Below are 120,549 nucleotides of genomic sequence, written 5' to 3' on the forward strand. Positions count from 1 at the left end.
CGCTCTCGCTCTCTTTCCGCCATCCCTGCAAAGACACCCCTCCCCTCCTCTCTCTTTCCTTAACTTTCTCCCTCCGTTGCGCCCCTTCCTTCCTCGCCTCCCACTGTGCGCTCTTCCTTTCTCTTAACTCCTTCCTTCTCCTGCCCTGATTTGCCCTGCTGAGACTCCCCCACACACACACACACCGCCCCACTCCGACCCCTTGCCTTTGCGGCCAGGCCATCCACTCCTTCCGCCATGCCCCACGGCGCTCTGCAGACGGAGCTGTACCCCTTCGAGAGGGTGGTGGTGCTGGTCTCGTGCGCCCTCTCCTTCCTAGGGTCTAGCCTCTTGGTGGGCACCCACGCGCTGTGGCCCGAGCTGCGGACGCGGCCCCGGCAGCTCCTGCTTTACCTCTCCTTGGCGGACCTCCTCTCGGCCGCCTCCTACTTCTACGGGGCCCTGAAGGACTTCGGCTCTTCCACGTGGGACTGCGTGGCCCAGGGCGCCGTGTCCACCTTCTCCAACACCAGCTCCTTCTTCTGGACGATGGCCATTGCGTTGTATCTCTACATCAGCATCGTTCAGGGCTCGCCATCGGGGTCCAGCCTCCTCTGCTTCTTCCACGTGGTGAGGTTCGTGGTCTTCCCCTCTCTCCATCTTCCCTGTCCTACGAGCCACTGTTAAAAAAAAAAAAAACCAAGCAAGGAAAACGAGGGTTTTCTTGGAAGTTTTGAGCTGAGGAAACTTTCTGGGGAATTTTTCCAGGAAACTTTCTGGTGCGAATTAAGGAAGCTTGTTTTAGGGGACCTTCACCCCCAGGGTGAAGGAAATAAATTTGGGAGCCAAATGCATGATTAATCTGGCATGGTTTATCTTCCCTGTATTTAGTAAACTACTCCCCTTGCCTAATAATTGTAATTGTGACTGGCAAACCAATTCATTGATACGAACAATTTTTTTTGCCAAAAAATACAGCATGGGACTTTCCCACCCCAACACGTTGCTGCCCAGTCTTGGTGTCCAAAGGTGAAATATGCAAGCTTCTCTGGGCAGAGACTCGCCTCTTTATGTAGCTCATGGGGTGTCCCTCCACAGTGTGGTGTAGTGGTTAGAGTGACAGACTTGGACTTTGGGAGAGTCATAGAATTGTAGAGTTGGAAGGGACCCCTAAGATCATCTCGTCCAACCCCCTTCAATGCAGGAATTTGCAGGTGGCCTGTAAGGGGATTGAACCTGCAAACCTAGCATTGTCAGCACCATGCTCTAACCAGCTAAGACCAGGGTTCAAATCCCCGCTCAGCCATGAAGCTCACTGGGCCAGTCCCTCGCTCTCAGGCTGTTTGGCTTCAGCTGGTAGACCTCAAGGTTCTTGCTAAAATAAGAAAAAAGCAGATTCCACAAGGCCTCCTCTCCATCTCTCCAGGGTTCCATGCAGAGATTCTCAGCCTTACCTGGAGATGCTGGGGATTGAACCTGGGACCTTCCGCAAGCTGAGCTATGATCCATCCCTTCCCCCTACTCTCTTATCTCGCCTACTGATGGAACTCAGATTGTCAGTTCTTTTAAATGGGGTGGGGTGAGAATGCGATCAATAGGTGACCTAACAAGAGAGCTTGGGAGGGATCAGCAAAAGAAACAACAGCCTTAATTCGCTTGCTGGGGCTTCCCCTGCCTCCCTCTGTGAGCCGATTCGAAGAAAAGCCTTTATTATGCCATGTGAGATGGGCAGTGGTCACATGCCAGCCTCCAAGCTGGAGGAGTGACCACAGTGACCCTTTGATGCTCAAGCCTGCCAGCTGCTCAGCATTTGTTTAATAGGTTATTTTGGATTATGACAGCCCTGATGGGAGTTGCAGTCCTAAACATCTGGAGGGCAGCAGATTGGTGAAGGCTGGTTTCATCCATTTCAGCAGCCGCCCGCTCGCCATAGGCGATGGGATTCCACAGAGGCGAGTGAGCAGGTCGCTTCCTCTCCACCCAGCACAGAAACTCAGCAGATTGAAAGAGACAGAGAGCGTTTCCCTGCTCTCTGAGCCCCCAGTGAGCTAGTAAAACATTTTGCGGGCTAATAATTTTTGTGGGCTTATTTACAAGGCTGCTCCAGCTTCCCCTTTATTGGGGCGGTGGTGGGGGGGGGACAACTTCTCAAGGCAGCTTACAATGCAAAACCTTAAAATGAAATAATAAGCAATTAATTGAATAAACAGTGCTGCACTAAAACTGAGCATAAAACCCCACAGCCCAGGATATTATCCTAGGAGAGATGCACAAACAATTGCTGTTAGATGAAGGCTCGTGGAAGCAGAGTGGATTTAGCCTGGTTCCTGGGGCTGCAGTCTCATGCCCATTTACTTGGAGAGAGGGTGTAGCTCTGGTGGAGCACCTGCTTTGCATGCAAAAGGTTCCAGGTTCAATCCCTGGCATCTCCAAGTAGGAGTCAAGAAGGGGACCTTTTTTTTCAAAAGCCCAAGGGTCGCCCTCCCTTGTGGGTGATCTTCTATGCCAGTGGTAGGTGGGGTCAGAGGCAAAAGTGGGCGGAGTCACGACTGCGGCTCCTCCCGTTGCGCAATACAGGTTTCTCCGCATATCCCTCTCTCTTAACTCATCCTAGCAAGCAAGATGGGTTTTCATGATTCTTAGGCTGGATGGATCAAAAGCCTGGCTATGGAAGCATTGTGTACTCAATCGTTCTCCCGGACCTCAAGAGGAAAACCTGTTCTGCGCTTGTCCTGGCAAGGATTTGAACACTGCCTATCCTAGTGCTGACATGCCGTTTGGCGTGCTTGCCTCCCCCCCCCCCCCGAGAACTTTGCCGTCATGAGACCAGAGCTTGGGTGTGACTTGGGATTACCTTTGCTTGTCTCCCTAGGGAGGCGAGGCCTTCGATTCGAGTACAGAAGCTTCTCTTTCCCATCCAAACCACACACTTTCGCGTGACCTATATCCGGAGGTAGCAAAACATTGGCAGCAAGTTTTCGCAAAGTTCGATAGCGTTCTGGGTGGCTCAGATTTTGTCTTTGGGGCCGTAGAGTGCAAAATACCAAGCTCCACACTCAATTTTGCCCTCTGCGCATGCTTTTGCGCTCTAAAGTCGAGATCCATTGGCAGGAACCTATAACCAGCTTAACAGGTGGTTACACTGGCTATTGGCCCAGCCAGGCTCCATACATACCAATCATTTTAAGCACGATTCCCCACCCAAAGAATTCTGGGAATATGATAGCCTGTGTGGTGTGGTGGTTAGAGTGTTGGACTAGAACCCGGGAGATGAGGGTTCGAATCCCTACCCTGCCATGAATTCAACTCAGGAATCTGTAATGAGAGCCATTACAATGAGAGCCGGCATGGTGTAGTGGTTAGAGTGTCAGACAAGTACCTGGGAGACACAGGTTTGAATCCCCATGGACATAATAATAATAATAATAATAATAATAATAATAATAATAATAATAATTTTATTTATACCCCGCCCTTCCCAGCCAGAGAACCGGGCTCAGGGCGGCTAACATCAATTAAAATCACAACAAAAAACATAAAAACGATCAATTTAAAATAACAGATTAAAATACAAATTTAAAATTCAATTAAAACTGCAGGTCTCACTGGGTGACCTTGGGCCACTCATTGCCTCTTCAGCCTCACCTTGAGCGCCTTGGAGGAAAAGGTGGGCTAATAAAGTCTGGTGTGTCTCTTGGAGGTGCGCTGCTCCTGTTGTAGCCGCTGGGTGCTGAGCAGAACAGCAGTCCCAGAACAGTGACTCATGCAGAAACACGTCAGGTAGACTCCTTAGAGATAAGTTTTCCTTAATATGGAACATTTGGGAAGGAGGCTAAAGGTGAAAACAGGGTTCTTGGCATGATGAGCTCCTTGGAGAGAGAAAAGGGGGGGGGGGAATATGAGCCAATGCAATGTAGTGCTGCTGCCCCACTCTTGTACCAGGGGTGTTGCCTTTGTTTGTCTGTTGGAAACTCTCAAAGCACTTGGGTGCCTGTATTGGAGTGCCTTGCCCATCGATGGTGTTTCTCAAGTGCGTAAGAGGCTTTTTTGTTTTGAAACTCTTTAGGACTGGCAGTGAGATTTGGAATGAAAGACTAGACGGGCTGGTCACCTGCAAAGGGACATCAGCAAGCGGTCAGCCTCTTAGCTTGTGACTAGGGGATATTTATAGCTCACTGGGGGAAGGGGAGGCCTTTCAGAAAGCCAGCTGATTCTTAGGCAGCCAGGCACAACTTATATTCATTATTTATTTGCATATTCATGACCCACACTTTCATAACATATGCCAAAGGTGGCTTATGTGACTCAGATGCTTTTATCTGTGTTTTAATTTGTGTAAGCGACTTTGAGTCCCTGGTCTGGAAGGGAAAGGCGGGATATAATAAATACATTTGTTTGTTTCATGGAGTTTATACACTGCTTGATGTTAAAAATAAAATAAAATAGAATCACCGCCAAGAAAAATTAAGAACAATAATTTAAGGCTTTTGAAAAGTTAATTTGCATCAGCCTTCTAAACATCTAGGCAGGCTTTTCTAAACAAAAATGTGTTTAGCAGGTGATGAAAACAGTACATTGATGGCGCCTGCCTGATATCAATAATATAATAAAATCAATCAGTATCTGTAAAATGTAAATTTAAAAACATGGATAAGACTACAATAGGTCAAAGAGAAAAATTCATACTGTAAGCACCTGTCTAAAAAGTACAGTTTGACAAAGCCATCCCAAGAGAAGGCAGGCGTGGTTGCTGCCAAACCTCAAGCAGCAGGGAGTTCCACAGGGCAGGGTCTGCCACATGAAAGACTCAGTCCCTGGCAAAGGCCAACCTAATCTCACAGGTGTGTGAGGAACCACCAGAAATGCCCCATCAGAGGATATCTGTGATCACGGTGGGAGTATAAAGGGATCAGGGGGTCCTTAAGTTACTTTGGAGGCAAAACCTTTAAGGCTTTCTGAATTGACGCAACAGCCTTGATCTTGGTAGCAAATCAGGAGTGTTTGAACATCCTGGGAAGACGGAGTGGAAAGTGATAGTATTATCCACCTGGCCTGTTTGTCTGGGAATTGGCCAGCTCACAGTCACTTGATTTGGCTGCAGGTAGCATGCATTACAGTTGTAAACCAGTCTTGCAATCTGTTTAACAGTTTTGATGCCAGACCAGGGCGTGGTGGGAATTGCAGGTTGATGAGGGATTATGAACATAGGAAGCTAAAGTCCCAGAGAGCTGTTGCCAGTCAGTATCAACAATACTGAGCTAACTTAGTGGCTGGGGCAACCCAGTCAGATGGGCAGAATTATTATGGCTATGGTTATTCTAGTATACGGTAGATTCTATGTCTTAAGAACATCTGCTTTGCATGCAGAAGGTCCCAGGTTCCACCACCAGCATCTCTAATGAAACTCTGGAGTGTTGCTGCTGGTCAGTGTAGACAATACTGAGCTAGATGGACCAATGTTACAACTAAGTATAAGGCAGCTTCCTCCGTCTTAAGGGAAGGGCTTTAGCTTAGTGGTAGAGCACCTGCCTTGCATGTAGAAGGTTCTGGGTTCAATTCCTGGCAGGGCTGGGAGATACCCCTGTTTGAAACCCTGAAGTGCTGCTGCTAGTCAGTGTAGACACTACTGAGCTAGACGGAACCTAAACGTGCAGCGTTAGCCAACAGATTTAGAATAGACAACACACACACACAAACTTATTTCCCGTGCTTTGGGGTCAAATGCCTTCTCATCAGTTGGTCAGTCACATCTTGGGTCAACTGGCTGAAGTCCGGCTTGCTGAAGTCAATGTTTGTGTCTTGCTAAGGTTGCAGCATAGCGCCTTTGCACAATTGAGCAAACAGGCTTGTCCTCTCATAAACTCTGTCCTAGTTCCGGGATGGGAGGGCAGAATATCCGGATGATAAGGAAAGGGGAGGCAGGAAATTAAGAGGTGGATTTCCTTAACCCTTGAGAGTGATTTCTGGAGTAGCAGGCGCCAAGGATTGAGATGCAGTTGTGTCTGCTTAGAGCACCACCTGGAATGAGTATCTCCACCGCCCAGACTGGTTCCTTGAGATCTTCTGCAGGCAGCTCAGGTTGTGGCTTGTCATCTCTAAAGATTTGGAGGGTGAAGACTGTGGCATCTGGTGCTCCTTGAGAGTGGTAGGGGAGAGGACAAGGGTGCTCTTTTCTTGCAATGAGGAGAAATTGATTTGAATAGGAACCTTCCTAGTTCGGGCTCTGTGGATTGCTGTGCAAACCAACACGTGGCTATCCTTCAAAATTGAGTCACTATCCATGAATTTTTCAAAACAAAAGAAAATAAAAAAATCCTTCCAGTAGCACCTTAGAGATCAACTAAGTTTGTTCTTGGTATGAGCTTTCGTGTGCATCCACGCTTCTTCAGATACGAAGAAGTGAATTTTTCGACACAGTTCCTGAACTGGAACCAAAAAATGGCCACGCCCTCTGCTGCCTAACTATCCGACCTCTCTGCCTGCAGCTGGGGAGTTCCGCTTGGCATCACCGTGTTGGCCGTGATTCTGAAGAAGATCGGTTACGACGCCTCCGATGTCTCTGTGGGCTGGTGCTGGGTCGACATCGAGGCGGAGGATCGGATCCTGTGGATGCTCCTCGCAGGGAAGCTGTGGGAGATCCTGGCCTACGTGACTCTCCCGGTCTTCTACATCCTCATAAAGAAGCACATCAACCGAGCGGTAGGTATTTCATTTTTTTCCAGGTAGGGGAGGACTAGTTGTCTAGGGTGAGAATGAATTTCCTCCAGGATTCAGGGATGCGAGTGGCCATTTGGGGCCTAAGGGCTATGCTTTCTTGTCGTCGTTATTGCTGCATCTAGCAAGGATGTTGACACACAACTGGAAGCCACAGGGGAACCGTGTGGTGAGTCAGGGCTGGGTCAAGTCTCGGAGCTGATTGCAGGAGTAGCTTTGTGCCTGAGACTTTGGACTAGAACTCCCAGAGGAACACCCCAGACCAACAGGGCCTATCGGTCCAGAACCTGGACCCCTCACATTCTCCTGAAAAACCAAATGCCCCCCAACATTCATTTCATTTCATTTATTAGGCTTATAGGGGAGCAGAACTGAAGCACATGACTTCACCTGTAGATGCAGTCTTTTCCGCTGCATGGTGTCATCGCAGTCCCTAAGTCCCCAAACCTACGGAAATAGTTTTGCAGTTGGAATGCCCATGTTGTTATGCTCAATTTGCAATAAGTGTTTGTCCCCGTTGGTGGGTGTGGTTTGTTTGTTTGTTTGTTTCTGGCTTTTCCTGCTGGTGGAGAGTAATTTTCTGGCAACAGAAATAATTCCAGATTCTTTTGCCATTCCATCCTACTCTGCAGGGGGCCGGACAGCTGCCCTATTCGTCTGGCTAAAAACAAGTCACGATTTGTGTGTTGGAACAGGTGTTGGCAGCGGGGTGGTCTTGTAACCGGATCTGCCCCAGGCTGCTGCGTTCCACGCTGCACGTTGCAAGCCAGCGTCTTTCCCTTTGCTTATCTGTATTTGAGCACGAATGACTCCACCTGAGATATCGCTGAGCTACCTCCAAAACTGCTTGGGGGGTTCCCCGCTAAGTCCTGCTCAGATCAGACCCATTGACATTAAGGGACCCAAGAGAGCCAGGGGGTGTAGTGGTTAGAGCGTTTGGCTAGGACCTGTTACAGGTAGGTAGCCGTGTTGGTCTGCCATAGTCAAAACAAAATAAAAAAATTAAAATTTCTTTTTCTTCCAGTAGCACCTTAGAGACCAACTAAGTTTGTTCTTGGTATGAGCTTTCGTGTGCATGCACACTTCTTCAGATACACTGAAACAGAAGTCACCAGACATTTATATATAGTGAGAGAGTGGGGAGGGGTATTACTCAGAAGGGTGGTGGGAATGGGTGATTGGCTGATAGGTGTGGAAAACCTGTTGACGACTGTTAACGACTGCAATTGGTCTTACAGGAAAAGGCAAGGGGTGAGATGGCTAAAGATAGCTTTGTCATGTATAATGAGATAAGAATCCAATGTCTTTGTTTGAATCCCCATTCGGCCACAAAGCTCACTGGGTGACCCTGGGCCAGTCACTGCCTCTCAGCCTAGCCTACCTTGCTGGGTTGTTGTGAGAATGAAATTGGGAGGAGAGAACCATTTATGATGCTTGAATGAACTCCTTGGAGGAAAGGAGGGAGATAACACAAGGAAGGAAGGAAGGAAGGAAGGAAGGAAGGAAGGAAGGAAGGAAGTCATGCCCACAATGCCCATCTGCAATGAAGCCTAACTGATACTGACCAACCTCACAAGGCTGTTGTAACAATTACTGAGATAATGTTAAAAGCAATTCATGTGCCCGATGGGGCAGGGAATATTTCCAGAATGAGGGCCGCATTCCAATCTGGGCAACCTTCCAGGGGCCGTGTGCCAGGCATGGGCAGGGCTAGTGTCTAGGGTTGCCATATTTTGGCAAAATCACAAAAAAGACGTTGTTGAGCTATTTTTAAGGGAAATCGCCAAATACGACATTGCCGACATGGGTTGCCATACATCCAGATTTTCCTGGACATTTTGCCTATTTCCGCCCAGACACTGCTTCCGACTGCAGTATTCCGGCTATGTCTGAGAAATTCCAGGCATATGGGAACCCTACTAGTGTCAAAGGCGGGTGGAGCAATGAAAGCGGATGTTACCTTTTGCACATTGGGCTAGTTTCTACACACTCTTCTTGCACGCCCCTCTCTCTATCCAAGCGAACAAGAGGCATGATCAGAGTTCAACAACACATCCCTGAATCGAGGTTGGTGAGGTGTGTGGCGAGGGCCTGGCAGGGAGACTCGGGGGGGGGGGCGCAGTCAGCTTCTGGACTTTGAGGTGTCCCCCCCCCCGAGATAGATGCTAAATTGATCCTGCCCCCACCCACGCTTTCCCCACGCTCCTTACTGTGGTCTTCCGTTTCCCAAAGCATGCTGCGCTGTCAGAATACCGCCCTATCCTGTCAAGGACCCCGGCTTTACAACCAAGGACATCCGTAGCGGATAAGAAGCTGATCCTGATCCCAGTGATATTCATCTTCCTCCGAATCTGGAGCACCATCCGGTTCGTCTTGACGCTGTGCAACTCCCCTGCAGTTCAAAACCCGCTGCTGGTGGTACTTCACGTGAGTAACTTAGCTATAAGGCAGGTGGGAGGTCACTTCATCCTAGAGGTTCCCAAAAGGTCTATGAGGCAGATTTTCATTTATTTATTTTTATTGTGACATTAAAACTTTTCTTCCAAAGACCTCAAGGCAATGTTTGCGGTTCTTCCCTTGCAGTACCTAATTTTATCCTCACAACAATCCTGCGAGGTGGGTCAGGCTGAGAGGTTATTTAGTAGCCAAAGGGCAGCCGTTCAGCTTCAATTTTCTTATTATTTATACCCCACCCATCTGGCTGGGTTTCCCCAGCCACTCTGGGCAGCTCCCAACAGAATATTAAAAAAGTGATAAAACATCAAACATTAAAAACTTCCCTAAACAGGGCTGCCTTCAGGTGTCTTCTAAAAGTCCGATAGTTGTTTATTTCCTTGACATCCCCTCCCCTCCCCTCCCCACCCTCTCACTATATACTGTATATTTAATTCTGTATTGTTTTTAACACTTGATTGGGAGCCACCCAGAGTGGCTGGGGAAACTCGGCCAGATGAGCGGGGTATAAATAATAAATTATTATTATTATTATTATTATTATTATTATTATTAGTTCTTATTATTATTCTCTCTCTTCCCAGGGCATCGGTAACACATTCCAAGGTGGTGCCAACTGCATTATGTTTGTCCTTTGCACGCGGGTCGTCCGGAACAAGCTGCTCTCCTCCCTGTGCTGCTGGAGATCCAGTAGCCCGGAGCATTCCCTGGCCAGCCCAGAGAGCTGCTCCCAGGGCCCTGATTTGGCCACCAAGGACTGGGGGGATACGCGAGAAGGCGACCGAGCGAGAGCGGAATTCTCGAGCACCTGAGCCTCCAAGGAACGCCCCTGTTTCAATGGAAGACAGGGCCTTGTCCGGTCAGGATTTTATCTGTGAGTGTTTTCAGCTTTTGAGGGCTTCTGGCAAAGATTTGGGGTTGCCCTCAACTTGAAGGGGACCCACTGAAATGAATGTAACCCAGTTAGCCGCGCTCATTTGTGGCAGTGAGTCTACTCTTGAGTAGAACATACAACCCTCGGCCAGGTATTTCAAAGCCAAAACGAGGAATCGAAAGCTGGGAATTTACTGTGGACTAGCCGTGCTTCGTTAGCTCACATTTTGTGGGACGTCCTCACAGTGTCGTGAACAAAACGTTATCCTGTTTCCCTTGTTCGGCTTCTCTCCCCCCCCCCCAACCTGCAACAGAAAGCCGACTTTTTAAAAATGCAGCGTAATTTCCCCTGATCCAGAATGCAGATGGCGCTGCTATTCTGGTTGGTTACATTGCTGTAGCCGTTTTCAAGGTTGTGCCCTCTAGCCACTTCCTTCTCTATGGTCTGCCGCTCCTCCCCAGTAATCGACCCCTGGCATTTCCAGGGAGGCTGAGAATGTCCCCCGCCTGAAGACTCTGTAGAAGGTGTCTTCCTTCCTATGCCCCTCAGGGTAGGTGGAAATGGAAGGGATATTTCTGAGCGCAGCTAGCTCTCCTCTCACTGACTCTTTCGTTTGTTTGTTTTGCTGTCTGGGCAGGTAACAGAAATGCCTCCAAGTGCCTACAGAGGGAGCTACTTGCCTGAGAAAAAAGTAGCCAAAGTTTTCATGGGTCTGCGGTAAGGGGGCTCCTATGATGAACGTGCCCCTTTCTGGAATCAAGTTCCTCGGTTGACTTTTCATTTCTCTTTCTCTCTTTTTTTTAATCGTGGGGATGTTGCAAAGATACTTCCCAGCTTCCACTTTTAATTCTTCTCCTCTAAGGCTTGTTTTAGTGCTGTAGTTTTCTTTTAAGAGACTTGGGGAATTCTTAAATCTTTAGCAAGAGCTTCTTTTCAGGATCAGGCGGGGAGGAAGGCGAGGTGGAAAACCCTGTAAGGGATTTGACCATTGCGAATTCACTCCAAGGAGAGGAAGTGCACCAGATTTTAGGTTTTTCATGGTTGGTTGATTTACAGAAGCTGGTGCGTTCCAAGCACCCTCCAGGTGTTTTGGACTCACTACAACTCCCATCAGCCCCAGCCAGCATGCCAGAACAAACGCTCTTCAGGCAGAGAGGTGGGTTTTTCTTTCAAAGTATGCTTGCTTCAGAAATTTCCTACAGGACAAAGAAGAGAGGAAGAGTCTGCGATTCGCTGTGGAGCTTTCCTGTGCAAATAGATATGACCCATGAGACTCCCTGGACTTGTATCTTTCCAGAGGACTGTGGACTGAACACTGTTTAAAAAGACCATGTTTCCTGTTGAGATTGTCATAATTATGCACTGGAGTTTTGTGTGTGGTTTTTTTTGAATTTATTTTATTTTATAAAACAAGTAGACAGAGACTAACTTTGAGCTGCTACCTTAAGTTTTCTGGTTTCTCTTTCTTTTTTTAAAAGAAATGAATAAATAAAGTAGCTACCATTTTGGTGAACAACCTTTAAGAACTACGAATCCTTTATTTGTTTGTTTGTTTGTTTGTTTGTTTGTTTATGCTGTTGTTTTAATTTCGATTCATGTGTCGCTTCCCATGAGGCATCCTAGAGCAATTTGCGATAGGAGAACGTATTTAAAAACATTTACAGTGGTACCTTGGGTTACGTACTTAATTGGTTCCGGGTTGCCGTTCGTAACCCGAAAAGTACGTAACCCAAAAATCGCGCTTTGCGCATGCGCGGATCCCGTGTCGAAAAACACTTCCGGGTTACGGGAGTACGTAACCCAAAAATACATAATCCGAAGTGGACGTAACCCGAGGTACGACTGTGTGTATATATATATATATATATATATATATAATCAAATTTCAAATCCAAGACAAGATGCTGGGAATCACTCTGGCAGGGAGAGTACTCTTGCACTCATAACCTGCTTGTGGGCATCCCATAATAGGCATCTGGTTGGCCACTGTGAGGACCGAGTGCTGGTCTAGGTGAGCCATTGGCCTCATGCTGCAGGTTATACCAGTTCTGTTATGCCAGCAACAATTCTGATATGCTCCTACATTGGTCTTCTTTCTTTATTGGGCCTTCCAACTGTCAACAGCTGCTTTCCCCGGAATCTTCCAGCTTCCTTCCTCTGATTGGCTCTTGCCATACCGTCTGCCTTTTGATGTCCTCCTTTCAAGGGAAAACAGAGCTTGGCTGATTTCCCCCTGCTCTACTTGCCAGGGCAAAAAGCTGTGGTAAGTTTCTGTGCCTCTGCAGGAATGGGACTCTTGATCCAATTGACTGTCTTGAGAGAGAACGGCTGAAGTTCCAGCTTTAGACTTTGCTTCAGTCTGGGAGTGGGGGAACCAGCCCCCCCTCCAGATGCTGTGGGACTACAACTACTACCGTCTCTGCCAACGGCTGGGATGGATGGGAATTGGGAGTCCAACAATGTTTGGAGGTTCCCTCGTCCCCATTTTAAACTGTTTTACGGCCAGAGCAGCCACTCATGCAGAGACATGGCAGGGAGTCTCCTTTCCAGATGGTGCTCCTGCGGGCTTTTCAGATATTGCTGGACTACAAGTCCCAGCATCCCTGACCCCTGGCTGTGCTACCCCATCCTCGTTTAATCAGTCTTAATGAAAGTGATTGGGGGATTGTAGCTCTGGGAGGGTTGTCGTCTTCTTCTTCTTCTTCTTCTTCTTCTTCTTCTTCTTCTTCTTCTTCTTCTTAATACCCTGCCCATCTGGCTGGGTTTCCTCAGCCACTCTCATCCTCACAACTCTTAGCACCCTTACCAAACTTCAGCACCCAGTACAACAACTTATTATTTTTTTGGAATTATTGATTTCAGAAAACGTTTTAAAAATGTTTTTATTAAAGACTTTCTTGTGTTACAAAACAAATAAACAGGGAAAAGCATATCTGTGCCCCCGCTACCAATTCATAAGAGTCCTTTTCACCGTTCTTTTATATGTAATGGGAGACCCTTTTGTCATAGACAACTTGCAGTTGGGGGGGGAGAGAGGAGAGGGAGGGGGAATGGGGTTTTTGTTCTTATAACAACAACAATAATAATATAATTTATTATTTATACCCTGCCCATCTGGCTGGGTTTCCCCAGCCACTCTGGGCAGCTCCCAACAGAATATAATAATAAAAAAGCGATAAAACATCAAACATTTAAAACTTCCCTAAACAGGGCTGCCTTCAGATGTCTTCTAAAAGTCAGAGAGTTGTTTGTTTCCTTGACATTTGGGCATTTCACAGGGCACCACTACCAAGAAGGCCCTGTGCCTAGTTCCCTGTAACCTCACTTCTCGCTGTGAGGGAACTGCCAGAAGGCCCTTGGAGCTGGACCTCAGTGTCCCAGCTGAATGATGGGGATGGAGACGCTCTTTCAGGTATACTGGGCCGAGGCTGTTTCATTCTTTTGTTCTGTTGCATAGTGTTAGTGTAGGGATTTGTGTCAGCATCACACAGGTAGGTCCTTTGTTACAAACAAGCTGCAGTGCAATCATCTGAATGCAAACCACCAACCAAGCTCTGGAGACCTTAATCTATTGCAATGTCAATAAAAACAAACAAAACAAACAGCGTAAATAAAGCATTGCAAAAATACATGGTTGCATGTAAAAATACTACATTAATACAAAGTTACCAATATATAGAAATCCGTATTGGTTCCTTTTCCTTCCGACACACCCTCCCTCTCAGACCCAGGGTCCAAACAAACTCACCTCGCCCACAAAAGCCTCACAACCAGAAGAGTTCCTGGAAAGGGCCCCCTTCCACTCATAGCTCTTTCTTCACCCTCTGTCCTCTCCTCCTCCGACTTCTCTAGTTGATACCATCTTGGAACGCCCAAATTCTTCTTTCTCCCTACAGCTCCCTGCCTAATTTTCACCCTTACCCAAGGAACTATGGAAACTCAGAATACCTCAATTTACAAACAAAAGGTGAGTTCAGATGCATCTTGGCTCCCGCTGGTGAGATTCAAATCAAAATCAGCCACAATGGTTCAAAGTTCTAAAGCTGGGGAAAACAAATGGGTACTACAACTCCCCACTGTCCCTCCTCATTGGCCATGCTGGCTGGGACTGATATGAGTTCAAGTCCAGCAACAATTGAAGGCCGCCATCTTAGACAGCCAGCATGGTATGGTGTGGTGAGAGAGTCCAATGGCTACTCCCCACTTGGAGATCCCCACTTGGCCATGAAGAAGCCACCCGAGTAGCCACTCATGCAGAAATGCAGCAGGCAGCCTCCTACCTTGATGGTGTCCCAGCTCCCAGGCACATTTAGTCCAGGGATGGGCAGTCTGTGGATTTCCATATGTTGTTGGACTACAACTCACATCCTCCCTGACCGCTGGCTGGGCTGTTTTGGGGCAGATGGAAGTTGAAATCCAACCAAATCTGGAGAGTTGAAGGCAAGGTTTGTTTCTGCCATTGCTGTCGCCTCTGCTTCCTTGCAGCTGGATTTATCCCTAATAGCAGCAGCAGCAGCAGCAGCAGTAGTAGTACAGTGGTACCTCTGGTTATGAACTTAATTCGTTCCGGAGGTCCATTCTTAACCTGAAACCATTCTTAACCTGAGGTACCACTTTAGCTAATGGGGCCTTCCGCAGCTGCCACGCCGCCAGTATGCAATTTCTGTTCGAATCCTGAGGTAAAGTTCTGTAACCCGAGGTACTACTTCCAGGTTAGTGGAGTCTGTAAACCAAAGTGTTTGTAACATGAGGTGTTTGTAACCTGAGGTACCACTGTAATTAGTTAGTTACCACCCATCTAATTGGATGGCCTCGGGGTGGCTTCGAACAAATTCAAAAGTGAGACATCAAACATTAAAACGTCCCTAAACAGGGTTGCCTTCAGATGTCTTCTAAAAGTCAGATAGTTGTTTGTTTCCTAGACATCTGATGGGAGGCATGTCTACCGAGAAGGCCCTGTCTGGTTCCATTGTAATCTCAGTTTTCTCAGTGAGGGAACCGCCAGAAGGCCCTGGGAGCTGGGCCTCAGTGTCTGGGCTGATGGGGGGTGGAGAATCTCCTTCAGGTATGCAGGGCCAAAGCCATTCAGGGCTTTAAAGGTCAGCACCAACCTCTTGAATTGTGGTCAGAAACGTTTCCCAAGAAGGGGAGGGCTCTTCACCGATAGGAGAGGTTCCAGAGTCACCCCAATGGCTTGTGAAGTTGTGATCAGGGTTTCTGGTGCCGTGGGATGTACCACTCACCTGACCCCCCCCCCCCAGTTCCTACTATTGCATGCAAATTGCTGCCTCCCAGCCTTCCCAGACTGTAGGTCCTGCTCACTGAATCAGGAAAACCATGCCTGAAATTTTTGCCTCCTAATGTGGCCTGGGGATTGTGGCAGACCACATTTGGCCACTGGCTGAGAGAGGCAGTGACTGGCCCAAGTTCGCCCCAGTAAACATCATGGCTGAGCAGGGGATTCAAAACCTGGTATCCCAAGATCTAGACCGATACGCTAACCACCACACCGCACTCTCTCTGGAGTGTCTGGCCATGCTTCATTTTATGGGTAGGGCTGGGTTTTCACTAGTAGGTGTCTCTAACACACCTGCACAGTGTACAACCAGCAACACTGTCTACTGCTCTTTCCTACAGAAACTGACATTCGGACTTATAATTGCTACAGTGATTCCCTCCATTGGATCCTTGCAATTGGGATACATCTACTGGGTTGTCCTAAACCCAGAGACGGTAAGCCAACCCTATCATATGTGGGACTACTTAGAATCATAGAACTGTAAGAGTTGGAGGGGAACCCCAAGAGTCATCTAGTCCAACCCCCTGCAATGCAGGAATCTACATAGGGCAGGGGTGGGTCAATGCATTTGCTTGGAAAAGCTGTAGCTCAGCAGCGGAGCATCTGCTTTGCTTGCAGGAGTCTCCTGGTTCAAAACCCGTAACATCCCCAAAAAGGGCTGGGAAAGATCAGAATCTGAAACCTCAAAGAGCAGCTGCCATTCAGTGCAGACACTACTAGGCTAGATGGGGGGGGGGGGGCGAATGCTTCTACTGGTTCTACCAGGGACGTAGGTGGTGTCATGGGCTGTTTGGACACAGAGGATTGGTGGAGGGCACCAGCTGGGGAGACCCCAATGGAAGAAAGTGGTGGGATGACAAAGAATGGTCAGAGGCAGAAGACTGGGAAAAGGAGGTGTCAGAAGCTGAAGAGGTAGCAGGGTTGAGTGAACAGGGGGAGTCTGTGGGCCATAGCTCAGTTTTAGAGGGCAAATGTTGCATGTGGGGTAGTCCCAGGGGCAATCCAAAGCATTTCTAGTTACTGTTTTTGCTTAGGGAGAGGGAACTCTGGCAGCAGGTGATGGCAAAGACCTATGCTTGAGACTGTGGGAAACTGCTGCCATGCAGAGCACAGTGGTACCTTGGTTCTCAAACTTAATCCATTCTGGAATTCCGTTCCAAAACCAAAGCGTTCCAAAACCAAGGCGTGGTTTCCCATAGAAAGCAATGCGAAATGGATTAATCAGTTCCAGACTTTTAAAAACAACCCCTAAAACAGCAGTTTTAACATGAATTTTACTATTTCATGAGACCATTGATTCATAAAATGAAAGCAATAAACAATGTACTGCAGTCACACTATCAATCAATCAATCAATTAGTAGCTGAATTGGGTTCCACACAGTCACAAAAACAAAACAAAAAGAGCTGCAAAAACAAAAATGCAAAATAAATAGCAAAAACAGAAAGACCTCAGCGTAACACTCAAAACGGAAGTGTGGCACTCAAATCAGAAGTGTAACACTCAAAGCAGAGCACGTTCGGCTTCCGAAAAAAGTTCACAAACTGGAACGCTTACTTCCAGGTTTGCAGTGTTTGGGTTCCAAGGCGTTTGAGAGCCAAGGTCCCACTGTAGGTGATACTGGGCTGGATGAACAAGTGTTGCCGGGTGGTATAAGTTAGTTTCCTGTGTCTCAGAACCTGTGTGCTCGTCCCACTCTCTTTCATCTGATGTCTCTCTTCCATCTTAGGTCTCACATATAATTTCCAACGTAACAGAAGAGGCCGAAATGATGGACATCAGAATCAAAGAGCCTCAGAAGAGCCAGCTGGGCTTGAACGCTCTGGTCTTCCCATTGGGAGGCATCATTGGGTCGCTGATGCTAGGCACCATGGTGGATAGCTGCGGCAGGTACAGAGATAATAATTGGGTGATGGAGAGCAGTAGGCACAGCAAGAAGTGTTGGGGGGGGGGGGGGAGTATGGCTATCACTGACCCACATCCCCCACCGATCTCTAGTAAAGCTATGCGTTGGGTCATTGCCTTAGAAACATAGGAAAACACAACACAAAGGAATACAGATAAATAAAGAAATGCGGCTCACATGACTCTGTATGCAATTATATAGAACTTGTATAAAAGACAACATGTAAAAATAAGACATTTATATTCCGCCAAGCATCCGTTTCTTTAAATATAGCCTTTACATAATTTATGAAATACCAAAACCATGCTCAATATGGGACGTCTCAAAACCAAAATTTCCATCCAAATGTTCCTTCATTCAATACAAAGAAAAGAATCTCTGCAAAGCTTGTTGCTAAAGGATAATCCGCAGACTGGATAGAATCATAGAAGGGACCCCAAGAGTCATCTAGTCCAACCCCCCACCCATGCAGGAATATACATAGAGCAGGGATAGGTCAATGCATTTGCTTGGGAAAGTTGTAGCTCAGCAGCAGAGAATCCGCTTTGCATGCAGGAGTTTCCTGCTCTCGATCGCTCAAACCGCAAGTGGTAGTTGCCCCAGCTGTGTGAAATCCCATATGGAACACAGAAATCAACATAATCACTGGGTGAAAAATCTTTGTTTCAAATGTCTTCCTGTGGTCGGCCTGGAATGGAATGATAAAATGGCAAAACCCCTGCTCAAGGAGATAAGTCGGCTCCATACACTTGCTCATTCTATAAGGACTGATTGCACGTGGTGGAATAAAGGTACCCCTGACTGTTAGGTCCAGTTGCGGACAACTCTGGGGTTGCGCCGCTCATCTCGCTTTATTGGCTGAGGGAGCCGGCGTACAGCTTCCGGGTCATGTGGCCAGCATGACTAAGCCGCTTCTGGCGAACCAGAGCAGCGCACGGAAACACTGTTTACCTTCCCGCCAGAGCGGTACCTATTTATCTACTTTCGCTTTGAGGTGCTTTCGAACTGCTAGGTTGGCAGGAGCAGGGACCCAGCGATGGGAGCTCACCCCGTCGCGGGGATTTTTTACGTTTTGTCTTTGGGAAGTTCTATATAATTGCTTAGAAACATAGGGAGCAGCCTCGGACAGTTTCAGACTGTTGGTCCATCTGAATCAGTAGACAATCAGTATTGTCTACACTGACTGGCAGCAGCACTTCAGGGCCTTGCGATAACTCCACAGCTGCCCTCCCTCCTCTACTCTTTTTGTTGCTTGGGGCCTGTTCATTGGCATCTCCTCCTCACCCCCTTTTTGCTGTCTTTTCAGGAGACGTGCCTTGATGCTCAATAATGCTGTGGCCGCCGTCGCCTGTGGATTAATGGGTGCTTCCAATGCAGGAAAATTCCACGACTTTGGCATTTTTGCTCGCTTCCTCGTTGGGATGTGTTCAGGTGAAAAAAGAAACCGCCCCACATGTAGTCTTTGAATTGCCTTTTAAAAAACCCAAGCCAAACAAAAGCAGAAAGCTGCCTTGAACCCATGTCTGTGGTTGGAAGCTTTGGCTCCTGAACCCAGATGCCTAGGTTGCTTATCAGCAGTAAAAAGTTACGGAGCCGTGCACATTGTTAATCCTACTCAGAGTAGACCCCCTGAAAACAATAGGCGTGACTAACTTAGGGCTGAGTTGGGTCCCATTTGCAATGTACGTTTAAAGTAGTATCATACCACTTTAAATATTTCTTCAATAAGGGATTTTGTTTCAACTTTTAAACGCCTGCTGAGAATTTTTCTATCTTGCCAGACTTAGGCAGGCAATTAATAATATATCTTTCCATAATACTTAGTTGACGATCTCAGATTTTAAAGTTTTTAGGTGTTGTCGTTATACAGCACAATTGCATCTTGCACAGGGGTGATGTTCTGGGGATGACACATATACACAAAAACACATATACTCAAACCACCCCCTTGGAACCAGCCCCATGCAGCCATCCTTACTTTCCAAGCAGGGCAGAGAGCTTTTGAGCTCCCCGCCTTGCTTACTGGTCTCTCTCTTGGGCTCTGGGGTGCTGGCATCAGATCTTGCAACAAGATCTAAACAAGACGGAGAGCTGAAAAGCTCTTTCTGCACTGGGAGTATCTGGTGCAAAAGGAGCTTTTAAGCTTTCCTGGGAGCTGGAGGGCAGTCTGCTCCCATCTATTATTATTATTATTATTATTATTATTATTATTATTATTATTATTATTTTATTTATACCCCACTGGGCGGCTTCCAACAGAATGTTAAAAACACAATAAAACATCAAACATTAAAAACTTCCCTAAACAGGGTTGCCTTCATATGCCTTCTAAAAGTCAGGTACTGTAGTTGTTTATTTCTTTGACATCTGACGGGTGGGCGGGCACCACTACCGAGAAGGCCCTCTGCCTGGTTCCCTGCAGGATAATTGTTTTTCCATTTGTCTCTCCAGCTTTGACCAGCGCACTTCTCGTTTTCTTGCTGTACATCATTTTTTATTTATTTATTTTACTTTCCCGCTGTTTAGCGCTCCTACAAAAAAAAAAAGGATGATCAAGTGATATAGGTGCAAAATTTGTGTGTGTTGCCGCTCGTTTGTGGTGGCTCCAATCACAACTTTATATATATTCTGTCTTTAATAATAAGAATTCAATAATACATATTTCCTTTTACGTATGTCAAATGATTGTCTGATTAATCTGGTTTCCTGGTTTCCTGATTCTCTTACTCCCTGCCATGGGTGGGCGGAGCTGAAGGTGGAGACAACATGAGAAGCAGGCTATACAATCATGGAGTCATAGAATTGTAGAACCCCGAGGGTCATCTGGTCCAACCCCCTGCAATGCAGGAATCTTTCGCCCAATGTGGGGCTCAAACCAACCACTCTGAGATTAAGATTTGTGCTCTACTGACCAGGCTATCCCAATTATATTGATTATAGGAAGAATGAATGGGATAACATGGGGTTTTCTGGGGTCTTTCCCCAAGTAAAATTAAAGGGAAAAATCCCAGGTGGGAACATGCAGTCCCAGGCCAAATAGAAAAAGAGGTGTGGACTTAAGGGAAAGTGTGGCTGGGCCCTGAGATCTAGTGGTGGGAAGCAGAACGGCTGGGACCAGCAAAGTTCTACTCAGAGCAAACCCACTGAAATTAACAGAGTTAGTTGTGTGCATTAGTCTGTTCAGAGCAGGATTAATAGTGGTTGCAGCCGTATGCCATAAACAATGAAGTAACACCATGGAAGAGGTCCCTCTGCCAGTTGTGCCTGTGACCCTTTGATTATCATTTAACCAGGCTTGTTTTCCACTATGATCCCGTTATATGTTGGAGAGCTGGCCCCCGTAAGATTCAGGGGGGCCTTCACGGTGATGTCCACACTGTTCGTCAACGTGGGTATCCTCTTAGCTCAGGTCATCAGCAGTCCCAACATCCTTGGGAACAAGAAACGTAAGTTGGAGAAAAGAGGGCGGGGTTAGGGATGTGGGTGGCGCTGTGGTCTAAACCACGGAGCCTCTTGGACCTGCCAATCAGAAGGTCGGCTGTTCGAATCCGTGTGATGGGGTGAGCTCCCGTTGCTCTGTCCCAGCTTCTGCCAACCTAGCAGTTCAAAAGTATGCCTCTGCAAGTAGATAAATAGGTACCACTGTGGCGGGAAGGTAAATGGCATTTCTGTGCGCGCTGGTTTGCGTCACGGTGTTCCGCTGCGCCAGAAGCGGCTTAGTCATGCTGGCCACATGACCCAGAAAGCTGTCTGTGGACAAACGCTGTCTTCCTTGGCCTGAAAGCGAGATGAGCACTGCAACCCCATAGTCGCCTTTGACTGGGCTTAACGGTCCAGGGGTCCTTTACCTTTTTACATCCTATGGTATGACATGTAGGCAAACCAGGCATGGCATCCCACTTCATAATTATGAAGAGCCAATTTTAAACATCTTTTTAATCTCATCATGTATCATTTCCCCAAATACCCTTGCTTTCTTGCAAGTCCACCACATATAGATATATAAAATTCATCTATCTTGTTTACACTTTCAGCAATTGTTAGGAACCTTCTTATATGTTTTAGAATGATTTGTTAAAATGAGTATACCAAAAAAGAAGCCAGAAGCTTATTTCTGCGAGGGATTATGGGCATAAATCCCAAAGAAAATGTTAAAGTTGTTTGTGTATGTAATGACAACAGCTTTATGTGCAGAAATGGAAGGAAGGAAGAAGTTTCCACCAAAGAAGAATGAATTAGTGAGATAATGGACTATGCAGAACTGGCAAAATTAACAGCAAAATTAAAAGAATCTCACAATGATCGTTTTATGGAAAATTGGATGTCTTTTTTTGGACTGCTTAGAGAAATATTATAGTATGATGAACTCATGAGCGGGATGTGAGCAACGAGCAATAGAAGTAATTAGATTATAATATAGAAGATAGGGTGCAGCAGAAGTGGAGAAATCACAACTCCATGGGAAACGTGTTGGGAGGTCAAAAAAATAAAGAGAAAATATGAGATTGTGTTTTGATTGTATATGTTTAAAATGTTGAAACTTAATATAACATAATTGAAAAGAAAAAAATAACATTAACAAGAGCCTTCCGGAGCAGGCCCGTTGCCATCGATAGCCCTTTCCTCCACAAGTTTGTCCCATCCTCTTTTAAAGCCATCTAGGTTGGTGGCCACCCTGGCCTCTTGTGGCAGTGAGTTCCACAGTTCAGCTCTTCCTGTGGTCGGCCCCTTCTTTCCCCCCCCCCCTCTGCCCTGCATTCAGTTTTGCAGGATGTGTCTTGGTCCTAGTGTTAGAAGAGGGGCAGAAAAGTGCTCCCCTCTCCACTGCCTCCACGCCATGCTTCACTTTGTAAACATACCTTGTTGTGACTTATTCACTTGTCTCGTTTTCTTAGGTCTGCCACTGATGCTGAGCCTGACTGGGATAGTTGCTTTCTTCAACATCCCGCTCCTGCTCCTGTGCCCTGAAAGTCCTCGCTACCTGTTTATTCAGATGAAGAACGAAGCAAAAGCAAGGAGAGGTAGGCTGGCCTTGTAGCTTTGTACGCAGGAGGCCCCCCAGCCAAATTTCTGGTGTCTCCAGGTAAGGCTGCGAGGAGCTGGGAAGTGATATCGGGATAGACAGGGGGGTGTTTGCCCCTCCCGCCCACCAAAGTTTGCTTGGGCTGTGACTGATGTCAGACCCTCCAGGTGTCCCTATTTTCCAGTCCCGGGATTACAGAAGCTGTCCCAGTTTCTGATTTGACCCTGGAATGTCCCACTTTCCCATAGGACATCCCTATTAACCATCAAATAAATATTGGAGGGTATGGTAGGGTGCCCCTATTTTCATCGGAGAAATGTTGGAGGGTATGTAGTGTTTACGCTCTAGTCTGGACTGTGTGTAGTGCTTGAAGTTTCTTCCTCAGATTCTCTCTCTCTCTCTCTCTCTCTCTCTCTCTCTCTTTCTCTCCACCCAGCCTTGACAATGCTCAGGAACAATGTTGACATGGAAAATGAGATCGAGGAGCTCCAAAAGGAGGCGAAGTATGAAATGCAAGAAAAGGACATGACGATAATTTCACTTCTAAAAAGCCATAATCTCCGTCGCCAAGTCATCACCGTCGTCATCTTGTTGGGGGGCCAGCAATTTTCTGGCATACTTGGGGTGAGGAAGCCAACGTTCCAAGTGGCTCAGGAGCTGTGGGAGAAGGGATGGGGAACCTTTCTCTGCCGGGAGGGGGCATGTTCCCTTCCCAGAAAGTGCCTGAGGGTCACATGACATTGGTGAAACTCTTTGGCTCCTGTAATGGGGGGGGGGGAATCCCCTATTTTTTTCATCTGGTGAATGAAGGAAGGAAAGGGCTAAGGAAAGGAAGACCAGAAGGAAAGAGGACTGAGGCGTTTACGTCCTTCAGCAGAGAAATGATATAGTAAAGCTGGACCCACAGTTGTGGCCAAAATTGGCAAATTTCAGGGAAGCCAGATAATCTCCAGGAGAGAACTGATATTCTTTAATGGTTCAGGAATATATTTCTTCAAGCTCCTCTCGAACCATTGAAGAATTTCACTTATGTTTGTCAGAAAAACATCCTCTGGGAAGTTTTGCTCTACAATCAGCATTCACAGGCTGACGGGGGGGGGGGGCATTGCCTCATGTCACATGAGTCAACCCTGTGTTGCTGTTTTTTAGCCAGGCATTTTAACTGAATTCCAGTTTTGTCGTTTTAACCGATTTTTATTTTGTTACCATGTATACCTCTGAGGCCTTTATCTTTACACCTCTGAGGGAAGGTTGAAATTAAATGTGGGTGTATTGCCTAGAATAGAATGCATAAATAAATAAATATCCTCCTTCATTGGAGGCGTTGAAACAGAGTTTGGATGGCCACTTGCCATGGGTTTGTTAGCCGCGATTCCTTCATTGCAGGAGGTTAGACCAGATGACCATTGGGCTCCCTTCCAATTCTTTGGCTTTATGATTCTAAAATACATTAAAGGCACCTCTCATCAATGAAGGGTTGTTTGGGGTGGTTTCTATTTGATTTCATTGTGGTTTTTCCTCTTTCCCGAAAATTCCCGGTAGCCGGCAGCTTCTTCCGCAGCTGATGTCTTTGTTTGCTGTGATCTGCTTGCAGTGCTACTTCTACGCAGAGAAAATCTACAGGTCGCTTCTAAGCAAAGAGAGCCATCTCATTTATATGAATATGAGTGTGACGTGCTGGCTGTTGGTCGTGGCCGCCATACTGGTGAGCCAGCCATCCCCTCCCTCTCTCCTTCCCTTTCAAATCTCCAAACTCATAGACCTGCATACATTTGGCCTATAGTTTTCCCCTCCCTACCACTTAAAGAGAGCGAGGTTACATGACGTTGGCTATTTATCTATTCACTCTGCCTTGTTGACAAGGGGGGTTTAGATAAGGTCACATTGAAGCAACTTTTCTTTACATTCCTCCATAACTTTCCTTATTGCAAAAAGTTTGATCTTTCGGTGATTTTTTAAAACTCTTTTTATTTATATTTTTATATTCCTTGTAAGCCGCTTAGCTTCCCTAACAGTCAAGCAATATGCAAATTTTCTTAAATAAACTATGAACACTTGTAATTACAGGTAGGTGGCCGTGTTCGTCTGCCATAGTCAAAACAAAATAAAATAAGAAATTCCTTCCAGTAGCACCTTAGAGACCAACTAAGTTTGTTCTTGGTATGAGCTTCTGAAGAAGTGTGCATGCACAAGAAAGCTCATACCAAGAACAAACTTAGTTGGTCTCTAAGGTGCTGCTGGAAGGAATTTCTTATTTTATTTTGTATAAACACTTGTAAGAAATTGGTCTCTTAGCATGGCAGCACCTATGCTATTGACATCAGGCAGATAGATACCTTTGCTGTCCTCTTTTCAGCACCCACTTAAAACAAAATTGGTTTAGGCCACAGTTAGTTTAGTTTTATTTCTTTTTCTCCCATTGATTTTAATAATGTTTTGGTTTAAAAAAAATACATGTTTTTATTGATAATTTTTAATATTTCCTGCGAACTAAGAGGCTTCATGTCAATCAAGTAGGATATAATTTTTTTGTTAAATAAATACACACAGGTATTTGCATGCATTTAGGAAATTTGTCTTGAGGAAGACTGCCCAGTTCCTTACTTGTTTGTGGTTTGCTGGTCAGCAACAGCTATTTTCGGGCAGAAACCATGGAGAGAGGGAGTGGGGAGATCTTGGATTTAAAATGTTCCCTTAGGAAATAATGGAAATTGTCAGCTCGTTATGCGAACACTAGCCTAATGAACGGTTTCCTGGGAACCCTAGATGTCTGCCATTGACGCTTTGGGACGGAGGTTTCTCCTGCTTCTGGGGTTTCTGATCTGTAGCGTTGCCTGTGTCCTGCTAACCTTGACCCTCGAACTTCAGGTGAGTAAATCGCGACCGGCAGAATGCAGAGCTGAAAGTTGCTCATTAAAATTAGCTATTCTGCTTTGTTTAGGACATTATTATAATTCTAAATATTATTATTGTGATGATGATGATGATGATGATGATGGTGATAATTAATTATAGGCATTCTAACCTGGCCTTCACCATAAACAACTCAGGCCCTCAATACCTGAGAGACCTCCTCCTTCCCAGAATCCTCTTTGATTCTGAGATTTCAGAAGCGGGGCGCTCTTGGTAATTCCTCCGCCCTCAGAGCCGCAGGGTGGTGGTAGTGGCGGCTGAGGAGAGAGCTTTCTCTACGGTGGCCCTTAAGTTGTGGAACTCCCCTCAGAAGTGTTTCTGGTACCTTCTTTATAAAGCTTCTGGCAACTGCTGAAGATGTACCTCTTTGCCTTGGCTTTTGACCCTTGTGGTGTGTATTTTTAGGACGCAGCTAATTTTTTGAGATTGCAAGCTGGGTAATAAATCAATCAATGACAACAACCCCACGATTCTTGAAAGAGATGTTTCTAACTGAAACTGTTATTAGATTATTATTATTATTTAATTAACCTCTTAACAACTTTTATGACTGTTTCAGCTGTTTTTAAAGTGGTTTGTGAGAATCAGTCCTACTATAAAAACCGGCACATAGACTGAGGTCAAAAAAGTTAGGGCAGATTTCATTCTGTTTGGCATGATTTTATTTTCCACGTCAAAAATGCAGAACATATCCACTCTCCCACTTCAACTTATAAATGCTGTGGATAATACAGTAAAATGGGGGTACATGCTACTTCTTCTTCTTTGGCGATCACTCACAGCCGAATAAGATTGTCCTCCATGAACACGGTTTTAACAGAGAGTCTGTAAGTGAATGTGGAGGCTAATTCTGGGTCTGCACATCCTTCCACAAGTGGGGACATAGCTTTCCGAACCACAGAGCCTAGGGCTTGCCGATCAGGAGGTTGGAGGTTCAAATCCCCGTGACAGGGTGAGCTCCTGTTGCTCTGTCCCTGCTCCTGCCAACCTAGCAGTTCGAAAGCACCTCAAAGTGAAAGTACCGTATTTTTCACTCCACGAGACGCACTTTTTCCCTCCTAAAAAGTGAGGGAAAATGTTGGTGCGTCTCATGGAGCGGAGGGAGAGCCGGTAAAATGCTGCATGCAGCTCTTGCTTTGCTTGAGTGAGAGTCGCACACAGCATCAGGCTTCCCCTCTGATCTCTGCACAGGGAGCAGGGATGGAGGGATCCACCCATCCTTCCCTGCTCCCTGCACAGTGATCAGGCTCTGCCTTGGATGGCTGTATGTTGAGCTGGGAAGGAGAGACCCGTCCCTTCCCAGGGCAAAGCCTACTTTTGGGATCAGTGGGCAGCGCGGAGGTTGCTGGGGGAAGCAGTGGGGCTGCTGCTGCCTCCTCTGCTCCCGCTCCAGTGCCCCCTCCCAGCCTTTAGAGGAGGAAAACCAGAAAAATATTTTTTTTTGGTTTCCCCCCTTTAAAATATAGGTGTGTCTCATGGAAATAAATAGGTACTGCTCTGGTGGGAAGATAAACAGCGTTTCTGTGTGCTGCTCTGGTTCGCCAGACGCGGCTTAGTCATGCTGGCCACATGACCTGGAAGCTGTACACTGGCTCCCTCGGCCAGTAAAGCGAGATGATCACCGCAACCCCAGAGTCGTCTGCGACTGGACCTGATAGTCAGGGGTCCCTTTACCTTTACCTTTACCATAAGTGTGGGCTGTGTTACTGATGTCTCTGGCCCCTCTCTTTATCTCTCCTTTGAGATTTCATCCCTGTTTTCCACGATGATTTTGTACTAAGCTTGATTTTATTTTCATTATTGCATTTATATGCCACCTTTTTTCTCCAAGGAGCTCCAGGTGGGGTACCTGCTTCTCCCCCCCCCATAGACTAGGCTTGAGAGGCAGTGACTTCGTCCAAGTTCACCCAGCAAGCTTCATGGTCTATTGGGGGATTTGAACCCTGGTCTCCCAGGTCCCCAGGATTTCACTCTAACCACTAAAAGACACTGGCACTCTGATTTTGCATTTTAATAAAATCGTGGCTCTGTTGGCTGCCCTAGGATCCTCCGAGAGGAAGGGCAGGATATAAATTCAATAAATAATAAGGTCCTAGGGCAGGCTTCAGCTATGGGTGGGGGAGAAAACACAATTTGGTTTGCTTTCAAAGGGAAATCTAACCAATCTGTGCTTTCCATAGCAATTCGCAAATGGAGGCAAAATGCACCCTGCTCTGAATATTGCATAGGAGTTCAAGGAGTTATATGTGTGTACAAAGATGCCTATACTGTATCGTGCAAGTCAAAGGGTATGGTGATTCCCCACCCCTGCTTTAAAACGAGAGGCAACCTCGCTCATGCACAACTCTCTTTCTCCAACAGAACATGCACCCATGGGCGATTTACTTGAGCTTCGTTTTCGTCATTATCATGCTCACTGGATACCTGCTTGGGCCAGGTAAGTGCTCAGGTGACACACAAAACTTATTTGAGGTGGGTGAAGAACATGGGCCTTTTTTGTGGTGGCTCCCCATTTGTGGAATGCTCTCCCTGGGGAGACTCGCCTGGCACCTTCGTTACATATCTTTAGGTGCCAAGCAAAAACATCTCTCTTTGACCAGGCCTTTGGCTGATTAAACAACCTATGGTCTTTTAAATGTGGTTTTTTATGGGGAGGGAGGGGAGTTATCGGTTTGTTTTTGTTTTATTACGTGTTTTGCGTTCTCATGTTGTATTTTTGTGTTGTGACCTTTGGATGAAGGGCAATATGCAAATTTAATTAATTAAGATGGAAAAGACATAGATCCAGCACTGGAAGGGAGTTATAGCTCCAAATATCTGGAGGGCCCTATCTGTACTGTACGTTGAAAGAAGTTTCGTATCACTTTAAACGGTCATGGCTTTCCCCCCAAAGAATTCTGGGAACTGTGGAGTGGTTAGGAGACCCCCTGTTCCCTTCGCAGAGCCACAATTCCCAGAGTTCCCTGGGAAGAGGGTGTGACTGTTAAATCACTCTGGGAGGAGGGAGCCAAATTCAATACCCACTTCATTCTGTCCTCCCAGCTATAATCACCTACTTGGTCACTCTCGAGATGTTCCTTCAGTCATCGCGGGCCACAGCCTTCACGTTGGGCGGACTAGTGAACTGGGTCAGCCGCTGTTTTGCTGTGGGGATCTTCCTTAGGCTAGAGGTGAGTGGTTCTCCCGGGTCCCTTTTAGCGGGAAATAAATAAACAAAACGGCAATAAAAACACATTTCGTCGAGCCACAAATGGTATCTAGATATTTCCTGCAAACACACCAGCTCCGCCCCAATGGTAGGAAATGATGTGGGAATGCTGGGAGAATTCAGGGAATCAGGTTGCATCTGTTGCTGTTTAAAAGAGCTCAGCTCCAGCTTGCTCCTTGCTCGAGCAGCTTCTGAGCTCAGTTGCTCCCCAGAGCACAGCCTTCACGTTTCTCAGTTGCTCCCCAGAGCACAGCCTTCACGTTTGCTGATGGCTGGAACCTGGTCCCACCTTGCCTTCTGCCCGGCTTGAACCTCACCTCACCCTGCACCCTAAAGGGCAGGACAACAAGCCCCTGCAATTGGTAGGCCAGGTGAAGTTCCTGAACTGAGGACTCTGGCCGTTCCACTTTTGCGTGTTCGACGAAACGACCTTTCCTGGAGGTCCTGAATCGGCATCCGGACACCATGCAGGCGTCATTGAATGGAAACTGAACCCTAGAAGGACAGAATCCCTATGGGTGGGCGCTTCCACGGTCCGGGTGTCAGGTCCACGTGTCTGTTCTGGGTGGGGTGGCACCCCTGTGAAAGAGGGGGTCAGCAGTGGGGAGCAACACATGCAGATTTCCTCTTTGCATGCTCGGTTACAACTCACAAACTGTGGCAGAAATGCCCAGAGCTGAAATGGAGACTGGAAAAATGAGGAGTCCGCCAGGACACATTGGTCAACCCCTGCTTACCTCCCCCTGTTCCCTCCCCCTTTTGTCTTTCCAACTCCAGCCGCTCACTGGGCCTTACAGTCTCCTGATCCTTTGGCCTCTCTGCATGGTGACCTTTATTTATATTTCCGCGATGGTTCCGGAAACCGGAGGCATGACCTTTCTTGAAATCCGCCAGTCCATGGATCTCCAAGCCAAGGAGAATAAGGAACAGATAGATCCCACCTTGGGATAGAAACTCAGATAGTTAGAGACTCAGAAGGCGTCGATGCTGTGTTTAATTGTTATTTTTTAAGATACAACGGTCCAAACAGACCCCCTTCATGCTGTCCTTCAGTTGTCTCATCTCTGTTAACACATACGGCGGTTTTCCTTTCAGAATGGAAGAACAACCCAGGCTGTTTCCCCCTTCCCTGTGTGCACTTTTCTATTGTTCTACCACAAATGTTGTTTCTTTATTAAATTACGAAGGGCGAGCACAATCAGTCCAGAGCCAAATGTGTGAAATGTCCACAAAATCACGACCGCTTGCAATGGGGACTGCATTGTGGTCGGTTTCCTTCAATTCACCACACCCGTTGTGCTGTTTGAGACAGCTTTGCTTGGTGTAAAGTGGGAGTCCCCAGGCCTATAAATCACACAGAGGCATTTGCACACACACACACAGAAATCAAGTCACGTTCACAAGCAGAGATTGCAGTTAGATAACCAGGCAAGAAGAAGAGTTTGGATTTGATATCCCGCCTTATCACCACCCGAAGGAGTCTCAAAGCGGCTAACATTCTCCTTTCCCTTCCTCCCCCACAACAAACACTCCGTGAGGTGAGTGGGGCTGAGAGACTTCAAAGAAGTGTGACTAGCCCAAGGTCACCCAGCAGCTGCATGTGGAGGAGCAGAGACGCGAACCCGGTTCACCAGATTACGAGTCTACCGCTCTTAACCACTACAACACACTGGCTCTTATCAGGAGAACAAGGGTAACATCACAGGCAGGCGCTTGAGGAAGAAGAAGGCTGCAGATTCATCTATCAGCGCCTGCAAATTCCTTTGCACTTCTCCATGGACATCAGCCTGGATAGCTCAGTTGGTTAGAACATAGTGCTGTTAATGCCAAGGTTGCAGGATCGATCCCCGTATGGGACAGCTGCATATTGGTTGGACTAGATCAGGGCTTCCCAAATTTGGGTCTCTAGCTGTTTTGGGACTACAGCTCCTATCAGCCCTCTCCCATTAGCTAGCAGGACCAGTGGTCAGGGATGATGGGAAGTGTAGTCCCAGAACAGTTGGAGACCCAAGTTTGGGAAACACTGGACTTGATTATCCTTGTGGTCCCTTCCAACTTTACAGTTCTGTGATCTCAGATCTTTTACAACATCCTGCAACCTCCTCCTTTTACTGTCTATGTATCTTCAGTGTGTTATGTCACTATGTTTTCCAACACAGCATGGTGGGTCAGAGCTGCCTGCCTGTCCCTGGCATTGTTGTGGGTTGCCTGGACAGAGGTGGGCATGGGGCTGTGGCAATGCAGTGGGTAGGAGTACCAGATTGGTTCCACTGGTGCTCCCAGCATCTCTAGCACTCCACTGGTTCGTCATATTGCCAAGACAGACGGAACTCAATAAAAAGCTTGTACATACCCACTCGTCTCTGGTAACAAAGGTTCGACTCCAGGTGACCAGACCTGATCCAATATAAATAGGATTCCTTCTCTATTTTTCTTTTTCATTCTTTGGGTGAACCAGATACCTTAAAATGATTAGCATTTATGGGCAGGCTTGCTAGCTAAAAGGTTTGTGTGGCCACCTTCACCTTTTAGTAAGCTGATTTGCAAGGCTGGAGTTGCACCACGGGAACAAGCGTCATTGAAATTTGGTCTGTAGGAGATCTGGGTTTGAACATAGGGCATCAAAAGCCTGGGTAGCAGAGAAGAACAAAAGGTGGTCCCGGGTTCAAATCCCAATTGAAGTCTAGATTTGCCAAGTGTAGCCACACACCCCTCAGCCTATGATCCTGATTGCTGAGATGGACATTGACCACAGTGGTGGCTGCCCAGTTACAGGGAGGGTGGGGCACTGTCCCAACAATTTCAGTCTGCGCTCAGCCAGCCCCCACCTTCCTGCTTTCTTTCTTGCTACTGGTCGAGGGGTATTGGCACCAGTAGCGTAGTGGAAAACTGAGAAGTTCAGGGCCCCTTCTTAATTGTCACAGCCTCGCCCCCTTCTAAGATTATACAACTTCCTAATATTATGCAGTAATTTTTTAGTTGCACAGTAATAATAATAATAATAATAATAATAATAATAATAATAATAATAGATGCATTGCAACTATCAATGCAGATCTTTGTGTGTTGCCATTCAGCTATATACACTATTTTCTGTGCGCGTCCATGGGCAAACGATGCGTCAGTTCAGATCTTCGTGTGCTGCTTTTCAGCTAGATCTACCACTTTCTGTACACAAAAATGGGCAAACGATTTGGAGCGCTCCGATGCCTTCTTTCCGGAGTGACTTCAGTTTTGTTTTCTTTGAGGTTCCATTGTGCATAACAGCACTTGCAATGCATTGTTCTCTCGGAACCAAAGCGCCTTGTGTTCTGAGTGCTCCTAAACGCTCAGCTTTGGGGCATGCAGAACTCCAGAGTGACCCTAGGAGCCAATCCTCAGTGGCCAACTCAACTCTCTCCACTCAGATTGGCTCCAAAGATCACAAAGGGAGAGAAGACTTCTTTTCAGGGGCTAGCAAGCTTCTGATCAGGCAGCTGTAGGACTCTGGAGGGAAGGCGCCTGTTGTAGAAATAGTAAAGGGTCTTTGACCCTCCACAATCCCAGACCACTACACCTGTGGTTGGCCCTGCCTGTCAGCTCCTTGTAGAATGCAGCAGGGAGGAGGAGGAGCAGAAAGATGGGGACAACTCTAAAATTGTTTGGCTCTACCTTTCATTGGCTCTGACTCCGGTTACCATTTGGGCTCCCTGCCTTCCACTCCACCTTCCAACACTGTGTGACCAAGTGGCAAGGCTGTCAGATGTGGTTGGAATCTGTTATGCACAGAGCTCCAGGGTGCCATTGAAGCCTTCAACCTTCCTTTTGTACTGCTGGGGGCCATTACTCGGAACAGCACTTTTCTATCCCCGCCTCCTTCCTGCCGTGATTGGCTCTCGCCTCCGCTGCCAACTGCCAACAGCTTCTCATGGAACTTCCTGGCGCCGTTCTCCTGATTGGATCTCGCAATGCTGTTGGATTTCCTGGTGCCTGTTTTCAAGGGAAAATAAGGACTGGCTGGTGTCATTTTCTACTCACCTGTACGGAAAAGCTGTGGTCAGTCTGCATCCTCTCTGCCCATTTATCCCCGAATGTCCCTATGGAAATTACTCTCCATCGGTTTCATAAGAACATAGGAAGATGCCTTACACAGAATCAGACCAATGGTCCATCTAGCTCCAGGTTTCAGGCAGGTGACATTTCCAGTCCTACAAGGATATGCCCTGGGATTCAACCTGGGATCATCTGTAAGCAAATCCTTTAAGACCAGGAAGAAACAGCTCAGCCCCCTGGGCCAAATCTAGCCCTCCAAGCCTCTGTATCTGGCCCTCAGAAGTCTCCTCAAGCCACCACACACCCTGGCCTTCCTTCACACCCATAGTACTTCTTCCTGCTTGGAATGTATTCTTGAACTCTTGCTCACCTGGATAGAGGAGAGAGGGGGTGTCCGTGGGTTTGTGTAGAAAGTAGCCTACCTGGCAAAGGTAAAGCTCCACCCATTTTTGATCCTGGCCCAGCCTACCACCACCAGGCAGCTCAGGCAGTTACCCAGAAGGGAAGGTGACCATTGTGTGTGTGTGGGGGGGGGGGAATGCAGATATAGGAAATGACAGGGACTGGCAGGGTGCTGACAAGGGTGCACTGGGGGAGTCTGGCTTGGGAGAGCGGGGCAGTAATTCGTGGGGACCTGTACTAGCCAGGAAGCAAGAATCTTAGGCAGGGGAAGCTTCGGAGTGGGAGGAAGAGGTTAGTGAAGGGCTGGGTGCTTCCCCACCCTCCTCTGCATCACTGTCTCCCAGAACCAGGAGCAGAATGAAGTGAGAAGAGCAGAGGCAGTTTCCATGCAGGCGTAGTCTCTGGCTACGTGCACGCAGCTCGTTGAGGGAAGGTACATAAACTGGTGGAGGGGGAGTGGTCCCCAGTTGCTGCAACTGCTCCATAGATCATGGATCTGGGAATGGCTGCCTAGACTAGTGTGCATAGTTCTGCAGAGCTGTGGAAGTGACAATAAAGAGTTAATTCTTGGCCGTGTGCATTCCTTAGCTGGGAAGCGCTCTGGAAAGGAACATAGGAAGCTGCTTTCTACTGAATCACACCACCGGGCCATCTAGATCTGTGTTGTCTACACTGTCTGGCAGCACCTCTCCAGAGCTTCAGGCAGGTGTCCCTCCCTGCCAAGCCTGCAGGTGCTTGGGGTTGAACCTGGGACCTTCTGGACGGCAGTCAGGTGCTCTACTACGGAGCTACAGCCCTGTAGGCAGGTTTTGCAACTATCCATGCAATCCATTAATTCATGTATTGGGCTCCCTGCCTTCAGCCCTACCAGTCCAAATGGGCTCCAGCCACCCCTCTTTGACTACTTGGCAAAGCTTCTGGCTTTGCTTAAATATTCCAAGTGTGAATTTGAGATTTGTTGCCGCATATGTGTGATGGCCACTGGACTAAGATGCTGGTGGTCAAAGAAGAGGTCCAAGGTATTATCCATGCCCTCCTTATGAGCTTCCTGGAAGTGGCTTGCTAGTGGATGCTGGACCAGATGGGCCTTTGTTTTCACACTTTTATTCTTTTATTCAACAGCCTCCTAATAATATCCCCCTGCCTCTCCATCCTATAAACCATTCTCTGTTCAAAAGCATTGCAGAGCCTTTACTCTGGAGCACTGAAGGGGAGGCTAAAACAAACAAACAAACAAACAAACAAACAAACAAACAAACAAACAAACAAACCCTATTGTCAACACAAATGACCCTGTGAATCTGGAGAGTGAGAATCAATGACATATAGAGCAATTCTATAGACTAGGAAGGGATCCCCAAGGATCATCTAGCCCAGTCCCCTGCATGGCATGCTCTTGTGTATTGCACTTTTTATTGTGATGTATTCATATATATATATATTATCAAACTTTTGTTATGGAAATTGCCTGGTTTTATGCTTCTTCACTCATTTCAGATCAGAATGCATCCAGCTCTTCCAGAGTGATGAAATATTGTATTTACTGCAGCATGTAAAACTTGCCTGGGACTGATTTTTTTTTTTATAAGCAACCTTATATATGCCTGGCATTATAAATCATGAAACAGTTATTAGTAATTTTATTGCTGTGCCCTTCTGTTTGGTGTCGCATTGTTTTATAGATTTGCACAGTTTCTTTCCTGAATATTGCTCATCGGCTGTTAATTCCTCTTCCACAGCTGAGCCCTGGTTTCTGAGCCCTGCTTCAGAGAGAATGAAAAGAGAAGAGGAAGACAAACCCACTGAAAGGGTGAGTTGGGGGAGTGCTCTATCCAGTTGCATTTATAAATCATTGGCCATCTAAAGTACATCCGGGATTCCAATGACAGAATCAGCATCTGGGGGGAAGGGGGGGATTTTGGGTAATCAGCAAAATGCCTGGGTTTTTAAAACTTTTTCAAAGCTCAACAACTTTTTGTGTCCGGATTTGTATTTCTTGAAATATGGCAACCCTATCTAAAGCAGAGAAGGCGAACATCTGCCACACTCTAGATGATGATGATGGTGATGATTTTATTATTTATATCCTGCCGATACGACTGGGTTGCCCCAGCCACTCTGGGCAGCTTCCAACACATATAAAAAAAAACCCATAATAAAACATCAAACATTAAAAAACCTCCTGATACAAGGCTGCCTTTAGATGTTGTTGGATTCCAGCAGCCCCAATTGATGTGGCAAGAGATTATGGAAGCTGGAGTTCAGCAATATATAAAAGGCCACACGGCACCTGATGAATCTGATGTACAACTGTTTTCCAGGATGGCGATGACATGTAAGCCTATAGTAATGTTGCAAGCTTGAGGGGCTCAGTCTGGATAATTTCCATGCAGTCCCTTGCAGGCCTGTGATTCTATGTATCTAGTGAGGCTTAGAAATTGAGTTGCCATATGTCAGGGACCATGCTGAGTAGGGCTGCATGGAGGAGGAATGGTGGGAGCTTCCCCCTCCCCCTCTCCCTGCTCCTCATCCGGATCCTGAATCTTCCCAGGAGCAGGAGGACAGTATAGATTTGGAACAGTGGTTTGCAGAGGGACATGGTTCAGAAGGCAGAAGCTGGGAAATGGGGAACAGCTAGGAGAAGAAACACTGGAAGGGAGAGGGTTAACAGATTCACTGTCTCTGGAAAGCATTCATCTGCTCAGCCCAAGGTCAAGAAGAGCTGATAAGGTGGCAACACAGAAACCACAGTGGTTATGAGATCAGGTTACAAGACACAGTAGTGAAGTGGGTGACTAGGGATGAAGTGGGTGGAACCCTTAATTGGGAGCACCACCATGCCTAGGATAGGGATTCTTTGTTCTCTCGCTGTGATCATTAAAGTTTCTAACTGGTAAGAATACTCATTTCCTTTGTGCTTCTCTACTGCCAAGGGGGGTGGGTGGGAGGAAGCCGATTCCCTGAAAAATCTGGACATAAAAGTTGTGGAGCTTTTTTTGGCAAAGCTGTGGAGCTTTCTTTGCAAAATCTCGAAACAAAAATGATTTTTTGAGCTATTTTAAAGGAAATTCACCAAAAACTATACTTCTGACATGGGTTGCCATATGCCTGGATTTTCCCAGACTTTTCTGCATTTTTCCACCTGGCCGCTGTTACAGATGGCTGAATCCCAGCTATATCCAGGAAATTCTGGACGTTTGGCAACCCTAAATTGTAGCAAGATTGAATTTTCATTATCACCGAGACCCGCAAGGCCTGTTTTCAAGCAAACGTGTCATGCATTGGGATCTAACAAATATTTATGGAGGTTGGATCCCGTATGCTGAAATTCATGGTTTCTGCTGCTCTGTTCCAATAGAAACCGACAAGACTCCTGGTGCTAGCTGCAATGACCGCTGGTTTTGGATCGTCTTTCCAATATGGCTACAACGTCTTTGTGATCAACTACGCAGCAGAGGTATGGTCTGTTATTATTTGTTCAGAGCATTTGCACGCTACTTGTTAGCCAACAGGGCTCCCAGAGTGGCTTATGTGCAGCTGATTAGAACAAAACAATCCCTGCCTGCAGGATTACAATATAAATTCACAACATGCAAGGAAAAAGGACAGGGAGGGAAGGACATGGGGAAATAAAATTCAGGCACCAATTCTTCAATGGGAGTTCATCTAATGACCAGCGGGCACAGCAGTGGCGTAGCATGGGCTGCCAGCGCTCGGGGCCACGTGGGAAAGGGAGGGAGGGAAATGGCATGCACATTCAACTGCCTAACGGTGTCTGCGACAGAAGCACACAATTGTATTGAGGCAGCACCAGGTGTCAAAATTTTGTGCCCCTTACAATTTTGTGCCCGGGGCAACCACCCCTGTACACACACACACACACACACACCCTCTACGCTGTGGCACAGTTCAGGGGCAGAAGGATGGAGCTGAGCTTTGGGGGCAAAGCTGATGGAGCGAGCTCAGCTTCCCATCTCTCCCACTGGTGGAATGGCGGAGGGAGAGGAGGCACAACAGCCCTGCAGTGTGGGCAACTGGTTGCAGGGGGTCAGTGCAAATGTTCTACCTTTCCCTATTTCCAGTACAGTGGTACCTCAGGTTGAGTACACTTCAGGTTAAGTACGCTTCAGGTTACATACTCCGCTAACCCAGAAATAACACTTCAGGTTAAGAACTTTGCTTCAGGATAAGAACAGAAATCGTGCAACGGGAGGTCGCATTAGCTAAAGTGGTGCTTCAGTTTAAGAACAGTTTCAGGTTAAGAACGGACCTCCGGAACAAATTAAGTACTTAACCAGAGGTACCACTGTATTTGTTCTGTTGGGGGGTGGGGAATGGAACCTTGGACCACTTGCACACAATAAGTTTATTAAGCAGAGAGACAGAAGGTTCAGGTGAGTAACGCGGTGCATCAATACGCTAATCCACACCTAAACATGTTTTCTCCCTTCATGGTGGAAAGATCCGCACTATATATTTACTGCACATTTAAAGGACATGACTTCCCCCAAAGAATCCTGGGAACTGTTGTTCTCCCCTTTTGCAGAGCTACAGTTTCCAGAACCCTTAACCAACTACAGTTCCAAGGATGCTTTGGGGAAAGCCATGTGCTTCAAACGGTGGTTGAGAGAGCGTGTGTTTGGAAACAAGGATGTTGAACGAGAACCACAAACACGGTAGTCAAGGCTGCCTTGCCCCTCCTGTTCAGATCTGCATGGCACCAAAACAATGGTTTACTGTGGCTTAATGTGCAGGAAGACCCTGGTGCTGACTGTTACACCAGTGTGTTGTAGTGGTTAAGAGCGGTAGACTCGTTATCTGGGGAACCGGGTTCGCGTCTCTGCTCCTCCACATGCAGCTGCTGGGTGACCTTGGGCTAGTCACACTTCTTTGAAGTCTCTCAGCCCCACTCACCTCACAGAGTGTTTGTTGTGGGGGAGGAAGGGAAAGGAGAATGTTAGCCGCTTTGAGACTCCCTAGGGTAGTGATAAAGCGGGATATCAAATCCAAACTCTTCTTCTTCTTCTTCCTCTCTCCTAGTTCATTAAAAGCTTTTACAACGAGACCTACCGATGGAGGAATCACATCAGCATAGACCACAGCTTGCTCCTGTTCCAGTGGGGGCTGACGGTTTCATTCTTCCCAGTCGGAGGCATGGTTGGGTCTCTTTTGGTGGCTCCCCTGGCAGATAATTGTGGCAGGTACAGTGATAACTCAACCCTGGAGATGGAGATTAATTAATGGAGAGAAAAGAAAAGCGTGAAAGAGGGCCGATACCCCAGCATGAGAATCTGTGCAATAACTGGCAGTCTTGTAGAAACTGAAGTGTACAAGCGACACAAATAATTTTCTTAGTCTCTCTATTTTGCTTGCCTTTTTGCCACCTGGAGATTCAAGCTTTCCCTCTACCACCTGGAGGGGGACAGGCAAACCTGGAGATTTGGCAATCCTAGTGAATGACCTTCTTATCCTAGGGCCTATGAAAGCACTATGGGGAGGGTGTTGGAGGGGAAAGGCTGTGTGGCCTTTCCGGATCCAAATCTCCCTTTTACAGGAAAAGAATCTACATCAAAGCATAGGAAGCTGTCTTATGCTCAATTGGCCTATCTAGTATTGCCAACACTGACTGGCAGCAGCTCTGCAGGCTTTCAAACGGGAGATTCCTAGCCCTAACTGGAGATGCCAGGGATTGAACATGGGTTCTTCTGCGTGCAAAGCAGTTGCTCATACTGCTGAGCTATTACCCTTCCTTTAAGGCAAATGAACATAGGGAGCTGTTTTATGCTGAGTCAGGCCATTGGTCCACCTAGCTCAGTACTGTCTACACTGACTGGCAGCAGCTCCCCAGCTCAGCGTGGTTTACGCCAGTGTTTTTTGACCTTGGGTCCCCCAAAGTCGTTGGACTACAACTCCCAACATTCCCGAGCCAGCTTAACCAATGGTCAGCGATGGTGGGTGCAGCAGTTCAGCAACACCTAAAGTCAAATACTGACCTACACTGACTGGCAGCAGCTCTCCGAAGGAATCTGAACAGGGGCATTCCTCGTCCTATGTGCAGATGCTAGGGAGCAAACCTCCTTGGCCTTTCCAACAATGAACAAAACCAGGACAAAATATCAGTAATTAAATTGTAGCAGCAGTAACAGTAGCATAGCAGGATTCCAGTTGCAATTTCCTCTCCCTGATGCTTTTCCATCTGCTTTTATACATCCATCAGTATCCACCCTGCCCTTTTTTCCCTGCCTTTTCAGAAAACGTACTTTGCAGGTGAATAATATTTTGGCCATAATCTCTGCTGTCCTCATGGGCTGCTCCAGAGCAGTGCACTCCTTTGAGTTCATCATCTTTTCACGTTTGGTTATTGGAATATGTGCAGGTGAGTCGGAGACAGGATGTGCTGTTTAAATATATACGCTGGGAATGCATGTCCTTTGACCTGGGCCTCTCCAGACGTCCTGTATATTGTGCATTCACAATTATTGTGATCATGATGGTATTGGGGTGGTATTGGGTTGTTTACAATACTGTTTCGCGCCTGCAAATGTTTTGGGGGTGGCTGCTTTGCTTCCAACAGACAGCTGTACAGTGGTCCGTGGTCATAGGTGCGGGAAAAGAATCATAGAGTTGGAAGGTGCCCCCAGGGGTCATCTAGTCCAACCCCCTGCAACCGTAACAGATGAGCATTTAACCTCTGCTTTCAAAACCTCCAAGGAAAGAGAGCCCACAACCTTCCAAGTGTATTTTGCATAGGTTTTTCCAGCTAAGTTATACTCATAGGAGACCCATTGGAATTAATAAATTTCAGTGAGCCATGTCCATTCACTTCAATGGGGTTTTGGTCCAATACTAGTCCTACTTAGAGTAGACCCATTGAAGATAATGGGCATGGCTCACTTAGGTTCATTAGTACCTATGAGATCATATTACCCCATATATGCCCACTTGATCACTTTGATCTGCAGAAGTGCACTGTTACAGGTTTTATTCTGCGTTTGCCAAGAAACTGATTTTTTACCTATACTTTAAACTCCCTGCCTATTGATATCAAGCAGACACTTTTTGGCATGTGTGCTTCAGTGTGGCTTTTAGCTTATCATTGGTTTAAATCCTCCCCCCCCTTTTTGGAACGTTATAAATAGTTGCTTTTAACCAAAAAATTCATTGTTCTATTCTTTTTGTAAACTGCTGTTATAAGACTGCTTTAAGGTTGGTTTTGGTGTTTTGTTTTTTTAAAAAAAGTATTATATAATTTTTGTGAAAAAATTAAATAATTTCCAACAGGTCTACTTTGAGCTACACTAAGTGTCTTTTAACCTTTTTGTACACGGTTTGTATTTTATGTTTTTATGTATTTTCAGTGCTTTTTTCTGGGAGGACACAGGGTTACACTTACCCCTAAACATTTTGTGAATCTAAGTTTGGCCTCATTGAGGGGCAGTATTTCAATATGAGTAGGAAAATGAGAGTACCCCTAAACATTTTTAAAGAAAAAAAGCACTCTGTATTTTTATTATAAATGCCCCAAATATTTTCAGAAATGGAAAAAAAAATCAACACCTGCTTGGCTACGGCCCTATGAGTCTTGTTATAGATGGGGGGGGGAATCCTCCTAAACCCTAGGAATGAAGGAAATATTTGGATTTTGATTAATTGGGATATGGACTAAGACACCAACTGCAGAGCTGGGCCAGACAGGGAAATCTCCCCTCTCGCCCCCAGGTGTAAACAGAGACTGAGAATTTGGAAGGTTGCCAGAGTAACTGCTTTGGGGGAGGGCAAGGGGTTTTCTGGGAGGAAGAAGGGGCAAAAAAGCTGACATCTATCTTGGGGAGGGAGGTGAAAAGTTCCCTGCACAGCTGTGCGCCGTGTTGTAAGATCCGGACTTCCTCCATGCAGATGGAAGTTGTAAATAGGTGAATGAACCATATTTCTTAAAGCACAATGATCTCCACTGTGTCTTCTGTTCTCCAAAGGGACACAGACCCTGCGTGTGTGCCTGCGACCCCATGGGAGAGAGGGGCAGGCACCCAGCTTTTGTAACCATCTGCTCTGAGTAGAACTTTGCATTGCCTGCCAGCCCAGGAATATGTCCAGATGCTTCTGCACGTAGCCTGTGCACATTCAATTGTCTTTTTGTTGACCTTGTCATCAGGGATCTCCTTCAGCGTGGTTCCCATGTACCTCACAGAGATTGCCCCCGAAAACCTTCGAGGAGCCATAGCCATCACTGGCCATTTCTTTATCATCTTTGGTAGCCTGATGGCTCGCATATTTGGGCTTGACAAACTCCTAGGGACCCAAGAAGGTAAGTCTGAGAGATGCCCCTTTTGGCCTCTTGACACAGAGGCGGCTCACATTTCTTCAAGGGTCAACCCTCTAGCCACGCCCACTTCTACACTCTGGCCACACCCACAAAGTTTGAATGTGAGCGTGGCCAACCCATTTAATTTTTAAACCCACCCACTCACGCACACCTGGCATACAATTCAGACATGTAGTTATTGTCATGTGGTTTAACAACCAATCTGTCTCCATAGGGAACTCTGGGAACAGTAGCTCTGTGAGGGAGAATAGGGGCCCCTGAGCAACTCTCAGCCCCTTTTGCAAACTACAGTCCACCCTGTAGCCCAAGACCACTCCCCTAAAACATCATACATACACCACAGAAGGAGGCAGTCTCCAGCAGAAATCCTGTCTGCCAGGATACCTGATAATGGTCTCTGATTGGAGTACCTGCGCAGTCTGGCCATTCTTTTGTGATGGTTAATACTTTAGTTCCTGAATCCAGGTCACAGGCTCACCCTAAAGGTAAAGGGACCCCTGACCATTAGGTCCAGTCTTGTCCCACTCTGGGGTTGCTGCGCTCATCCCGCATTACTGGCTGAGGGAGCTGGCGTACAGCTTCCAGGTCATGTGGCTAGCATGACTAAGCCGCTTCTGGCGAACCAGAGCAGCGCACGGAAACGCCGTTTACCTTCCCACCGGAGCGGTACCTATTTATCTACTTGCACTCTGACGTGCTTTTGATCTGCTAGGTGGGCAGGAGCTGGGACCGAGCAACGGGAGCTCACCTCGTTGCGGGGATTCGAACCGCCGACCTTCTGATCAGCAAGCCCTAGGCTCTGTGGTTTAACCCATAGCACCACCCAGTTAATACTTTAGTTCCTGAATCCAGGTCACATTCATCCTATTCACAATCCTATTCATACACAAATGCGCCCTTGAGACAGGATTTGCAAGCAAAAAGGCAATGGGAAGGGTTTCCCCATTTGCCTCCCTGACGGCAGAGGAATAGTTAAGGTCATTGGGAGAGTCAAAATGGCTTCAGGATTGCTCTCCCATACTATTTCAGACACATGGTTCATATATTTAAATATGTGTGCATTTATGAATATTTATTCTATATTTGAGACTCAAATATAGAATAAATATTCATTTGAGATCTTAAAATTCTTATAACAATGGTCTTCAGGTTTATGCCTTGCTTCTATCATGCCTGGTTTATATTGTTTGGTTATTCCTATCCAGTCATTGTTTGCTTTTTCTTTTGTTATTGTTTATAACTAAAACACAATAAAAATGAAATTTTTTAAAAAAGAAATTCACATTGAGGTGGCGGGAACGGGACGGGGGAGAACACAAACCTTGGAGGGGGGCAGATACTGTCTGTGCTCTGTGGATTATCCACCTAGTTGTGCTATCACATTTCATGTCTCTTACCATGTGTGCGCAGGGTGGCCGTTCCTGCTGAGCCTCACTGGGGTTCCGGCATTATTTCAGCTCATCTTCCTGCCGTTCTTCCCCGAAAGTCCTCGGTACCTCCTGATTCAGAGGCATGATGAAAAAGCAGCCAGAGAAGGTAGAAACTTGAATGGGGAAAAAAAAATGTGGATGTGGTTATTATCATCAGTCTTCATGCCCCAAAACTTTAAGCCCAGGGTTGTATGCCACTAATTAGAGTAGACCCACCGAAGTGAGCGAGCACCAAAAGTGCTGCTGTTTTCAATTTCTGTGCAAGGTAGCCTAATAAGAGCCTGCTGGATCAGGCCAATGACCCATCTAGTTCAGCATCCTGTTTTCACAGCGGCCAAAAAGATGCCTCAGTGAGAAGGCCACAAGCAGGACTTGAGCACAAGAGCCCTCTCCCCTCCTGTGGTTTCAGAGACTGAGATTCAGAAGCATTCCTGCCTCCAACCGTGGACGCAGAACACAACCATCAAAACTAGTAGCCGTTGATACTATAGCCTTCCTCTCCATGAATTTGCCCAATCCTCTTTTAAAACCATCCAAGTTGGTGGCCATCACTGCCTCCTGCAAGAGAGAGTTTGTTAGCACTGGCGTAGGAAGGGCGGAGCGTAGGGGGCGGGGTGCCCCGGGCAGCGGGATCCCAATAGGGTTCCATCCTGTCAGCCTCCTTGTCCTTAGGCTCAGTGTTGCCCTTGTAGAACTCAGCAGGGGAGGGGGGGAGAGATGGGGACAAAGCTAGAATTCATTGACTTTACCTACCATTGGCTCTAGCACCCCCAGCCATTCGCTCTGGCGCCCCCTACTGTTGGCCTCCCTGACCTCTGCCATAGTAGTTCCAGTGGGCACCAGCCTCCACTGCTGGAAGAGGCGGTGTGTATACAGACTGGGGATGGGGGGCATAGCTGTCAAGTTTCGGATTTGAAAATAAGGGATCAGCAGTCTCACCTATCCCAGGGACAGTCACATGTCAGTGGTGGGCGGAGCCAGAAGCAAAAGTGGGCGGAGCAGCAATGTAAACTCCAAGCGGGCTTGGAGCGGAGCAAAGAGGAGGGCAGCCATGTGCTCCGCGCGATGGAGCCCCATCGTCTTCTTGTCTGATCCCATCAAAACAGGACAGGAAGCAGCAGCTGCTCAAAGGCAGCCAGGCTCCGCCCGCCAGCTAACCCTATTGGCCGGCTGAGGGGCTCGGCGGCAACGGATAGGGGCTGATGCAGGGGGAGGAATACACCCCCCTGTAAGCACGGGAAACGGCTCCCACTTGCTTTGAGGGCTGAGGCTTTTCTCTCCAAGTAGGCGAGGTCATCCCACCCAGTCCCTGGCCAGCAGGAGAGGAGCTGCTTCCATTAAAAATGGGAAATTTAAGGGAAATAAAAAATAAGGGAGAGCAGTGGGAAACTGCTTGAAATAAGGGAGAATCCCGGGGAAAACGGGACACTTGACAGCACTGATGGGGGGCGCTAAGAACCCTCCAAATGCTGCTGAGTCGACATAGGTAGTCTGTGGCACTAGTAAGCCAGTCATCTCCTTCCACACAGCCTTGGTGAAGCTAAGGGGCTGCGACAATGTGGAGGATGAAATCGAAGAGCTCCACGAGGAGGACGTCTCCGAGGAATCGGAAAAGGATATGGACATCTTTACGATGTATCACTTCGATGACATATGGAACCACCTCGTCTCTGCAGTCGTCTTGATGGGTGGGCAGCAGCTCACCGGCATTAACGCGGTAGGGCAATCTCCCCGAGGAGAACGGGCCTTTTTGGTAGTGGCTTTTGCATGTGGGATGCTTTCCTCAGGGAGGCCTGCCTAGTGTCATTGCTGGCTGCTTTGAGGTGCCAGGCAAAAATGTTTTCAGCCAGGTGGTTGGCCTTTAACCTCCAGGTTAACTGATATTGTGGCCTCCTCTAGTGGGTGGGATATTGAGCAGTGAAAAATCCCCCTCCTCACTGGCTCTCTGTGGAGAACCAAAATTAAGCCTTGAAAAAACGACAGAAACTGAAATGGACAGATTTGTCTATATCCTGATTGTAGGGGGGTCATCATTCAGCTAAGAATGTCTGTTTCTCCTTTCAGGCCAGCTATTATATGGAGATAATCTACATGTCTATGGGGTTAGAAGAGAAAATTGTCGGGTATATCAGCATAACGATATACATTTTGCTTATGTTCATAACTCTCCTGGTGGTAAGATTCTCTCCCATTTCTACATCAACGCTAACGTGGTGAGCTCCAGATGTTGTGGACTACAACTCCCATAATTCCTAAGCATCGGTCACACAAGCTGGGGCTGATGGGAGTTGTAGTCCAAAATGTTTAGAAGGCACCGTGTTGGTCTCCCCTGATATGAATGTTTAGCTCCTCCTTGTAATGCTTCTACCCTTGGCCTACTCCCAAGGCCAGCACTTTTATAGTGTGCATCTGTGTTAAGCTGGCCAAGTTGTTCCAGTTTCCTACAGACGAACTACAAGTCCAGGTTTGGATGGCATGCAAAGACAAACCATGGCTTAGCTCACAGCAGGAGGATCAGAGGATGGGCAAAATGGCTGCCATTGCCTCTCTAGAGATCTGGGTGGAATCTAGACACATATTAATAACGCTGTGGAAATGCTTTTGAAAAAAAGTTTTGAAAAATATATTGGATTTGGCATTGCTCACCATCGCCATCTAGTGTCACATTTGTATAATGCACTTTGCAACACAGTTTAAACGTTTTATTTGCAGCTGTATAGCTGAGTCCCTGATTTGGCTTAGGGTTAAGTAAAAACAGAGCATCTGCCTCTGTACCCATCCAGGCTGTTGCTAATTTCGGGTGAGTTTCAGATGGGCTCAATCCCCAATTGCATCTCCAGGTAGGGATGGGAATGTACTCTGCCAGAAACTCTGAAGAGCTGCTGCCAGCCAGTGTAGACAATACTGAGTTTGATTGGCTAATGGGCTGCACTCAATATAAGCTAGTTTCTCGTGTTCCTATGTCTGTAGGGCTATAGTTCAATGGTAGAGCATCTGCTTTGCAGGCAGAAGGTCCTAGGTTTGATCCCCAGCATCTCTACTTAAGGCTGGGGAAGACACCGTGGCTGAAACCTTGCAAAACTACTGCCAGTCAGTGCAGACATTGCTGAGCTAGATGGATGCAATGGTCTGACTTGGCACAAGGGAGCTTCTTCGGTTCCTAATCACATACTAGCCAATTCACATCGAGCAGCGAGAGCTGATTGGGAGGTTTAGCGCAACAAACCCTCTTCCTAAAAATGCTGGAAGCAACAAGGAAATGCACTGGAATTATCTAATCTCCCTGTAAGCTAATAAATATGGTCACCCATTAAATAGCTGACATCTCCTCATCTCCCTGCAAATAAATCAGAATGGATGCTCAATAGACAGGCCATCTTGAAGCACCCTTCCTCTCTCTTTCTAACTTCCCTGCCTTTTTTGTATCCGTTAGATCCGTTTTGCTGACTCTTCGGGGCACAGAAATCTCCTACTCAGTGGCTTGGGGATCTGCAGCATCACCTGCATCCTCTTAGCCATGGCGATTGAATTACAGGTCTGTATTGCAAGTCTGCAAACTCTTGATGTCTGACGCTAAGCACCCACCAAAGCAGTGCCCTCAGTTCTTGGGATAATGATAATGATAATAATAATAATAATAATTTATCTGTTGCATTTGTTAGTCTTTTTTGTTTGCAGAAAGTAAAGTCCCAAAGGGACTTGCAATGTAACACAAGAATGAAAACCAACATAAAAATAAAATAAAATAAAAGCTGAAAGCATTCCTATGCATGAAACAAAGGAGGCCACAATATCCCAAACTCCCCGAGCCTGGCTGAAAAGAAACATTTTTGCCTGGTGCCCCAAAGTAGTCAGTGACGGTGCCAGGTGAACCTCCCTGGGAAGAGTGCATTTCATAAGCAGGTGCCACCACTGAAAAGGCCGTTCTCCTGTTGCCACTCTCCGGAGATGGCACATGGAGAAGGGCCTCAAATGATGAATGATGCTGATTTTGTGTAGTGGATGCTGCAGTAATGGAAATTATGGGTTGCAGCCAACTGAATCCTACTCGGTGGGAACCCATTATAATTATGTGGTGTTGTGGGGAGCTGGTGTGGTGCAGTGATTAGATTGTCGGATTGGGGTGTGGGGAGAACAGCGTTCGGATCCCCACTCGGGTCACAAAGCTCACTGGGTGTGACCTTGAGGCCAGCCCCTGCCTCTCAGCCTAACCTTCCTCACAGTGTTATTGTGGGGGGATTAAATGAGGAGAGGGAGAATCGTGTGTGTGCCACCTGGACCTCCTCAGAGGAAAAGGTGGGATAGAAATCCAATAGATAATTAAATAATAAACGAAGAAGTCCATTAACTTCAGTGCTGCATACCAGCCAAGATGAGCTAAAGTCCATTAACTTCAGCGAGTCTGCTCGGAGTTGGACTGGCATTGGATAAAACCCTATAATTTTATTTATTTGTTCATTTATTTCTACAGTCACAGAACATGAACATTTACACATTGACAAAATGGTAGCTCTATGGCAGAAGCTCAGGAGTTTCTGACACCAAGCTGCAATTCCAAGAATTGCTTGCAGGAGGTGATGACAATTGAACTAGTATAAAACTGAGGAATTTTGCAGGACGGAGCAGATAGGCTGTTAATTAAACCATGTTGTTGTTTTGATTTTTCTTCCTCCCTTCCTCCCAAAGGAGCCCAGGGCAGCACATGCAGCAATGATAAAATATTTTTTTTAAAAAAAAAAACCACAACTCAAAGCAGTTTTAAAACACTCTAAAACCAGTTAAAAACCTTTTTATATATAAAAAGAACAGTTAAAAACACTCTTAGCTGGTGATCATAGGGTTGCCAGGAGCAGTGTCTTTCAGCCATCAAATGCCTAGGTTAAACAAGAGTGCTATTAAATTCCTGAAAGTAAGTAATGAAGGGAGAGAGTGAGAGACGCACCACACTAGGAAGGACATTCCACAGGCAAGGAGCCATCACTGAAAAGGCCCTGTTATGTGTCAAATCCAACTGGGAAGTCCCCAGAGGCACCACAACCAACAGGGCTTCACCTGCTGTTCTTAGCGTTTGAGATGGTTGATACTGGGGAGAACAAAGCACCACTGAGTTCAATGGAGCTTATGCCCAGGCATAGGAACACAGTCATGGTCCTATTAAATAGGGTTTTCTGATGATGATGCTTGCAGTAGTGGAGTGTCTATGACATTTGCAACCACATCACTGTCTCTGCCTGAACTGTGAGTTCCTTTCTCTAACAGAAGACCATCTCGTGGATGTCATACGTCAGCTCATTTTTTGTTACCCTCTTCCTCATTGGACAGTCCATCGGACCAGGTAAGCTCTCTGATGAAGATGATTTATGAGACTTGTCCATCTCTCATTACACTGAGCTCTCCAGTACGGTGGTACCTTGGTTTACGAACTTAATCCATTCCGGAAGGCCATTCTTAAACCAAAGTGTTCTTAAAACAAGGCGTGCTTTCCCATAGCAGTGGGGGGCTCAATTTACACTCAACAGGAGGTGGAACATGTTCTGCTTCCAAGGCAAAGTTCACAAACCAAAACACCTACTTCCGGGTTTGCAGCGTTCTTCATCCAAGTTGTTAATAAACTAAGCTGTTCTTAAACCAAGGTACCACTGTACTGACACAGTCGGACAAAGACACACTTAGTCTGTAAAAATATATGCAATGCCACACAGACACACCCCAAACAGCTGTGTAAGTGCGTTGCCAAACATCATCATAAGTCTGAAGGGGAAGCTAAGGGTTATATCCAACATTTGTGCTATAGATCCAGTTCGCTAATTTAAGTAGGTCTTCTCTGAGTAGAATTTCACTGGCTACAACCCTAAGTCTTTACCTGGGCCACATTCCCAACCATATATTTAAAGCAGCATCATAGCACATCAAACAGTCATGGCTCCCCCGAAGGAATTCTGGGAGCTGTAGTTTGTTATGGGTGCCGAGAGTTGTTGGGAGAACCCTCTACTCCCCCCACAGAGTTCTCTGAGAAGAGGGGTTGGTTGTTAAACCAGTCTGAGAATTTAAGCTGGGGGGCGGGAATAGGGGCCTCCTGGCAACTCTCTGCACCTCTAACAAATGGCAGCTCCCATAATTCTCTGGAGGAAGCCACGACTGTTCAAAGTGGCATCGTAGTGCTTTAAATATATGGCCAGGATGTTCAGGGCTCCTTGAGGAAGCACAAGACATGAGTAGCATAGATAAGCTTCCCTGTTTAAGGGAAGTTTTTAATGATTGATGTTTTAATGTACTTTTAATATTTTGTTAGAATTATTATATTATTATCAGCGAAAATGAAAATGGGGCATTCTCTCTCTCCCGGCCCAGATCCAGTTCCAGTGGTGATTGTAGCAGAGCTGTTCCTTCAGTCATCCCGGTCCACTGCCTTCATGGCTGGGGGCTGTGTCCACTGGTTCTGCAAATTTGTTATCGGAGTCGTGTTCCTTCAGATAGAGGTACGTGGGTTTGGCTAATACATCCAAGGTTCTCTTAGAGGAGTCCCAGTTCATCGAACCTGAGCTTCCACAGACTCCACCTGTCATGAGGCACCATTGGCAGCGGCAGCAGCAATGTTCTATGCTTTTGATAACATTTTATTCTCCTGCTAGTTGTGCTGTTTTAAATGTGGATTCGATACTTGACTTCCTTTAGCAATGTTTTCTTTTGAAATGTTTAAGATAATGTTTTTGTGTGTGTGTTAACTTTGCTGCGTTAAATGTGCATTCTGTAGCTGGCCTCCTTTGCAATTAAGATAAAGATTTTCAAAATTTCTCAAATTAGATAATTATATAACGACTATGTTTCATAGATTGGCTTCCCACCCACCCAGTGTTTTTATTTAAGCCCTTTTCTGCTGCGTTATATAACAAACTCTTTATCTGTTACCAAAAAGAAAAAGAAAAAAATCCCTGTAGTACAATTATTTTATCGTTTTTCATCCGCTGCTCATATCTCGAATCTGCCTGCAATTTCATTTGGCTATAATGCTTTTTCAAATAGTCCCCAAAAGGCCTCCACTCATCTATTAAAAAGTTTGTCATTTTGATCTCTCGGTTTTGCTGTCAGCTTTGCCATTTCTGCATAGTCTGTTACTTTCAGAAGCCATTCCTCCTTCAGAGTCTGGTTTTCTGAAGCCAGGGGTGTAGCAAGGTAAATTGGTAACTGGGGGCAAAAAAAATTGTCACCCCCCCCCCAAGGCATGGGAAGGTCAGGTGGTACCCATTGCAGAAAATTTCTTGTCAACCTCCCCATTGATTCCCCCCCCCCCCCCCGGAAAAATGGTTTTGCGTTATTTCATATTTTCTTACAAAGGAATAATAACAAGTAATAAAAAAAACCTTTTATTTATATCCCACCCTCCCCGGCCAAAGTCAGGCTCAGGGTGGCTAACATCTGATACATAACATTGGTATAAAATCAAACAATAATTAAATTACCTCCTAAAAACATCTCAAAATCAAATTAAAGTCTAATTAGATGGCTTTCCACAGGGTTAGGGTTGGGAACAGTAAGTGTTCTCTGAACTGAAATTTCAGCCTTCATGACATAGGAAAACAGCCAAGTGAACAGCTATTTTGGTGGAGGAGGGTCAAGATATTAACCGATATGCATGAAATTTCATACATAGCTATACAATCCCTAGTATAGTAAGATAAGACCTTCGGAGCAGGCATTTCCCCCCCAAAAATTCATTTTTTCCCCCAAAAAAATCAAACATTTTTTTTCAAAAAAACATTTCAATCCCCCCCCCCCCCAAAAAAAAATTGTTCCTTGATAATTTGTCACCCCCTCCATTATGGAACACGGGGCGGCCCGCCCCCACCCCCTTGCTACTCCCCTGTCTGAAGCACCTGCCCCCTCCATTAAACCTTGCTATAGCTGTGTTGAACAAGGGTGCTTCAGAGAGCAGTTTGCCAAACCACTCTGAGAAGTGCCTCCGATCTCTGTCCCGTTAAACAGCTTGCATGGGCTGCCTGCCACCCATGCTGCTTGCTTGCTTGCTTGTCTGCCATTATGCTTGTGTTGGTGTGGCTGCTACTATCTGTACCTTGATGACATTCTCTTACACACATTCCATTTCGTGCCCAAGTCCCCCCTCTCTCTATCCTTTTCTCTCTTTTTTCTCTCCAGCTACACATTGAGCCTTACAGCTTTCTCCTCTTTTGGCCTCTCTGCGTAGCCACCTTAATTTATGCCTTCAAGCAGATCCCCGAAACCAGCGGCCAGAACTTCCTGGATATCAGGAGGACCGAGGCAATCCGAATGACCAGGACCCTCCTGCTTATGCAAATCGCAGAGGACTAGAAACTTGGGAAGACAGTCCATGCAGCAATTTAGAGATATTCTGTTCGGTTGGCCCATTGGTGATAGCAGCAGTTTCCCTTCTGGTCTGACTGAACAGCCTGGACTTTATTCCTTCTTTTTCCTACATTGGACTCCGACTGCAACCACCTCTCAGTATTGGCTTATGCACCCACCTGAAGGGTCATAGGCTACCCATCCGTGTTTTAATCAGTCTTAATAAAAGCTGTATTGGCCACTCATGCAGAGACACAGCAGGGAACTTCATTTCTGGATGATGCGTCCAGCTCTCAGGCACCTGTAATCCATGTATGGGGGACCAGATGTCTCCAGATGTTGCTGAACCATGACTCCCATCACCCCTGACCACTGGTCATGCTGGCTGGGGCTGATGGGAGTTGGACTCCCACATCAGGAGTCCCCCATCCCTCCCACAACATCACGAGTTCCCTATCCCTCCTCTAACAGATATAGAGTTATGCCCAATGGCCATCCTACTCAGAGTAGGCCCATTGAAACTAATGAACTTGGCTTCCTTAATGTCTTTTTTTTAAAGAAAAAAAACTGTCTAACCTCAGGCTATTTTTCTATTGGTGGTGCTTATTGCTTCATTATCATTATTACATTTTTGTTGATAATAACACATGCTGTATAAACTGAAGTAAAATAATAATAATAATAATAAATCCACATGTGATGTATATCCCTGTTTCCAGAAAGACTGTGTGTTTCTTTTCATAGAATCATAGAATTGTAGAGTTGGAAGGAAGCCTGAGGATCATCTAGTCCAACCCCCTGCAATGCAGGAATATGCAGCTGTCGCATACAGGGATCAAACTCACAACCTTGGTGTTATCAGCACCACACTCTAACCAAGTGATCTATCCAGGCTCTAACAACCACAAAATTACAATCCTGCCTCTTTCTCCAAGGAGCTGAAGGCAGCATCCATGGTTCTCTCCTCCACCCTTTTTGCCCTCACAACAACCCTGTGAAGTAGGTTAGGCTGAGAGATGGTCCCAAGGCCATCCCAATGAGCTCCCGGATACTCTTTGCTGCGAGAAGCCACAATGACGCCTTTGCCTCGAAGGCCTGAGGTAAAAGTGTCCCAAAGGTTTCTTAAATTCAGTCATGAGGCCTGTGGAGGAGATGCCATGGAGGCGATGGGTGGATTCCAAAGAGATAGGGGGATGGGACGGGACAGCAAAGACGGAGGTGGAGTTAGATGGCCCAGGAGAAGGCCTGTGTGAGTTGAGGGAGGCGGAATTGGGGCGTCAGGGAATGTTGGAGCTTGCGGAAGTGACCAGGGATCAAAAGGGTCAGGACCTGGATTCTGGGGAAGCTTCCGGTGCGTTGTCAGTTGGCTTGCCGATCAGAAGGTTGACGGTTCGAATCCCCACAACAGAGTGAGCTCCTGTTGCTCTGTCCCAGCTGCTGCCAACCTAGCAGTTCGAAAGCAAGCCAATGCAAGTAGATAAATAGGCACCGCTGTGGTGGGAAGGTAAACGGCATTTCCGTGCGCGCTGGTTTCCATCACGGTGTTATGTTGCGTCAGAAGCGGTTTAGTCATGCTGGCCACATGACCCGGAAAGCTGTCTGTGGACAAACGCCGGCTCCCTCGGCCTGAAAGCGAGATGAGCGCTGCAACCCCATAGTTGCCTTTGACTGGGCTTAACCATCCAGGGGTCCTTTACCTTTTTACCTTGCTAACAGCAACCTGCTAGATCAGGCCAATGGCCCCTCTAGTTCAGCATCCTGTTCCCACAGTGGCTAACCAAAATTCCTGTGAGAAACCGGCAAGTAGAACCTGAGCGCAAGAGCACCCTTCTGTGGCTCCCAACAACTGGACTTCTGAAGCATCACAGCCTCCAACTATGGAAGCACAGTACAGCCATCTTAGCTAGTAGCCATTGATAGCCTTGTCCTCCATGAATTTGTCTAGACCTCTTAGAAAGCCATCCAGGTTTGTGGCCATCACTGCCTTTAGTAGGGGTTAACAGGTTAACTGCACACTGCATGAAGCAGCCCTTTCTTTTCTCTGTTCCAAATTTTCCAACACTCAGCTTCATTGGGTGGACCTGGGTTCTAGTGTTATGTGAGTGGGAGGGGGGGAAAAACCTTTTCTATATCCGCTTTCTCCATTTCACAGTGCATAATTCTATACATCTCTTGTCAGGTCACCTCTTTTTTTTATTCTCTAAAGTAACAAACCCACAAATGTAATGTTTCCTCCCTTAAGGGCTACACGAATGCTGAACACTTGAAAGCCCCATACTAATTATTATATTACCCTTTAAAATCCTCCAGGATTTAATGTGAACTTTGGGAAATTCTAGCAAAAGAAGAGTAGCTCCAGGCAATGAAAGCAGCACCGTTCCATCCCTACTGGGATGAACTTCTTATATCTTCAACCATCATGGAAATTAGATCAATATGTTTAATATTGCATTTAATTGTTGTAGGGCGAAGGTCATGTTGTTGTTGTTGCTGTTGTTGTCATATAAACATTTCAAACTCCTGCTTTGCAATTTGGAGTGGAGGAGGTACTAAACTGAGAGTGTGTGGCTTTCCTAAGGCCATTTAGTGTGCTTGTGTTAAAGGTGGTTTTAAATCAGGATTTGCTGGTTGGTCCCTTAGCCTGGTCTCTTGCAGAGAGGATACATAATCCTGTTAATACTCTGCAGGCAACCTCTGAGCAGCTGTGCTACACCAGCTGTATTACTCAGGTTGCAAATAATTCAGATCTGATATGCTCCGACATGGGCCTCCTTTATTGGGCCTTCCAACTGTCAACAGCTTCCCCTGGAATGTTCCAGCCACCATCCCCTGATTGGCTCTTCCAACGCTGTGAACCTTCCGAATGACTTGTTTCAATGGGAAATAGAGCCTGGCTGCCTGTTCCGCCATTCACCAGTTCCGAAAGCTTGGGCTAGTCTGCGTGTCCTTCGCCTCTCTGTCCCCTACCCAGCCTAAGAAGGAAGGATGACGGCCAACAACCTAGAACTGGAGAACCAGTTGGGCGTTCCAAATGTTGGACTCGAACCCTCATCTGGCAGCCTGGCTGATGATCAGGTATGATGGGAGATGTACACCAATGAGATATACAGTGGGACAAGGTTATCTCTGCATACAATCTCAATAGGGAAGACAGGGAAGGATGTAAGAAGAGTCCACTGGATCGGGTGAAAGGCCCATCTAGTCCAGCATCCTGTTCTCGCCATAGCCAACCAGTTGCCCCAATGGGAAGCCCACAAGCAGGCAGTGGCGTAGGAAGCTGCTCAGGCACCTGGAGCGGCAGACCTGACGTGCACCCGGGGGCGGGGTGTCGCTCCGCAGCACGCATGTGCAGCGCCGCTACATATGACGCATGCGCCGCTACGTAGCGACGCTGCACATGCGCTCTACGTAGTGGGTTGCCGGCGGTGCCGCTCCAGCACCGTGATCCTCTGCTCGTGGCTGTCCATACACTTACCCACTTGCTTACCTGCTCAGTGCTTTGCTTCCTCCCTGCTGCTTGAGGCGAGGAGTGGGAGGGACACTTCTCTTGGGCCACTGACGCCCCTCCTTGGCCCGCCCCTTGCCTCCACCTGCAGTCCGAGCGGGAAGGAAGCAAAGTGCCGAGCGGGTGAGCGAGCAAGCCGCCGAGCAAGGTTTTTTACTGGGTGGCTTAGGAGTCACCATTGCGCTGCCACCCAGTAAAAAGTCACAGGGGGGGGCGTGCTGAGTGTCACACACACCCCCGGATGCCACACGGGGCGGCCCACCCCAACGCACCCCCTTGCTCCACCCCTGCAAGCAGGACCTGAGTTCAGCAGCAACTCACCCTACTTGTGGTTCCCCGGCACCCCCAGGCATACTGCCTCCAACAGAGGAGATAGAACATAGCCATTGTGGTTAGTAGCCATAGTTAAACTCTGGAATTCACTGTCACAGGCTGTACAATGGCCACCAACATGGATGCTTTACACTCCGATGGCAAATTGATGGGGGATAAGGCTATGAGTGGTTTTTGGCCTTGATGGTGTCCAGATATTGTCAGGGACTGGACTGAAGAGGAATGGTAGGGACCGACCGCCCTTCTCCTGAACCTTCCCAAGAACAGGAGGACAGTATAGATTTAGAACAGTGGTTTGCAGAAGGCCATAGTTCAGAGGCTGCAGAAGGGAAATATTGGGAAAAGAACAGCAGGAAGAAGAAGTGCAGGGGGAGAGACAGCTGACAGAGTGTCTTGGAAAGCCTTCCTGAGCCCCCCTCTCCCAGGACTAGGCGGGCATTGAGAGTAGTAGAACAGAAAACTGAGGCAGAAAGCTCAGTCCAGCCATCACAGGGATGACGGAGGGGGTTGGACTTTACTCGGAGCAACGCCATTATCTAATAGAGACAGCATTCCTTCATATCTCTCTGTGAATACTGAATAAATTACATGGTAAGAACTCTTCTTGTTCATCTGCTTTTTGGCTGCCACCGGGGAGGGGTCAGCTTCCCTGAAACCTAACAGGTATTTTAATCGCTAGTTTTAATTGTGTTGTGGCACCCTTTAATTTATTTTAACCAGCGTGTATTTCTTACTCTGTATCTTATAACTGAACTTTTAAAATGTTGTAAGCTGTTTTGAATCCATACTTGGGAGAAAGGCAAGATATAATATATTTATCTTATAATATTTTACCTTATAATATATTAAACAATAGTAACAGCAGCAGCAGTAGCAACAACAACAACAACATTTGTTTGTTTGTTTATATGCCACCCAACCACCAATCTGGGTGGCTTCCAACAACTTAAAACACAATATGATATCATACATTAAAAACTTCCATGAACAGGGCTGCCTTCAGATGTCTTTTAAAACTTTGGTAGTTTATTTCCTTGACATCTGACAGGAGGGCGTTCCATAGGTCAGGCACAACTCCCAAGAAGGCAACAACAACAACAGAAAGCGAGAGAAACTGAAAGTAGCAAATTCACCCATGCCTTCTTGCAAGGCTAATGCTACGTTCTAAAAGTAATTTGCAGCAGTTGATAACTTTTACCTCTCCCCCAGGTAAGCCAGTTATCTTCTCAGTATCGACTATCCATGTCAAGCATTTCACAAAGGAGAAAAAAGTCCACAGCAACACGCAGATGGGTAAGTTCAGAGGGTTTGTTCACCCTGCAAAGTTTTGTTAAACAAACTGATGTGTGTTTGTTTCCAGAATGCAAACAGGTCTGGCAGGAAATCCCATCAAATGTATTTATTTTATGGGGGGGGGGCCTTGTTAATGCGAAAACTCTTTTAATGCTTAGAGGCTAAATGGGTTACATAGTAAAATGCAGTTAAAATGAGCAAAATGTTTCAAACCAAATATGCACAACTAAATCCTTTTGTCTGGGTCAGGTTGCTGTCTAAGATGATATAGCGAGGGTGCCTGCCTCATAAATTATTATTGCTAAAACTTGTTAGTAACAAAGGAGAATACAATTGAGGAAATAAAGTAGCAGAGGAGGGTGTAAGAGGAGAAAATGCTTCTGGGTCTCTTTCACTGGGACCAGCAGGACATTTTTCAAATACACGGGTACCTCGACTCCTGAACGCCTTGGGAGTTGAATTTTTTCTGGCTCCGGAATGATTGAAAACTGGAAGTGAGTGTTCCAGTTTTCAAACATTCTTTTGGAAGCCGAACGTCCGATGGGGCTTCCGCGGCTTCTGATTGGTTGCAGGAGCTTCGTGCAGCCAATCAGAAGCTGCGCTGTGGTTTCCGAACATTTCGGAAGTCAAACGGACTTCCGGAACGGATTGTGTTCGACTTCCAAGGTACGACTGTACATGCATCTCAGATCAGATGCATATATAAGCGACTCCCCACTTTTGCAGCGGTTGCATTCCGGTGCCCCATGCACATAACTGAAAATCGCATAAGTGGGGAACACCCTCCAAACACCCTTTAAATGCCCTCTCTGACACTCTCTATCCAATCCAGATTAAAAAAAAAATACTGTACCACAATATATTCACAATTGGAATTGGAGCTCTGGGGCTGGCTGGATGCTGGAGGATATGTGGAGAAGCAGCTGCTGCTGGGCCGCCACATGCATCATCTGTTGGGCGGGGAGGCTGAGCAGCCTAAACAAAGCCGTGCTACATCTCCAGTCTCTTCTCCACCCTCACTGAAGTCCCCTTCGGGCTCTGGGGAGGGTCTGCTTGTCTGGGGAGGGTCTGCTTGTGACTCTCCAGCTTTCTCACTCCATTTCCTGGTATGAATTAAATTACTTAATTATTTCCCAGAGTGCACAAGTGAGGAGTCCCCAGTATTCATTTCCCTGTACACTTTCTCTACATCACGTGTAAAGATCATAGGGCACCCATGTTGGAACCTGGTGACCTTTATTTGTAAGAAGTCCTCTTACAACCTCCAAGCAGAGTGTTCATAAATGCTTGCAATGTCAGCATTTAATAATGCTTTCTGGAATATTATAATAGGCAGTGCCCTTTTTTCAGGGGATACTTAAAAGCACCTCTTTTTCGTTGTTGTTGTTACAGTAAGTGCCACATGTTTATATTCTTTGTCTTTAAATTTCTGTTGGAGTACTAGCAGTTGGGAAGCAAGGGAAACAATGATGTCGACTTTTCATTCCTTCATTTGTATGTGAATTCCTTAGTTTATGGAAATGTTTCTTTGCAGGAAGAACCCACATCTAGCCTTTGACACTTAGAGATGTTTGGGCTGCTGAAATGTCTGGCCCGGATCCTTGCTTTTTGGATTTCTCTGCTAGACCAAACCAGGATAGCATCAGACCTCTCTTTTACTATGTGTTTAAGTTTCTTTTTTCTGAAGTTCTACATGTACTGAATAAACCATCAATTTAAAAGGATGTATTAATGCTTCGCCCTCTACACTCAAAGGCCTCAGTATCTGCTTCTGCTCCTTCCCATAGGCGCTGACAAGGCAGCTTCTGCTGGTTACATTGCTTACTTCCTCTGGATCATCTCTGCAATATGGTTACAACCTCTGGGTAGCCAGCCATCCATCTACGGTAAGATCAGACATGTAGTGGTCTGGGATTGCAGAGGGTCAAAGATCTGTTACTATTTCTGCAGCAGGGACCCTGCGTCATCTGAAACAGCATGAAACGGGAGCTTTTTAGCCACCTGTCAAACAGCAAACCAGCAGCAAACTCTTTATTAGCAAAAGCACAATCTGCACAGCATTGGCTGAGTGTCAGGCCTAGTGAGCACAGCAGCTTATCTCTGGTAGGCCTTATCCCTTCAAATCCCTGTCTTTCCATAGCCATCTAAGTCCCATCCTCTCCAGGGTTTTCCCCAAGCAATCAGAGACTACTCCTGCATGCAACCTGCCACTGCTCCACCCATTTCAGTTCTCTTCTGGTTCTGGGAGACAAACAGGGAGGGGAGCTTGTCGCAGCAGGAGGGAGAGACACACACACGACTCTTCACTAACCTGGCTCTTGGCCTCTCCCCTCCCACTTGCTGATTTCAGTTTCTGCCTCTGATTCCAGACTTCTCTCCGCAATCAAGTCAGTGGGAGTCAGCATCAGAAACGCTGCTGCTTAGGGTGATATGAAGGGTCAATTGTGCAAGGCCACCTACACCACGTCGGTAGCAATTCCATCTTCTGCAATTCCCCTACAGTGCTAATTTGCCTTCAAATTTAAAACCCAGCCAACGGAAATCCTCTGGGCGAATGCGCAGCACCCAAAATGCTGACTCTGTGTCACATTTACCCATGCCACTCATCCTATGAGATTCTGCTTCACAGCAGAAGTAAGCAGGGGAGGTGGTTTGGGAAGCTGCATAACCTCCAAAGGGAAGGAGCAAGTGCTTCAACCAAACTGAGAAGGCAGCCGCAGTAACAAGTTTAATGGAACAGGGGGTGGCTGACAATCCTAACACCATGGAGCCAGCAGCCTGGAGCAACCAATGGGGCAGCTAACAGTCCATTACTGGCTTGCTGGGGAGTGATATCAGATAAAGCCTCCACAGCTGGGGCACATGAACAGGCCCGGAAAGGGGGCAGCTAACAGCCTCCTAGTGCTGCCAATAGGTCAGGGGGTGGTGGTGGTGGAGGAGGAAGGACCAAGCTTGGGAAGGGGAACCTAATCCCCCCGAGGATTCAGCAGGCACTTTTGCCTTTTCCCAGGCACTTGGGTTCTTTGGCATCTTTGGTGGCCAATGCTGTACCTTCCACGAGATCTGACAAAGAACTGAGCCAGGAATGGAGGCTGGCCACAATTTATGCTCAAGAGGCAGCACCGGAGTGGAGCCTGCTGGCCCAGTTTGGCCTGCCCCCTGAGCGGTGCCAACCACAAGATTGGCCAATTTCGTGGCAGGCTATAATCCAACTTTTCAGCTGGCATGAAGAGGACCCAAATGGGGTTGCACCGGCCAAGAAAATCACCCAAGCACTAGTCCCCCATCAGTTCATGCCGGGGTTTGATACTCCACATTTCAGCAGCATACTCCGTGGTTCATTTTGAGGCTTGCTCAGGCTGCTTTTGTACTAGAGCAGGGTTTCCCAACCTTGGGTCTCCAGCTGTTGTCTGACTACAACTCCCATCATCCCTCGCTAGCAGGACCAGGGGTCAGGGATGATGGGAGTTGTAGTCCCCAAAATTTGGGAAACCATGGTCTCTAGAGCCTCCACTCCCATTAGGTGAAATAGGAATGAGCTGTGTATATCCGAGCAAAACACATGACAACTGTGTGAGCCATCCTCATCCCTGCTGTTGTGACCTTAAAATAATGAGCTGAACGCATTCCAGTGACAGTGATGCAGATTAGCTTGGGAGCTGGTTATGGACAGCACCATCCAAACGCTTCACAATTCCATGGGTTTTCTGCATCTCCATGGTGGGGGCCCCTTAGCCTGTCTGTGAGGCTTCAGGGAATTGGCTACCTCCCCACCCCCTTGGTGGCAGATGAGCAGAACAAAGGAAAAGGAGTCTTCTTACTAGTTAGAAACTTTAATGATCATACCGAGAGAACAAAGAATCCATTTCCTAGGAATGGCGGTACTCCCAATGAAGAGTCCCAGCACCTTACCTCCCTAGTCATCCACGTCACTGATGCATCGTGTAACCTGATCTCATAACCACTGTGCTTTCTGTTCTGCCACTTTTCTCAGTTCTTCTTGACCTTGGGGAGAGCAAAGGAATGCTTCCCAGAGACAGTGAATCTGTTAACCCTCTCTCTCCTTGTGTTTCTTCTCCTAGCTGCTCCCCATCCAGTATTTCCCAGCTTCTGCCTTCTGAATTATGTCCCTCTGCAAACCACTGTTCCAAATCTGTACTGTCCTCCTGCTCCTGGGAAGTTTCAGGATCCTGATCAGGAGCAGGGGGAGGGGGAGGCTCCCACCATTCCTCCTCAACACAGTCCCTGACACTATTGCAGGAAGGAGTTGAGTGCATACCAGAACTTTATTTGTGGGCAAATCAAGTCCATTAAAGGGCTCTGCTCCCCCAGTGCAATCATTGTTATCTATTCCTCCCTTTCCTAGCTCGTATCAAACTTTTACAATGGCACGTATCAACAGAGGAAGCAGGCCAACATAGAAGAAGAAGAATATATTGATTTCCTCTACACTTTCACCATTGCAATCTATTCCCTTGGAGGCCTGATTGGGTCCCTTATGGTCAGCTTCATGGTGGACAGATACGGCAGGTAAAGAGAGAATATGTTTATGGGGCTATGGCACAGGGGTGTGTCCTTTTAGGCTTTGCAGGCCAGATGCTTCTCTGGTTCTAGCCTTGGAGCTGCTTGCCTGTCAGTCGCCAAATGTCACAATGGCATTAGGTGATTGGGTGCTTTGAAGTCCCAATGTCAGGACTTCAAAGCATCACACAGAAGAGTTTGGATTTGATATCCCGCTTTTCTGTGAGGTGAGTGGGGCTGAGAGACTTCAAAGAAGTGTGACTAGCCCAGGGTCACCCAGCAGCTGCATGTGGAGGAGTGGAGACGCGAACCCGGTTCCCCAGATAACGAGTCTACCGCTCTTAACCACTACACCACACTGGCTCTCCACACAGGAGCCCATGGTGGTGCTCTGAAGTGCCCAAGGCTTCTGTTTTAACCAAGCTGATGGGTGGTAGAACCAATGTCTGATTTCCTTTGCCAATGCCACTTTAAGGCTCCTCCCCGATTCCTGCCCCTGTGTAGTGGAATAGGAGGTGTTTATCAGGGGACATTTGCCTGAAAATGCTGGTGAATTTTTGTAGGATTTTTTGGGGTGGGGTGGGGGGGAGAATGCAAACAGATGTGAAAATGTGGAGAGCTGAAAAAAACAGGAAATGGAAATAAACAGATTTGCCCATCCCTAGCCAAGATGCAAAAGCAAGTTGCTAGTCCATGTGAAGTTGGCTGCTGAAGTCTCAGAAGTCAAAGGAGGTGGTTGAATGGGGTTTACAGTACTTGGGGGTTTCCGGGAACTCTGTGCCTTGCATAATTCCTTGTCCTTCCCATAACTAGCAAAAATAGACCAAATTGCCCACCAAAAGAACCTACTGCAATTCAACAGCTCCTCTCCTGTTTGTTTGATGCTACTGTACATGTATTGGCACCCTCTGCCTCTCCTACTTCTTTTCAGGAAAGGGGCCTTGGTAATAAATAACATTATGTCCATATTCTCTGCTGCCTTCATGGGATGTTCTGCTGTGATACATGCCTACGAATACACCATATTTTCACGCTTGGTTACTGGAATATGCTCAGGTGAGAGAGAGCCCTGGGCGTAGTGGTTTAGGCAAAGTCACTTAAATAATGCAAGGGACATTATCAGGGTTCAATTCCAGCCAGGAGGAGGGTTTAAAGCTGGGCTGGTGAAGGGTGTGCCCTGGGGAGTGGCGTACATCTTGGGGAGAGTCCTGAAGGCCAGATAGGGAGGCTTGGGGTGCTGCATTTGGTGCCCAGCCCAAATATTCCTTTCCCTTGCCGTCAAATATTTATTGATTATTGCAATGTCTATTTCCCCCCAAGTAGAAATTTAAATGCATGTTACATCATGGATCACTGGGATGCGGGTGGCGCTGTGGGTTAAACCACAGAGCCTAGGGCTTGCCGATCAGAAGGTGGGCGGTTCGAATCCCCGCAACGGGGTGAGCTCCTGTTGCTTGGTCCCTGCACCTGCCTACCTAGTAGTTCGAAAGCACATCAAAGTGCAAGTAGATAAATAGGTACCGCTCCGGCGGGAAGGTAAACAGCGTTTCTGTGCACTGCTCTGGTTCACCAGAAGCGGCTTAGTCATGCTGGCCACATGACCCAGAAGCTGTACACCGGCTCCCTCGGCCAGTAAAGCAAGATGAGCACCGCAACCCCAGAGTCGTCCACGACTGGACCTAATGGTCAGGGGTCCCTTTACCTTTACCTTTTAAATCATGGACCAATCTCTGCTACACAACATGCAGGGGCACAGAATGCCACTCTTCAGAATGCCACCCAATGCTGGGGTGAAGATCAATTAGCCACCTCCACTCAGCTGGAGAACTTCCCATGTTCCTTGAAAATGTTGCCGTGTCTCACCATGCTGTTAATCATCCCTTTGTCTACCTTCTAATCAGGCATGTTCTCCTGCATCGTCCCACTATACCTTGGAGAGATATCCCCTAAAAACCTGAGGGGGTCCATTATGACGGTCCCCATGATCTTTGTCACAGTTGGTGTCATGGTCTCACAGATCCTTAGTCTTCAAGAGATTCTCGGGACTGAGAAAGGTAACCTTGGCAGATCATCACAAGGGATGTTGGAGAGTTTCAGCAGAAACGAAAAAGGAAGCATGACTTGTGGGTGCTGCTGGCCAGGATGGCGATGCTCTGCCTCCACAGTTCCAAATACCTGTAGCTGGAAGCTACAGGAGAGGAGAGGGCTCGAATCCTGCTTGTGGGTTTCCCACAGGAATCTGGTTGGCCACTATGAGATGAGGATGCTAGACTAGATGGGCCATTGGCCTGATCCAGCAGAGGTCTTCTTATAATCTTATGTTTATGTGGTGGTGGTGGTGGTGGTGGTGATGATGATGATCAGGGGAACCAACTTGGACCCCAGATTATGGGTGCCCAGCGTGCATGAAGTCATGATGTCAGGTTGTAATGTGACGTCATGATGTCATGCCCGCCCCCTGGCCTCAGAACGTGATTTGTGGTGGTACCCGAAGTCAGGTTCCAAGAACCTTGGAAGACCTCAGAAGGCCTCCCAATTTCTGTTGCCACCGGAAGTCGGGTTCTGAGGTCTCAGAAGGCCTCAGAAAACATATCTGAGGCCTTGAAGATGCTGTCTGAGGCCTTGCAAGACCTCAGACGTTGGGGGCAGGGTTGCAGTGTGGGTGCCGAGCATCCCATATTTGGCTCCCTTGATGATGATAATTTTATTATTTATATGCCATCCATCCGACTGGGTTGCCCCAGCCACTCTGGGTGGCTCCCAACGAAGTATTAAAAACACAATAAAACATCAATGATGTTTGCTTATCCATCCTATGACGGGAATAGAAATCAATCAATCTGGCAAATAGGATACTTCTTCATTGTTGTCGTGGCTTTCTACAGCGGACGCTCGGGTTGCGGACGTAATCTGTGACGGAGGCACGTCCACAACTTGCAGCGTTCGTATCCCGCAGCGCCGCATCTGCGCACGCGCATGATGCAATGTGGCGTTTCTGCGCATGCGCGAAGTACGGTTTAGTGTCTTTGCACATGCGCGAGCGCCAAAAATCCAGAAGTAACCCATTTCGGTATTTCTGAGTTTGGCATGGAGTGCAACCCGGAAAAACGTAACCCGCAGCGTTCGCAACATGAGGTATGACTGTATTTGCAAATGATACATCATGGATTATGGTCCATCCATGTCAGGCTGCTGGTTGTCCAGGATTGTACAAAGACAAGGGAATGTTTCTTACCGTCCTATTTTTATTCAGTATTTACAGAGAGATGCTGTAGAACCCAACCTCTTGGATAATGGCGTTGTCCCAAGTGAATCTCCACCACTTGTCTCTCTCACTTCCTCATTTGTCACTTCTACGGGTGCTGCTATGTGCCCTCTGTCTTTGAGCTCTTTGCTCTCCTACTTTCAAGGCTCGCTGGGTTCTGGGAGAGGGTAGGTCTAGAATGGTTTCAAAAGACACTGTGTCTGTCAGCTGTTGCCCCCCTTCTGCTGCTGCTCCCTCCTCATCCTCCTTCTCTCCCATTAATTCCCAGCTTTTCCCCTCATCTGCTTCAAACCCCTGCTGTAAATCTAAACTGTCTTCCTCTTCTCTGGAAGGGTTGGGCTGGGGAAACAGTCTCCACCCTTCCTTCTCTGCCCAGTCCCTGACAATCCATTCTGCAATTTGCATCGAGTTTCCTTGGCATCGAAACAAACAAAATGTAATAGTGTAATGGCAACATAATTTGCGTCATTAATCGCACAAATGCCGTGGGTTACATAATTCCCACACAGTGGACAGTGAGAGGGGAAATATCATTTTTGGCAGAAGACAAACTGCAGCGGAAAGGAAACAGTGCCGCTTGAGTTGGAAAGAGGGCGGAAAGGAAAGTGATGCCTTCTCTCACCCCTAGTCGTAACTGCATCTTCTTGTACAGGTTGGCCGCTATTGCTGTGCTTCACTGGAATCCTGGCGGTGTTTCAAGTCATCATCTTGCCCAGCTTCCCCGAAAGCCCAAGGTTTCTCCTGATTCAGAGGAATGATGAGGCGAAAGCCAGGCAAGGTACAATCGCCTTGAGCTGCACAGGAACATTACGGCATGGGGACCCTACATAGATGCCTGTGGGAGTCTCTGGGCAAAGGCTGGCAGCTCCTGCTCTCCCATATACAGCACTGGGTGCTTCCTCAGACCTTCCCAGGAGACACGAGGGGGGCGAGGAAAATAGGAAGCTTCTCCCAGTCCCACCAAGAGAAACTTTAACCTTCTGCATGCAAAGCTGTGGCCAGAGCTGGCCCAGCCATTGGGCAAGGTGAGGCCATTGCCTCAGGGAACACCCCTATGGGCATCCTGCCTGCCCTGCCATCTGTGCCGTTGGCATTGATTTCAGGCAAGATTGTGTCCATTTGGGGTGAGAGCTCGCCTGAAATCACACAAGATCTTGTGGAGTGTGCAAGATCTCACACGATTTGGGGCAAGACCCCCCCCATCAGTGCAATCTTGCCTGAAATCAGCGCTGGTGGCGGTGGAGCTTCTCTGCCGGTGGCGGAGGCGGCAGAGCAGGTAGGGACAGCGGCGGCAGCAGGGCAGGGTGGCAACACATAGGAACATAGGAAGCTGCCTTATACTGAGTCTGACTATTGGCACATCTAGCTCAGTAAGAAGAGGCATTGTCCACACTGACTGGCAGCAGCTCTCTAAGGTGCCAGCAAGGGGTGTCCCCCCCCCCCGGCCGCCAATCCCTACCTGGAGATGCCAGGGATTGAACCTGAGACATACAAAGCTCTACCACTATTCTTCCACAGTGTTGTTTCTTCATCTCTTCCTGCCCTGGTGGCTCAGCATAAATCCTTTCCCTGCTCCCCTCCAGTCTTGCAGAGGCTGAGATGCCAGGATGACGTGGAGAGTGAGATTGAGGAGCTCCACCAGGAGAACGTCTCAGTAAGGGCGGAGAAGGAGATGAATACGATGAAGCTGCTGTGCAACCAAGGCCTGCGTTGGCAAATCATTTCCGTGGTCATCCTCATGAGTGGCCAACAGCTCACAGGTGTCAATGCGGTAAGAGAGGCAGCTTCCCAGTTGGGTTAGAAGGCTAAGCGAGTGTTAATAGTCATCCGAACGACCACTCATGCAGAGATGCAGCAGAGAACCTCCTTTTCTGCGTGGTGATCTCAGCTCCCAGAAGACTCTATTCCAGATCTAGGGCACCTGTGGACTCCCAGTGGTTGCTGAACTACAGCTCCCATAATCCCTAGCTATTGGCCAGGATTGCGGGGGCTGATGGGAGTTGCAGTTGAGCAACATCCTGAGGGCCAAAGTTTCCCCATCCCTGGACTAAAGGCTCCTGGGAGCTGAGAACATCTCCCAGGAAAAAAGAGGTTCCCTGCTGTATCACTGTACAAGTGGCTGCTTTGGCTCGGAGAAAAGGTGAGCCATGGGTGCCTCAATAGAGTTGCATAAAATTATGCCAGGTTTGCAAATAGTAGATAGAAGTTTTTGTCCACCTTTCATCTACAGATGGATGAGAAATTTGATTTGGCCTTCATTTCAATGTGGACTTGCCTGATTCATACTTTCTGAAGCAATATCAGAACCAAAAGGCAGTCCTCCATCAAAATATGCACTCCTTTGAATTTTGCAATGCAGTTCTCTGTTGTTCTAACTAACAAGTCCAAAAGTTCATACAGTAGGATTAAAGTGTGCATTAAGGTGCATCTGTTGGTGAAAATAACAAAAAATATGTATTATATTAAATTGCCTTGCAGGTATGTGCATAGTAGGGAAAACTGTATCCAAAAATACATTTAACTGAGAGAAAAATGTACTAAAAGGCTGATGAATTTTTAGGAGGACTTAGCAAAAAAAAAACCCAGCATGCTGGTGAAAAATAAATGTGTAGAACTGGAACTCCAACTTAGAAAAATGAGAAACCGGGAGAAACCAAAATGGACAGATTCAGCCATCCCTAACCACAAGCGCTGGTGGGATTTTGACTACAGCTCCCACAATCCTCCCTGATTCTTGGGCCATGCTGGCTGGGGCTGATGGGAGCTGTAGTCTAGCAACATCTGGAGGGCCACAGGTTCCACAGCTGCTCTGGAGTTTGCAGAGCAGGCCTCCTCGTACACACATGGGTTAATGACATATTGCAGAATACAAACATTATATATATATATATATATATATATATATATATATATATATATATATAATCCCAGGATGCATTTCACTCGCTCCCACGAAATGCTGGCAGTCTGGGAGTTAAGAGCATCAGAGCATGAGAATAGCCTACTGGATCAGGCCAATGGCCCACCCAGTTAGCATCCTGTTCTCACAGCGGCCAAGCAGATCCCTCTGGGATACCCACAAGCAGGTTCCATGCCCAAGAGCCCTCTCTTTTATTGTGGTTCGCAGCAGCTGGTATTCAGAAGCATTGCTGCCTCCAACCGTGGAGGCAGAGCATAGCCATCATGGCGAGCAGCCATTGAAAGCCATGATTTTGTCCAATCTTCTGCCATCACTTCCTCCGGTTGGAGAGGGCATTCCATAGCTGTGGTTTGCTTCCAGGTGTTCTATTACTCAGAGAGAATCTATGCAACTTTGAGGATCAAGAAGCAGGAAGCCCGGTATATCACTGTGTTGTCAAGTATTTTCATCGCAATCTCGCTGATGATCGTGGTAAGCCTCTCTCTCTCTCTCTCTCTCTCTCTCTCCCTCTCTCCCTCTCTCCCTCTCTCCCTCTCTCCCTTCCTAAAATCAAAAGTTCCAATCTGTTTCAAACGTTGTTAAAATTGTGCTGTTGTCACTTCAAAGAATCCCTGGAGAAACCTTCTGCACATGCCCACGGAGGACATGTGCAGATGCTCCAAGTGTCCCTATTTTCCAGAGACAGTCCTGGATTTAAAGAAGCTGTCCTGGTTTTCCTTAGGACATCCTTATTTTCATCAGAGGAAATATTGGAGAGTAAGGTAAAGGTAACGGACCCCTGGACAGTTAAGCCCCATCAAAGGTGACTATGGGGTGCGGAGCTCATCTCGCTTTTCAGGCCCAGGGAGCTGGCGTTTGTCCACAGACAGCTTTCTGGGTCATGTGGCCAGCATGACTAAACCGCTTCTGGTGCAATGGGACACTGTGATGCAAACCAGAGGGGCATGGAAACACCGTTTACTTTCCCATTGCAGCACTACCTATTTATCTACTTGCACTGGAGTGCTTTCAAATTGCTCAGTTGGCAGAAGCTGGGACAGAGCAACAGGAGCTTACCCCGTCACATGGATTCGAACCGCCAACCTTCTGATCAACAAGCCCAAGAGGCTCAGTGGTTTAGACCACAGCGCCACCAGCGTTGGAGGGTATATGGAGTTATGGGACCCCTGAGGCATCCAAAGGCAGCCCTGTATAAGGAAGTTACACCTGTTGATTCTTGGTGGCCTCATTTTATTCTCTTTCTCTTTTCTGCATGCAAACTCTCTCTTTCTTCTCTGTTCTTATACCCTCTAGGTTTATACAGTAGATTCTGTGGGGCGAAGGATCCTCCTCCTCACTGGATTTGGGATATGCAGCATCCTCTGCATTCTGTTAACCATGACCCTCGAACTTCAGGTTTGCTGCTCAAAACCTGGTGTGATTTAGTGCGTGTCACCCAGCAAGGGAAGGGCTGTAGCTCCATCACAGAGCACCTACTTGGCATGCAGAAGGTCCCAGATTCAGTCCACAGCAGCATCTGAAACCCTGAAGAACCGCTGCTGGTCAGTGTAGAACAACGTTTGCCAAACTTGGGTCTCCAGCTGTGTTTGGTTTACAGTTCCCATCATCCCCTGACCACTGGTACTGCTAGCTAGGGATGGTGGGAGTTATAGTCCAAAAAGAGCTGGAGACCCAAGTTTGGCAAACCCTGGTGTAGATGGAGCATTGGTCTCCTTCAGGATAAGGCAGCTGAAAATCCACTCAGATTTGGTGTCAGGTGGAAGAGCGGGAAGGAATGTTGTTGGCGGGTCTTTCCTGCAAAAATGTATCTGACTCTTGCATTCCCAATGCAGTCCCAACCCTTGATGCTCTGCTGCAAGTGCCTTGGAACGTAAGCCCCACATAAATGTTGAGTTGCCTGTATCTTAATCCAGGGGTGGGGTCCCTCAGGCTGGGGTGTGTGTGCAAATGTGGCCCTCTGGCTCTCTTCGCCTGGCCCTCAGAACTTTTGCTAGGCCGCACCCCCTCTCACCAGGCCACACCGCTCACTGGCTGTGCTTTAACCAGGAGGTTTTTTTTGCCTGTCCGGAATCTGTCCTTGAACCCTGATTGCACCTCTCGCTTGTCTCGATGGAGTTTAGAGAGACGTGTGTGAATGTGAGTGAAATCAGCCTACCGGGAAAGAGAGATTCCGATGAAACATTTGGAAGTACTTTCTGACACTAAGAGCTGTTTGACAGCGGAACAGGTTCTCTCTCGGAAGGTGGCAGGCTCTCCTTCCCGGGAGGCTTTTAAAGGTTGGATGGCCACCAATCAAGGCTTCTTTAGCTGTGATTCCTGCATTGCAAGAGGTTAGACTAGATGGCCTGGGGGGACCCGTCCAACTCTATAACCCCTTGCTCCACCCACTTTTGCCTCTGTCCCACCCGCCACTGATTTGTGGTTCGGAAGGGAATGCGACCCTCAGTCTGAGAAATGCTCCTCCCTCCTGCTTTAATGTAAGGCGTGCCAGGCACTCTCATTCATACATGCCTGAAGCACACTCAACTTTCTCCAACAGGACACCATGCCATGGATGTCATACGTCACTTCAGTCTTTTTCCTCCTCTTGATCTTTGGGCACATCCTTGGGCCAGGTAAAGACTCAGGTGACCTACAGAGTTCCTTCAAAGAGGCAAACAGAGCAGGCCGCTTATTTTATTTCTCTTTTACGTGTTTTTAAAAGTGTTTTTATTGAAAAACAAAGAGTACATAGTTACAAGTGCACAGAGTAAGATTAGACATAAAAAGAAGAAAAAATGGTACCCATGTAGAAAACAAAACTAATGATGATAATAATAATAATAATAATAATAATAATAATAATAATAATAATTCTATACATTACAGAAGAAAAAAAGAAAGAAAATTGTTATTGTAGTTAACCAGACCTTAACCTAATACAGTGGTACCTTGGGTTACAAACACCTTGGGTTACAAACACTTCGGGTTACAGACTCCGCTAACCTGGAAGTAGTACCTCGGGTTAAGAACTTTACCTCAGGATGAGAACAGAAATCGCACAGCGGCAGCAGGAGGCCCCATTAGCTAAAGTGGTAGCTCAGGTTAAGAACGGTTTCAGGTTAAGAACGGACCTCTGGAACAAATTAAATTTGTAACCAGAGGTACCACTGTACAGTAGAGTCGTACCTGGCCGGTCTATGTTTGTACGAACCTTTTTTATATGTAGCAAGTTACCGGTATTTCTCTTTAAGTATAACTCTGTTACACTACTGGCTTACCACTGAGATTTGTCGAACTGGCTCTTTAGGCAGCAGAAGTCATTTATTGTTTTAGATGGTTATAGAAGTTAGCATATGATTTTGCCTCCCAAATCCTCTGAACTGTAGCTTCCCCCTCAGAGAACTACAATTTCCAGCAAGAATAAGAAACTACAGTTCCCAGGGTTCTTTCAAGCCCTTGGCTTCCCCAAAGAATCCTGGGAACTGTAGCTTCTCAATCAGAGAGCTACAATGCACAGCACCCTGAACAAACTACAGTTCTCAGTGTTCCTGGGTGGGTGGGTGCTTTAAATGTGCATTAAAAAGTATGGCATGTATGCAGCCTTTGTGAAGGAACATTTTACAATTAGATCTTATCATGGGAATGTATTCTGTATGTACTTATTCTGGTTCTTTTTATTCTGTGGCCAAGGGGTCAATGAGCAAGAAATCTGGATTCATTTTGAAATATCTATATGCTGCTTTTGTGAGGAAAGCCCATCTAAAGCAGTTTACAACAATTTAAAGAAACCACTACCCGGTACATTAAAAACAACACCACAATATTACAGAAAATGAAAAGTAACGCAAGGTCAGAATTTCCATAACAATTTAACTGAGTTCTACTCAGAGTAGAGCCTTTGAAATCCATGAACCGTTAGTTGAGGCACCCCCAAACTTGGCCCTCCAGATGTTTTGGGACTACGATTCCCATCATCCCTGACCACTGGTTCTGTTAGCTAGGGATGATGGGAGTTGTAGTCCCAAAACAGCTGGAGGGCCGAGTTTGGGGGTGCCTGCATTAGTCATACCCATTAACTGAACACGGCGGCTATGTTGCACTTCCACCGTGCAAGGCAGGATATCTGTGAATGCCAGCTGCTGGGAATCACAGGTGAGCAGAGTGCAGCTGAGCCCATTTCCTGCTTCTAGGCTTCCCATCACAGGTGTTTGGTTGGTCACTGTCCAAACAGGATACTGAACTAGCAGGCCTCTTATTATGTTCTTGACTTCAGTAGGTCTGCTCCAGAGTAGGTGTAGCACTGAATGCAGCCCATAATATCCTAGCTTCCGCCCAGCAAACAGGACAAAAAGTTAGTCCTGAGCATAACTCCCTATTTCTAATGCTCACTCACAGTGTCCGAATACGTCACATCCACATCAAAGAATGCATTTATACCACTTCAAGAGCTGAGGCCCTACCTGCCTGAGTACTGTCTCACCAGAGTGGTACATGCTCTGGTTATCTCCCGCTTGGGGCTACTGCAATGCGCTCTGCGTGGGGCTACCTTTGAAGGTGACTCGGAAACTACAACTAATCCAGAATGCAGCAGTTAGACTGGTGAATGGGCGTGACTGCCAGGACCATATAACACCTGTCCTAAAGGATCTACACTGGCTCCCAGTACATTTCTGAGCACAATTCAAAGTGTTGGTGTTGTTCTTTAAAGCCCTAAAGAACCTCGGCACAGTATACCTGAAGGAGCATCTCCACCTCCATTGTCTAGCCCAGACACTGAGATCCAGCTCTGAGGGCCTTATGACAGTTCCCTCACTGCAAGATGTGAAGCTACAGGGCACCAGGCAGAGGCAGCCACCCTGTGGAACGCCCTCCCATCAGATGTCAAACAGATAAACAACTATTTGACTTTTACAAGACATCTCAAGGCAGCCCTGTTTAGGGAAGTTTTTAATGGTTGATGTTTTGTTGTGTTTTTAATATTTTGTTGAGAGCCACCCTGAGTGGCTGGGACAACCCAATCAACCCAATCAGAAATAATAATAATAATAATGGCAATGGCTCCCCTGCAAAAAGAATCCTGGGAACTGCGCCCTCAGTGAGTTTTGCAGGGAACTTTGCTACTATTTCCCACCCAGTGATCTACACTCATGGTTTATGGTTTATAACCTTAAGGAAGTGTTAAGGAACGATTTTCATAACATAATGGACACATTACATTTTCCTATGTGAATAACGCTTTATTAAAATGTGACACCCGAGGATGCTGTAGAGCAACCAGGACCTGGCAACAGGAAAACTGCATTGTTAAAAGGAAGCAACGTTTTTAATTTACCAGTATGCCCTGTGACGTTTTACAACTATATATGGTTCTAATAATGTTTAAAAGGTTAGTGTAGATCCAGCCAAGGTTTGAACTAGGCACATGTGAGCTTTTAACTGCATGGCATCAGTTCCTTTCAAATCGCTATGGATGAATGAGCGAGTCCATGAAAAACAGCCTCGAATACTTTCTTCCCCGCCCAGGTCCCATACCCAACGTGATCATACTGGAGCTGTTCCTCCAGCCATCCCGCTCCATAGCCTTCATGCTCGGGGGCTTTGTGCACTGGTTCCTGCACTTCATTATGGGGATGATATTCATTCAGATAGAGGTGAGTTGAGAAGAGGGGGTGGTCTGAACTGGTTCGGGAGCACAAGAAGACACCTTCCACTGAGTCAGACCATTGGTCCATCAAACTCACCCAGGTGAGGAGCTTTTGGCCTGCCAGGTGTTGCTGAAGGTCTTCCCTTGTAGGCTCATCAAACCAGAGTCTGCACATCTTCCAGAAACTACAAATGATGTCGATTTTTTAAATGAAACTACCTGGAGGTGGACAGAATATTTCTTACCTATATATTGCATTTATATCCCACCTACCCTCCAAGAAGCTCCAGGCGGCTTGCCTGGGTCTCCCCTGCACCTTTCTATTTCATCCTCACAAAAACCATGTGAGGTAGCTTAGGCTGAGGGTTCATGACTGGCCTAAATTCATCCAGTGAGCCCCATGGAGCAGTGGAGATTTGAACAATGGTCTCTCCCAGCTCCTGGTTCGACACTATAACCACTCCACCCCACTGGCTGTGTACCAGGGGTGGGGAAATACTGGCCTGCAAGATGTTGCTGAAATAAGTCCTACTCCAGGGAGAGCTGCTGAAATTAATGGACCATAGTTAGCCATGTCCATTCACCTCAGTGGGTCTACTTCGAGTAGGACTATCTGTATATTTGTTGATGCTGGCATCTCGAGAGACAATGGAGTTGGGGTGAAGTCAAACCGCTGCATTAGTAGCACCAAAGTGACCTCTGGTGTGCAAGCTTGGGTAGAGTGTATGGAGCTCCTGGGCTGCCGAGATGGCAAGACACGGCCCCTCTCAGCCTCGATCATGTGGTCCAAAGGAAAGCAAAGTAATACGCCGGGCACCAGCTTGGCTGCAAGAGTTGCCAGAAGGAGGTGTACAAGGCACCATCCAACCGTCTTAGGGATCCACTTTGGATTTGTGTAGGGTTTTCTCCTTAGCCTTTTCTTTCCCTGAAGATATCCCACAAGGCAGCAGAGGTTTAGGATAACAGTTTTCCTTCTCCTAGATGGGTTGCCTTCCCAGGTTGACGAGTCCTATCCGCTCCTCACCAGAAGTTGAGTTCAGGGGGCTTTCCGAGGTCTTGCGAGGTCTCAGAACCTGATTACCACCGCAAATTAGTTTCTGAGGCCGGGGGGGGGGGGAGGGCTGCATGATGTCATGACATCAGGTTACAAACTGATATCATGACTTCACGCACGCTGGGCACCCATAATCAGGGGCCCAAGTTGGCTCCCCTGATTATCATCGTCGTCGTCATCATTATCACATAAACATAAGATTATAAGAAGACCTCTGTTGGATCAGGCCAATGGCCCATCTAGTCTAGCATCCTCATCTCACCAACCAGATGCCTGTTATATATTGTGGTCATGCCCACCTCCATTCCCACCCCTACTCCTCTCATTTTCTCATTTTGACGTTCCTTTCTAGACACGGATTGGTTCCTACACCTTCCTCCTCTTCTGGCCTCTCTGCATATTCAGCTTCGTTTACATCTTCAAGGTTATCCCAGAAACCAACGGCAAGACCTTTTTGGAAATCAAGAAGTACATGTTGGCCATGGCCAAGAAGGTGAAGGTCCAGGTCCAGGTCCCAATCCGGCGGACGTCAAAGGTATTTTTAATCTTTTGTTGGAAGCCGCTCAGAGTGGCTGGGGAAACTCAGCCAGATGGGCGGGGTATAAATTTATTATTATTATTATTATTATTATTATTATTATTATTACTACTACTACTACTACAGGACAAGGACAGAAGGCGGTTGACACGCCACAGCATCAGAAGCGAGAGCGTCAGACAGGATAGCGTCAGACAGGATAGCATCAGACGGGATAGCACCAGACGGGATAGCGACAGACGGGATAGCGGCAGACGGGATAGCAGCAGACGAGATAGCGGCAGACGGGATAGCAGCAGACGAGATAGCGGCAGACGGGATAGCAGCAAAAGGGATAGCAGCGCCAAACGGGATAGCACGAAACGGAAAGAAAGCATCAAAAGAAAACGAAAACCAACCATCACTTCTTAATGTTGCCTGCCCTTCACTGGTATACAAATGACGGTTGCTCCTCTTCCTATCCAAAGCCTACTCTTTTTCTGTTCAGACTTTTCTACTCTCCTACCATGAATTACTGCTATTATTATATTACCAAATGCACACCTAATTGTAGAGTCAAATATATATATATATATATATATATATATATATATATATATATATATATAAACAGGTAACAAAGAAAAGACAGTCATTCACAAACACCCTAGTGCAATACTTTATACAGCAATCCCTCACTTTACTCAGTCAGGGTTCAGTTCCAAGGGTTTCATGTACACATGAAAATCAAATCAAATCCTTGGAGCTGCCCCACTTCTCCAGCAAGGCAGAGAGCTTAAAAGGTCATTTTGCACCAGGTCCACTCAGGGTTACCTGGCACAAAAAGAGCTTTTAAGCTCTCTGACTTCCTTGCAGGGTAAGGCCCTCTCAGTACGCTGGCTCTGGAAGGCTAGGGATGCTCGCATGAGACCTTGCGGGGAACTTACATTACTCCACAAGGTCTCGTGAGCTTTCCAGAGTTGGTGTGCCCAGTGGGTTTTGCCCAGCAAGCTTAAAAGCACTTTTCACACCAGGTGGCCCCAAACAGACCTGACACAAACAGAGCTTTTAAACTCTTCACCCTGCTTGGGACTTGACTTGTGCAATTTCAACCTCCCAGGATTGAACTCACATGTAGAATGAGCAGTTACTCTTTTCCATATCTACTTCTCCTACAGTTCTATTGTTCTATCTCATTCAAGGATTAAAAAGTATTAAAGAACAATTATAAGGAGGTATATTATTGCACACCGAGTATTACTCATTGCCCTTTTGTTCTAAGTCAGTGTCAGGTTTCCATCCCAAAACACGACGTCTCTTACTTGAGAGTAAAAGTAAAGGGGAGATCTTTATATAGGATAACAGCGGTATTGGCTCAACAGCCAAGCACTGGGTCTGGAAGTCAGGATTCTGAGGAAGTCAAGATCCCAAGGTAAGTGGGCATAGCAAGAGGTTCATAAACAAACAGAAACTACAAAGATGTCCCAACAGTTGATGTGCTCTTCCCGCCAAGCTCTTAAAGACAAGGCAGAGTGAGCTCATACACAAGACTCTCTCTCCCAATGCTCTGGGTGGGTGAGTCTGATCCCACCTACAAAGGTGTCCCCAGGTTCTTGGAGATTAGACAATGCTGCCATTATCATTACTACCTTTATAGTCCACCTTTCCTCCAATGAGCCCAAGGTGGTGTACACAATTCTACCTCTCTTCACAACAACCCCATGAGGTAGGTCAGGCTGAGAGATGGTGACTGACCCAAGGTCACCTTCATGGTCAGTTGGGGGCTTGAACCCACGTCTCCCAAGTTCTAGTCCAGGACTCTAACCGTTACACCACCCTGGCTCTCTGGTCATCAGTCTCCAACTCTGCCTCCACCCCTACCTGTTCAGCCCCTTACCCTCGCTGGTCAAGAGGGGCAGGGGAGAGAGCCAGCAGTTCCCTAGGTGCCAATCTTACAGCCCCGCCACCTGCTCCTTCTTCTTCCTCCCATCTTGGGCTGCCAAACCAGGCCAGATTCCAGGGCCTGCCAAGGATATTTTGACACCTGAGGCAAACCACAAAATGGTGGGGGGCACCTCCCAATGAGGGCAAAAGGGGTGAGGGAAGATCTAATATCAGGAAGAATGAAGAAATAAAGATCTGTATCAAAAGCAAGGGTGGGAAGAGACGAGCAGTGCCTCCTATTCACCAATATGTCTCTGTAGAGGTGGCATTGGGGGGCTGCTGGCTTCCAAGGAGCATGCTGGGGCTGTTGCTCTCACCATGACAGTGGCAGCAGCCAATACATTCCTTGGAGGCTGAATCTGCTGTCCCTATGAATGCTGCCTCCTAAGGCAGTTGCCTCAACTTGCCTCATGGTTGGGCCGGTCTTGCCAAATCCTTACAGAACTGAGGGGCCCACAAGAGTAAGCTTTGTCATTTATGTAATTTCCCAGTTCCCACCCACCCAATCTACTGTAGCTGGAAGATTTTTGTTTTTCCAGAATTGGGCCACACATCATCATCATCTTGCCCCAATCACACTACTGAGCAATGTACAAAGGAAGGGTCGTTTTGAGATTTCCTGTGACTGCATCCAGAAAAACTGCCTACAAAAAAATGTGTCTGTCAGGGAAAATTTGCCCCAAACCCCTGATAAATCTTTGAGAAATCAGAATCTTAAAAAAATCAGAAACCGGTTTAATCCCCACAACAACCCTGTGATGTAGGTTAGGCTGGGAGGCAGAGCCCGGTCCGAGGTCACACCCAATGAGCTTCATGTGGTCAACAGCAGGGGATCTGAACCCTGGTTACCTATGTCCTAGTCCAACTCCCCAACCATTATGCCACGTTGGCTCTTTCGGTGGGGCTCAGCTACCCAATAATAACAATCTTGCATGTGGCTGAGTTAAGGCCGCATGGCATGCTCACTGCTCAGCTGCTCAACCACGATGGGATCCTGGTATACCTAATTCAATCACCTGGCCTTCCAACTGCCAACAGCTCCCCCAAATGGAATCTTTCAGCATCCTTCCTCTGATTGGCTCCTGCAATACTGCCTGCCCTTTGATGTCTTTCTTTCAAGAGATAACAGGGCAGGGCTGATTTCACCCCTCTACTTCCAAGAACAGAAAGCTGCGGTAAGTTTCTGTGCCTTGCAGGTGGTGGGTTGGCTCCCTACGGACAGACTTCACCGCTACCCACTTCTGGGGCTGTTGACCCAATCTATTACCTTGGAGGGCAACTGCTTCAGTTTCCCCCCCCATCGTTTCTGACTTGGTTTAAATCTGGGAGTAGGAAACTTGTCAAACCCCCCCCCCCCCGGTGTGGTTGGACCACGACTCCCCCCCCCCCCCGCTTCCTGTTGGCCATGCTGGCTGGGCCTGATGGGAGTTGAAGTCCAAGAATAGATGGAGCCCACAGGCCTTAATCAGTTGTAATAAAAAGCCAGAACAGGCACTCATGCAGAGACTGAGCAGGAAGCCTCCTTGTCTGGGTGGTGCTCCCAGCTCCCAGGAGTCTGCCTCTCTGTGTTCGTGATTTCTTTAAACATTCAGGAGACAAGTCACAGGCTTTAAGTATGTCCCTGCCATGAGCATTCATTACCACAAGACGTACCTCTAGCTTTTTAGACTTTTTTTGTTTCCCACCCTGGTACTGAAAATTTTAAGTGAAAAGTGGTCTATAAACATCGCTATTGAGTAAGTAAGTAAGCAAGCAAGCAAATAAATGCGTTTTTTAGTAGGGTTTCTAGCACATAGCAGAAATTTAGATTTGTGCAATTGAAGTGGATTAAAAAGCAATATCACCCCAGCACAATAAACACATTTTTGAAAAGAAAAAAGGAACAGACTTTTTGCAGTTTGGAAAATGAAGTGGAAATGCCTAGAAAAGTGTAGAAGGAAGGAATGCCTGACAAGCAAATCAGGCTGAGTGCTGAGCTCACCATCATATAATCACCCTGCGATTCGCTGCGAACAATGTGGTATAGTGGTTAGAGTGTCGGACTAAGACCCAGATGGCCAGGATTCAAATGCCCACTCGGCTATGAAGCTCACTAGGTGACCTTGGGCTGGTCACTGTCTTCTCAGCCTAACATGCCTCCCAGGGCTGTCATGGGGAGGTGGCGAAACATACATGTCACTTTGAGCTCCTTGTAGATAAAGGTGGGATGTAGATTGGATAACTTACTTAAAAAAAAACATGTAGAGGGTGGAGAAATTAAGTTTAAAAAGTCTGAAGAATTGCAAAGTATGTTAATAAACTGGTTGCAATATTATCAACTAAATGAATTGTTTAAAACAGATAAAAAGTTGGGTTTTGGGAACCAATCATCCCAATTGGAGACAGACCTGCTAGATAGTAATATTAAGGTAATTTCAGAAATGTATAAGATGCGCAAACAAAAGATGAGCAAGTGAAATCTTCTATGATACACTGGGCAATGGATAGCAAAAATGTATAAATCTGAATCGAATATGTACCCTTTTCCATATGTAGTGGACTTGTAAGAAGGTAAAAGCCTACTGGGAAATGATATACAATGAGCTGAAAAACATGTTTAAGATAACTTTTTATAAGAAACCAGAGGCTTTTCTTACAGGGATTAGGGATACGTAAACAATATATAAACTTGTTTATATATGTGACCACAGCTGCTCGTATATTTGTCCAAAGATGGAAAGAAGACAACGTCCCAACCAAAGAAAAATGGCAGCAAAAAACTATTGGAATATGTAGAAATGGCAAAACTCACCGGAAGAATAAGAAATCAATACAACAGAGTCTTTGATTTAGAGTGGAAATCGTTTATTGAAAATTTTATAAATTACTAGCTGACCCGGCCACACGTTGCTGTGGCTTATTTGGTGAAATGGAAAATATAAAAGAGAAAGCTCATGACTCTGCACAGCTTTTCCTGTTTCTCTACTATCGTAATTTCTGAGCTCATTTCCCCTGGCTGTCTCTATGCCACGTCTTGACCGTCTTGTGACTCTCCCCGATATCAACCAGGACGCGATCGGCCACAAACATCCAAATTTTAGGATTTTATATATATAGATAGGACGTCTGTATTTTCACAGAAGGATCTGGTCACAGACACTCCTGCCCCACATGCCCTGCCAGCCCCCCCTTGCCCCCTGCCGGCTCTCCTTTCCTGTCTCCCCTTTTCTATCCTTTCATTTCCCCGTCACCCACCGTCGAGGGAGATGAACTGCCCGATGGCCGACGACCCTCCACCACCGTTCTCCACGAACTACACCTCGGAGACAATGATGTTGTCCTCGAGGACGGAGCCGAAGGCCATGGAAACCACGTCTCCGTGGGCCGAGTCCACGTCAATCTCCGAGCTGCCGCACGTGGCGCACACCCGCCCGTCAGCGTTGCCACCCGGCATCTTCAGGCGGGAGAGGCAGTAAGGAGGGAGGCTCCCCTGAGGCCCAAGGAAAAACCTCGCTGTCGCCGCCTCGCGGGCTTTGCGGGCCCTCTTGCCTCAGGCAGGGCAGCAGGAAGTAGAGACGGCTTTTCCCATCCTTGTGGCTCTTGAGGTGCGAGGAGGAGGAGGAGTAGGGGGATGGTCGTGGTGACGTAGGAAGAGGAGGAGGAGGGGACGGAGATGGGTGTGGTGTGGTGTTTAATGTCCACTGGGGGGCGCTATATTTTCTTGCAAAGAAAATCACATTTTTACCTGTTAAGGGTGTGGTATTTGTACAATCTAATTACATATGATCACTCCCATATGGCCATGGAACCTTGTGTCCAAATTTGAATGGAATCGGTCAAGCGGTTACGGAGAAAGCCGATCGTTAACAAACACCCAACTTGAACGATTTTATATACTGTATATAGATTGCAAACAGACACAATCATTAGCAGATTTGACATAAAGACGTGCAGTGTGATAAAACTAATTTTGAATATATGGGTTAACCAATAATTAGGCCTAATTGCAGTAAAGATACTGTAAATATAAGAAACTGCAGAAAGGGAGGAGGGAGGCTGAAATGGGGTATTGAAATTTGATGTAAACAATATCTTTTTTGTTTGATGGAAAATGACACACACACAAATACACACACACACAGGAAAAAGGCGGGATATAAATGCAATAAAATAAATCGATAAATCAAAGTGAACTCTCAGCAAAGACTGGTGATTGACATACATTTAAAGGGGACTGTAGCTTGTAAAGGGTTCAGGGAACTGTAGGTCCGTAAGGGGCAAACTATAGTTCCCATTATCCTTTGGCGGAAGCCATGGGGTTTAAATGCATGGCGTGTACATAGACATAATCAAACCTCTGCAAAAACAAATCGGGAGGGATGCCCGATAAACAGGCTGTCAGGAGGAGCTGTCAGTGGATCGTTTAGTCAGGCATAGGCAAACTCCGGCCCTCCAGATGTTTTGGAACTACAATTCCCATCATCCCTAGCTAACAGGACCAGTGGTCAGGGATGGTGGGAATTGTAGTCTCAAAACATCTGGAGGGTCAGAATTTGCCTATGCCTGGTTTAACTATTCTTATGTTCTTAAATAAGTTGCAAGTGTCAATAACTGCCTGACAAAATGCCCCTCTTCTTCCCCCCACAGCTGAGACTGAATTATGAAAGCTACCCGAAGAAGCATTGATAATAAGACAGTGCCAGAACCAAAGCTCGTAGTCCGCAAATGGGTGAGTTTGGACATGGCCGGCTCTGCGGTCCAGCAGGGTGAGAAATGGGAAGAGGAAGGCAGGAAGTGATATCAAAACAGTGCAGATGAGCTCCACCAGTGTCTGCTGCATCACAGAATCATTGAATCGTAGAACTGGAAGGGACCCTGCGGACCATCTAGTAGTCCAACCCCCTGCAATGCAGGAATATGCAGCTGTCCCACATGGGGATCGAACTTGCAATCTTGGCATTATCCCCACCATGCTCTAACTGTCCAATTTGACCTAAGAGGCAATTTTTAAAATTCAACCCTCCCACATCAAACAAGTGACACCACACAACCAGAATATCAGTTTCTGGGGAGCATTCTGCTGTTGCACTTTGGTCCTGCTACGTTCTTTTCTAGATGGTGCTGCCGGCTCCCAGAAGCCTTTAGTCCAGCAACAGGGGGACCTGTGGGTCTTCTAGATACTGCTGAACTGCAGCTCCCACTGGGCCATTCCGTGAAAAATGAGCCTGATAAGAATGCTAGATGAGCACTGGACTTTGGTGAGGAAGATTCCAAACGTGCAGTCTAACCATTTTTTTAAAAGCTAAAGACAAAAGAAGTTTATTTTATGGACCTTCTTTTCAAAAGTCCACCCACGTAGTCTTCACAGAAGTGTTCAAGTTAAAAGTTTTCTGATGATTGTCCCACCCGTGACAGCATTTTTTCCTTAATTTTGTATCATTAAATTTCTTAAACTTAATTCCTGATTGCATAGTCGTAACCAATAAACATTGATTTAAACAGATATAATGAGTTTATCATTGAGTCACCTCCCAACTCACAGAGTTTTTCCATAAATCAAACTTATCTCAAGCCCCATGTCCTTTTTTTGTCCCACCCGTGACAACACTTTTAACATTTAATAAAATTGTCAAAAATATCCATAAAAATAATAAAACATTAGTAAAATGTTCAGTATCTTATTAAGAACATAGTTTAAATTTTGGTTGTTAATTTTTATGTATATTTACATTGTTACACATGTGTGAATACCAAAAAACATGGTCAAAGTGTCCCACCCGTGACAATGGAATGGCCCCACTATCCCTGACTACTGACCATGCTGGCGGGGGCTGATGGGAAATGGAGTCCAGCAATACCTGGAGGGCCACAGGTCACCTTGCACCATAAAAACTCCTCCTATAAGCAGAATTCTGCCCACACTGTCAAAAGATCCAAGCCATTTGTCTTTCATTAACTATGTCCTATGCATTGATGAATGCTTTGCCTGACAGCTGCTCTTATCTGCTACTTTGATTTCCTGTAGGAGGTGACAAATTCGCTTCTCCGAACAGTGCTGGTCACCACCTTGGGATCTATCCAACATGGTTACATCCTCTGGCTGGTCTATTCCCCAGTGCTGGTAAGATGACCCTGCGGCACAGGTGGTTTTTTACAACAGGGGCTTCTGACTAAGCTTCTGGGAGTCAGCGAATCATGGAACAGTGGAGTAGAAAGAGACCCCCAATGGTCATCTAGTTGAACCCCCTTTCATCCAGGAATCACAGCTAAAATCATCAGAGATATTTTCAGGTTGTATCCAGGGGCGGAGAGAAATTTGAAATAGTTTGTGTTTTAAGGGCACAACTACCTAGAAAACACTTTCCAAAACAAGTTGTCAACTGGAACACCCGTCAAAATTCGTACTTCTCAGAATTTTGTGGTGCAATGTGCTTCAGCTAGTGTATTAAAAAAATGTGTATATCAGTGCAGATAAATGCATATATATTAGTTAAAATAAGATAGGCTTGCCACCAAGTTCTACTCAGTGTAGAGCCATAGGGGGTCTCCTAACAATTCTCAGCATCCTTAACAAATGAAATCATTTGGTGATGATGGAGCCTTAGTCTCTTGCAGCAAAAACTCAAAAGTGTCTAGTGGGACTTTAAAACAGGTGTGGCGGATCTTTCTCCAGCCCAAGGCTCACATTCCCTTCTGAGCAACCATTGGTAGATGCCGTTGGAGGACAAGGCTGGAGGAAGAACCGTTTACAGAAAGAAGAAAACAATGAAATGCTTAGGGTTTGTTTTTTTACAAAGTTGAAATCAACTATTTAAAACCTTTTTTAAAAAATTAAAATTAAAATCGCGGTAAGCTGACAACCGGATTCGAACAGACACCAATGCTCTATGTGTCTGGATAGGCTTTCTTAAAAGAAAACGTTTTTAGCAGTTGCCGAAAAGTATACAGTGAAGGCGCCTGCTTGATATCAAGAGGCAGGGAGTTCCAAAGTGCAAATGCTGCCACTCTAATAGAGAATTCTACATATGAGTATTATGTGGCACCTGCCAGTTCCTTCTGATTAGGATGTGTTGTGGATACACTAACCCTGCCCATGATATGATTTCCTCTCTTAGCTCATGGAAGAGACGGCTATTGCTATTAAGAATCCAGGAGAGCAGCAGTATGTGGTCTTCATACTAGCCCTTGCCATCAGTTTGTTCCCTATTGGAGGCCTTATTGGAGCACTCATCGCAGGAGCCATGGTGGATGAATATGGAAGGTATATATAGATGACCTGGTGATTAATGAACTTCCAGTCCTAACTTTGGACGTGGGGCAGGTGGGCAGGGGAGTGGGGCTTCTGCTGAGCTGTGTCTCCCCAGCTGAGGCTCGATTTAACTTCTGGCTGAGGAGGTTCACCCTGTAGAAAGGCAGCCAACCGAAGTAATGCCATCGTTTGGGTGACATTCGACAAAGCTTTTACTCAGAGCAGACCCATTCAAATTAATGAGCCGGACTGAGCGAGCCCCCCCTGATTTCAGCGGGTCATCTCAGAGCAAAACTCAGCCAATGACTGCCCTTAGATTTTAATCAGAAATGCAAGGAATCTTGCAAAAGACGTATTGCCATTGAAATGGCTGGTGTGGATGAGACACTGCATCAAAGGAAAGGAAAGACGTATCCAGCCTCTGCTTGATGGTTTCCCTCGTAATGTGGACTTTCTCCATGCTAATAGGGCTGCGTACACACCATGTATTCGAAACACAAGGCTTTCCCCAAAGAAACCCGAAGACTGCAGTGTACCTTTCACAGAGCTACACTTCCTGGCACCCTTAACAAGCTACCATTCCCGGGATTCTTTGGATCACAGGAACCACTGTTTAGAAAGTGCCCAAGTTTTTTATTTTTATTTTCCTATTTCCTCCATATCCCTTTTCCTTCCATGACTTTTGTTGTTGTTGTTGTTGTTGTTGTTGTTGTTGTTGTTGTTGTTGTTGTTGTTGGGGCCTTTTTAGATTGTAAGTCTGCAGATAGGGACTGGCTGCCTTGCTTTGGTTTTACTAAGCCTCCCTGGTATCCCTTTTGGTGTAGAATTAAGCTAAACATATGATCAGAATTAAATAAGTCTTGGAAATAAGTAGCCGGGTTGCCAGGCTATGCGGCTTTATGATCCCGACTAATTCCCCTCCCCTCTCTGCTCCTGCACCCATCATTTCCCTGGATGATTCTTCTGGGATGAAGGTGTATCTTTGACTGAGCCGGGAATCAGCCTGCTGAGACCCACAACCTCCTAAACTGCTCCTCCTAGCAGATCTTGTTTCCCCCAAAGGATGCTGGGAACTCTTCCAATCATTCCACATGTTCATTGGCACACCCCCCCCCCCAGTTATTCCCTTCCTTTCTCCCCTCTTTCCAGGAAAGGTGCCTTGCTGATCAATTGCTTCTGCTCCATGGTGTCCTCTATGTTTGTGGTTTGCGCCACTGTGGTGCAAGTCCCCCTGTTCACGATGGTTTCACGCTTTATCATTGGAATAACCATAGGTGAGTCGGGCTACTTCCTGGATTTAGCGAGGGTGTGGGGTTAAGAGAAAATTCCCTGTTCTGAAATCTGAGTTGGGAAGGAACCAGTGCTTGCAATTCAAAGACGTCCTATGCACATATCAAAAGAAGAGCCTCCCCAGCACCACCTCCGTTCACTGCTTTGGGGAGTCTCCAGCCCATGGGCCAAACCTGGCCCACCAGCAGGGATGTAGATAACAATAATGATAGCAACTATAATTTTTTTTAAAAAAAGACTGTTTAGAAAGAGCAACAGCTCACACATCAGCTAGATTTGGATCCAAGACAGATACCGCTGCTGAAATAGCAGGTGCCAAAAAGGCAATAGAGAAGGCCCCTGCCTGATACGCAGTGGGAGGGAGTTCCAGAGGCTACGTGCCGCCAAACTAAAAGCCTGATTCTGGCCATCATGTAGAATGGATCTCCTGGTAGGATGGCATCTGCAGGATGCCCTCTCTTGCAGAACGCAATGACTGGTTGGGTAAGTGGGAGATGTTTACAGTATATGCCTCTATGGCTGTCACATGCCTACTGTGAATAATCCCTTGATTTATCCCCTAACCAGGCATCTTCTCCACCGTGATCCCACTGTACCTCATAGAGATCTCCCCACTGAACATGAGGGGAGCCATTGGCATGCTGCCTCACCTCTTTCTAGCTGTAGGTGTCCTCCTGGCTCAGATATTCTCTTTACCTGAAATGCTGGGGACCAAAGAAGGTAAATCAGAGAGGAGCACCCCTTAGCCCAAAGGTCATGGTAGAATTGTAGAGATGGAAGGTACCCCCAGGGGTCATCTAGTCCGACACCCTGCAATGCTGGAAAGAGTCCCCAACAGATGACTCAACTCCCAATGAAGAAGAGCCCACCACATTCTGAGGGAGACAGTTCCACGACCCCTCAAGTTCCATGTGGTGCTCGCAAGTACCAGTGGACCACCACCAGTACCACCTATGGTGCCCACAAAAAGTCTTACACGTGCCCACTTGGATCCCAGGATCGGACATCCAGCAACCCATCAGTTCGGAACAGAGGGAAAGTACAGTGGAATCTTGGTTCTAAAACTTAATCCATTCAGGAAGTCCGTTCCAAAACCAAAGCGTCCCAAAACCAAGGAGCGCTTTCCCATAGAAAGTAATGCAAAATGGATCAATCTGTTCCAGACTTTTAAAAACAACCCCTAAAACAGCAATTTAACATGAATTTTTACTATTGAACGAGACCGCTGATCCATAAAATGAAAGCAATAAACAATGTGCTGCAGGCACACAATAAATCAGTAGCTGAACTGGGTTCCACACAGTCACAAAAGCAAAACAAAAAAGCCACAAAAACAGAAATGCAAAATAAATAGCAAAAACAAACAGACCTCAGCATAACACTCAAAATGGAAGTATGGCACTCAGAATGGAAGTGTGGCACTCAAATCAGTGTAACACTCAAAACGGAGCACGTTCGGCTTCTGAAAAAAAGTTCGCAAACCGGAACACTTACTTCCGGATTTGCAGTGTTTGGGTTCCAAGTTGTTTGAGTACCAAGGCGTTTGAGAACCAAGGTACCACTGTACGGAGACCTTCTCTCTGTGAGCAAGCATAGCAATGGCTGAGATAGGTGCCTCCCCCTGCCCATTGCACACCCATGTTTATGTCTGTTTTGTTTTGTTTTTTTCTTTTAAATGTGGCCGCCATAACGCCATGCCCCCACAACAGCCATTTCCCCACATCCCCGCAGCAGCCATTTTGTATTATACCCCCGCGGCAGCCATTTTGTGTCACGCCTTCCCTCATGACAGCCAATGGCTAGCACCAAGGTCCCCACTGACCCAGAAAAGCCGTTGATTCCCTCCCTTAGCATTGGGCAATTCTGATGTGCCATCTGAGCTGATATGTTTCAAGAGCCAGGGTGGCGTGGTAGTTAGAGTGCCGGGCTAGGACCTGGGAGGCCAGGGTTCAAATCCCGGCTCAGACCTTGGGCCATTCCCAGTCTCTCAGCCTAACCTCCCTCACAGGGTTATTGTGAGGCTAAGATGGGGAGGAAGAGAACCACGTACGCCACCTTGAACTCCTTGGAGAAAAAGTGGGGTGTAAATGTAATAAACAAAATTAATTGCTCCTTCTTGCACAGATTGGCCAATACTGACAAGTGTCCCTGGAATACTGGCATTATTTCAGACCATTGTCGTTCCTTCCTTCCCCGAAAGCCCCAGGTATCTACTGATTCAGAAAAATGATGAAGAAAAGACTGTACTAGGTAACCACATACACGAACCACTTACATATTGGAGGGCGGGGGATAATAACATTCAAAGTCTTATTAGTGTTTACCTGAGAAGACAGTCTTAATTACAACTGATAGCGCCTAGTGCTTTTCCGGATGAAACGGTGTTGTAGGTTTGGTGGGGCAAGTCTGGATGGCCTCTTTAGGCACCACTCCAAATCCGTCATTCTTGGTTCTCAGAGAGAGAACAGCTGAAATCATTATACTGAATCAGACCATTGGTCCACCTAGCTCAGTACTGCTTACACTGACTGGCAGCAGCTCTCTGGGGTTTCAGGCAGGGATCTCTCCTAACCCTTCCCGGCGGGGCTTTTCAGTGGTGGCTCCCCTCTTGTGGAGTGCTCCAGTATCTTCTTTCGAGGTGACCTCAGTTGTGTTTGTGGGATGTAATCCATTGGTACAGTCAAATGCAACGTTCCTTGTTTCCCTAGAGTGGACATATGCAGGGGGACATCCAGTCCGTGTAACTTCCTGTTCCACTGGTCTGGAGCATCCTCCCCCTGCATGTGACCTGGGAGATTGGTGTGGCTCTGGCTGACTCCATAAAAGAGCCGAGTCATGCAACTATTTTCTCAGTCTTGATTACTTGCTTCACTTGCTCTCTTGTTTGCTGCTCTCTTGCAGCCATGCTGTTCTCCTGCAGCCATTTTGCTCTCAGCCAGCTCTGAACAACAAGCAACACGTTGGCTAATAATATACTGGCATTATTTTTTATAACACTATACTGTATCAAAATTCATAAACAGAAGACATATGTGCATGGAGTCACAAACTAATAAGAATCAGATAAATGTTCCATAACCAGGAATGGTCGGATTGCTAAGTCACTGTCAAGGATCACTGAAATAGAGGCAGAATGCCTTTCCACAGTCAATATCCTATCCAAAATATAGCTGGAAGTGAGTTGGAGCACGGTGGGTGCTATGGGCACAACACTACAAATGTGAGATGATGGGTGCTCCAAATGTCACAATAGGGTGCTCTGAGCACAGAAGCAGACAGAACAGTTCTTCCAGGATAATGAACTGTTTCAATGATGGATCTCCATCAGCTAATTAATAATCCCCAAAGGTAGCCCTACATTAAATGGCCGTGGATCAGCTATCACTCAAAAGTGTAGTAAGCTCTCAGCCGGCAGCACATGATTTCAGTCTCCATATGAGATGAACTCACAGTTTATTGTGTAACCACTAAGTAAAGCCTGCCTTTCTGGGATCAAATTGTGAACTGAAATGTGAGCAAACTTTTTTGTTACTTTACTCAGAAAGACTCTTGTGTCTTTATTCTTTTAAGAGGGATCAAAAAGGGACACCAGGAATAAACCTGACTAAAAGATTCAGATGAATTTGCAAACTAGCTTCCAGCTATATTGAGGGGAATTTGCTCTGCTACATCACTTCACTAGTGTGAGTGAAGGAAGGATAATACTTATTCAATATATATTTCCTACTATCTTTAACATTCCCACAGTGTTTTCCGTGAAGATCTGTTGAATGTAGCAGAACACCCATCAATCGATTGATCAATTGACGGGTAACAGAACTAGAACACCATTCTCTTGAAACAGAAGCAGCTTGTGTTTGCAGTGATCCCAAACACTTAGCTTTGGCACATGCAGAACAATTCCTCCTTGGTGTCTTTCTCCACAGTGCCCCTAGTGTTGTAATGCCAAAAATTGCCTATCTTCTGAGCTACGCCAATAAAACTCAGAGACTTGAGGAGCTAGGAGTCCGTTTTGTTTATTTATTGCAAAGCAATAAAGGTTACAGTGGAATCTTTTCGCAAAACTGTAACCCCACCCAAAGGTCTGGGCAGGGTTATTTATAACATTTCAAACAAAGGATTTCAAATTAACCAATCAAGTGCTTCATTACCTAATTCTATTTTACTACGCATGTATATTACCTAATTTAATACGCATGCGCAATAAGCATTGCTAAGTAAACCTTGATCCTAATAATGTTACATTCTGTTAGTATGCAATGCACGGGAAATTGTGTTAGGCTTTTGTTCCATGTATCAGCTTATGTTCTAGCTTATGAGCTGCTTCTTTGTGATTGACGTATTAGCTGTTCTTCTTTCCCTGTGGGGAAGGCCTCTTTTGCCAAATCATCTGTTTCTTAAAGCAGCAGGTTATCATAATTCTTCTATTAGAGGCATATTCAATGATTTATAGGGGTTCACATTATCACATTCATTGTGGCCCCTTTGGGCCACTGCTACACTAGGAGCCAATCCTCAGTGGCCGACTCACCTCTCTTCACTCAGATTGGCTCCAAGCATCACAATGGGTGAGGCAGAACGTCTTCTCAGTGGCCAAAAAGCTGGCTGGGTGTCTCTGGGATGCTGGAGACCGGGAACCTGCTGCAGAAATTGTAACTGGTCTTTGGCCCCCCACTACACCTCTTGTGTTTGGTACCGAAAGAAACTCTCCCCAACAGCCTCCACCCCCCGCGATTCAAAGGCTTTCCATTGCTGCTTCTTTCCAGCCTTGCAGAAGCTGAGGCACCATGAGGATGTGCAGGAGGAGATAGAAGAGCTGCAGCAGGAGAAGATGGCTGAGAAGGCAGAGAAGCACATGAACACACTTAAGCTGCTGTGTTTCCCAAGCCTGCGGTGGCAAGTCATCTCAGTCATTATCTTGATGTGTGGCCAACAGCTCTCTGGAGTCAACGCAGTAAGGAAGGCAATATCCACAAGCGGTTAGAACAAGGGAGGGGAAGTGGGACCTTTGGCCATCCAGGTGTGGCTGAACTACAACTCCCATCAACCCCAGCAAGGACGGCCAATGGCTGCGGGTGTTGAGAGTTGGTGTTCCAGGGCACTTCCAATGAAGCTGAGCTTTGGAAGATTCAGGACGGATGAAAGGACGGACTTCTTAATAGTTAAACTATGACCCCACACAGGAGGCCGCGATGGCCACCAGCTTGGATAGCTTTAAAAGAGGATTGGGCAAATTCGTGGCGCAGGCAGCGCCGCATTTAGCTTCACAAGCAGTATGGGTGGAACTTGTTTTGCATCAAAGCTCCGTCAGCCTTTTGGGGGCCCGGTGGCCATGTTTGGAATGTTGAGGGGAGTGCTGTGGGCACCAGTCACAAAATGGCTGCTGGGGGGGAGGAGACATGAAACAAAATGGCTGCCACATCCAAAAGAGCAGAAAAGGGGGCATCACAGCTGTCCCACCAACGGAGGCGGGAAGGAAAGCACCTACAATAGCAACTCTCTCCGAGACAGAAGCTCTTTGATGCTTGTGCTTGGGCAGGGCCAGCGCGTCCATTAAGGCAAACTAGGCAATTGCCTAGGGCACCAAAATGGAGGGGGCGCTGGCCAGGCTTGGGCAGGGGGGCGGGGCAGGCTAGCAGCAGCTTCTCTGCTGTAGCGGAGAGGTGCTACTTGCCCCCTACAGCACCCCCCGGCTCCCGCTAAAGCAGGCTTTGGTGGAGGGTGGGGGGGGGCGAGCAGCAGCTTCTCCGCTACAGCGGAGAAACTGCTGCTTGCCTCTCCACCCCCCCACCTCCCGCTAAAGCAGGCTTTGGCGGGCGGCGGGACGGGCAAGCAGCGCTTCTCCGTTACAGCGGAGAAACTGCTGCTTGCCTCTCCACCCCCCCACCTCCCGCTAAAGCAGGCTTTGGCGGGGGGCAGGCAGCAGGACAGGCGAGCAGCAGCTTCTCCGCTACAGCGGAGAAACTGCTGCTTGCCTCTCCACCACCCCCACGTCTCGCTAAAGCAGGCTTTGGCGGGGGGCAGGCGGCGGGGGACACCAGAAGGTGGTCTCGCCTAGGGCGCAAGAAACCCTAGCACCGGTCCTGTGCTTGGGTGCTGCTTGTGGGTTTCCTGTCAGCATCTGGGTGGCCACTGTGGGAACATGGGTATTTTTATGTTCTCATGCCCCTTCCCCATTTTCAGAATGAGAAGGAAGGGTGAGTGTTCGGTCCTGGCATCCAGTGCCTTTTGGGCATGTTTAAGGGGGCATGTTCAATGCACAAGTCTGCAGGAACCGAGCACAGAGAACAAACAATCTCAAGCAGACTGTAGATTTTTGAGAGGATATTTACCAAGACCTTTCACAGGCACCACAAGGGGTACTGGTAGGTACACCTGCCCCTCGCGGGCACAACTGCAGTGACCTTTGATTCCCATATAGCCAGAGATTCAGAGGATTGCCTGCCTATGTATGTTGGCAACTGCAAACAGTTCTTGTCTGTGCAGAAGAAATGTGAAGAGCTGGATTTAAGGCAGGAAAAGAAACAAAAACGGACCAATTTTCCCATCCCTAGTTTAAAGTTGGAGAGAAAGGATCTTAGGCTTCATTTTGTAGACAGTGCCTCCAAACCCTGGGTCAGCAACGGAACCATCGCCCAGTAAGCTAAAAGTCTCAGTTCAGTTGTTTTGGTCTCATTTCAGGTATACTTTTATACAGAGAGAATCTACCTGTCTACAAAAACTGACCCAAGTAATGTCCCATACATCCGTATAGCGTCAAGCACTGCCATCATCACTGCAGTCTTTGTCGGGGTAAGCCTGCCTTACTTTCGCCTTATTTTCTGCCCCTTAAAGTCTCAAAGCTCAGTCTGCTCCAAAGGATGTTCCTGCGCTGCAAACTTTAGCAGCAGTTTTGTGCCGGCACTTAGGAATACAGGAAGGCACCTTATACCAAGTCACACCCTTGGTGCATCTAACTCTGTATTGTCCACACTGACCAGCAGCAGATAAACTTACTAAGAACCCTGCAAGGTTGGTTAAGCTGAGACCAAGTGCTGCGTCCTTCCTCTTTCACATGCTTTCTTTCCCTTGCTGTTATATTCTCTAGATATTTGTCATCGACTCACTGGGGCGAAAGTTCCTGCTGCTCCTTGGTTTTGGCACGTGCACCATCCTCTGCATCGTATTAACCGTGAACCTTGAACTTCAGGTTGCTTGGTTTTTTCCGAACTCTTCCACCACCAATGTCCTTGAAAGCCAAGCGTTACTCTGTTGATTGCTCCTTGGCTATGTGCACGCTAGCAACTGAAAGAGTATCACTCCTTTGACGGCTCTTTCGCTGTGTTCACATTAACACTTTGAAATGCAGCGACGTCGCTTCTCTTCTGCTGCGTTTAAAAGTTGTGTTTTCATATTGCTGTGCACACCAGAGAGGAGGCACCTGGTGCATATTGCATGTTTGGTTTCCCCACCTCTGCAATCCACCTGTCCCCAGACAGATGAAGCTGTCATCTGCGTATTTATTTATTTCACAAAATTTATATACCACTTGTTCATTAAATTAAAAAAAAAAACCTCAGAGTTTCACAATAGGAATAAAACAATGAAATCGTTAAAACAGTTTAAAATCACTACAGTCGTACCTTGAATCCTGGACACCCTGGAACTCGAATGTTTTGGTTCCCCAATGCCGCAAACCCGGAAGTGAGTGTTCCGGTTTGCGAATGTTCTTTTGGAACCCAAACGTCTGACGCGGCTTCCACAGCTTCTGATTGGCTGCAGGAGATTCCTGCAGCCAATCAAAAGCCACAGTTTGGTTTTCGACTTCCAAGGTATGACTGTATCTTTAAACCTTTATTTAAAAAGATTAAAACACATGCCGGCATTCTACATGTCACCTAAACTGTTGAGCTAAGGTGATGTTTCAGTGGAACAACAATGTTTATAAAAAGGACTTGCTGTTATTTCGGAGATGGGGTCTGGGACCTTTTGCAGACCAAGGACTGCATGCCAGTGGTGGGTGGGGCTGGAAGCAAAAGTAGGCTGAGCAACGAACTCGTATCATTTGCCTTTGTAGAGTAGGTTGGTTTCTGCACACACCTTCCCAAACCCCTCTCTCTCCTCCGTCCAGGCTTGCAAGAGGCATGATCAGAGTTCAAGAGCACATGTCCAGCTGGGCAAAAACACACTGAAGGAGGGTGTGTGAAGCAAGGCTGATATGGCCTTGGAATCGGTCGCAGCTCTCTATAAATGAGCGTGAGTGACTGAAGGCCTCGCATTAACATTGCTCCTATTTACACAGTTTGATACATGGGGACCATATCTTATGAAAATGGTCATATTTTGTTTGGCTTCTAACAACCCTTCTGTGCAGCACAAGGTGCTTGAAAAGGATCAGATTTTTCCCTTGCTATCCCATCAGAGATGCTCCTCTGTCACTGGCACATTTTCAAGAAGGGGGCCAGGCCTCCCCCAAACCCTGCGGCAATGGCTCTGCCGCGTCCTTTTGAGAATCGCCAGGGACGCGGCAGGGTGAAGCATGTTCGCAGGCCAAGTCGACCTGGCCAGGTTGGGGGGGGGGGGCGTCATGCGTGTGACATCATGCACATGTGGTGCCCTCCCCCCCCCAATGTTGGGTGCAACTCAGTGCTGCTGTGCTCTGGAGTCTTCCCAATGGGAAGTGATCTTTCATGAGTAAACAGCGTCTGATTGACCAGTAGTATCAGCGATTACATCAAAAGCGCTTTGCCCAAACCTAGCAAGCTTGACACGCTCCCACAAATCTCTCCAACAGGAATATGCCTTGTGGATGTCTTACGCCAACGTGTTTCTCCTCAATATTTTCCTCATGGGACATGCCATCGGACCTAGTAAGTGCTCAGATGATACACAGAGTTCCTTGGAGGAGGCGCAGGATGTCAAGAGCAAAAGGTTTCAAGGATTGAGGGTGGTCAGGCATCCAAAGCCTTTATTTATCCTCAGCCCCTTCCACTACAGTGTGTCAGGAGCCAGAGTCAGGTGTAGATCAGCAATATAAAAAACGTGGTGCCGGCAAAAACTCTTTCAAAACAGAGCAGGCCTAATGATCCCAGCAACTCTTCCCTTTCCAGTGAGGTTAGGCCAACTCCCTCCTTGTCCTTCCACTGGTGGGTGAAGACTGTTTTATTCTGGCAGGCCTTTGGGAACTGACTGTTTTGTTGTTGTTTTTAAGGAAAGGGCCATGGTGTTTTTAGTGTTTTCACTATATGCATTTTAACAGATTTTGGGCTTGTTTGTTTTTTCATTGTTTTAATCCCATTACAGTTTAATGTAATAGGACTAAATATAAGATTGCAGTTTTGTAAGATCCCTTGAGTCCCAGGTTCTGTGGAAAGAGCAGTGTACAAAATAATAACGAAAATAATAGTAGATGGGTTTCCAAGACTGAAGAACACTGATCTACTGGGCTCCGTAGTGAGCCGCAGAAGTGCCACGATCCCGTTTTCTGTTTCTGTTTGTTAATGGTATGTTCAGAAAATCTCCAAATAAAAGTAGTTTGTAGCACTTTACATGAAAAACCCATTTGAAAAATGGAATGCCATTTTGAGGGCAATGGTTTTATATTATTAATGATTGTTTGAAAGATTTCTAATCTGCTTTTCAAGGGAGGGGGGAAACTTCACAAAGTGGTGTAGAAAATAAGCATCAACGTATGGCCCAACTTTAAAACTTTTTAAAAATCTACTTTGTGGTATGTGTGTGTGTGTGTGTGTGTGTGTATATATATATATATATATATATAAACAAAGGACCCCAACAAAATATCTCAATGTACAGGGGTGTGTGTATTATTGTTTTGTTGTTTTTGTTTTAACTATTTACTTACGTTTTTACCTTGTATTTTATCCTGTGAACCGCCCTGAGATCTTGTCATGAAGGGCAGTATATAATGCCAATAAATAACAACGACAGCAATGAAAAATTAAATATATAAACAGTTAAGCAGTTGCTAAACCAGTGTTTTTCAACCACTGTTCCACGGCACACTAGTGTGCCGCGACATGTTGCCTGGTGTGCCGTGGGAAAAATTGTGTTTATTTGATTCCTATTCAAGAGAATTACTTTATATATAGTCAATATAGGCACAGAGTTAAATTTTTTAACATTTTCTAATGGTGGTGTGCCTCGTGATTTTTTTCATAAAACAAGTGTGCCCTTGCCCAAAAAAGGTTGAAAAACACTGTGCTAAACAATACAGTAAAGACAGAGGCAAGATTAAACAACTTTAAAAATAGTTCTCTTTTTAAAAAATAAAAATAAAAAATCTCCTCCCAACGAGCAATGAACACTTTTCTCTACGCAGGTGCTCTTCCCAACCTGATAACAGCAGAGATTTTCCTTCAGTCCTCGCGGTCCTCAGCCTATGTGGTCGGGGGATTTGTGCATTGGTTCCTAAACTTCTTAAGCATTATGATCTTCCTCAATATAGAGGTGAGTGATTCTGGTGGTCCATGGTTGTTCTGAACCTTCTACAGCAAATGGCTATAGCTCAGCAGTAGAGCATCTGCTTGGCATGCAGAAGGATGCTGAGGACCTAGGAAGCTGCCTTGTCCCTCACTAGTCCATCTAGCTAAGGACTGTCTACACTGACTGCCAGAGGCTCTCTAGGGTTTCAGACAGAGAGTCTTTCTCAGTCCTACTTGGAGACGCCAGGGGTTGAACTGAGCACCTTCTACATGCAAGGCAGATTCTCTGACACTGAGCTATGGTATTTCTTGTAAAAAAAACAAAATGTGAGCTTCTACTCCTAATTCTAGGTAAAGGGTTGAATAAGAACCTAAGAAGCTGCCTTATATCAAGCCAGACCTTTAGTCTATCTAGCTCAGTAGTGTCTACACGGACTGGCAGTGGCTCTCCAAGGTTTCAGAGAAGAGGCCACTCCCAGTTTCACCTGGACTTGCCAGGGATTGAATCTGAGGCCTCCTACTCCCAAGCCACAGCCATGGGCATAGCCTGGGGGGGCAGCTGTCCTCCTCTCCCCCAAAAATCAAGTAATTAAATAAAAATACTTAAGTAAAAGTATAAATTGTAGAAAGATATTGGCAGATTTTTTTCCGAGCACTTAGGGTCAAAAGAAAGGAATTTAAAACAACTGCTGTCGAGACATTTTATTCTGAATTTGCTAGACAGAGCCAGACAGAGGATGATGACAGGTAGGTGTTCTGCCCTCCCCCCCCAATAAATCCTGGCTACGCCCATGGCCACAGACCTTCCCCACCTTAAGTAGGATGGAGAATGCACATTCCACACCTACCATCACCTGGTCCCAATACTTCTGGGGTGTTACTAGAGAGTGAGAGAGAGAGAGAAAGAGATGGAAACCAAGCCTTATGGGAAACAGTTGAAGGAGTTGGGTATGTTTAGCCTGGATAAGAGAAGACAGAGCAGTGATAGAGCATTGTAGAGTTGGACTCAAGTGTCATCTGGTAGCTGTCTTCAAATATCTGTTGGGCTGCCCCATAGAATACAGAGCAAGCTCCCCACCCCACCCCGCTGCTCCAGAGGGCAGCGCCCAAACCAATGAATTCAAATGGCAAGAAAGAATATTCCTGGTAAACATCAGGAAGAACTGTCGACAGTGGAACCAACTGTCTCAGAGGATTCTCTGGCTGTAGCTTCTGCATTGTAGCAGGGGGTGGGACCAGAACACCCTTGCCAGGGGGTCCCTTCCAACTCTACAATTCTATGATTCTACGAGATAACCCGGCCTTGAGTTCCTTGAAGAAAAAGGCACTGGGAAATATAATGTGCTAAATCAATAAGCTTATGCCTTTCTGTGGGTGGATCAACACACGGGGGGGGGGGGGGAAACCCACTATAGATAAGTCATAAAAATTAAATCTTTATAGCAAAAGGGGGAAAAACCTCTATGTAAAATCACATAGAAAAGTTTCCTGCTCTTCAGTGCCATCTGGTGTTGCATGTTTATAACACATTTAAAACTCAGTTTTTTTACTCATGTTGCTGAGTCCTGTTTCTCTGTGTGTGTGTGTGTGTTGCTGCTCCTGTTCCTTTCCAGGAATACATCGGATTCTTCAACTTCCTCATCTGCTGTCCGATATGCGCTGGCACCTTCTTTTTCATCTTAAAGATGATCCCAGAAACCACGTACCAGACTTTTCAGGAAATCAGGAAGCAACTGCCCATCTATGTGGCCCAAAGGCAGATCACCAAGATGGAGCGAATACCAAGGAGAAACACCAAGCGGGCGTTGGCGGAGGGGCAAAACCCCGTGTAGAATTTGATGATAAACATTTATAATTGAGCCATGATCCCAAGGGAATCTCTATGGTTGTCCTTCAACTGTCTCAGCACCGTTGACATGCCAGTATTGAGGTTTTGCCTCGATTAATTAATTGCCCACCCTTCACCCTAAAGTGTGGGCTCCAAACTTGGGTGGGGTCCGAAAAATACACAGATCAAGGGTCAAAGGCCCAAGTAGAGAGGTGCATCTTCCACATTTGATAGAAACTGCATAACGCCAGGCACACCGCTTTGGGGAGGGAATTCCAAATCTTAGCGGAAGACACAAAATAGTGGGGTGGGGGGGCCATGGCTCCAGGCACAGATTTCTGGGGGGAACATGAGGTGGGGCAACCAGGTACTTCCACAACAGACTCCTTCATCAAGGGCAGAGCCACTGGGAGGCAAGGCAAGGTGAACCCGGGCTCAGCCGGGCTGGGGTGGTAGTAGCACCTCTTTCTTCTTGTGACCAGCAAAGGAACGCCCGCATACCCCCCCCCCCAGGCTGGCTGAGAGTGAGGGAGTGTGGGCCCTGCTGCCACCGCCCACTGAAAAAAGGTGAGAGGCTCCACCTGGACAGGGAGGGCGAGAGGCAGGCGAGGAAAGGGCAGTCAAGTTCTCTGGTCAGACCGTTGTGGCTCGGTCACTCCAGTGGCGTCGGCGGTGAGGGCTGGGATGGTGCGGCAGGCTCTGTTCAGCCTCCATTAGGGCGGTTCATTAAAAAAAAAACTTTTTATGAAAATGCCTGCTCCAAAGGTCTTATCTTACTACACTAGAGATTATATAGCTATATCTGAATTTTCATGCATATCAGTTAATATCTTTACCCTCCACGAAAATAGCTGTTTACTTGGCCGTTTCCCTGTGTTGTGAAGGCTGAAATTTCAATTCAGTGGAGCAGGGTCAAGATATTAACTGACCAAACCAGAGACCAAATTGCAAACATGCGCTGGATTATGGAGAAAGCCAGAGAGTTCCAGAAAAACATCTACTTCTGCTTCATTGATTATGCAAAAGCATTTGACTGTGTCGACCACAGCAAACTATGGCAAGTTCTTAAAGAAATGGGAGTGCCGGATCACCTCATTTGCCTCCTGAGAAATCTCTATGTGGGACAAGAAGCTACAGTTAGAACTGGATATGGAACAACTGATTGGTTCAAAATTGGGAAAGGAGTACGACAAGGCTGTATATTGTCTCCCTGCTTATTTAACTTATATGCAGAATACATCATGCGAAAGGCTGGACTGGATGAATCCCCAACCGGAATTAAGATTGCCGGAAAAAATATCAACAACCTCAGATATGCTGATGATACTACCTTGATGGCAGAAAGTGAGGAAGAATTGAAGAACCTTTTAATGAGGGTGAAAGAAGAGAGCGCAAAATATGGTCTGAAGCTCAACATCAAAAAAACTAAGATCATGGCCACTGGTCCCATCACCTCCTGGCAAATAGAAGGGGAAGAAATGGAGGCAGTGAGAGATTTCACTTTCTTGGGTTCCATGATCACTGCAGATGGTGACAGCAGTCACGAAATCAGAAGACGCCTGCTTCTTGGGAGAAAAGCTATGACAAACCTAGACAGCATCTTAAAAAGCAAAGACATCACCTTGCCAACAAAGGTCCGTATAGTTAAAGCTATGGTTTTCCCAGTAGTAATGTACGGAAGTGAGAGCTGGACCATAAAGAAGGCTGATCGCCGTAGAATTGATGCTTTTGAATTATGGTGCTGGAGGAGACTCTTGAGAGTCCCGTGGACTGCAAGAAGATCAAACCTATCCATTCTCAAAGAAATCAGCCCTGAGTGCTCACTAGAAGGACAGATCCTGAAGTTGAGGCTCCAGTACTTTGGCCACCTCATGAGAAGAGAAGAATCCCTAGAAAAGACCCTGATGTTGGGAAAGATGGAGGGCACAAGGAGAAGGGGACGACAGAGGATGAGATGGTTGGACAGTGTTCTTGAAGCTACTAACATGAGTTTGGCCAAACTGCGAGAGGCAGTGAAGGATAGGCGTGCCTGGCGTACTCTGGTCCATGGGGTCACGAAGAGTCGGACACGACTGAACGACTGAACAACAACAACTAGCCTCCATGCCCCACCCCAGCGTGCCCCACCCCCCACATGCTCCCACGCACCTCAGCGTGCCTAGACCCACCTGGGCACCATCAACCCACGGTATGCCACTGGACACAAAGAAGGCTGTCGCCCTACCTTACATGAGCAGGCAAGTCTTTAGCATATGCGCTGCAGGGGTGCAAGGATCCGCCCAGCACCCCCAAATTTAGTTTAGCCCCCAAATTAACTTTTATTATGCTTATGTCAGACACCACGCTTACGCCTTATCTCTTGTTTACAAAAGAAAGGAGGAAAAAGAAAAAAACTTTTTATGTGCTCATTTATTTACAATACGCTTATACTTCAGTATGCAACACCACCACCCTTAAACTTATAAGTATTGTTTAGGCACCTGCTTAGGAGAAACATCAGTCGTGTCAAAGGTGCCGCTGACCCCGCTGCCGCATAGCAGCTCAATACAATACGTAATACTTTGATGTAAGAGTTAATTTCGTGTGCATGTCCCTGCTGAGAATGACAAGCACCGTCGTTGAGTCTGACAAGCGTCACCGTTGTGAATGACAAGCGCTGTTGCTGGTGCAGCGCGTCTTTTGTAAATGAGCGCACAAAGTCGAGAGTCCTTTAGTGAAACAGTAGGTATACATTTCGGTAATACCTAGGTGTGTGTGTACACACACACACACACACACACACACACACACGTGAAACTCGAAAAATTAGAATATCGTGGAAAAGTCCATTTATGTAAGCAATTGTTTTCATTAGCTACTGGAGTTTAATATATGATGAAAACCCCAAAGTTGAAATTGTGAATTTGGGGTTCTCCGCAGGTGTGCGCCACAATAATCACAATTATAACAAACAAAGGCTTGACATATCTCGCTTTGCACGTCATGAGTCTATCTCATATATTAATTTCACCTTTTAAGTTGAATTACTGAAAGAAATGAACCTTTCCATGATATTCTAATTTTTCAAGTTTCACCTGTATATATATATATATATATATATATATATATATATATATATATATATATATAGTTTTTCTAGCTTGATCAAAATTATTTATTATTTCATAACAGGTAGATAGTTAAGAGCTTAGGAAGCTTCAGCAGCAGGCGCCTGGTGTCCCCCAGAATTCGGCACCCAGGAGCCCCGCACTCCATGCACCCCTGGGTAAAGACAGCCCTGTACATGAGCATCTGAGGGCAGAGAAACCACTAAGAAGGTGGAGGTAGTCTTTCAGATATTTGGGACCGAAGTCATTTAGGGCTTTAAACACTCACTTGAGCGCCTTGAATTGGCCCTGGATTAGATCCCGTGAGTCTGCTCAGGAAGCTGAGGTCTGCAGGTTCCTTTTCCGCCCACAGATTGTCCCCATGAGAACTACGAGCTCTACCTGTGAGCTGTGGCCTCTGAGCAGCAACTTCTATGTAGGTTCACAGTTAAGCGTGGGGCCTGTTTGTTATTACCCTGAGTGTCCACCTTTCAAAGTGTCTCAGCAAACATTATCCAAAAAAAGGTCACGTTAAAGCATTGCTCGATGAAGTAGTTTGCAAAGTGTGGACCGCAATGCAGGAGTCAAATAAGAACAAAATAACTTGCCCCAAGGCTAGGGATGAAGGGGAGAAATTTGATTCCGTTCACATTTAAAGATGAAACACCCAACTTTCAGAAACAATTCACAAACAGAAGCACAGCCATCATTCGATATTGGCGATTTCCTGAATTTTGCAATGCAGTTCTCCAGCCAATTTTAACGTGTGCAAAAATGCATATAAAGTGTGCATTAAAATATACCTATTATAGAAGGTAGCATATGAAAAGGCATTTATATGTTGGGGAAATTCACCCACCCATCTCATTTCACAGTCTGTCTCTGGTAGTAGACAGCCTCCGAACCCCCATAAACAGCATGGAGACAATCATCCCCCCCCCCCCCGTCGCCAACAGCCTTTAGTGCTCAGGGGTTATTTTGCCTTTCTATATGGCTAATACGCACTGATATGACTTATTCTCCATGAATTGTTTACAAAAGCCGTCTAAGCCGGCAAACAATCAAGCGTATAATCCAATTCACAATCCACATAATTAAGCCTGGATTTCAGAATGAAAAGTCCAGCTATCCATTGCTTTTGGCAAACACTCGCTATAGTAGGAGAAAAACAGGGGGTGGGGGTGGATCAGTCCAATGGTCCATTTAAGTCCTGCATCCTGTTCTCACTGGGGGGAACCAGATGCTTGTGGGAATTTCAAGCACAAGAAAACTCTGCCCTCCTGCAGCTTCCAGCAACTGCCTCCGACGGCAAGGCAGAGCACAGACATTGTGGCTGTTAGCCGTCGATAGCCTTCTGCACCATGAATTTGTCTAATCTTCTTTTAAAGTCATCCAAGTTGATGGCCATCACTGCGGGAGTTTAACTATGTGCTGCACGAAGAATACCTTTTTTTAATCTGTCCCTGAATAATAATAATAATAATAATAATAATAATAATTATTATTATTATTATTTATTGTTTATATCCTGCCCATCTTCCAACATTCATCACCACTGGATGTCCACAAGTCTAATGCTAAAACTCTAATTTTAAATTGTTGTAGCCTGCCTGCCCTGGGACCTACTGGTGAAGGGTGAGCAATATTTTCATTATCATTATTTATTGCTGATCAGTCCTCTCTAGTGCTTTTTAGGGTGCAGGCTTGCTTTACAAAATTCTCTCTCATCCTCAAATAGCCTATACCAGTTAAAGGATAAGGTGACTTTTGAAAGCCACCTCTGGGGCTTCAAGAGGGAGCCAGAGGACCAGAGAACAGGGCTGCTGATCGAAAGTCATATGAAGAGCAGGAAAACATCTCCGTGGAATTAACCCTTTGGCTGTGTTCTTTAAGTAATATAAAATGAGCCACGGTTGTCAACCTCTCTCACTACCAAGGAAATATAACAGGCAAATAGAAAGAGAACCGACCCAAATGATGCTGACACTAAACCCCATACATACACTAAGGAAAATAATAGATGTTTTACCACCACCACAACCACCCTCTCTTTCTTCCCAACCTTAATACTGCATATAACACTAATGTCTCACAACAAATGTAACTGATTGTAGAAAACACAACCTTAAAAAAGAGACAATGCACGTACTTTTGTAACCTAAGGAAATCTTTAATAAAAATTATATTTTTAAAAATAAGTGGCTGATAGATACTACCTGGTTTAAGTCATTTTTTATTTATTTACTTTTTTAGATTGTACCCCTGTGGGCAGGGGCTGTCTCATTTTAATTTGATTCCATGTATGCCAATCTGGGAGCCTTTTTGGGTGAAGAGCTAGGTAAAATGCTCTCAATACAATCGTACCTTGGTTCTCAAACAGAACGCGTTCTGGGAGTCCATACAACTCCCGGAACTGTTCGAAAACCAAGGCGCGGCTTCCGATTGGCTGTAGGAGCATCCATCAGCCAATCGGAAGCCGCAGAAGCCATGCCAGACATTTGGCTTCTGAAAATTGTTCGAAAACCGGAACACTCACTTCCGGTTTTTGATCATTTGGGAGCCAATATGTACGAGTTCCAAGGCTTTCGGCAACCAACTGTCATAATGAAAATAATAGGCACCAACCACCACTGCAGTCAAACTTAAAAATGTCCACACCACCAGACATTCTACCCATGCTGACAAGGAAGCCGCTTGGAGTGGCTGGGGTAACCCAGTCAGATGGGTGAGGTATAAGCAATAAATTATTAGTATTAGTATTAGTATTAGTATTAGTATTAGTATTAGTATCAATGAAGGCAATAATTTGGTGGGGGTTTTCAATTCTACATCAGGTATTGCACTGACATGCCTAAAGAGGGAGCCAGAGGACCAGAGAAGAGGGCAGCCAATCAAAATTGTCTTATGTGCAAGAGGGGCATAGCATCTCTGTGGAATTAACCCTTTGGCTGCATTATCAGTAATATAAAAACGAGGTACAGTTGTCATAAGTGGTTGATAGATGCGACCTGGTTTAAGTTACTGATGTTAACCCCAGATGTGTGTGTGTGAGGCTACCCAATCACAAAAGAAATAATTTTGCACTTTCTCGGAGGCAAGTTCTTCCTTGTTGTTACTTTATGTCACAAAATATGTTTGCATCCAACATTATCTGTTTATTTTTATACATATATTGTATTTATACCCTACCTTTTTCTCCAAGGAGCTCAAGGTGTCAAACATGGTTCTCCCCCTCCTTGTTTAGTCTCCACAACATCCCTGTGAGGATGATCAGGGAGAGAGGCAGTGACTGGCCCAAGGCTTCATGGCCAAGTGAGGATTTGAACCCTGGTCTCCGAGATCCTCATCCAAGACTCTAACCACTGCACCACATCCCCTCTCAATGTTAGTTATAATCTAAGCAGATCCATTGAAATGAATGACTATGGATTCACTAATTTCAATGGGTCTACTTTGAAATGGTGGTTTTGTGGTCCACAGCTGGGCCCCTACCCTACAATAAACATCACCACATGCTCTTGTGAGTCACCCTCTGTAGACATGCTTGCATGATCCAGTTCTCAAGAAAACATGGATCAAGTAGGTGCAGTTAGCAGCTTAGCTTCCATATAAGAACATAAGAAGAGCTTGCTGGATCAGGCCAATGGCCCATCTAGCATGCTATGCTCACAGTGCCGACTCAGGTGCCTGTGGGAAACCCTCAAGCAAAGCAAACACAAGAGCACACTCCCCTTTCCAACATTATTCAGAAGCATTACTGCCTTGGCTCGGACCATGAAGGCAGGACATAGCCATTGTGACTACTAGGCACCAATGACCTTATCCTCTATGAATTTGTCACGTCCTCTTTTAATACCAGGTACAAAACACACCCATCTCCCATTGCACACAAATGGAAAACAGCTGCTGCAGATATTTCTCTTCTGGGGTTGGTCAGGTTTTTGTTTTTTGTAGGTAATAAGCCAGCTGGGAGTCTGCCTTCAGCCGGATTTGGCTCAACGGTGCCTAGCTGCCAACCCCTAAAAATGACAGGTGATGCAACTCTGTCCTGAAACACACACATACACACACAAACAAACAGCAGCTCAGGTGGTGAATGCTTGTGCAGGAGGCTGAGATGTTACCCATAGCCTAGTTTATCTGCATCCATGTTTTGATATCCACCCATCTGCTCATATATTTTTTTTCACATTCTCCTTCTTGCTGGCACCAAACAAAAATAACTAGGGAAGCAGAAATTAAGCCAGGTAATAATTGCCTGCTGCATGGGGTGGGGTGTGTTAAGGCCATGATCTTCCTCTGTTGTGCAACATCGAAACCTCCACAACAGCCTTGACAAGGAGCCATGAAAGCGAAGCTATTCAAGCTGCCAAGTCCAGCCCTTGCTCTTTATTTTCTAAGAGCTGAGAAACTGTGGAGTATCAAGCTGGCAAAAGATCTGCCTCCTGTTGGCTGAAGAACAGGCAACTCTTAAGGTCCAAGAGGGCAGAACCAGCCTGTTAAGCAATTGGGGTCTTGGACAGAGTCAAAGTGCAAGTAAGAGACATGGCACAACCCTTCGTTTCAGCATTTTCTTTCTCATTCTGAACGCAAAAGCTCTCAGGCCCATTGCGGTTTTCCGTTCCTTCGAGCATGAAAATGGAGAAGGGCTCCGAGGCAACGCTCACAGGCAAGGAAGGGGTAAGTTGCGGAGGGTTTCTTAAAATCATAGAATTGTAAAATTGGAAGGGACCCCCAAGGGTCATATAGTCCAACCCCCTGCGGTGCGATGACAGCTAAAAAATCCCCAACAGATGACCACTCAACCTCGGTTTAAAAACCTGCGCTGAATGAGAGATTTGTATCCCACACACCATATTAAAAAAACTATCATAAAAGTCTTGACCATCAGAATTATTTTAAAAGGGTCTGTCACTATGGCTTTGCCCATAAAGTTCTGCTAGATGAGGGGCAAGATTTACAAACAAATGTCATTGTTGCTTGGTAGCTAGAAATAACTTTCCAGCCTTTGGAGTGCAATATGCATCAGAGCCTAGAGAGGGTGATAACCTGTTGCTAAGGGCTGATGCGAGAAACAGTTCAGATCCAGTTCTGTAGTTCGAATTTTAAGGAGAAATATATTTTCTGGATGAGGTTGACAGACCCTCCAAATGACCCTATTTTCTAGGGACATCCCTGATTTAGAGAAGCCGTCTCAGTTTCTGATTTGATCCTGGAATGTCCCACTTTTCCTTAGGATGTCCCTATTTTGATTGGAGAAAGGTTTGAGGGTATGGTAAAGGTAAAGGGACCCCTGACCATTAGGTCCAGTCGTGGCCGACTTCGGGGTTGCGGCGCTCATCTCGCGTTACTGGCCGAGGGAGCCGGCGTACAGCTTCCGGGTCATGTGGCCAGCATGACTAAGCCGCTTCTGAGGAACCAGAGCAGCGCACGGAAATGCCGTTTACCTTCCCGCCGGAGCGGTACCTATTGATCTACTTGCACTTGGACGTGCTTTCAAACTGGTAAGGTCTCCCTATTTTCATTGGAGAAATGTTCAAAGGTATGGAGTTATCCGACCCCCACCCCCGAGCTGTCTGAAGGCAATCCTGTATAGGTAAGTGGGGTTTTTTAATGTTTAATGCTTTATTATGTTTTTTATGTTGGAAGCTGCCCAGAATGGCCAGGGAAACCCAGTAAGATGTGTGGGGTATAAATAGAAAAATTATCATTTTGGAATGGGACATCTCTATTTCAGAGAAATGTTGGAGGGTCTGGGTTGATCTTAAAATGGGATGCAGCCTTGAAATGGGGTCATGCACTGGTTGCTTACTGGAGATCTGCAGAGGCAGGACCTAGATTCAGCCTCGATTGTGTTACGGAAAAATCTAGGTGTGAGGTCCTCCCAAGAAGCAGGCGTCTTTTAATTTCATGACTGCTGTCACCATCTGCAGTGATCATGGAGCCCAAGAAAGTAAAATCTCTCACTGCCTCCATTTCTTCCCCTTCTAATTGCCAGGAGGCGATGGGACCAGTGGCCATGATCTTAGTTTTTTTGATGTTGAGCTTCAGACCATATTTTGTGCTCTCCTCTTTCACCCTCATTAAAAGGTTCTTTAATTCCTCCTCACTTTCTGCCATCAAGGTTGTGTCATCAGCATATCTGAGGTTGTTGATATTTCTTCCGGCAATCTTAATTCTGTCTTGGGATTCATCCAGTCCAGTCTTTCGCATGATGAATTCTGCATATAAGTTAAATAAGCAGGGAGACAATATACAGCCTTGTCGTACTCCTTTCCCAATTTTGAACCAATCAGTTGTTCCATATCCAGTTCTAACTGTAGCTTCTTGTCCCACATACAGATTTCTCAGGAGACGGATGAGGTGATCAGGCACTCCCATTTCTTTAAGAACTTTCCATAGTTTGCTGTGGTCGACACAGTCAAATGCTTTTGCGTAGTCAACGAAGCAGAAGTAGATGTTTTTCTGGAACTCTCTAGATTTCTCCATAATCCAGCGCATGTTCACAATTTGGTCTGGTTCCTCTGCCCCTTCGAAATCCTGCTTGCACTTCTGGGATTTCTCGGTCCACATACTGCTTAAGCCTGCCTTGTAGAATTTTAAGCATAACCTTGCTAGCGTGTGAAATGAGTGCAATTGTGCAGTAGTTGGAGCAAATGGGTTAGTGTGTACTAAACACAAGCCCCACTATGCAAAAACCAGTGGATTGAAGCCTGAGGCCTTAGTAATTCTGAGTCCTTCTGGGTGTGTGCTTCCTTTGCCTTAGTTTCATCAGCACCAGAAGAGTCCCGTCTCGCCAGTTGCACTTGAGTGTCGCAAAGGCCGGTAGAAACCGAAAGATACGTAAAATATCTGATTCTGACCTCCAATGCTGACTAATGCAGTGTCTGCCTGGGGAAGGCGGTCTAAAAATGCATTGCTCTTCTGAAGACAGATTTCTGTTGGCCAGGTGGGAGAGTTGCCGGTCAGAGTCTGCATCATCAAAGCCTCTGGAAGACAGGCTGGATCTTCTCCCTCCGGGCAAAAGTCCCCAGGCTGAGATGGAATCAGAAGTTTCCCAGGAATGCTCACCGCTAATCTTAAAAATGATTTTTATTAGCTAGGGAAGTGCTAGGGGCAATATGGAGTGCAGGATTTGCCCTTGGCTCAATCAGCATCACTCAGTTGTTTACGAGTTTTCTTTGAATTGCAGAGTTGGAAGGGACCACTAAGCTAAGGTCATCTAGTCCAAGCCCCTGCAATGAATCACAGCTAAAGAATTCCCGCCAGGTGGCCTGAAAATAATGGTCATGACTATGGCTGTGCACACAATATAACTTTTAAAAAAACATCCTTTCCGTTATACAGTGGTACCTCGGAAGTCAAACAGAATCTGTTCCGGAAGTCCATTCGACTTCCAAAACGTTCAGAAACCAAGGCACAGCTTCCGATTGGCTGTAGGAAGCTCCTGCAGCCAATTGGAAGCCATGGAAGCCACGTCGGACGTTCGGGTTCCAAAGAACGTTCGCAAACCGGAACACTCACTCGGGAGCCAAAATATTCAGGATCCAAGGTACACCCGTACTGAGTCAGACCATTGCTCCATTCTAACTCAGGGTTGTCTCAGCCTACTCGCAACGATTTCAGACATGGATGTTTCCCAGCCCTTCCTGGAGACACCAGGAATTGAACCCAAGACTTTCTGTGTGCAAAGCAGAAGCTCTAAGCACTGAGCTACAGCTCCTCCCCAACCTGGTATAGAATCCTTCATTTTATACCAGGCTGGGAGCTGTCCTTGCAGAAGGATTTATTCTGAAATGCCATGCATTTGGGCATCATTAAAGCTCTTCCCTTTTAACAACACCACTCACAACTGGCGGCTTCATGTCCCCATACTTCAGCATTATTAAGTGCCAAGGAGTCTTGGTTTCAGATGCCAGCACTACATAGCTGACCATTAGAAAGCCGTGTCTATTAGGGTTTTTGTTTTGTTTTGTTTTGTTTTTTAGCTTTCCTGAAGACTTGGTTGATGGGCATTATTTTTTTAAAAAAAGGTTTAAAAGACATGAATGAATAAATATTTCATCTCCTGTTTCCATTCGCAGCTGCACTCCTGTGGTGCCCCCCTACCCACCCTAATTAAGAGCAGGAAGGAGGGCATAATCCTGCCCCACGCCCAGGGAGTCCTAAGAGTGCAAGCAACCTGGCACATGTCAGGAGCTTACTCTTTAAACAAAGCCTGGGCATCCTTCCAACAATTATTTTTAGCAGTCTTATATCACTTTTTGATGCCACAGAAATGTTATATTAAATTAAAAAAAATCCTTATTGTATATAAATAAACCCTGTGAGAGAGGGTGAACCCAGAAAATCTTTCCCACTCTTTCCAGGGCTGGCATTTGGATTTTAAACCTAATTTGCAAAAAAAAAAAAAATCTAGGTAGCTACATTTTCATTGTTTTTTCAGTGTGGTTAGAATGTTGGACTATGACATGGGAGACCAGGGTTCAAATCCCCACTTAGTCAGTTAGACTGACTTACCTCACATGGTTGTTTTTGTTCTTGTCGGAAGGACAACAGCAGAAATCATTCAATGTATTTGTTGTTGTTTAGTCGTTTAGTCGTGTCCGACTCTTCGTGACCCCATGGACCAGAGCATGCCAGGCACTCCTGTCTTCCACTGCCTCCCGCAGTTTGGTCAGACTCATGTTAGTAGTTTAAGAACATTGTCCAACCATCTCGTCCTCTGTCGTCCCCTTCTCCTTGTGCCCTCCATCTTTCCCAACATCAGGGTCTTTTCCAGGGAGTCTTCTCTTCTCATGAGGTGGCCAAAGTATTGGAGCCTCAGCTTCAGGATCTGTCCTTCCAGTGAGCACTCAGGCCTGATTTCCTTCAGAATGGATAGGTTTGATCTTCTTGCAGTCCATGGGACTCTCAAGAGTCTCCTCCAGCACCAAAATTCAAAAGCATCAATTCTTTGGCGATCAGCCTTCTTTATGGTCAATTAAGTAACACATTCAATGTGTTACTTAAAGGTTAATCCTGTTATTATCCATCAAGAAAGGTGCTTGAGGTGTAGCTTAGCAATTAGCCAGACTGGCATGATGCTTGCTGAGGTAGCATGAATCCTGATTGGCTGTGTGGTTCTGAGGGAGTTTCTTTCCTCTCTGTGTTTCCCTGCTGTGTACAAGGCCTGGTGTAAGAAAGACAAAACCTCTGGTCCTTTTCATCTCAAATTATATGCTGTTTTCTGCTCAGTTTCCTTGGCAAAGCGTTGTCAGGATTCCTTTTCTCTCTGAACTCCTATCCTTATGCCTCTAGTGCTTTGCAGGATTGTATAAGCAAAGTTGCAGGCCCAAGAAAATTGCAATGGAAATGTCAACACTGAAGGAGAAAGCAGCGGAAGAGCTAGAACGGGAGGCAGCTGGGGTCACAAGAGGTGAAGCTGAAACACACACACACACACACACACAGACATTTATTTTCAGTTTAAGGGAAACTTCACTGAGCTAAAATATTGAGCTAGAAGGGAGGCCTTCCTCTTACCAGCAACTGTGCTGCAGCATTTTGCACTAAGTGCAGCTCCTGGGTCAAGCACAGCAGAAGCCCCACACATATTGCAGTAATCCAATCCTGAAGGTAACCAATGCATGAACTACTATGGCCACGTTTTTCTGGTCCAGGAACTGATGAGGGGTGTGTGGCCTGGCAAAAGTCCTGAGGGCCAGATAAAAGAGCCATATTTGGCCCCCGGGGCCTAAGGCTCCCCACCTGTGCTTCATTCAGTGGCTGCACATTAACCTGACGGGACCCAAGAAGAAAAAACAAGCGAGGCCCGTGATTAGTGTGAAATAAGAACTCGTTGTCCTGGAGATACTGAGTTAATTAGGGACTCTGATTAACTGTCATGTTTTTTCCCTGGGTACCTGCCTGCGTTTCCATTAGCTCCCAATTTACAACCGGCAATTGATTTCTAATTGCACTGGCGGCCTGAGGAGCGCTACTCAGGGGCAAGGCTGTGAGATTTACAAGCAGGCAGATCTGCAGTTCAGAGATTTACGGCTCAGGTGGAGCGGAAGGGAACAGGTAGCTGTTGTGATATATAGGTTTGAAAGATAAGAAGAGTTGTTATATAACCCTGCTGCGCACCCTGAGCTCAAATGTTCGCCAGGGCTAGGCAACCTAAGGCCCATGGGCCAGATGCGGCCCAATCGCCTTCTCAATCCGGCCCGCGGACGGTCCGGGAATCAGTGTGTTTTTACATGAGTAGAATGTGTCCTTTTATTTAAAATGCATCCCTGGGTTATTTGTGGGGTCTGCCTGGTGTTTTTACGTCTGTTATTTTCTCCTACCAATAGAAAACCTACATAAGGACTCTATGCAGGCTCTTGGGTACCACATAAGGGAAAAAGGACCAGTTTTTTCTTATAACAGCAGCATTGAAGGAACTTCCCTGAGGCACAAGCCTGGGCAGTGTGTACGGAGGTCCTGGGCTGCCCAGACACCAAGATCTCCCTCTCAGCCTCGCCAATGTGGTCCAAAGGATAGCAGAGCAATACTGCCTCCAACACCGGAGGCGGGGAAACAGCCATCATGGCTAGTAGCCAAGCCAAGGACAGCCTGAACCTCCTTGAATTGGTCTAGGCCTCCTCACTGGAAGTCATCCAAATCAGTGGCCATCGCTGCAATATGCAATTGCCAGCCCGTTAAATTGTCGCAGGGAAGATTGTGCAAAAACGAAAGCGTTTCTGTCTTTGGCGGCTATGTTGCAGGCTTCATCCAGAAACAACTGGCCCGTCCTGCATGATCTTTGCCATGCAGTCCACAGGGAGCAACCATATCAAAGCGACAGTGTAAAGTCTCCCTCTGATTGCTGCCCTCCAGTGTTATTACTGAAGTTGTGTAGTGATAGGCAGCCCTTCAAAGCCCATCTGATCTTGTTCTCTCAGCCAACTATTTCATGTTTCCTTTAGAAGAACTCGTGATCCTGCATGTATCTAATCTTGTGTATCACGTAATAGTGTTTTAACAGCAAGTTAATAGTCCAAATAAACCCTCTTTCTTTCTTTCTTCCTGCTCTAAGACTGGGATGGAGACTCCTTGGCCTCCCCAGATGTTTTCATTTATTTATTCTGCTCATAAAAATAGGTCTATGTTGACACCTCCTAGGAAATATCAAGGCAGTGCACACCACTAAGAGAAGCAGTGTGGTATAGTGGTTAGAGTGTCAGACTGGGACCTGGGTTCAAATCCCCCACTACTAGCCATGATGGAGCAACGGGTCTGTGTGTCTGGCTATTAACCAGCAGGTTGGTGGTTTGAGCCCACTCAGGGATGGCTGTGGCAGGATTCCTGCATTGCAGGGGGTTGGACCAGATGACCCTCAGGGTCCCTTCCAACTCTATGATTCTACGGCTATCTCCCACCGCCACTGTCCCTGAAGGCATTATGTCCCTGAATACCAGTTGCTGGGAATCACAAGTGGGGCGAGTCGCTCGTGTGCTCAGGTCCTGCTTGCTGGTTTCCCAAAGTAAGCATCTGTTCGTCCACTGTGAGAATAGGATGCTGAGCTAGATGAGCCATTGACTCTCTTCTTAAGTTCTGGATCTGAATCTTTCAGATCTGAATACAAAGTCCATTTCTACCCTTCCGGACCCAGTTGGGGGTGTTCCAGAGAGAGGCTTAGTATTGCAAATGGGTTGTTCATCTGTCACAAATAGATCTTTGGCAAAAATAAACAAATAAACAGTAACTTAACAAATCTTCTGCAGAAAGGGTAAATCAAGATTAAAGGTGGTGAGTTTTTTGTGGTGGGGACAGGCTAACGTGTTGACTGCAATATTATCATATATTGCAACACTGCAATATTATCATCATCATCATACGTAAGGAGCACAGATCCTATAATAAACAGCCAGCTCTGGAAGCAATTGCTTCGGTTGCTCCTCAGGACCCTCTATGATTCTGCACCAGGTCAACTACATGCTGTTGAAAGAGGCTGCATTGTGCAATGTGCAAAAGGAGGGGGTTGGCATATTTTCACTGCTAAGAAACAAGCCTAACTGGGGAAGAGGAGGCAGTGCCCTTAGACAATAGAAATATTTTCTCTGCTCCCTTCTGAGGTAATGTCTCCTCAGACACTTCCTTGCTTGTATTTACAGCCTTGTTGTTGTTGTCGTTCAGTCGTGTCCGACTCTTCGTGACCCCATGGACTAGAGCACGCCTAGCCTTAAGGGCTAGGAACTTCATTCACAGAATCATAGAATTGCAGAATTGGAAGGGACCCGGAGGGTCATCTAGTCACTACAGTGTTTTTCAACCACTGTTCCGCGGCACACTAGTGTGCCGCGAGATGTTGCCTGGTGTGCCGTGGGAAAAATTGAAAAATTACTTTATATATAGTCAATATAGGCACAGAGTTAAATTTTTTAACATTTTCTAATGGTGGTGTGCCTCGTGATTTTTTTCATGAAACAAGTGTGCCTTTGCCCAAAAAAGGTTGAAAAACACTGATCTAGTCAAACCCCCTGCAATGCAGGAATCTCAACTCAGGCATCCATGACAGATGGCCATCCAACCTCTGCTTAAAAACCTCCAAGGAAGGAGAGTCCACCACCTTCTGGGGTAGACTGTTCCACTGTTGAACAGCCCTTGCCGTCAGAAAGTTCTTTCTGGTGTTTAGTCGGAATCTCCTTTCTTGTAACCTGAAGTCATTGGTTCAAGTCCTACACGCCAGAGCAGGAGAAAACAAGCTTGCTTCATCTTACGTGTGACAGCCCTTCAGATATCTCTGCTCGGTCTCCTCTTTCCCAGGTTAAACATACCCAACACCCCCAACCATTCCACATAAAGCTTGGTTTCCAAACTCTTCATCATCCTGGTTTGCCGTCCTCTGCACACATTCCAGCTTGTCAATATCCTTCTTAAATTGTGGCACCCAGAACTGGACACAGTACTTCAGGTGTGGTCTGGCCAAGGCAGAATAGAGTGGTACTATACCTTTCATTGTTCGAGACAGTATACTTCTATTGATTCAGCCTAGAATAGCATTAGACTTTTTTGCTGCTGCATCACACTGTTAAGTTTGCCGTCTACTAAGACCCCTAAATCCATTTCACATGTGCTACTGGCAAGCCAATTATCCCCCATCTTATATTGGTGACGCTGGTTCTTCTTGCCTAAGAGCAGAAACTTACATTTGTCCCTAATGAATTTTTGTGTGCGGGTGGCACTGTGGGTGCCTAGGGCTTGCTGATCAGACGTTCGGCGGTTCGAATCCCCGCGACGGGGTGAGCTCCCGTTGCTTGGTCCCTGCTCCTGCCCACCTAGCAGTTTGAAAGCACGTCAAAGTACAAGTAGATAAATAGGTACCGCTCCAGCGGGAAGGTAAACGGCATTTCTGTGTGCTGCTCTGGTTCGCCAGAAGCAGCTTTGTCATGCTGGCTACATGACCCGGAAGCTGTATGCCGGCTCCCTTGGCCAGTAACGCGAGAGGAGGGCCGCAACCCCAGAGTCGGACACGACTGGACCTAATGGTCAGGGGTCCCTTTACCTTTTTATAATTAAAATTCAAAAGGTGTTGATTTCTTTGTTGAACCTTGCTTGATGCAGCTGAGAAATACACAGGGTGCTACCCTGGTGATTATTCTGCAGATATTTACATAACACCTTTGAAAGTGGGGAGAGAGGGATGCATTCTACCCTACTCTGAATGGATCAGGTGACCTTTTTAAATAAGAACTTGGTTGACTTGGCTCCAGAAAGTAGCTGAGCAAACATTAGGCCATGTACTATGTGTTGATGGTGGAAAATTAAAAAAGAAAAAGAAAATGTATTGCCTTTGGCAAACACGGAAGAACACAAAAGAATGAAAGGCAACCCTATCTAAATATTATGTTAGCATTACGGTTGTTTTAACACACAGGGTCGCTCCTTTCCTGAGCCTTTTGGAGATACTGTAAAATAAATATGGCAGGGCACTGGGAAAACACAAGAGGTCTTTCCTCCAGTATTTTACAGAAGAGAAAGTAAAGATGGCATTCACTATGTCAGGGCTGGCTTATCTATGTTTAGATGTTTGCTACTGAAACAAGTTAAATGCCCTCATCCCTGGAGCAGTGCAGCAGTAGCACTGAATGGGCAATAATAGACTGATATTATTTGCAAATTTTAATCGCCCAATACCTGTCATTTCTTATTTCCTCCCCTTTACAACTACAGTGGTACCTCGGGTTAAGAACTTAATTCATTCTGGAGATCTGTTCTTAACCTGAAACTGTTCTTAACCTGAGGTACCACTTTAGCTAATGGGACCTGCCGCTGCAGCGCCAGAGCACGATTTCTGTTCTTATCCTGAAGCAAAGTTCTTAACCTGAAGCGTTATTTCTGGGTTGGCGCAGTTTGTAACCTGAAGCGTATGTAACCTGAAGCATATGTAACTCGAGATACCACTGTATAGTCAGTCAATGCCCCAGGGAGGCAATGGAGATCAGGAATGGTCTCTATCAGGAATGAGGAACGTTGTTTTTTTTCCGGGCCAGGCCAGGGCCACATTGCCTCCAGGGCAGTGTTCCAGGGGCCACATGTCAGTGGTGAGCAGGGCCAGAGGCAAAAGTGGATGAAGCTACAGATGTGACTCCGTGGTTTTAACACACAGCGCTCTCCATCCATCCAGGCGTGCAAAAAGGCTTCATCACAGTTCAGCTATGCCTTCCAGCCAGGGGAAATCTCTCAAAGGGGGCATGGAGCAAAGCCACTGAGAGGTGTGGCCTAACAATGGAGGCGGGTGTGGCCTGAAAAGGGGACGTGGTCTGGGAAGAGTCCTGAGAGCCAGAGAGAGATGTGCAAAGGGCTCTGTTTGGCCCTCTGAGTTTCTCCAGACCTTATGTTTATCATGATGCTGAGACTGGAGGAAATATTAGGAGTAGGAGCAGCAGGTATCTATCTATCCTTCACTCTGAGTCCCAGGTTGCAACCGTTTAAAATACAACTTTAAAAATAGTCTGAAATAAATTACAATCACAGGAACAGGGTGGGTCCTTAAGACATTATTTTTTGTGTTCTCCCTCTGCAGGAGGGTGGCAACACCAGAACAGGATTTTTTCCCTGCTGACTACCTAATTGTGTAATGTTCTCCCCAGGAAGGCACACCTGGCACCAGGTGCCAGGCAAATATATTTTCTTTTCACTCGGATTTTTTTTTTAAAAAAATATATTTTTTATTAAGTTTTCTATTTTACATTTCAAAATAAACTTTAAAATATCCAATGACTTCCCTTCTCCTCCTCCCATGGTTCGTTTTACATATCATACATTCCTGCATATTTTACTAAACCATTCAAATCACTTTTTGATTTTTACATCCATCAAAAATTATTTACTCAGTTGAATTTATCTTAGTGCTGCCAGTTGTATACAGTTATTTTCCATATATTCAATAAATCTTTTCCACTCTTCTTTAAATATATGTTCTTCTTGCTCTCTTATTCTGTGTGTTAAATCTGCAAGTTCTGCATATTCTGTCAACTTAAGTTGCCAATCCTTTTTAGTTGGGACGTCGCTCACTTTCAGTTTTGGGGCTAACAAAACACGGACCATGGTTGTTGCATACATAAATTACCTTTTCTGACACCTAGGAATTTCTGTCTGGGTTATTCCCAGCAAAAAGGATACTGGTTTTCGAGGGAGAAAGTAGTTTTAAACATTATTTTTTTCAATTCATTACAAATCATTTCCCAATATACGTTTACCTTTTTACATTTGCAACTTTTCACTCGGAGTTTTGGCCCTTTATTTAAGAATCTTAGCCAGAAGAATCAAAGAATCAGTGATGGGTTTCAAGTATATTCTGTAGCAAATAGGCAGCTCGTATAGTTGCTTTAGCACAGGTGTGATATGATGGGGGAAATTCAACAGCAGCGCTATTTCCCAGCGATGGAGGAAGCTGCACCTGTTGCTCAGTCCAGTTTGCAGGTTCCTAATGCATGGGTCCATGTAGCCAAGATGCCTCCATCCAGGAAAGAGGGTAGCTGGTTCACTTGCTGAAACCAGTAAAAGGCACTTTGGACCACAAAGGCCACCTGAGTCATCAGTGACAAATATAGATCAAAGTATACTCCCCAGCTACGAATCTGCTCCTTCAGGGGAATTGCAACTCCACCCGGTACAGGTAGATTGTCCAATTGATGCAGCTTTTCCCACTGCTGGGAAACAGAACTACAATTTAATTTCTGCCTGTCATCATACTACTTTTGATAGATGTACTGTTTATTTACTGTTTTGGGGGGATAGGGGGCGGGTGGGTGTGGGGGACTCCCTGGTCCTGAATGGGGTAACTGTGCCCCTAAAGGACCAGGTGCGCAGCCTGGGAGTCATTTTGGACTCACAGCTGTCCATGGAGGCACAGGTTAATTCTGTGTCCAGGGCGGCTGTCTACCAGTTCCATCTGGTACACAGGCTGAGACCCTACCTACCCACAGACTGTCTCGCCAGAGTGGTACATGCTCTGGTTATATCCCGCTTGGACTACTGCAATGCGCTCTATGTGGGGCTACCTTTGAAGGTGACCCGGAAACTGCAATTAATCCAGAATGTGGCAGCTAGACTGGTGACTGGGAGTGGCTGCCGGGACCACATAACACCCGTCCTGAGAGATCTACATTGGCTCCCAGTACGTTTCCGAGCACAATTCAAAGTGTTGGTGCTGACCTTTAAAGCCCTAAACGGCCTCGGTCCTATATACCTGAAGGAGCGTCTCCACCCCCATCATTCAGCCCAGACACTGAGATCCAGCGCCGAGGGCCTTCTGTCGGTTCCCTCACTGCGAGAAGCAAAGCTACAGGGAACCAGGCAGAGGGCCTTCTTGGTAGTAGCACCCGCCCTGTGGAACGCCCTCCCATCAGAAGTCAAGGGAATAAACAACTACCTGACATTCAGAAAATATCTGAAGGCAGCCCTGTTTAGGGAAGTTTTTAAACTGTGATATTTTAAATGTATTTTAATGTTTGGTGGAAGCCGCCCAGAGTGGCTGGGGAGACCCAGCCAGATGGGCGGGGTACAAATAAATTATTATTATTATTATTATTATTATTATTATTATTATTATTAAGTGTTGGAAATCTTTTTCCAGAGCAAAAATAAAAAGGGGGGGAGCCATAATTGGTGAAACAGGTCAGATTTAAGCTGCAACACAATGCAGTAAGAATTAGTGGTGGTTCCATGATTCAGAGCTGGAAAGCCATATACCAGCCTGGAATGTATTATTAAAGTAATTAAATTCAGAGCAGAGAAAGAAGCTGGCTAAAAACCAAAAGAATTTATTGACATCTTGTAATCCTTTGTGCTAATAGAGTAGGTTTTTCCTCCCTATCACTCTTCCTGATTTTGAGGCAAAAAAGAAGCAAATGTGAGAAGAGATGGCAAGATTATTCTGTACTTTTTTCTTCTTCTTTTCCTTTTTCACCCCCATCTCCACATAATCTGAGCGCTTAAGCACCTTGATCACACAAACCTAGTTTTTAAAGGATGGAAGTTCAAAGGAATAAGATAACAGGATTCTATGAAGCAGTCAGATTACAATCCACCAAGATGTGCAGCACAGCCACTTGTGGGTTTTAATCAGACTAAGGAGCAGAATACAGCTGTTTAAAAAACTGCCAGAATATCTGTGCTGTCTCTCACTCTTCCTTGTGAATGGTTCACTTCCCCTCTGCATGCATTAAAAGATCATCTCAGCACTTATCACCTACTAAGAACATTAAAAAGCCTACTGCATCAGGCCAGTGGCCCATTAGGTCTAGCATCCTCATCCTGTTGTTCCAGTTGGAAGATTCAGGACAAATAAGTGTTTTTTTTTTTCATGCAGAGCACAGTTAAACTGTGGAACCTCACTCCCACAAGAGGCAGTGATGGCCACTAATGTGGATGGCTTTTTTCCTGCTCCCTTCTGAGGTACTAGCCATAATGGCTATGCTCTGCCTCCATAGTCTGAGGCAGAAATGCTTGTGAGCAGCAGTTTCCGGAAACCACAGGAAGAGAAGCAAGTGTTCTTGCATTCAGGTCTTGCTTGAGAGTTTCCCAGGTTGGTCACTGTGAGAACAGGAGGCTGGACTAGATGGGCCACTGACCTCATCCAGCTGGCTCTTTTTATATAAACTACACTGTAATAGGAGTGCACCCCACCTGTACCCCATCTGCACCCCACTATCACCTCAATGAACAGAGAGGGGACCCACGGAATCCAAGGCAAGGCCACCTGGAGGGAGAGAGAGCCATGTTGATCCATTTCTTTCCGGAAGCAGAAGGGCAGGTTGGGGGGGGGGGGAACGGACAGCGACAATCCTGATGTTCAGATGCAAATCTGACCGCTCATTATCTGATCACATCTCCGCACCCCACCCATGCCTATCACCTGCAGCTGGATTAGCCTCTCCACCCAGCCTCTTGACCATTTGCATAATCTAAACCCATCAGCCAGACCCGCACCACCTGTTGGGTCTACTACCAAAGCAGCAAGAAATAAACATCGAGATGTCAACTATAAACAAGGACAACCACCTTTATTCATAACAAAAGCATGGACATTTGCAATTCAGGAAATTCCAATCGCCGGCTCCACCCCTGCATACAGAGATATACAGGACTGTTATCTAGTCAAAGGATGGACAGGAAAAAGCACTCAACCACCATTGTCAAATCCAATCACACAGTAAAATGTACTTACCTTATGTAAAATCCCTTTTTCCCGCTCTTTTTGTGTCATTGACTTGTATGGAAACAGAAATGTATATAAGTCTCCTTGTACCATAAGTCGGGGTTCTCTGTTTGTCTGGGGAACCTCTGTTGCAACAGATCTTGGAATAAATGGGAAGGCTACGCTTTGCTTTTTCAGCTACGGTTCGTCTCTGTCATTTCAGCATAAGTGGGAGGCTCTGCAAATTACAGGGTCTTCCCCAGGGTAAAAATTCCGGAACTCCCCCTTGGGAAACGGGCCCTATTTTCTCCTTATTATAGTTTAATTGGCTTACATCAACACAGAAGGCATAGGGTACCATTCCGGTTCAGAAAACTATTGAACTTGGCTGAGATGGAGTTTACCCAAAAGTTGGATAAACTGATGGGCTTGTAAAATAAACTGTCCCTTGCTGGATCATCACCTTGTCGTGGTGAGTGGGCTTGCATGTTCCTATGACCCTTGTGAGCGAAGCTGTCGGGAGTCTGATACTCCCAGCAGGGTCACCCAAGGCGGTAAGGTCAAAGGGGAGGATATAGGAGATAGACAAAGAATGATAAGAGGATGTCCTCAACGGCAGAACAGGCAGAAGATAACAAGCGGTATATTACAACGGCTGTGAAGGCGGATGAAGGCTGCAGCAGATAAGAAGCTGCAGGTCTTCTTGAAACTCATGCCATTGGAATAGAGCCTTATTGCGAAGACTGTGCATTGGTCTGATGAACTGATGGGCTTGTAAAATATGCTTGGCTTGATTTGTAGCTTTAGTATAAAAATGGTCTTAGGGTTGTATCCAATGCATGTCCTACTCAAGAGCAGGCCCATTGAAATTGATGGCCGCGACTAATTTAGGTCTATTGATTCCAGTGCATCTAACATGAGTAAAATTTAGTTGCATGCAACCTTTAGTATGCTTTGGGGGTTATAGCCAATGTTATATCTATGCAGAGTAGACACATTGGAATGGATGGACATTGCCTTCCAGATGAGACTAGACTACAACTCCCATCATTCCCATATCCTATGCTTTGTTGGCTGGGTCTGAAGGGAGTTGTAGTTGGAAGCACCACAAGCTCCGCATCCTGGCTCTAAGCCAGCTTTCCCTGACACGGCAGCCTTTGGAGATGTTTTGGACTACAACTGCCATGGACCCCAACCCAGTGGTGGTACTTGGAAATCCAAAAATGTTCGGAGGGTGTTGGGTTGATGGAGGCTTCTCTGAGCTCAAGATTTGGAAGTGTGTTCCAGGGAACACTGGAGTTCCTTTGAAAGCAGCATCAAGCATTCCTCAACGAATGTGTAAGAAGGGATCCTGTCGGGCCCATCTGTCCCAGCCTCCTGTTTCCAGCAGTGGAGAGTCAGATGTCAGCCAGAAGCAGAATGCGAAAGACAGTATCCCATGTTGCTCTCCAACAACTGCAACTGGTGTTCAAGTGGTGGGGGGGGGGGGCAGGGGGACAACGTTGCAAAAGATGTTACAGGAATTTCCCCCAAACCACCCAGTTCCACAAGCACGACACTCACACACACACTTGAGTGAAAATATTTCTTTCTCCATAGTGTTTCTGTTATAAATTCCTATAAATTCAACCGTATGTCGGATCCACGCAGTTCCACCTTTGTTTCTCACCATGGAAAAAGGACTATCAAAGGGGGCTTGGAATACGGGGGGGGGGGGGGCAGCCATAATCCCCTAAATGTAGCAGCAAGTCCACAGTGAACTCTGCTCAGCGGACATACCAACACCAATGGTGCCAGACTGTGGATCATTTCACTTACAAAGAGGCACATTTTGGGAATGGATTGAGTACTGACTGAAACAAAGGACAGCGATCAAACCCCCTCTGGAAGGGCAGGAAATTGTGAACATCTCTTTGTTCTCCGGAATGTGTGTATGGGAGGGGTGTTTTTATAACAGTGTGGGGAGGAACAAGACAGGTGTCAAGATAGTCTTCAATAAAGAAAGACCAAGCCTACTGGCTGCTGTTTTGCTCTGGTATTCCTGGCTGGTGTCCTTGTTTTTTTGTCCAAGGGAGCCCTCAGATTACTCCATTAACAAAGAAGACACAGGTGTCCATAAAATTTGCACGTGCTTGGCTATATGCGTAGTTGCACATTTGGAAAGAA

At 46.4% G+C, this 120,549-nt stretch overlaps 5 protein-coding genes across 6 annotated transcripts in view; all 5 read left to right on the forward strand.

Annotated features, from left to right (window-relative positions):
• GPR157 (G protein-coupled receptor 157) overlaps nucleotides 1-10,705 on the forward strand; it is an 11,016-nt gene extending 311 nt beyond the window's left edge. The window contains exons 1-5 of one of the 2 annotated variants that reach the window (XM_033156251.1): nucleotides 1-614; nucleotides 6,465-6,678; nucleotides 8,926-9,120; nucleotides 9,732-10,021; nucleotides 10,659-10,705. The exon at nucleotides 1-614 is cut by the window's left edge and continues 311 nt beyond it. In XM_033156251.1, coding sequence (XP_033012142.1) covers nucleotides 238-614; nucleotides 6,465-6,678; nucleotides 8,926-9,120; nucleotides 9,732-9,959 — 1,014 coding nt within the window. In that variant the 5' untranslated portion in view covers nucleotides 1-237 and the 3' untranslated portion in view covers nucleotides 9,960-10,021; nucleotides 10,659-10,705. The remainder of the gene's footprint in view (nucleotides 615-6,464; nucleotides 6,679-8,925; nucleotides 9,121-9,731; nucleotides 10,022-10,658) is intronic. The other variant, XM_033156252.1, reaches the window with a different exon arrangement.
• An 11,361-nt stretch (nucleotides 10,706-22,066) lies between these two features.
• Nucleotides 22,067-29,321, forward strand: LOC117050937 (solute carrier family 2, facilitated glucose transporter member 5-like). The gene is made up of 8 exons (XM_033156900.1): nucleotides 22,067-22,247; nucleotides 22,686-22,873; nucleotides 23,844-23,954; nucleotides 25,016-25,220; nucleotides 26,907-26,935; nucleotides 27,524-27,599; nucleotides 28,148-28,332; nucleotides 29,148-29,321. The coding sequence occupies exons 1-8, from the start codon at nucleotides 22,133-22,135 to the stop codon at nucleotides 29,319-29,321; spliced, it is 1,083 nt and encodes a 360-aa protein (XP_033012791.1). The 5' UTR covers nucleotides 22,067-22,132.
• Nucleotides 29,322-36,167: 6,846 nt separating this feature from the next.
• Nucleotides 36,168-74,345, forward strand: LOC117050938 (solute carrier family 2, facilitated glucose transporter member 5-like). Its single transcript, XM_033156901.1, has 12 exons — nucleotides 36,168-36,261; nucleotides 37,845-38,005; nucleotides 39,056-39,180; nucleotides 40,957-41,109; nucleotides 42,538-42,663; nucleotides 65,380-65,567; nucleotides 67,077-67,187; nucleotides 68,010-68,111; nucleotides 69,256-69,331; nucleotides 72,222-72,349; nucleotides 73,749-73,931; nucleotides 74,061-74,345. The coding sequence occupies exons 1-12, from the start codon at nucleotides 36,193-36,195 to the stop codon at nucleotides 74,343-74,345; spliced, it is 1,707 nt and encodes a 568-aa protein (XP_033012792.1). The 5' UTR covers nucleotides 36,168-36,192.
• On the forward strand, nucleotides 47,794-51,417 carry LOC117050585 (solute carrier family 2, facilitated glucose transporter member 5-like). The gene is made up of 3 exons (XM_033156253.1): nucleotides 47,794-47,892; nucleotides 48,909-49,036; nucleotides 50,712-51,417. Exons 1-3 carry the CDS (start codon nucleotides 47,832-47,834, stop codon nucleotides 50,883-50,885), a joined length of 363 nt encoding a protein of 120 aa, XP_033012144.1. The 5' UTR covers nucleotides 47,794-47,831; the 3' UTR covers nucleotides 50,886-51,417.
• Nucleotides 74,346-80,532: 6,187 nt separating the features above from the next.
• LOC117050939 (solute carrier family 2, facilitated glucose transporter member 5-like) lies at nucleotides 80,533-94,857 on the forward strand. The gene is made up of 11 exons (XM_033156902.1): nucleotides 80,533-80,565; nucleotides 81,862-81,957; nucleotides 82,952-83,097; nucleotides 84,235-84,359; nucleotides 84,943-85,095; nucleotides 86,500-86,625; nucleotides 89,142-89,329; nucleotides 91,057-91,356; nucleotides 91,463-91,567; nucleotides 93,149-93,236; nucleotides 94,697-94,857. Exons 3-11 carry the CDS (start codon nucleotides 82,955-82,957, stop codon nucleotides 94,855-94,857), a joined length of 1,389 nt encoding a protein of 462 aa, XP_033012793.1. The 5' UTR covers nucleotides 80,533-80,565; nucleotides 81,862-81,957; nucleotides 82,952-82,954.
• The last annotated feature ends 25,692 nt before the right edge of the window (nucleotides 94,858-120,549 follow it).

Source organism: Lacerta agilis, chromosome 8, assembly GCF_009819535.1.
Source record: "Lacerta agilis isolate rLacAgi1 chromosome 8, rLacAgi1.pri, whole genome shotgun sequence".
Taxonomy (NCBI): domain Eukaryota; kingdom Metazoa; phylum Chordata; class Lepidosauria; order Squamata; family Lacertidae; genus Lacerta; species Lacerta agilis.

Bases quoted from the DNA above. Each gene is read 5' to 3' on its own strand.
- LOC117050937 (XM_033156900.1), top strand. From the start codon at position 22,133: ATGCTGAGCCTGACTGGGATAGTTGCTTTCTTCAACATCCCGCTCCTG. The intron at 22,874-23,843 runs GTGAGGAAGCCA...ATCTGCTTGCAG, and splicing joins AATTTTCTGGCATACTTGGG to TGCTACTTCTACGCAGAGAA. The intron at 27,600-28,147 runs GTAAGTGCTCAG...GGTGTGACTGTT, and splicing joins TGGATACCTGCTTGGGCCAG to AAATCACTCTGGGAGGAGGG.
- LOC117050938 (XM_033156901.1), top strand. From the start codon at position 36,193: ATGACCGCTGGTTTTGGATCGTCTTTCCAATATGGCTACAACGTCTTT. The intron at 36,262-37,844 runs GTATGGTCTGTT...CCTCTCTCCTAG, and splicing joins TGATCAACTACGCAGCAGAG to TTCATTAAAAGCTTTTACAA. The intron at 72,350-73,748 runs GTGAGTTGAGAA...GTTCCTTTCTAG, and splicing joins TGATATTCATTCAGATAGAG to ACACGGATTGGTTCCTACAC.
- LOC117050585 (XM_033156253.1), top strand. From the start codon at position 47,832: ATGTCATACGTCAGCTCATTTTTTGTTACCCTCTTCCTCATTGGACAG. The intron at 47,893-48,908 runs GTAAGCTCTCTG...CTCCCGGCCCAG, and splicing joins TGGACAGTCCATCGGACCAG to ATCCAGTTCCAGTGGTGATT. The intron at 49,037-50,711 runs GTACGTGGGTTT...TTTTCTCTCCAG, and splicing joins TCGTGTTCCTTCAGATAGAG to CTACACATTGAGCCTTACAG.
- LOC117050939 (XM_033156902.1), top strand. From the start codon at position 82,955: ATGGAAGAGACGGCTATTGCTATTAAGAATCCAGGAGAGCAGCAGTAT. The intron at 84,360-84,942 runs GTGAGTCGGGCT...TCCCCTAACCAG, and splicing joins TATCATTGGAATAACCATAG to GCATCTTCTCCACCGTGATC. The intron at 93,237-94,696 runs ATGATACACAGA...TTCTCTACGCAG, and splicing joins CGGACCTAGTAAGTGCTCAG to GTGCTCTTCCCAACCTGATA.